The sequence below is a fragment of the Erigeron canadensis genome, chromosome 1, assembly GCF_010389155.1.
Source record: "Erigeron canadensis isolate Cc75 chromosome 1, C_canadensis_v1, whole genome shotgun sequence".
In the NCBI taxonomy this organism is placed as follows: Eukaryota; Viridiplantae; Streptophyta; class Magnoliopsida; order Asterales; family Asteraceae; genus Erigeron; species Erigeron canadensis.
This window is the reverse complement of record NC_057761.1, coordinates 33,587,283-33,702,412: the sequence shown is the minus strand read 5'-3', so window position 1 is coordinate 33,702,412 and position 115,130 is coordinate 33,587,283. Positions and strand designations below refer to the sequence as shown.

At 32.7% G+C, this 115,130-nt stretch overlaps 13 protein-coding genes and 1 long non-coding RNA gene across 14 annotated transcripts; 7 read left to right on the top strand and 7 right to left on the bottom strand.

Annotated features, from left to right (window-relative positions):
- Positions 1-23,841: 23,841 nt before the first annotated feature.
- On the bottom strand, positions 23,842-24,898 carry LOC122585149 (glycine-rich protein 5-like). The gene is made up of 2 exons (XM_043757259.1): positions 24,430-24,898; positions 23,842-24,256 (listed from the first exon to the last, which is right to left on the bottom strand). The coding sequence occupies exons 1-2, from the start codon at positions 24,647-24,649 to the stop codon at positions 23,937-23,939; spliced, it is 540 nt and encodes a 179-aa protein (XP_043613194.1). The 5' UTR covers positions 24,650-24,898; the 3' UTR covers positions 23,842-23,936.
- Positions 24,899-27,942: 3,044 nt separating this feature from the next.
- Positions 27,943-36,430, top strand: LOC122606563. Its single transcript, XM_043779408.1, has 10 exons — positions 27,943-28,331; positions 29,382-29,454; positions 29,558-29,669; positions 29,739-30,239; positions 30,346-30,453; positions 30,566-31,200; positions 31,610-31,856; positions 31,978-35,260; positions 35,358-35,422; positions 36,087-36,430. The coding sequence occupies exons 3-8, from the start codon at positions 29,615-29,617 to the stop codon at positions 32,079-32,081; spliced, it is 1,650 nt and encodes a 549-aa protein (XP_043635343.1). The 5' UTR covers positions 27,943-28,331; positions 29,382-29,454; positions 29,558-29,614; the 3' UTR covers positions 32,082-35,260; positions 35,358-35,422; positions 36,087-36,430.
- Positions 33,394-35,250, top strand: LOC122590463 (ATP-dependent DNA helicase PIF1-like). Its single transcript, XM_043762668.1, has 2 exons — positions 33,394-34,598; positions 34,704-35,250. The coding sequence occupies exons 1-2, from the start codon at positions 33,394-33,396 to the stop codon at positions 35,248-35,250; spliced, it is 1,752 nt and encodes a 583-aa protein (XP_043618603.1).
- A 1,992-nt stretch (positions 36,431-38,422) lies between the features above and the next one.
- On the bottom strand, positions 38,423-39,205 carry LOC122590452. The gene has a single exon (XM_043762658.1). The coding sequence runs from the start codon at positions 39,203-39,205 to the stop codon at positions 38,423-38,425; it is 783 nt and encodes a 260-aa protein (XP_043618593.1).
- Positions 39,206-40,234: 1,029 nt separating this feature from the next.
- Positions 40,235-41,628, top strand: LOC122586123 (40S ribosomal protein S25). Its single transcript, XM_043758233.1, has 4 exons — positions 40,235-40,343; positions 40,469-40,543; positions 41,128-41,262; positions 41,397-41,628. Exons 1-4 carry the CDS (start codon positions 40,341-40,343, stop codon positions 41,508-41,510), a joined length of 327 nt encoding a protein of 108 aa, XP_043614168.1. The 5' UTR covers positions 40,235-40,340; the 3' UTR covers positions 41,511-41,628.
- Positions 41,629-41,980: 352 nt separating this feature from the next.
- LOC122586111 (L-type lectin-domain containing receptor kinase VIII.2-like) lies at positions 41,981-44,208 on the bottom strand. The gene has a single exon (XM_043758223.1). It carries the CDS (start codon positions 44,145-44,147, stop codon positions 42,126-42,128), a length of 2,022 nt encoding a protein of 673 aa, XP_043614158.1. The 5' UTR covers positions 44,148-44,208; the 3' UTR covers positions 41,981-42,125.
- A 3,380-nt stretch (positions 44,209-47,588) lies between these two features.
- LOC122586132 (citrate-binding protein-like) lies at positions 47,589-48,462 on the bottom strand. Its single transcript, XM_043758239.1, has 2 exons — positions 48,189-48,462; positions 47,589-48,069 (listed from the first exon to the last, which is right to left on the bottom strand). Exons 1-2 carry the CDS (start codon positions 48,441-48,443, stop codon positions 47,680-47,682), a joined length of 645 nt encoding a protein of 214 aa, XP_043614174.1. The 5' UTR covers positions 48,444-48,462; the 3' UTR covers positions 47,589-47,679.
- A 9,170-nt stretch (positions 48,463-57,632) lies between these two features.
- On the bottom strand, positions 57,633-59,294 carry LOC122583504. Its single transcript, XR_006321321.1, has 2 exons — positions 58,688-59,294; positions 57,633-57,813 (listed from the first exon to the last, which is right to left on the bottom strand). It is a non-coding gene; the product is annotated as an uncharacterized LOC122583504 (long non-coding RNA).
- A 4,149-nt stretch (positions 59,295-63,443) lies between these two features.
- LOC122610091 (iron-sulfur assembly protein IscA-like 1, mitochondrial) lies at positions 63,444-71,864 on the top strand. The gene is made up of 4 exons (XM_043783084.1): positions 63,444-63,711; positions 65,070-65,187; positions 71,017-71,146; positions 71,630-71,864. The coding sequence occupies exons 1-3, from the start codon at positions 63,516-63,518 to the stop codon at positions 71,123-71,125; spliced, it is 423 nt and encodes a 140-aa protein (XP_043639019.1). The 5' UTR covers positions 63,444-63,515; the 3' UTR covers positions 71,126-71,146; positions 71,630-71,864.
- Positions 71,865-73,889: 2,025 nt separating this feature from the next.
- Positions 73,890-76,709, top strand: LOC122603529 (probable tocopherol O-methyltransferase, chloroplastic). The gene is made up of 6 exons (XM_043776257.1): positions 73,890-74,214; positions 74,947-75,116; positions 75,691-75,795; positions 75,899-76,102; positions 76,271-76,373; positions 76,469-76,709. Exons 1-6 carry the CDS (start codon positions 73,989-73,991, stop codon positions 76,573-76,575), a joined length of 915 nt encoding a protein of 304 aa, XP_043632192.1. The 5' UTR covers positions 73,890-73,988; the 3' UTR covers positions 76,576-76,709.
- Positions 76,710-88,569: 11,860 nt separating this feature from the next.
- LOC122581664 (uncharacterized protein YnbD-like) lies at positions 88,570-91,104 on the top strand. The gene is made up of 2 exons (XM_043753913.1): positions 88,570-89,260; positions 90,629-91,104. Exons 1-2 carry the CDS (start codon positions 88,714-88,716, stop codon positions 90,823-90,825), a joined length of 744 nt encoding a protein of 247 aa, XP_043609848.1. The 5' UTR covers positions 88,570-88,713; the 3' UTR covers positions 90,826-91,104.
- Positions 91,105-94,657: 3,553 nt separating this feature from the next.
- LOC122606460 (probable pectinesterase/pectinesterase inhibitor 12) lies at positions 94,658-96,609 on the bottom strand. Its single transcript, XM_043779313.1, has 2 exons — positions 95,687-96,609; positions 94,658-95,427 (listed from the first exon to the last, which is right to left on the bottom strand). The coding sequence occupies exons 1-2, from the start codon at positions 96,558-96,560 to the stop codon at positions 94,736-94,738; spliced, it is 1,566 nt and encodes a 521-aa protein (XP_043635248.1). The 5' UTR covers positions 96,561-96,609; the 3' UTR covers positions 94,658-94,735.
- A 646-nt stretch (positions 96,610-97,255) lies between these two features.
- Positions 97,256-102,391, bottom strand: LOC122606468. The gene is made up of 7 exons (XM_043779322.1): positions 102,330-102,391; positions 101,891-102,103; positions 101,389-101,417; positions 100,885-101,244; positions 100,531-100,779; positions 99,245-100,431; positions 97,256-99,017 (listed from the first exon to the last, which is right to left on the bottom strand). Exons 6-7 carry the CDS (start codon positions 99,828-99,830, stop codon positions 97,579-97,581), a joined length of 2,025 nt encoding a protein of 674 aa, XP_043635257.1. The 5' UTR covers positions 99,831-100,431; positions 100,531-100,779; positions 100,885-101,244; positions 101,389-101,417; positions 101,891-102,103; positions 102,330-102,391; the 3' UTR covers positions 97,256-97,578.
- A 5,129-nt stretch (positions 102,392-107,520) lies between these two features.
- On the top strand, positions 107,521-114,629 carry LOC122601414. The gene is made up of 8 exons (XM_043774176.1): positions 107,521-107,794; positions 108,151-109,343; positions 109,974-111,186; positions 111,383-111,662; positions 111,756-111,863; positions 111,944-112,222; positions 112,350-112,493; positions 114,043-114,629. Exons 2-8 carry the CDS (start codon positions 108,158-108,160, stop codon positions 114,229-114,231), a joined length of 3,399 nt encoding a protein of 1,132 aa, XP_043630111.1. The 5' UTR covers positions 107,521-107,794; positions 108,151-108,157; the 3' UTR covers positions 114,232-114,629.
- The last annotated feature ends 501 nt before the right edge of the window (positions 114,630-115,130 follow it).

Here is a 115,130-nt window from a genome sequence, read left to right as displayed (position 1 = left end):
TCATTTAAACAATTTCGAAGCCACTATAACCTATTCTCCCATAATTTCTTTTTCAAATAAAATTTTTTCTCCTATTTGTACTCCAACTTTTTCTAACATATTTTAAAAAATTGGTTATGATTATTTAAATCATTGACAGTTATGAGTTATCACCATTCATTTAAAAAGGTGACCATCCATTTGAGTTATATATGATAGAGATATCGTTTTTATATAAAAAATTTTTTCATTTATACACAACTAGATTAAACTCGCACGTTGTGCGGGATAACTGAGAAGATAAATAAAAATAACTGATAGTTACATATTATTCATAATTTATGATAATATAAATAACTGTCAGATTCGACTGATACAAACAATAAAATTATATTTTATGAAATATATGATATACGTTAAATATGTAAAGTTATATCTAATGAAACATAAATATTTATAAATCATAAAAATCTTTCTTTTGTGTTAGATTTCGACTATTACAAACAATAAAATTATAGTTTATCAATATGTGATATACGTCAAATATGTAGAAATATGACTAATGAAACATAAACATTTATAAATCATAAAATCTTTCTTTTGTTATATAATTATTAAATATGATATAATGAATACTTTTCAAAGAAATAAAAATAATATAATAAGCAATTTTATTATTGAATTAGTTTAAAAAAACATAATATAATGCATATAAACATCTTTATACAATTATACTTATATAAAAGAAATAGAAAAGTTATTAATGATCAGGATTATGATTGATGATTAAGATTAAAATTGATGATTAATTATGATCACATGTGACAACATAGATTTAATAATTTAAATGAGAAAATGGCACCTAACTGAAAATCCATTGTGACAAAAAACTAAAAGTGTCACATAGGAGAAACATATTCTCACTTAATTTAGTTATATAAAGAGATTATTATATATCATATATGTCAAATATGTTAAATCATGAACAATGAACATAATATTTATAAATTGTAATTTTATTATTTATTAATTAAATATATTATAATAAACAATCATATTAATGATTATTATTGAATTAATGTATAAACACTTATGTCACATTAGCCTTAAATTATTCTCTCTTTTTAATTATATAGAGAGATATAGTTATCAATCATTACCTCAGAAAAATACATTGCTTAATTAAAAGGGTAAAACGTTTTATAATTTTTACTCGTGCAACATAGTATATGATGAATAAATATCATTTAATTTAACTAACACATAATTCATTATAATGCATAAATGTACATCTGTATCTAATATCTAATATAATGTAATCAAAATATAAATAAAAAGCTATATTCTATTTTATGTGAATTTTTTATTTTTAAAAATCATACCCATTAGATAAGTCTTATTCGTATAATTATTACCAAATATTCATAAACATCTATAATTTAATTATATATATTTATCAAAAAAAAAAAACCCCACGTCGATATATGATGCTCATGTGTACACATATATTACATTTATTTATTATATAAATATGCCAACTAAGTATCCATATAAGATTAATTTAAGTTTTTAAAAACTACAATTTATCTAACAATTGACAACTAAGTAAAAATCTTACTGGTAAGCTAAATAAAAGTGACACATAGGATTTTTTATATCCTCTCTTAGTTATATAAAGAGATTCAACTTATTAACTATTTATCATTGGTTTTTTATTATTAAACTTAATGTTATTCTTTCTTTAAGCATTTTTCATAACCATAATTATTAGTTGTGTTCCTATTTCGGGTTATATGAGTTTTAACAATTATGGTGTATCCTATGAGTTTTAAAAATTATGGTACATCCTAGATCCTTCATATCCGGCAAGGAAGAATTGTCTTATACTAATCATGCTTCCATGTTTGGAAATCTGGCCAATTTCAAAGAAAAAATGTAATTCAATGACGTAAACGCATTGATGGTCTCCAAATTAGATTTGGAGACCTTATCATGTTGGGATGTTTTGATTTATTTGATTATACTTTGAATTTGATTTGATACTCTATCATGTTCTATTAAGGGATGCATTTAACATTTTTTGTTTTTTATTTATTGTAATGATTTTTTTTTAACGGCTATTGCAATAACTTTTAGTGTTTGTAATTGAAAATGTCTGATTGTTACGTCATCAGCTATGTTTGGCGTATTTTCCATGTTTAACATTTGCATAATAATCGAAAAAATTGTTAACCAATTAACTTAATATTACCCGGGTTGATACCCGGGTGTTTAAGCTAGTATATATATTATCAACACATCACGAAACACAGATTTTTTTGTTATTCCGACTAATAGCATCACGAAAACAATTTTCAAGGTAACAATATTCGATCCTTGGTTCTGTATTTTTGTTTAATCAGCTTTTTTTTAATGTATGTGAATAGAAATTGTGTTAAATTGTTATATGTATCTAGGGTTTTGGAATGTGTTTTGAAAATGTAAATCATATTTGATTAACTTGGTTTTTTCGAGATATAAATCATGAATATTTATTCGATGGTCTTTTGAATGTTTGTATGATTTATATATATATACATATATATATATATTGATGTTTTTGTGTGATTTATATCTATTTTGTATAAACTGAATATAAATATATATATATATCTATATATTTTTGAACTGCATATACATATACATCTGTTTTTGTGTGAATATCTATTTTTTGTATGAACTGAATATATATAGAGAGAGATATCAATATAAATCTCTATATATTTTTGAACTGCATATAGGTATATATATATTATATATATATGTTTTTTGTGTCAATATCTATTTTTGTATGAACTGAATATATATATACAGAGATATCGATGTTTGAGATTTAACCATCCTTCACCCAAGTTTAAACATCCAAATGAATCTTAAGATAATTGCATTAATATGATTATCCACGCAAAGGATCTTTACATTTGGAAGAGTTATCATTCTGACCATTAATATAATTCTATTACAATGACTTCTACATTTTGCTTGAAGTATAATACTTTTACTATGACATTTGGTTTTATACTTGGTTATAATATTTTATGTTATCATATACCTAGGATGGCAACAAGGCTAATCGATGTCAAACCTAGCAAACGTCACGAAACTGTAAGGGTTTGCGTGATACACTCTTGGTGACAAAATCCAACCGGTAAGGATCCAATGTTGGAACTCATTCTTGCTGATGAACAGGTTTGTAACGATTAATTCTCAACTGAAACAAAACAATAAAAATGTTACCATATATATAGCCATATAGGTGTATCCTTTATCATTTGATTGATTCAACTTTGCAGGCTGGTCAAATGCCCGCTACATTGAAAGGCAAGGAAGCTATTTCTCAATGGCAACATGTCTTGAATGATGGTGCAACTGTTTCAATAAAGGCATATTCTGCAGCTTTTAACGGGTCGCAAAAGTATCATAAGTATCAACCGACTTCCCATCCATATAAGATTCTATTCACACTAAACACTGTAGTCAGCCCCTATTCTAGACTACACTGGATCACCGTATGATTTCAACTTCACGACCTTCACTCAAATTCACACCAACATTGAAACTAAAAATCTGGACTGTGTTGGTTAGTTTTCAACTTACTTTCAGTACATGTTATTTTATGCAGATTTTAATCACTTTACAAATAACATTGGTTTCGCCTTCGACCTTTTTCATCAGATGTCATTGGAGCTCTTGTCAGGATCGGCAATATCACCTCCTTTAAAAAGCAAGACAATACCGAAGAAAACAAGATGACCTGTTTTCTAAAAGATTAAGAGTGGGTTTTCATTAAATATACATTACTGTATATAAGACTATTACCTGTTCCATTTATTAACCGCTTTTTTCCATTTTTTTTTCTAGATCGGTTGAAATCAGGCTTACATTGTTTGGGAAATATATTGAACTACTGCAAGATGAGATTAGCAAGCAAGAACCAAACAAACCCATTGTCATCATTGTTCAGTTTGCAAAGATTAACTCGTGGAGGAGTAAGTCTCCTAACTTGATATAAATATCATGATAGTTTACATTGTATTTATTGTTGTTTGCGATCATAGTTTTGTGTTTTTACTAACTGGTGCATCAAACGTCTTCTATTAAATTAGTTCACGGGTTTGGAGAAAGTCCTACTAAAATTTCACACATGATATAAATGATATTAATCTTTTTTGTAGGTAAAATTTCAATGTTTACAATATCTTTTAGCATATAAATAACTTTTAAGTAATACTCGATTTAGCTAACTTTAAAAAGGTGGATGATTCATTTAAAAGACTTATGTCATATTAGTTGTGGTACCGTATTGGTTGCTGCATTAATTTAGAAATGTGGGTCAAGCAGGTGGTATACTTTTATTGTTTAAGCTCATTCTAGCTTTATAATGTTAACAGCTGCAAAAGACCGAATAGCTGCACCTCTTAGAAAATCTCATTGACTTAGAAAGTGCTGACAAGTTATACTGGTAGGAACACATCATAAAATGAGCCTGTTGCTCTTGACATTGTTCACATGGAAAAGGCTTAGCATGGCTAAATGGAGATCAAATTCGAAGGTATTGGCCCCTAAATGCTCCAACTTCCAAGTGTGTTAAATAGCATACGATTATAGAGGCAAATTTACCCCGATAAATGCAATACAGGACGCGGGGAACCAACACAAAGATGGTAAAAATATTCCTTTCTCCTTTAAATACATCAAGATTTATCTAAAGACATCAAGATTTAAGAACACTGCTGATTTATCTAAAATAGTTAACCTGATATTGAAATATAACTAAAATACTTTCCCTAATATTGAAATAATATGATGGTGTAATTTATGCAGTTTATACTCATGCAAAATCCAGTTGTTGCAACATGTTGTAGAAGTCAAGCTCATGGTAAGCTCACTATGCTCGCTATTGTATTAGGTACTTATTCTAAGCTCATTATCAGTATTTCATGGAGTGTTATATTTGGATCTAGGAACCAACATTCGTATATTTGTCGATTGATATCTTAAGTAACTCATCAGAATTTGTATGATTTGTATGTAGCATACTGTACCAGGTTCAGAGGTACCAGAAACAGAATTAGTTACGGTAAAGTATTGCAAGTAAGCCCTTGAGGTTATGATTATCTACATAATATGTGCTTAATAGATAGGTAATTTGAATGTGACATAAATCTCTTTTATGAATATAACCCGTATGAAACGTCAACTATTGATGGGTTGGTGGGTTTTGTTCTTTTAAACTCTCACTCCACACCAAGCTGAGTAAGCAATATGTGGTTTTGGATTGGGTCAGGTTCTGGTAAATTCGAGGTTGGTTAATTGGCCTAATTGATGGGTACTACCAGTATGTAATTATTGGGCTGCAATCTGTTGGGTTGCTTATACATGGGATGCAAAAATATAAACGATTTGATTACGTGACTAGGTTATTTAAATATGAAAGTGGTTATCATTCATTGGAGTAGTGTTTTTTAGATGATGAATCACAATTTCACGAGCTTGGTTTTTTTTCCAGCTTAGTAGGAACAACGCATTCATAATTAAGAACAAGATTGGCCATCAAGAACACCATGATTATCACCTTATTCTCTGGCTCACATATAGGGCACAGAATAGAATCAACCTCCATACCACATGAAGTAACGTTTAGTCGGGTACGTACTCTAGCAGGAGCTATCTGCCAAGCACAAATATTTACTTGGCACCCATGAGGTCCAAAATTATTTTAAGACGAGATCTAATTCTGCAAACATCTTCTATTGCTCCATGAGACAAAGTCTTCACTATAAAGACACGCCATCACCCATTAGGTTGTGTTGGGTTGGCTAAGTAAAACGGGTGAACTTGGAGTGGATAAATTTGGTTGTCCTAAAATTATTTTTATCCAGGATTATTATTTACTTCAGAGAGGGACAAGATGGTTGGGTTTGGATCATGGGTAAAATGTCTTTGATTTGAAACGAGTCATTCTAGAAATCTACCGGAAAGTTTGTCTCTATATTTTGTTATTGCAAGTTGATTTGTAAATGTAATGCTGAAAGTAAAGTGCTTTTGGTGTTATCACAGGATTGCTTATGGAGTCATTTTATATAATGAGACATCAAAATTTTATATTCAAGTATATACAAGGTGTTATTTTTTTATTGACTCATACTTTCTGATGAGATCTTGCATTTTGGTTCCTTGAGAATCTAATTGCATTATCAAAATACTTTTATGGTTGATAATTCTAATGTATTTAGCCTCCTTAAATCATTTGATTAATCTCAACCCTTAATGAATATGTCCTTTAGTATAAGCAGGGTGAATAAAAAATCAAATGAACTTATTTGCCTTTAGTCTTTTACATAGCTTCCTAATTTGTGGTACCTTATGGTTGAAAACTGATAAGTATACGAAGATCTAATATTAATCAAATAGGATGTTTGTTTCGAAGGTGGTTCTAATGTCTTTTTTTTGCACCATTATGTATGCTGCTGTTAAGCTTATATATAAGAGATACATGGAAATGGCACAATTTTTCACTATTTATACATATTTATATTCCGTTGTTGCATTTTCTCTTAGGATTCTATGTCCGTAATGGGTGACTCTGACAGCACTGCGGATAGCCCACATTGTAAGCGCCCCCATCCAGATTCTGAAGTTCAAATGAAACTGATGTTGCCCATAATCCGACAAGTCTTCGACAAACAAGATACGCAGGCGACTAACCATTCAGAGTGATAAAGAGTAGTATAAATGGAGTTGTTAGCAGCCAGGAGTACTTACCTTATAAAATAATGCAGTTTGTTTACCATCTAAACTTGGTTTTTGTTTTTATATGCCTTGGTTTTGATGTTATGTTTTGACATCGGATACTTGCAGACTTTTGAGACTTTTGATTATCGTTATTTCTACTTGGACTAAATAAATGATGTTTGATAAATACGTACTTAGAGCTATAGCTAATTAAGAATAGTCATACAGGTTGAATTTGTTTGAACACTTGGATGTCGTATAAGATTGTTCCTTGATTATATGTAGTTTGTTTAACAAAGTACTGTACGTAATATGTGCCATATGTAGTCCATTTTCTATGAATCACGTAGACTACTAATTAGTCCGGTGTAACGCACGGGTTTCACCTAGTAACTTATAAAAAAGTTTTTGTCAATTGGAGCTTATGATTTTTATAACCTAAAACAAATAAATCTAAGCACATTTGATCCTTTCCTAAATAATAAGCTAATTAAAATAAATTTTGTAAAGTAGTATGGCCTTATGGAAAAAAAATTATATTTTTCCCAAATAAATACATATATTTGCACATAATTTAATATTTGAATTCGTACATCTATACAAACCAGAATTCACAACTTATTGGTTAATTTTTTTCCCCTTCAATGGGTCAACTAAACACTTTATGACACGAACTTCTTTCGGGATAACCCAATGATTTAAGGCTACCGTCAGGTGACCCAACCCAGCCGGACAGAACCAACGCCCATTAGTCCCACGATCCTTGCTACTTGAACCTAGTTCTTCCAATTTTCAAATACAAAGTCCTGCAAGACTCTTATGTCAATCCTTCTATAAAGGGATTAGCATTTAGAGGGTGTGGAATTATGTTTTGGATAAATTATTTGATTTTTATGTTTACAAAACATAAAGTAATTATCACTTCAAAAAATGTTTGACTATAAAGTAATTATCTTTGTTTATTGAGAACAAACATTCTTTTCCAAAATTTGTATATGATATCGCATATATAATTGGAATTGGAAGTAGTATCATGTACAAACAAAGACGGCCTAAAAGATGCATATATGATATATAAGCACAACATATTGTAGTGAATTTTGTTGGAGCCCTTAGGGGCAGTTTGGTTCGCATAATGTTTTTAAATGAATTGGAATTTGTTAAAGGAATTGGAATTCATTGGAATTTGAAAGTTTATAAATTTGTATTGTGTTTGGTTGACAGAATTTAAAGGAATTCAGTTAAAATAATTCAAATATAAATTATGTCAAATGACCAAACTAACCTTTTATTATACTTTTATAAAATTATTCCATTTTAATTTTCATAAGAATATAACTATACATTTTTATCTAATATAATAATAATAATAATAATAACAATAATATTATTAATAATAAAATTAATAATATATACACATTGGATATAGATACCAGCTTCCCAAGAAACCCACCAACAGTCCATCACAATCTAAATTCAAAGCACCCCACCATTACATCATTACAATCTACCACGCGACCACATACACAACCCACAACTAGCAACTTTTTTCATTCTTCTCCGATGGCCTTCGGTTTCATTTTTCTCCGATCAGATTTCAAATCAATGGCAGTGACTGTTACTCTGGCGGTGGTGGCGGTTACTCCGACTGGGGTGATTGTTACTCCAGGGGACATCAAATCTACTTTTAAAAGGTAGAAGATGGGAGGAAGAAGATGCAGATAGAGAAGATGACTGTGTAAGTTTTCTTATAGCTAAGGGTGTTTTTGTCCATATAAATGAATTCCATTGGAATTTATAACATTCCATCAATATATCAAAGGAATCTCAAATTCTCTATTTCAAAGAATTTGATGGAAAGTTTAAATTCCAATTCCATATATTTTCTCAACCAAACACGATTATGAATGGAATTTACATTCCAATTCCATTGAATTCCGATGAATTCCGTGAACCAAACGCCCCCTTAGTGATTTCTACTTACTGGTTTTTTATGATATATATATGAAACAAAAGAAACTTATGTTACAGAGAGAAATTAAAGATTATATATTTAAATAAAATTTGTTACTTTCATTCATCAAAAGACTATATATATCCTACCAATACCAAACCAATAAAATCCATATTTTCCTAAACTTAAGCCACTAAATAAAAGGTCAACATGAACCACTCCTCCATTCAATTCGGTCAATCACATATTCACATTGATATGTTATACCAATATTATTCGATAACTAGTAACACAAATTAATAAAACCAATTAACATAAAGCTAAATAAATAACCTAAGTCATGAATAATTCTCAACAAATTTTACATAAGAATATATAAAAGAGTTGATGTTGTGGCTACAGCGATCGGGAGGCTGTTTTTTGGGCACCCACGACAAAGGCCAGCAGCACTATCATCATTATCTTTGTTGTTTTCGTCCTCATTATTATTATTATTATTAGTTGCGGCTGCTGCTCCTGCGGTAGCAATGTATATAGGTATAAACGATGCAATTTTACTTACAGTAGATTATCGGATCCATTGGTTTTTGTTTCTATCGCCTTCTCCGAGTAGAGATCGTTGCCAAGATGGCGAGCCGCATATGATGATGATGAAGCATTGAGGAGAACCAAAAAAAACATCATTAGTACTTTCGTAACACCCATCTTTAATTGTTTTTATTCAAAATCCAATTAATTCAGATAACCGAATTAATTAAGAACCCTTAATTAATTTGTTTTATAGTGAGAAACAACCCTTTATTCGATCTTGTTGTTGTGTATATAACCAAACCTTACCCCTTCGATATATTTATAGATAGGGAAAAACTAGCTACTAACCGATTTCTACTCAAACTATAATAATATGAGTAATCTATGGATTAATCCTATTCTAGTTAGATAATGTACAAACCGGTTAATTGTATTAGTAAAGTATAATTATTAAAACCGACCTAGCTTATATCTATTTAGTTATCTTTTCTTTTTTTTTTTTTTTTTTTTTTAACAAGTGAATTTTACCTCAGATGTGTATAATGTGTACTAATCGCATAACGAAAGGGTCCCGCATTAAGCGGATCTTAAATAGTCTTTCTCACCATACCACCTCCTTTATTGGAAAATACCGTCGAGGAGAACCTATTAAGACTCGAAATCGAGACCTTAGAGTAAACTTCTCCGGGGCCCCGCATGGCAGGTTTAGTGAAACACCCTTGGCCACTAGGGTTTAACCAATATCTAATAATAATCTACTGATATGATAATATATTTATTTTGAGTTTCAAGTATGAACATGATAAGAGTTTAATTTATTTAACAATTTGGTTAATTATATATATACTTGGATATTGTTTCTGGTTAAATTTTTTTAAAACGGCAAATTTGGATCACTAACGGACCATTGGAGTATCATTGTGTCACTCAGGGTATCACCGGATCATATCCCCACTAAGCAATAATGTCATTACATCAATTTAAAAAAAAATTCATTAAATATGAGAACTCATAGATTCGAACTCAATTTTAACTCATAGGTCTTTAGGCCTTAATTAACTTAATTTTAACTATTGAATTAAATTACTATTTTAATATAACTGTAAAACTCTTCCTTTTTAGGTGGAAATTATCCTAAACTTTGTTAAACGCTAAAGCGCATGTGGTCATTTAAACTTACACTATCATGTATGGCGTTTTAAATATACATCCGGTTAGAGACGAGCAAAAACGAATAAAAAAACCAAAAACTGGGAAAGAAAAAAAAACTGAGAAAACCGAACCGAGAAAACAAAAAACCGAGCTAAACCGATCGGTCTGGTTTTTATTTTTTGAAAACCGTTCAAAAAGCGAATGGATCGGTTTGGGTTTCGGTTTTATATGTAAAAACCGATCACCAAAACCCAATCGAACAGAAAATCATATAAACTTTAATTTAGTTTATACTTATATCATTTTATATTTATTTCTATTACTTATTTAGTGAGTATGTTAATATATTTAAAACAAGTAGATAATTTATTTAGGCATAACTTCTATTGTTAAATTTTTTCGGTAGAATTTTTTCTGCTACCAATCCCTTCATTATTCCTTAAGAAGTTTATAAATTGGAAGTTTATATCATTATTCCTGCACGGTGCCATACATGTTCTATAACTTTTGTTAAACTGTGAATTATTAAACATCTTATTATGCATATGGCAAAACAAATTAAATGATATCATAACTGCTTGTTGTTAGTGAACATGCACAATATGATAGCTAAGATCATTATAAATTAAAAAAAAAACCGTACCAAACCGAAAACCGACCCAAATTGAACCGACAAACCAAACCAACTCAAAACTGAATCGGACGGTTTTCGGCTTTCAAAAACTGAAAACTTCCGTTCGGGTTTCGATTTTGGGCCAAAACCTACCCAAACTCACCACTATATCCGGCCATTTCAAAGTAATCCACTTAAGGTGGACTGTTTGTTAACATTTTTATTTAGAAAATATTAAACACATGGTTATATGTTATTACATGCATAAAAGATCGATTATACAATAAATATCAACCCGAAGCCATTATGGTTAATGTGCAATTCATTAATGCATGTAGTCAGGGCCGGCCCTAGCATAGGGCGGAGAGGGCGACGACACGGAGCATCAAAAATCGAGGGCAACAAATTTTCGGTTCAAGCTATAGTATACTAGGTTCATTTTGGCGTCAAAATGATGTTATAATAGGTTTATTTAGGCATCAAAGTTAATTATTAAAACTGAGGAAAAAAAAAACTTCCGTTCGATTTTAATGGCGTCTGCGAGTAAAAGGTGTTGCAGTACATTGGAGATGAAAGCTTCATTAATATAAAGAAGTTGTACATTTTAACTTTGATGCCAGAATAAAGGTTCTTCAATATTTATTTAATAAGTAATAAACACTACCTCCATCAATTTAATTATTAAGTTACGGAGTATATCTATTAATAATCTTTGCTCTTCTAATTGTATGTAGTTTTTAATTTTGACTACTTTTATTATTATATTTAAAAAATAAAATCACTATGAATTTAATGTGAATGAAATATTATATGTTGTTGTTAATTAATACAAATTGTATCATTATTTGGATAGTACTCTGTTGTTGCAATAAGTTAATAATACATTTAGCTTTTGTTTTTGGTTTTTATAAATTTTTTTCTCATAAAATTTTAAATATGAATAATGATAATTCAACCTAACTCATATATGTAAATTGTTTGCATACAAAATTTTGATACTGGCATATTCTAGCTATTTTGTTCTGAGCATCAGATAACTTATGACTGGCTCTGCATGTAGTGACATTTTAAACATATCCTTGAAAGGCTGTGTTTATCATTTATTTTTTTTATTAATTATGTCTTCTTATATATCGGATAATCACTTTTTTTATGTGTTCTTATATATCGGATAAGGTTACATGAAACTCTTGCATGTGAAGTCGATAGCTTGTTATAAAGCAATTATGTTGGAAAAACTAGTCTTCAAGCTCGTTCATTGGACGGATAGTATCAAGATATATATATATATATATATATGTATATTAAAGGTAAATATCAAAATAATATATAATAAAACATGAAAAAATTAACAAAACATGGAAAAAACAAATTTAAAATAATAAACTCTTTTGTAATAGAAGAAACCATAATCAAACAATAATTAACAACAAACTAAACTAAAATAAAAGAAATGAAAAATAACAATAACATAACAAATATAAAATAATAAACAAACACGAACAAAATACCAAAAATAAAATTAAAGTGATATAAAAAAAATCATATGTTTCTTTTGTTGAGAAATTTACTTAATTTGATTTGTTTATTAAAGATAGGAAAGAAAATAATTATATGAATGAGGATAATTAATAAAAATTTAGCTTGTATATATAATTTATTGGGAGTTTTAAGAATATTATATATCTTTAAAATCCAAAAAGATTTGTTTTGATAAAAAAAAAAGATTTATGATAGAGTTTTAAATATAATTATCTATTTAATTAGCAAATAAAAAAATCTAAAAAATGAGAGTTCTAGAGTAATTAGGAAAGATCTTTAAGCTTAAAAAGAGCTTTAAAAGGTGTCAAGTGTACCTTCAACCTCATCTTTTAGTTATAGTATATATTTACCTCCGACCTCCGTCCCATTTTAGTTGTCATGTTGACTAACTTTGACCGTAAATAACTTTGTTTGTACTATATAGTAGTTGATGAAACTTATATCAACGAAAAGTACATTAAAAACCCAATCCATTCATATATTTTATATCAAGTGTTACATGACACAAACAAAGTTATTTACGGTCAAAGTTAGTCAACATGACAACTAAAATGGGACAGAGAGAATTATGAACGATAATTAAGAATTAAAATATAAACATACTTGTGATCTTGTACTTGACATTCAAATATATGTCTTTGTTCATGATATGGCCCCATAACACGAATAGGTTTATTTTCAATCACTTGTTCTATGATAAATAGATAACAAAAAGGATTGTTTTCATATTCTTTAATAACAATTAAAACTCTTGATTTGAGTGACAATTGTAACTTTAAACATAAATACGCAAAACTAATCCTATATAAAAAAGGAGAAAATTTTATAACTTTTGATTGAGAGATAGAATGAATCTTGAATGGAGTTCATATTGATTTGGATTTAGTATTCAAGTAACTCTCTGTTGTAAATCATGTTTTGTTTAGTGATCGTCCCATGTTCTGTGAAAACCTATTGTGTTTAGGATAAGGATGTTGTATATCGTCATCTGTTATTGTGTTTCTGATAGGTATCTTGAGTTCATATTGTATTTATATAAAATATTAAATTTATTAATATTTATAATTTATAAGAATATAATCTAATATATTATTAAATTAGACGACATTATCAAAATTGTATTGACATACCAATGTACGACATATATAGGTACCAATTTATAATATTTTATAATGTTTACTTATCAGCTAATATATATCTTTAGCCATGTTGTTGACGTTGACATCTATATTTGTAAATCTATATTTATTTATAAAATAAAAAGTTAAAAAAGTCAAAATTACATTAAACACATATATTGTATTTAATATTTTGAAATAATTTTTTGTAAACATTATTTCATATGTTAAAAAAATTTTAGTTAATCAAATGTGTGAAATTTTCTCAATTTGATGACTAAAAATAAATATAAATTAAGTATTCAAGGACTAAAAAGTGTAAATTATTGATGGAAAACAAAAAAGTGTAAATTAATGAGACTTTTTTACAAATATTAATATAAGTTATAGAGTAATTAGAAGAGAGTACTATTAGACCTAAAAAGAGATTTTAGGGGTGTCAAGTGTACCCCCAACCTCATATTTTAGTTATATTACTAGTTCTAATACAACCTCATATTTTAGTTTTATTACTAGTTCTAATACTCGTACGATGTACGGTAGCTATATAGACTATATCATAAAGAAATTCGAATATGCTACATACATGATTCGTGACTATGAAATAAATTATGGTTAAAATAAATCGATGAACGAAGCTAAATAAAATATATATGTTTAGTTAAACTTTTGGATTTACCTTAAATTTTTAGAACCACATCAAAATCGGAACTTGTAAGCATAGTGGATGATGGCAAATAGCCTTATAATTTCGGATCGTAAACTTAAATTTTAAAAGTATTCATGTTAATAACTTATTATAATTAATGTAAGTAATGGTAGTTGAATAATTGAGAAATAAAAATAGACAATTTATTAATGAAAAAACAATCAATGGTTATGATATCTTATGCATTAATAAGCTAAGAGTTAGAGTTTAGTTTAAATCTAATAAAAAAAATTGAGTTTATCTACAAGTAAAACATGTTTGTGGTAGATAAATTGAAAGTTGTGGTAAAAATATCACCCCCTAATACTAAAGCCATAACTCGTTCTCCTAATCACCAGACAAAACACCCTTTGCCCAGATAATGTTAATAACAATAAATCATCATCTCTGTTGCATTCATTTATCCATTCTTTCAAATCCAATTTACATGCCTTTTGCCTAGATACCTCACATTTGATTCAAATGGATCCATGTAAACACACTTTTTTTTTGGAAAATGGGATCTCCCTGTGAATTTATACCATTTCCAAAAACATTACAAAACAAATAGTATGGTTGAAATACCAATGTTTGAGTTTTAGTTTTCATCTTTTTTATGAAAGGATCATTATTAAGTCGTGGTTTGCTCCACCAAAAACAATAACTTTTCCTCCAAATGGTATGTCTATCTTGACTCTTGAGTACGTGTGTCTCTGAATGATCTACTGAGTGATTCAAAACAATGTCGATAAACCATTGGGGCTTTATCCCATATTATCAACATCGTATGTCTTATTAAACCCGCAAGGTTGTTGTCGGGTGTGATATGGCCTACTGAATTCTCGTTCGCATTTATAGGAATTGCAAATCTAGAATGTTCAATCCAGTCATCGCTTAGTAACAATGAGGCTATTCCACTTGAAGCCACATTTGATACGACCTCTCCTTTAGACCTTAGAGCCGCTGAAAGTGCTTCCCACACATGATGTATATATTCTACTAACACTGCCCATGTCGCTTTTGTTTGTTTTTTTCCATTCTCTTGTATCTTGTTACCAGAAAAAGTGTTTACGCAATTCGACATAATTAAGTTAATTAACTTCCGTGCTTGAGGATTCATTTGTTACATTCAAACCATGCTATAAACATTGAAGTGTTCACTAACGGTCTATTTGCAACATCTTCAAGAGTAGAGTCTATTTATTTTGCCCACCATCCACATGAAATGGAAGTCTAACTACGGTTGGTTTGGGATAACGAATATCAAATGAGTATAGTAAAAGGGAGGGATGGAAATTTTTCTAACTCAGAATGGATTAGAAGTGCGAGTACTCGCAAGCTGAAACATAATGGCCGTATATAGTTTAAAAGAGAATATGTAATGCAAACTATTATTGATCAACAAAGACAATATCAAGTTTTGGGGCAACAATGAATTAGAGAAAGAAGGTGTTTCTCACGTTTGAATATGCATAAACACATAGAAGGATCAATTGTTTTGGGGGTGATATCCCTCTACCAATATGTCGGTAATAGCTATGGTATCTTTGGTAGTAGCCATTATGCTGACTGGTCAAATATTATTACATGTAATCAACAGAACTATACTATCATAATCATATGCATATACCATACTCATAGAATTTTTTTTGAAAACATTTAATATAATTGGTCATAATCAATATATATATATATAATCATTAACTTATATTCAATATGCATATAATCATAAGCAGTGATTCTCGGAATTGATTGCAAAGTTACACCTCCGATTATTTTACCGCTTTAAAACTTTAAAAGAGTGATTCGAAATTGATAGAGAAATTAATCCTCTTGAAAGTATATAGGCATCGGAATTGGAATGAATATATATATATATATATATATATATATATATAGTTTTTGATTTAATGAAAATTCAGATTAATATGGAGATGTCACAGGATTTTTCCTAGGTGGCAATTTTATAAGCTAGTTTTGAATTGAAAATGGTCTAGAGTCATTCGGTTAATTTTAATAATTATATAGATATAGATATATGAGTGTTAATTAATATTATTATTAATCATTAATTAAAATATAGGGTTGGAGAATGATAAAGAAAAAGTAAGAGTTGGAGTTAGACACATAAAGAAACGATCGAGAATGTTTGTTTACGGATATGTATTTTTTTTTAATTATTATATATAAGAAATATAGTAATTTATATTTATTGCTATGAATATATACATATTAACTTATATTTCCAAATTAATATTTAAATTAAAGAAGATATTTTTTATTGCGATGACTAAAAAAACACTTGTCACTTCAATATAATGTCAGGTGTCGTTAAATAGAAGCTACAATTCTGTTTTAGTTTATTGGTAGATAAATTAAACACAATTTTTGTATAAATATTTCTTCTGGTATATGAAAGTTTTCCATTTTAAATGAATAGTTTGTTGACTTTTTAAGTGGATAATAAAGATAACTAATTAAATATATAAACATATTACATTGAGTTCAAAATTTGTGGTTCTTATTTATCATGCATGATCTAGCATATATAATTGGAATTGGAAGTAGTATCATGTACAAACAAAAACGGCCTAAAAGATGCATATATGATATATAAGCACTATTGGAAATTTTATGTATTTTCATGTGTTGAAATATATAATTCTAATAACATAAAATTATAAGTGAATAGATATGTTGCAATTGAAGTTAGAAAGTGTGTAGTAATTAATGTTTAAGTAATGTGTGGGTTTGTCCCACATTCCTAGTAAAATATACATTAAGTATGTTTAAAAGGGGTGGGGATTCCCTCAAATTATCATCAACTTGAGGGGTAAAGTTAGGATGATCTCAACCTTTGAATTAAAATTAATCGTCAAGATTTAATAATCATTTTTGAATCTTAACCTTTGATTTTAATTCATGGGTCAAGATCTTCCAAACTTTACCCTTCAAGTATAATAATCAAACCAAGTCAAGAATAATTCTCAACAAATTTTACATAAGAATATATAAAAGAGTTGATGTTGTGGCTACAACGATCGGGAGGCTGTCTTTTGGGCACCCGCGACAAAAGCCAGCAGCAGCATCGTCAACATCGTCGTCATTTTCACCCTGATTGTTACTATCAGCTCCTGCTGTTGCTCCTGCTGCTGCAGCAATGTGTACAGGTATTAACGCATCCATTTTACTAGCAGTAGAAAGGTTGGATCCGATAGTTTTTGTTTCTGTCGCCTTCTCCGAGTAGAGATCGTTGCCAAGATGGCGAGCCGCATATGATGATGATGAAGCATTGAAGAGAACCAAAAGAAGCATCATTAGTACTTTCGTAACACCCATTTTTAATTTTTCTTGATCGATAGACCCGAAAGAAAACTTCGCAAAATATATATATCCCGGCCTTGTGAATATATATTTTTCAAATCCAACTAATTCAGATAGCCGAATTAATTACGAACCCTTTTAATTACGAGTAATTTGTTTTATAGTGAGAAATAACCCTTTATTCGATCTTCTTGTGTATATAACCAAACCTTTAATTACCCCTTCGATCTATTTATAGATATATGGGGAAATAAAAACTAGCTATTAACCTACTTCTACTCAAACTATAATTATATGAGTAATTTATAAATTAATCCACTTCTAATTAGGTAATTATGCATGTACAAACCGGTTACTTGTATTTGTAAAGTATCTTTTATTATACTAAAGTACAGTTGCTCTAATAACTTATCGACCAATCACAACTCTCGATTTTTTAAAGTTGACCATTGTTTTTAATTTTGACTATAATTTACACTTTTTTGTTTTCCATCGCAAATTTACACTTTTTACCCAATAATTTTAATATATTAAATAAATAATAATTGTTAATATATATCTAATAAAATAATAATTATTATTTATCCAATAAAATAAAAAATAATATATATCCAATTGAATAATAACTAATATATATCAAATAGTATGTTTTATCATAGAAACATAAAATTAATTAATTAAAAATAAATAAAACTTGAGGTAAATATATTAACATTTTAAGAACAACTTCGATGAGTATATTTGAAAAAAATATTTTAATATAAAACTTAAAGTGTTGATATATCGATCAGTTTTTATTACTCAAAATAGTATATTATGTTTTACATTATAATAAAAACATATAATATTGATAACATCGTAAGTCCCGTGTATTAAACACGAGCCTAAAACAATTGAACTAATGACTTATTGCCCAATCACATCACCCAATTTCGTCAAATTGATTCTCGCTTATCTACCAATATATATATATATATATATATATATATATATATAAAACAAGGTGTTAAATTCTTTTATGAAGAAACAAGGACCGTTAGATAAGTTCAAACTTTTGATTACAACCCTTAGATCTAAATAATAGTACCATTACTAAATTTAATATTAAGTAAACACAACATTAGTCCATCTACTTTGGATAATTTACACTTTTTTTGTTTTCCATCACTAATTTACAGTTTTCACCATTAATATTTAATCACTAATATTAAGAAAACACAATATTAGTCCTTGTATTTGAAATAATTAAATTTTGTATATTTAATAAAGTATGTATATATCTAGGAAGCCATAGATCAATCGATCAGTGTAATGTGTAAACATAATGAACTAATATATATACTCATGCATGTATGAGTTTATATTGTAACCGTATTATTAAGTTATCAAATCGTTTACAATTATATTATATACATTAAAGGTCTTTTAGATTATCCGACTATTATTTAACTAATATAGATAACTATTAATTTATTAATAAAAGAAAAAGCATGTCATTCACTATATATACTAGATACTAGATTAAACTCGTATGTTGTGCGGGATATATGAGAACATAAATATAAAAACAATAATTGATAGTTACATTATTATTCATAGTTATGGTAATATAAAGTCCTATCAGATTACGACTGATAAAAAAAATAAAATCATAGTTTACAAATATATTATATACGCCAAGTATAAAAGCAAGACTAATGAAACATAAATATTTTAAATCATAAAAGCCTTTCTCATGATATATAATTATTAAATATAATATAATAAATACTTTTTAAAAAATAAACATAATATAATAAACAATCTTATTTGATAAAAGATAATTATCATTGAATTAACTTTAAAAAAAGTAGTATAATGTATATAATCTTTGTACTTATATATAAAATGGAAAATTAAATATTAATGATTAGGATTATGATTAATGATTATGATCAAAATTGATGATAAAGTTTGTACATGACAACATAGATATAACAATTTAAAGGGAAAATATGGCACCTCATTAAAAATCTAATGTGACAAAAAAACTAAAAATGTCACCTATGAAATTATCATCTCTTAGTTACATAAAAAGATTGAATACATGATATATAATTATAAAAACATAATGAGTTTGAATTTTTCATTACAAGCCTTGAATTTTTTATTAACTTAGTTTAATTTCGTACGCATATTTAAATTTCAATGCAAGAACAATTACCTTTTATATTTTGACAAAATATTACAAGAAAAAAAAATTAAAAAGAGTTATAAAATACGGAAAAATACTAGAACAAAACACAAAAATATGGAAGTTAGATTGTCTAATTTATTATTGGAAGTTAGATTATTCGAACAAAACACATAAAATAAATATGTTATTTTATTAAATAGCTAGATACATAATGTAGTTTAAGATTTATAATCGAGTATTTGATTTTATATATATAAGAAGATAATATGTTTTTTGAAATTTCATTTAAATCACAGGGTAGATCGAAGGGAACCCTTTGATCCCGTGTAACGAATTGGTACCTACGAAACCTCAATGCTGAGTTTTTTTTGCATTGATGATTAGCTATCATTATCAGTCTTATCCATGACAAGAATTGAACATGCGTCCTTCAAGACAACAGACTCTCAATGATGTCATGGTGGTCAACCCACCTAAATGAGTCGGTTTGAAATTTAATTATAGTAGTGTTTTGTTTATATTTACTTTTATATTGTCATTATACAAATATATAACAACCATATTATAGAAAACAGCTACATTAAAGAGTAATTTTGAATATTATTATATTCACCAGTATTAGATGTATTAACATTACATTGTTACTAGCCATTTTTTATGCAAATAAAACTTTAAATAACAATACAATTGTGATGTGTATTTTCTAGTCTTAAATTTATGAACACGAAATACCTAGCTACTGACTACTACACACTTGCGGGCAGTGAACCCGTTCGTATGCAATATAGTCGACTTGGTAAACCGAGGTCGAACACAAGGACTTAATAAGCAATTGTTACAATAAAATGATTCAGATTTAAAAGGGGGGTTTTGTGACCGAATTGTCACGTTCCAAAGTTAGTGAAGAAAGTCAGTAATCCCGTAGGATTAATCGCAAAGAGTATTTGATTGATGGAATCTTAACACAGATTTAAAAATGAACACCTACTTGGATCAGCTCACATGCCAATCATCGGGTCTAAATATTACTTGCATTTGTTGAACGACTCAAAAAGTAGACAAGATGAACTCCCGTTATACTTGAAACTTTAACTGCTCAAAACATAATTATTGCTCCCGCACTTAATTTCTACTCTAAACAGTTAAGCATTAAATTCCTGAGTTGATTTTATGATTTAATCTTTTGAAAGCTTTCTCCCGAACTGCTTATTCGCCTAATAAGATCCCTCTATCATAGGCGTTTACACATTCAAAACGAATTTAATTGTCTTTAATCTTTATCGTTGATTTCTCCCGAACTCCAACGATTTTTGGTTAATTATAGACCGATTAACCATTTCATAAATCAATTGACAATGACATAGATTTCTCCCGAACTTCTAATTACAATTATCAATCAATTAATATAAAAGTTGAAAACAATATTTAAATCCAAATAAATGTGGGTTTTCGATTAAACATATAAACCTTGTTCAACATTCACAAGCAACATCAATTCGACCCTATGACATGCTTACTACCCCAGCGGGTGCTAAAGATTTAGCTACTCATATTAAAAACACAAGAACAAACAAATAGAAAAGAAATCATATTATACCAAATGAATGAAGATAATCCGGTAGCAATGATGATTACAATCCAAAGCTGAAAAAATGTGAAACCCTAACCACTTGTTTGCTCCAAAGTATTCCAAAGTATGAGAAAACTAATAAAATTGTGTTATCCAATCGTCCAAAGTGCAGAACCCTAACTGAACCCATATACCAAATACGCGTGTAACGGCCGTTACTGAGGTAACTGGCCGTTACACTTATACTACATGTCTAACGGGCGTTACTGGCCTAACGGCCGTTACTCGCCAGTTGATTTCTAACGGCCATTAGTTCTCTAACTGCCAGTTACAGGAGAAACCACATATCGCCTCTATAACGGCCGTTACTACAATAACGGCAGTTACAACTTTCAGAATTCGTTTTCTTCATCTTTCGCTTGATTTCACCCGAATCCTTCTCTCGTTTCTTCCATAACTCATCAAAATCGACCAATTCATTCGTCTAATCAATTTCCAATCTGAAAACACTCAACACACCTTCAAAGCATCAAAAGTTGGATATAAAACTATCAAAATGACGAATAATTGGTTCTAAAATCACGTGGGAAATGGTATAAAATATGACACATCAAATTGTATTTTAACATGTTTTATCTATAATTAATAAATATGTTATTCTTAAAACTTATTGTGTTTATTTCGCGTATTTATATTGTCTCGCGTAATATATAGAAAATATAATTTTACTTTTATATATACAAAAATACGATTTTCTTAAATAATTATTAACCAATTGAAATATTTTATTTCAGTTAATTAACATTTGCTTATGTTGTTGATCCTATCAAATTGAAAAACTTATTACTTGACACTTTTTAATAAGTTATTAATTATATGTTTTTCCTAATAAATTTAGAAGTTGAAATTTAGGGTTTCTTATAAAATTATATTATGAACTTTCAAATCTTAATTATTGTATTATAATTTGCTTTTACATAAGTTATGTTAATTAAAGTAAAAATTAAAAGTTTAAGATTTTAATTTCCTAAATATTTTAGTTTTTAAATTTGTTACATAAACCCAATATTTGCTTCAAATATTATTAATATTAATAATAAAATTCAACTATGATTTTAAAAAAATATTTTGAAAATTTAAAAAAATTTAACTATAAATACATAATCCGAAACCTCAATATATTGATGTGAAACTAATTTTAAAAATTTCAAAAGGTTAACTATAAACACAAAAAGTAAACTTTCAAAAGGTGGGCTACTGGTAAGGTCTTAAACCTTAAGGAAATCCATCAGGGTATAAATCACACTTTCGAAGTTTGTATGAGTGGATAATTAAGAGGGTTTTCAATAATACTGAGTTTCATCTCAGACATGCGTGGTTCAAATGCTAACTACTTTTGTTTTGTTAAATTTTCTTTATATGTATATTTATAAAAACATTAAAATACGTGAAAATTGTAAAAAATGACTAATATATTTACACTAATTAAAGAGAAGTCAAATCCATATAGAGCTCTTATTTATATTCTGCTAAACAAATCTGTTTATATTGAATTTCAAACTATCACTTGACACAATAATTGAAGTGTTACTAATTGTTTATAGAAACATAAAATAATGAAATTTTATGTTTTTTTTTTCTATATAAAGACATACATTAACAGCAAGATATTAATTAATTTACAACTTTGGCACCATGATACTAATTAATCTATTTTCAACATCTTTTATATATGGTTGTCAATGTATGATATTGTGAAACGATAACTTGTCAATAATTAAATATGTTATCTCGCGTATCCTAATGATCATTATTAATATTTCTAGCAAAAGTCTCACTAATTTACACTTTTTTGTTTATTGACCAATTACAACTCTTGACTTTTCTCTAATTTTTCACAAGTATGTTTAATATAACATTATGAGTATAAGTGGTTTAAAAAAATTTTATAATATAGAAAATATTGTAACATTTGCCTTATAAAGTGACTATGGGAAACAAATCCATCAATATGTCTTATGTAATTATTTACAATTTTCAAAGTATAACAATTGGAATTATATATTTTTAAAATTATAAACTTTTACGGCTTAAATAGTTAATTCTATGAAGATCTGATAATTTCTATTGAACACGGATCTAAAATCTAGTAATTACTAAAACCGACCTAGCTTATATCTATTTATTTATCTTATCTATCTAATAATAATCTACTAATATAATATTTGTTTTGAGTTTCAAATTTGAACATGCCAAGAATTTAATTTATTCAACAATTTAGTTAATTATACCTATCTATATATAGATAACACTTCCCTAATTCCTAATATATATACCTGCAATATATACATAGTTCAAAACTTGTGGATTTTATTTATCATCTTGCATATATGCATGATTAATTGGAATTGGAATTGGAATTGGAATTGGAATTGGAAGTAGCTAGTATATATATCATGTACAAACAAAACTAGCCTGAAGATACATATACGATATATGCACTAGTTAATTTTTTTTAGATAGGTATATGAAATAAAAGTGATACTGATGTTGTGGCTACAACAATCATCAGATGCCTGTCTTTTGGGCACTGGCGACAAAGCCCAGCAGCACCATGGTGGTTTTTGCGTTGACTCGCAGCTCCTCCTGCTCCAGCTGTGTAAACAGGTATGGCCGCTCCACCGTTTCCGTTGCCCCCTTCTCCGGCTGAACGACCACCTTGATCTCCGGCCGTATGGCCACCTTCTCCTCCGCCTCCACCTCTACCCCCACCTCCACCTCTGGCGCCAGCATGTGCAAATTTTCTAACAGTTGAAACATCGGATCCATTTGTTTCTGCAACAAACCGATAATTGAGGGCTTTTAGACTCAATTTGTTTGATTTTTTTTTAAAAAAAATAGATGAGAGAAATGATAAATATATACCATACCAAGGGATCGGATAGTTTGTTATATGTTCAATGTACAGATCATTTATATACGCTAAAAAATAATGAAAGAGAAGGAACCTGAAAAGAGATTGTTGTTGTCAAGATAATTAGCAACTGATGCATGATAAGTAAAGTTGAAGAGAAACAAAAAAAGCATCATGAGTTTGATCATAACACCCATTTGTAGTTGTATATATCTATCACAATTTTGATGCTTCAAATTTCTTTTGTCCACTGAAAACGTATTCTTTTCCCTTTTGCTTTTCACACTAATAATTAAGAACATATACATAGGCATATATATATCTGATGATGTCTATGTGGATTGATGTTGGGAGGAGAGGATGTGGATACACATGTTCCGGTTTATGGGTTATATATATCAGGAAGGGATTCTGTCAAGTTGTCTTTAACATGACTAATATGACTAGTCATGTTAGGGTGATCTTGGCCCTTGATTTTCATTCAATGGTCAAGATCTCCCCAACTTGATTCAAATTTGGGGCTCAACTTGAAGGAATCCTCACCCTTATATATCTATACTTTGTGAGAATTATTGTACACTTTATTTTTCATCATGAAAAGTATAGTATATATATTTGCTTATAACTTAAGAGGATAACTATACAATTGTACAAAGTGTATATTTTTAATTAACATATTTGCATTAACACGTGTAAAGCCAATGCATGGGTAATTGTCTATACTAGTGCATGTTGACTTGGTCAAACTTCTTTTGATTAAAGAATTTAAAACCCATTATATTATGTTAGGGTGGAATAGTGCCTTATCACTCTCGTTCTTTTTCATCTTTTTGGAATATCTTACCATCTTTTTCTATTTTGTCGGATTAAACAAAAACAAACAAAAAAACAAAAAAATAAAAAAAAAATAAAAAGGAAGAGAGAGGTGGTGAGCAAGCCACGGAGCATCTTCCTCACTTTCCTTCCCACCTAACCGGTTACTAGCATAATGGTGTCGTCCAAACCTGGTGACCGATTGACACCGTGCTCCGTATTATTGTTATCCATCAACTCACCAACAGATATTAATAAAGAGTGTAGCTTAGTTCCAAATTACAGTAATATAGTTTTTTACACTTTTTCAAAAGTCCCCAGCACTTGTCTTATACAAAAGCATCGAAAGATGCTTAAAATATAAGGTGATTAAGTTATAAGGGTATATAAGGAATAAGTTTAATTACACGTATATATGGAATATCTATAAGATATAGTATCACCTTTTTTGTAGTTTCGTTAAGAACTTGACATATATATTAAGCCAATTAGAAGAGACACCATGCCCACTTGCCCGCTTAGTTCAAATTGTGTGATGGACAACATACGCATTTTGTATGTACGTAGATATTTCAAAAGAGAAAAATAACAATCAACATTATATATATTTATGATGTTCAAAAAAATCTTAGAGGACGTTTGCAAATATGATTAAGTTCAGAAACATAGACGACCGACACACTTTATCACACGTATAAGTTAGTCAGAAGGTAAATTTTGCACGTGTTGTTTTTGAGGAGACGTATTGGGACAACATATGTTGACTGCTAATTAATAAATAAATAAATAAAAGTGTCTAAACTAAACTCCAAAATTAGGAGGGATACGGCACAAACTCCATTGACGGCCCCTCATCATTTTTTTTTAAAAGAGAATGTGATATTAATGCTATATGTTTTGATTAATGTATCATATTTGTGTAATATTGATTTGTATAGTTAATTATAAAACTTGTATACTATGTAGTCAATATCACTTTTTTTAATTGATAGCCACCACTGCTTTGTTTTAATTTATCTTTCGAGTTTTCATCATGGCTATTATCAAGTTTTCTTATAATAACTTGATATACAAATATGCTATATTAATTTCTATACAAGTGTGAAGTTATGTAGGATGTAACGTTGATTATGGCTCATCTTGAAAATTTTAACTAGTACTAATAATTGATTTTATGTAGGATGTAACGTTGATTATGGCTCATCTTGAAGTTTTACTAGTACTAATATTCCTTACGTTGTACGGATGGTTTTTATATATATCATATAATTGATTTTATTTAAAAGAAAATATTTAAACATGGTACATGCATTTCGATTTTTTTTAATAGATACCTAATCACGATGACATTATTAATAAAAATATTGGTCAAAGTTTAATAATACTTACCATATTGGTAGTAACTAGATTATTATCCGCGTAATACGCGAGAAACATACATAATTAATGACATGTTAAATTTTTATAATATCATTAGTTGACAAATGTTTAATCAGGTAAGAATTAAACCACTAAAAAAACATGAAGTTATATTAGTGGTCGTTTAATTAGATTCTGGTTACCAGTGACCAGACAGTTGAAAAAATGAATACATCATCTATTAGAGGCCTCACTAAGTAAGGTTTTCATTTTTTTTTGGATTTCTTTCATTCATCCGGATATGTCTGCATTGTCATTATACTTGTGTTTTAACGTTTTGCTCGAATAATTTAGTTATACACTAAAATTACTAAGGAATTTAATTTTCAATCTACGAGCATGGTACCCGCGCAATGCGGCGGAGATGACGGCGGTGTGATGGCGACGACAGATAGTGATGGTGGTGGCAACGTCAAATGGTGTAGGTAATTGATGTAGAGGTGTTTGATTTAAAAGGGATAATAGGGATATTTTATAATATGAGGGATTAATGATGTAATTTAATATTAAGGGTTTGTGGTGATTTAATTCATTAAGGGTAGAATGGTAATTTTGCATATCCCAACAATGTAAAGTTTCAACAAGGGGGTATAATTTTTATATAGTGGTATAGATATATCGCATGTTGTTAATAGAAGTTAAAATTATGCATAATATCATGACAATTTTCATACAATTATTTTTTTGATCTATAAAATTGTGATAGCTTACTATAGACTGAATATTTGTCTTTTAGTTCTTTATAAGAAAGACGATTTGATATCTGACCCGGTTTTCAAAACATTGATTTAATAAAAATGTTATGTGATAAAAATCCTATACAAAAATCATTATAACCAAATTTTATTCTTTATATAAAAACATAATTTAATAAAAACGTATTACATTAAAAAATAAAATTTTATTGAAAAAAATTAAAAACTAATTTTAAAGATAAAAAATGATATAAACTATAAAATTATTAGTTTTCATAATTATATCATTAAAACCATTAATTATTAATGTATACAAACTTAAATAAGAAAATAATAATAATTTAAATTTTTCAAAATAAAATTAAATATAAAAAAGTTAAATAAATTATATGACATTATCAAATAATATAATGACTCTAATTAAAAGTTGAACTCTATTTAAGGGTTCATATTTCTCTAATTATGAATTAAGGTTTCTTTTATATATATATATATATATACTCCTCTATAATAGAGGAAGGCCTTTTTTAATTTCTCAAATTACAACGTTGAAGTATCAAAAATACCCTTACTACTAACTGTTAATTACCTTCTTAGCCCTTCATTCTTAGCCCTTCACAGACTTATATATAATATAAATGTAACACTAAAAAGACATGACACATCTCACAACCATCGAAACCTCCGGCGTGACCACCAACCGCCACCGTACACCTCCAGTCACCGCCGCCTGACCACCAACTGCCGGCATTTGCAATCACTTCCACCTCATCTACAATGACCACCAGTCCACCGCCGTCTACAACCACCTCCAACCACCGAACCACATCCAACCACCTAACCACCCCCAACTACCTCCAGCCACCGAACCAGAACCACCTCCAGCCACCCACGTATCTGCAGCCACCGTTGGATACAATCACGACCAACCAACCACCAGCCACCACCACCATCTTCTTCAAACAAAATCCAACCGCGCATCAGCATGTATGGCTGCCGTCACTGATGATATCCGATCCCGTCTCGTCACCACCAATTGAGGCTGCCAACGACCACTCAATATGATGAGGTAAATATTTATTCGCAATTGAATTTTGAGATAATCTACTCTCTTCTTGATTTTTTTTTTATAATTTTTTCAATTGAATGTTGCGATGCTGAATAGAACTAGATACTTGCCTTATTAAAAACTTACAAAAATTAATAGAATCAAATGATGCCATTTATAACGATAAATATAAATTCTTAATGTAAATAACACCCCCAAAATATTCATACTTCTATTAATTACATTTTCATACCCTTATGTTTTTGAAGTAAATGTTTTCATATCAAACTTCTCATCAATCATATATTCCTCACACACATCAACACTCCCCCTTCAATTCAATCTCCAATCAATTACCTCTATCATGTTGTTCCAACCATGACAGAAATAGCTGATCAAACCCTGTCCGATTCCATTGGAGTTGCTCAATTGCCCACACCTGGTGTAGCACCTACTCCTGCTACCTTTGTCAATGCAAGTTAGAATTTTATATCGTAAATAAGTGATTTATATGGACTCAATCATACATATCGAATGTTCTCTAACTTTTCCCCCCTTATGGTCTGATATGCTTAAGCCAATCCGACGCCCGCTTTTGCTGTATCTCCATCCATTGTGACTCAAGGTTCTGCTGCGTTTACATTCATGAGTGCAATCTCGCAATCACATGTTCCCAAAATAATCCTGTACTTGATGAATTGGATTGTGTTTATATGTTTTAGTTCACATGTAAAACTATATGACAATGCACCTATGCTTAGATAAAACTATATGAGAATGTATCAATATGATGAGCATATTAGGAGGTCCTATTTGACATAACACGTATGGCTACCTATGTTGTTGTTTGTGGCAACTTTATTGATAAAATGGAGATTTAAAAACCTTGCCATATACATACAAAAATAATGTTATTTGTGCCCATCATATGACTATTAATCTGCCCAAAAGTAACAGCCCAACATGTTCAAAAACTCAATTCTGTGAATGTAATTCATTCAAGACAATTAGACCCTTTTACTTTCTCAAGTTATTCATCATCTAAAATAAATTCACGATGTTATACCGTAGATACAAAGCTCTATTGGAGATGCTGCAGATGTAAGAGTAAACGCCAGCAATGTAATTATTGATTTGGCAAAAGGTGTGTGCTATGGAAAAAGCCCATATTTGCTAACGGTATACTATACATTAATGTATATAAGTTGTATCAGAACAGTAATAACTAACAAATTACTTTATCGCAGAAAAAAAAAAGACAATATCATAGAGATTATTACCAGCGGCGCAAAGAGAATGCTAAGATGAGAAAATGCATGGCTGGTGACGTGTCAGGACCCAGTACGGATATACTCAAAGGTATTTACGGTATCTTTAGTTTTAGCAAATTATTTAAGTTTCTTTTAACTTAAACCTATTTATTTGTAGAAATGAAATACCAATACCACAGAGATTATAATGCACAGCAAAGAGCAACAAAAAGAACATATCAACCACCTGTTACAGTAGTAAATACAGATAGTCCAGCTCCCACCGCTCTTTCAGGCTCAACTGGAACCACTCAAATACAAAGGGTGCCATTAGCAGAATTGCCAATTGGTAGAATAAATCCTTCATCATATTATAGGACTACAATGAAGCATATGATGCGAAGTTCAAGTCAGCTGCAAACCCAATCTACCACACATTTTGGGAACAAAGAAAACATATCACCATCCAACCAACAAGTTCATCAACGATTTGCAAACGAAAATACACCTCCCGGTGTATACAAGGTATCTCATACGAGGAGAAGCTCAAATACAGTCATAGCATCAACAAGTAGAGTTACACCATCAAAAAATTATCACAACAAGACACCCATACCCTGTGCATCTCTCACAGGATCTTCAAAACTTCCTTCTGCCGTGTCACGCCAACGCTTCCATGGTAATAAACGTACATATATTATTGTAGCTTCTTTATTTTTTCAACTAATACCATTTGTATAGATTGTTAACAATACCCCTCAAAATTACGTTTCTAATATATATAGGCATTCAATGTGGGACTGGAAATCTTTTGCCTATATTTGAATCTGTTGTCACTCAACCATCAGAGTTCATAGCAGGATCATCAACATACATCGGCCAATCATCAACAGGTTACTATGTAGCTTATATAGTATTTGTTTTTATAACAATGTTTTATAAATATTGAAATTTATATTTATTTTATAAACAACTCATATATATATATATATGAATATTATGTAGGACATAGTACACAAGTGGAAGTCGAACAGGATAGTTATGATTTCGTTTACAACGGTGTCCCTAAAAACCATCGAGCGTTGAAAAAACAGCCCCCATGTCGTTATTGTGGAGCAACAAGGTTTAAATTTGAATTCCCCACATTTTGTTGCATGGGAGGAAAGACAAAGTTGGCTGTCACAAATGTTCCAGCAGAACTCTATAATCTCTTTACGGATCAATCAGAATTGGGAAAGATGTTCAGGCACCACATATGTTCATACAACACAAATTTTTCGTTCACTTCAATGGGTGTCAATTTGGATAAAAATATGGCAAATATGACGGCTGGAGTTTATACTTTTCGTGTTCATGGAGGAATATATCACCAGGTTGATCAATTAGTACCGAGGGACGGAACACCCAGGTATTTACAGTTGTACTTCTATGATCCGGACACCGAAGAAGATCTGAGGCTTAGATGGCCAAATCTTGATAAGAACATAGTTCATATCGTGACACGTGCTCTTGCTGCAAATCCATATGCAACAACCTTTCGCAGCATGGCTCAGTTGGGACCTCTTGACAGCTATAGAATCACTTTGAACGCATCGGTGGAACTTGACCAAAGAATGTACAACCGTCCTACAACATCAAAGGTAATAAATAGGCTTTCTAATGATATATAGTTAACTTTAGTATAGAGAATTTCAGCTGAATCCTATTGTTAACCTTTTATTGATATTTAGTTGATTGCAGGAGGGTACATGATCATTTTTCACATTATTATCTAACAATCATTCTTGAAATCTCTAATGAAGTTTATATTGTTACAAGGATCATGCGTGGTTTGATTACGTTTTACATTCAAAACTGGTCTAATTGTGTCTTTGTGGAATAACAGTTTAAGGATTATATATTGTGAACAAATGATCATGTGTCCTGTTAACCCGTCTTGATAATATATTCTTAACCTTTTTATCGACGAGTTTTTACGTTATTATATAGAATTTTTGAAAGATTACATGACTTAACATAATTTGACTACATAACATAATTTGACTATAGGTTGCTGGGATATGGGTTGAAGGAAATGACAACATAACGTCATACAAGAGAAGCATTGTTTTATATGGGAGGTCTCAACATTTCCAACGGATTCAACATTACTTTGGTTGTTATGATCCACTTTCATATCATTTGTTTTTCCCCAATGGTGAGTCTGGATGGCACAATAGAATACCAAGAAATGGATTTTCAATGGATGAAATTGTTAATGATGAAGATAACATTGGAGATGATGAAGATGGAGAAGGTTCAATATTTTTTATTTTATACACATAGTTCTTTACTATTACTTTGGTTGTTATGATCCACTGTCATATCCTTTGTTTTTTTTTTTCAACAATTTATTTTACATGGTTGCAATCTAACAGGTCGAGGTAGGAAGACAGTATCCATGAGGGAGTATTACTGCTACAAGTTCCAGGTCCGCCCTACTGAGAACGTAATTCTCCTAGGTGGGAGATTGTTGCAATAGTATGCGGTGGACAATTATATAAAGATTGAGACCTCACGTTTGCAATTTTATGAGCATAACCAGCCAAGAATAAGAGCCGATTTGTATCAAGGTATAATGGATTGTGTGAACGCCGGTGGAGTTCAATTGAAGAATATTGGTAAAAGGGTTGTGCTCCCGGCATCTTTTATTGGAGGTCCGCGCGACATGCGCCGACGTTTTTTAGATGCCATGGCATTGGTACAAGATGACGGTAAGCCTGATCTCTTCCTTACATTTACATACAATCCAAGTTGGGATGAAATCACTGCCGAACTCTTACCCGGTCAAACTACTCAAGACCGGCCAGGATTAGTTGCAAGAATCTTTCGGGCGAAACTAGAGGATCTGAAGAACCAACTCCTTGAAAAGCATGTCCTCGGCTAGGTAAAGGCTTATGTGTACGTCATTGAGTTTCAGAAGCGTGGGTTACCTCATGCACATTTTCTTTTGATAATGGAATCATCACATAAGATTACCACTCCTGACCAATACGACAGCCTGGTGTGTGCTGAAATTCCAAACCCGACAAGGTATCCGAAATTGCATGAACTGGTTGTTGCACACATGATTCATGGACCGTGTGGATGTCTAAATGATCAAAGTCCATGCATGCAAGGGGATCCAAAAAAATGTCGTTTTCATTATCCTCGGCAGCTCAACGAACACACTGTTCAAGGAGACGACTCATATCCATTGTATCGAAGGAGAGCCAATGGGATCACCGTGAGGAAGAGGAAACATGATATTGATAACAGATGGTTCGTACCCTACAACCCGAAGTTGTCACATGAATTTGGAGATTTGCTCAAGCATCAAGTCTGTGAAATATCTGTTCAAATATGTCTACAAAGGTCACGATAAACAAGCCATCCATATCGACCCTGATCAGGAAGAAGTGGTGGTTAATGAGATTCAACGATATCAAGATGCACGTTATATCTCCCCTCCTGAGGCAATGTGGCGCATCTTCAAGTTTCCCCTTTCTAAAATCCACCCGTATGTTATGGCGTTGCAACTTCATCTCCCTGAAAAGCATCATGTTCGATTTAGGGAAAGTGATTCACCAAGAACTATTTTAGGTTGGGAGCGGGGCAAAAAGACAATGTTGACAGTCTTTTTTGACCTCAATAGAGTGAATGAAGATGCAAGACAACATTTGTACAAAGATATTCCGAAACACTTCACGTGGCATGGAAATGTTTGGATGCCTCGATAAGGTCAGAAAACAATTGGTCGGGTGGTCTCAGCTAACCCAACAGAAGGCGAACGGTACTACTTACGCTTGCTGTTAATGCATGTTAAAGGACCTACCTCCTTTGATGATCTTTACACAGCCAACGGTGTAAAACACCAACTGTTTAGAAAATCAGCAGTTGAGAGAGGATTGATCGAGAACGATGACGGCTTATTGCAATGTCTTACCGAGGCTTCTGTCTTTCAACTTCCACATCCTTTGAGACAACTATTTGCCACTATATTGGTATATTGTGACCCAGGTGATGTTAGAAGGTTATGGGATGAACACTACGACTCACTTTCTGAAGACTACAGAAGACAAACCCAAAATAGTGAACAAGTTCAAAATATGGTTCTTAAAGACATTTTGACATTTCTTCAATCTATGAGTAGGAGTCTACATGATTTTGACCTTCCTCATATGACCTCAAATTTTATTGACTCAGGAGGTTGTCAAGAATTACAAGAAGAAACTTCCATAGTTGTTGAAACCGATCATCTCCACGCGAAAGATTCTCTCAATGCTGATCAGAGGTTTGCATACGATACGATCATCAGGCACGTTGATGATGATTGTTCAGGTGTGTTCTTTGTAGATGGCTCAGGCGGAACAGGGAAAACCTTTTTGTATAATGCTCTGCTTGCTGAGGTTCAATCCCGTGGGCAGATTGCCGTGGCCACTACTTCGTCTGGGGCAGCGGCTAATAACATGCCTGGTGGTCGAATAGCCCACTCAAGATTTAAGATTCCCCTGGAGCTTAATAATAATTCTCTTTGTAACATCAGTAAACAAAGTGGGACTGCTCAGCCACTTCTTAAGGCCAAACTTATCATATGGGATGAAGTCTCGATGGCTAAACGACAAGCGGTTGAGGCATTGGATCGAACAATGCAAGACATAATAGGCGTAAGACAACCATTTGGAGGTAAAATAATGGTTTTGGGAGGTGATTTCAGACAGGTTTTGCCGGTTGTCAAAAAAGGAACCCGAGCACAGATTGTAGACTCGAGCCTACGTATGTCACCTTTGTGGTCCGGTATCAAAAAGATGCGTCTAACTGTAAATATGAGAGCACGAACTGATCCATGGTTTTCAGATTTCCTTTTAAAAGTTGGTGACGGGGATGAGGAAGTGATTAATGGAAACTTTATTCGCATACCTGATGATATGACCATCCCATACACTAATGGAGCTAAACCAAAAGAGGATTTAATTAGTGCCATATTCCCGTCTATGGAAGTCAATGGAAATTCTTCATAGTACATAACTTCGAGGGCAATACTGTCGACTAAAAATGATAATGTCGATGAGATAAATGACGAGTTGATTAGTAGATTCTGTGGGGAGGAGCAAATCTATTACAGCTTTGATGAGGCAGAAGACGATGTTAACAACTATTATCCAATTGAATTTTTAAACTCACTTAACGTTAGTGGTTTGCCCCCTCATTGTCTTCGACTCAAAGTTGGATGCCCGGTCATACTATTACGTAACATCGATCCATCGGACGGGCTGTGTAATGGCACAAGGTTGATATGCAAAGGATTCCAGCGAAATGTCATCGATGCAGAAATAGCGGTTGGTCAGCATGCCGGGAAAAGAGTTTTTTTACCCAGAATCTCTCTTTGTCCATCTGAAGATGATATGTTCCCCTTCAAGTTGAAGAGAAAGCAATTTCCAGTTCGTCTTAGCTTTGCAATGACAATAAACAAAGCGCAAGGCCAGACCATTCCAAACGTCGGGGTTTACCTACCGGAATCTGTGTTCTCGCATGGACAGCTTTATGTGGCACTATCTAGGGGGATATCACGTGAAAAGGTGAAAGTGTTGGTTAGGCCTACGCAAGAATTTCCTCAACTCGGAGTATACACCTCAAATGTGGTGTATAGGGAAGTTTTACATGATGCATAGCTTATAAAAGGTGCTTAAGTTTATGTAGGGTTTAAATACTTAATGCTGTATGTATATTATGATAATAGTGATTTATCATTTACTGTTTTGATTTTCTTTTTGTTCAGGATTGTTAGTGTTATCATCAGTTCTGGATTTGGTTCATCAGACGATTTCTCCTCATTGTGTTCAGGTTAAAACTCTTTTTGCTTATTATACATTAATGTAACGTAATTTAAATGTATTTGTATGCCCTTACCATTAATGTACAAGCTGATGGATGTTGTTGCACATTACCTTCAGACCTAAGTGTTTGTCCAGCGACCCGTTTGACTAACTATAGAATGTTGCGCATTTAACTAACCTGTTTGAGCTTAGTACCCTACTACAACTGTTTGATTAGGACTCTGTCATGTGTTCTTGCTTTGGTCCTTTTCTACCAAGTCATTAAATGACTTGACATGATTATCATTTGGTGGGGGCATACTTGCTGACTGATTTCCAGCATCATAAAGTGAATTAGAGAATGATGTTACTTCCCTGTAACACACAAGAGCATTCCAACAGTAGGTAACCCCCATATGATACACCAATAGGACAAATACTAGAGTATGTCTTTCTCTACCAGTGTCGAAAAAGGGGGCCAGTTTAAAATATGAGTTTTTTAGTGCAACTCAAAACTTGCCAGGTCCATTCAGGATGAGTTTACGAGAAGTTTTTTTTGTCCCTTTTAATTAAGAAACTGATGTATTGTACAAAGATCAAATTTGTTGCTTCAGATTCACCATTCATAGGTCCTGCTTACAACTATAATTTTGGTATATGTACTTGCATCATCTGATTGTTGCTTGCCACAGTTTGTAGGGAATATGTCGAGTCACTAATATTATCAGCAGAACGGCCTAGCCATTGTTTCATTCTTAGTACTTTTTAGAAAGTAGATTCAAAACAATGGCGGTGTCTGGAAATGAAGATATGAACAGCTCAGGGAATGAAGATTGGGTATATTGCAAAACAAAGACTTAATAATCATATAATTCCAACAGCTTTTATTTTAATATAATGGTATGGTTTATTTGTTAGTTTTGTAATAAGTGTCATACCAGTATTATATCTTTGTGGACAATCATCCTCTTCATAGTATGCAACAATTCTGTTACTTTGATATTTTAGAAATACATTATTAATGCTTTTGACTTAACATATCAATGTCACCATTTTGGTTTTAGGGCTTTTGAGTTCGTAACAGAGCCATGTAACTTCCCAAATTTCATGTTACCTTATACTTATTACACTTTGTTAAATGTCGACATCACGATATATCGCACGTTGTAAATTTTTACCGCCGCATTGCGCGGGTACTATGTTCAATTAAAATATGAGTATACTTTTGTTCCAATTAAAAATAGAAAAAAATAACAAAACTCAATCTTCACCGATCCGATTTCGATTCGAGTTCCGCACTACAATTACACCGTTGCATGGCGCGGGCACTACCCCTCTCGTATATATATATATATATATATATTTAAAGATATAATGTATCTAATCTATAATTATGATGGTAAAATTTGGTTCATGCCGTTTGTTAATTTTTAACCATATAGATTTAAGTTATTAAATAGATTACAATTAATTAAGAATGACGGTCAAAATTAATTAAAAAGTGTATTGAAAATAAGTGAAATTTAAAAGCCAAAAAACATAAGTCATACGGTTATCTATAATTAGTTAAATTAACTTAAGAATAGGAAACCTACTACTCCTACAATCACAATGATAACAATATATTTGGATAAATATATGTATTAGTATTTGATAATTATTAGATAATTTTTAATTAAGATTTTTTTTAATAAAATTAAAAGTTACACATGTCGTGCATGAAATACGCCAAGTGTTTATTAAAAAAAACTTCAATCATGTTTTAGTTTATTGGTAGATAATTTTACTGTTTTAGTAATAGTAATACTAATAGTAATATAGTAATATAGTAATTTAACGTTAAGGTGTTTTTTTTTTCCGTATTTGTAAATTTTGGTCCATTTTAAAGATTTTTTTTATATTTGCTTATTTTTCAGAAATGAATATATCTAATGGTCGAGATGACTCTTCTTTTAGTATATATTAATTTTGACTTATATATTATTTAGTATTTTGATATTCCACCTTGAAACCAATTCTGGCTTCTTCAGTGTTTCTAAGTACGTTTATATGTTATCTATAATTTATTTGATTATTTTTCATATATTGCTATTGTATCATAACATTTTTGGATTTTAGCAATTACAATATATTACTTTTTTTTTTTTTGGTATATTAATATAATTATCTGCTGGTTTTTGAAAAATACATATGTATACATATGCATATATATTCTGCTTTTTCAATCTATAAAAACTATGCTTACAATAAATACAACTTTATTATACTTCATTTAATTAATAAAAAATATTGGAGTATTCTAGCATTGGTGTTCAGAAAAAGTTGCAACCACTTAGCTAAACGCGTGGTGTACTTTAGTGGGTGGGATCGTTCGGAATGTTGATGTGCAATGATTGACAACGTAGAACAAAATGTAGTTGTATATTGACTCCTATTCAATTCCCGTGATACAAGAAAAAAAAATATCTTTACTGTATTATAAAAATTATAACATGTTGAAAAGTTAGAAAAAGAAGAGTTTGTAAATGATTATTTTACACTTAATGAACCCTCATTTATTAGTTATAAAAAATTACCTAATTATTGCTAATTAACTAAATTTATACCCTAAACTTTTATCTTCTAAATTATCTCCACTACCACTTTTGCATTAATTACATCTACATCAATCTACACCATTTAACACTACCACCACCATTGCCGCCACCATCAAACCGCCATCACTGCCACTACCGCCGTATTGCGCGGGTATCATGCTAGTATATATAAATGTATGCTTACAACTTTCACTATCTTCATTTGAGCAAATTACATAGAATAATAAGAAACATCATTTGGATTAGGACAATTAAAAACAATAGATCGAGTTGGCACAGAATTATAACAAGATAAATTTTTTTTTCTAATGGCATCAAAATTATAAATATCTTAAGAATATATGGACCTTCAGCAAGATACTAGAAGGTCACACAATAATTACAAACGATACAATTACAAAGCGAACTATATTATCATAAAACGAAACAAACTAAACGAAAGAGAAAGGATTAGAAAGCCACTCGACCCACGACATGTGTTTCTTTTTAATTCTATTAGATACCCACAAGTATGAATAGGCAATGATGCTATTGATGATGTACTCCTTTCTTTGCTTCCCCTTGTTAAACACCTTGTCATTACGAAACTTCCAAATAGACCAACAACCACAAAAGACAATAGCTTCAACAATACGTTTTTTTTCCATGGAAATCTGCATCATATCAACGGACTGTAACAGCTCAGTTGGTCCATGCGAAGCCAAAAGAACAATTTGTAGCCAATTAGAGACACCCGCCCATACATAAGAAGCAACCTCACATGAACCAAAAACATGATCACAAGTCTCAACATAACTATCACACAAGGGGCAGCGAATAAACGGGATATCTATACCTTTATAAGCCAAATTGTTTCGGGTTACGAGCCTATCCAGACTAACACGCCACATATGAATGTTACCTTTTCGAGGAACACTTCTGTTCCATCTAGTAACCAAGGTGGTGATGGGCAAAGATTTGTTATCAATCAATGTTCGCACCCCTTTTACCGAGAACTCCTTCAAGTTAGATGTAGAAAACACCCATCTATCAGGAACATCGCTAAGCACAGATGTATTCAGCAATGACAAAATGCTACTAAGTTCAACTTCCTCTGCCCCTCCTCGAATCTGTCGCCTCCATTCATACACTAAACTATTATTCCTCCATTTATCACAAATCAAAACCTTTTTATTTTGTTCTAGATTATATAAACGGGGAAATCTAGAAGCCATGTTGTTACTTCCATTCCACACATCATGCCAAAAAGATGTTTTTGCACCATTTCCCACCTAAAATCGAACGTTTTATTTGAATATAGAAATACAAACTCAACTTATCTTCGATATAATATTAAAGTTGGGAAAACGATATGCACCTAACTGCATGGATGTTATGTGTAGTAAGATCAAAATGGAGGGATAATTTCATAAAATATTACTCGTAATAGAGTTAAAATAAAAGTTGTTTATTTTAATTTTTCCTTACGAAACTAGCAAGGTTAGAGCAGATGATCAATATCTTTGTCCCTATACATAGAAGTTAAAAGTTTTATACTCATAATAATAACTTGCAAGATCAAAGATCATTTTTTATCTTATACGGATATTAAAAGGTAGGGGTAATAAAATTATCCAATAAGAAGCTTATAAGCCCAATATGTAAGTGGAGCAATAAAAGGCCCCATTTGACCCAATAAATAGTAGCAATTGTTTCATTCTTTTCATAAATTGTTGCCCATAGAATTAGGCTTCAAATCTTGAGATCCAAACTTGTTTTGATCTAATTAAATAAAGGAAAATGGTTGTCAGCTTATTATATGCATAAAAAGTAGTACTGTATATATCAATAACCGCCCCCTAAATTTTCGCAAGACAAAGTACAAATTTTAATGCATCAAATTAACTAATACTGACAGTCCTAAGGGTTGTTATTAACAAAACTCTTAAATAAAGACGTATTATTTTGACTTTTATCTTTTAATGGCAAATTTAAGTTCATTGAAATTGTTTTATAATTAACCCGTTCCAATTCCATGCTTTTACGATGCATATTTACGTAACCATGCTTTAAAAAATGTATCTTAATAAAAGTTATCTCATGTTACTTGATAGTTAAAAGTAAAACAGAGATTAATTTTATTTTATCTCTCATGTAGTCATATTGGAAGTAGTTTTCGGTTCTTAATTCTGGTAAAACCCGGCCCGGTTAATAACCATGGGCAAGCCCAGAAAGGAAAGAACACAAAAGCAAAACCCTAGCAAGCAGCAGGCCCAACATAAAAATACTTAAAATCTCATACATTGTTTTACATCTTAACCCTAGCCACCACCCAAACACCACTACCAGACTTCTTCTTTCTTCTTCTTCATGGTAAGTAAAAGATGCTCTTGATTACACTCATCTCATATTAACAATTATTTCTCCTTTTCTTTTATTTTTATACAATTTGTTAATAATAATTATAAATATATCTATATTTATTTCTGTATGTATAGGCGCCTAAGAAGGAGAAAGCTCCTCCTCCGTCATCCAAGCCTGCCAAGTCCGGTGGTGGCAAACAGAAAAAGAAGGTCCCTTTTCTTTCTCTTTTTTTTTTTTTATAAATAAATTTGTATTGCTATTATATTATATTATATATATTGATTAATTGTATATATTAGGATGTCTGATATATATTATTTAATTGTATACATTTACACAGAAAGAACATAAACATTGATGCTATTAAATTGATGATAATTTTGTTATTATTTGTTTTTCCATAAATCACATTGTTAAAGTATTGATACTTTCATTTTGATGTTGAGACGACTAATTTTTATGGGTTCGATAATTAACATGATACTGAAAATGCAGACACATTGCTAAAATGTTTGGTTCTATACTAGCTTGTTAGCGTTAATTTTATATGATTAGTGAAAATGCGGACGCTTTGATGCGGTTGTGTAAATTTTTAAAACCATCGTATTGTTTATAAATGTGGGGGGAAAACGTAACAGAAGCTGGTTTGTTAATAAGACACATATAATATATGGAAGATAATCGTGATTAGAATAAGGTAGAGATAGTAAAACTAATGTGAGGCTTGGTAGTTCGACTTTTGTCGTATGTTATGAGTGAAGATTAAGATTGTTTATGATTTGAAATTTGGCAGAAATGGAGCAAAGGAAAGCAAAAGGAGAAGGTAAACAACATGGTTTTGTTTGATAAGGCGACTTATGACAAGCTTCTTTCTGAAGCTCCAAAGTTCAAACTCATCACTCCTTCTATCTTGTCAGACAGATTAAGGGTACTGCTTAATTCTCTCTAGACGTCTTTGAAGTTTTGTATAATCTATTCATGTGTATATTGGTTCTTTGACATGTTGATTTTTTATGCCGTTTTCAATACTCATCACTGATGTATAAACTGTTTTTCTTTTAGATTAATGGTTCGTTGGCAAGAAAGGCAATCAAGGATTTGATGGCAAGAGGTGCTATTAGGATGGTATCTACTCATGCTAGCCAACAAATCTATACCCGAGCTACCAACACTTAAGCTATGCAGGCTATTGTATCTTTAGATTTAATGAAGGCTTGATTTTCTGTTTCGGTTTCGATTACTTTGTTTCTCAGGAGTTTATACATTAATGCATTCCCGATTTTTGTTTCCTTCATTCATTTGCTTTGCTTATTGCTTGAATTGCTTGTGTTCTTGCATAGTAGTCAAGAAGTTTCTGACTGATCTTTAGATGGGGACGTTATCCTGTCCAGAAACTTGTCCTTGGTTGGGTTTGTTACGTGACTACGTGTTGTTGTTGGCCCTGATTCTGTTCTGTGGTCATAGCTTGTACTCATTATTGTGATTTTTTTCTCATCAAATTGGTTAGTGATTTTAAGCCGACAAAATAAAGTTGCTCTCTGTAACTACTTACTACCTTTTGGATTAAAAGATTATTTGAAATCTGTAACTAGAAAGTTATCTTGCATATGTTCCTTTTATTTTGTTTCTATTACTGGAACTGCTAGTATGATAAACACTTTACCTCAAAAACAATTACATAGGAGGGCCTGATTTACAATTGACAGATTAATAATACAATTTTGTCTAGATTACATTAATGATAACGGTATATCAAATGCAACTCTAGGTATAAACTACTGTAATGTAGGATTACTTGAAAGGGCATATGTAAGAATTATAACAAAGCTCTGTTGTGCTTGTATAAGGAAACAGAGACATCGGCCGACTTGAGGGCAGTTCAGGAACTTCCTTCTCAAAATGCACATATTCGACCACCTCTGCCATACTCGGACGACCTTTATTTTCTTTCAATGTACACAATAACCCGATCTCCATTACCTGAATCGCCTGGTCCATGTTCAACGCTGAACCTATCTTTGTATCAACAACTTTTTCTTTCTCGTTCATCACATGCATGTTCCAAGCCCATTCTAATAGGTCCAAGTCTGACCCCTCACCATCGCTTTGAGTGTCAGACCCAGACTGGTACCTAGTCCTACCTGCAACAACCTCTAATACAAGCACCCCAAACTCAAAAACATCCGTTGGTTGACTCACTGCATCCTCAAACCGGTTTGAATCCACACCTGGCATCACAAACCCGTAATCCCCAAGCAAGGCTCGGAAACTTACATCGATAAATACACTACCTGTCTTCACATTCTTGTGAGCGAGTTTTTGTGAATGGAGGTAAGTCAATGCGTGTGCCACATCTCGGATCACCTTGAGCCGTCGACTCCATGGCAAAACACCAATCCCATAAAGCCAATCGTTGAAGGTTCCATTGGGTACATAATCATAGACTACCATGGTCTCTTGGTGGTCAAAGCACCACCCTCTAATCGCCACCAAATTAGGGTGGCGTAACTTGCTCATTAACTTGATCTCTTTGCCCATGCGACGCCTGTTAACACCACGTGATGCATAATAACCCGTTGAGAACCTCTTAACCACCACAGGGCACCCGTTTAACAAACTACCCTTGTACGTATCCCCTGTTTCATCACATCCCAGCTTGTGTAACTCATCAAAACACCGAGTAGCCGATGAAATCTCCGCAATGGTGAAGTGTCGTGGTTTGTTTGGTGGACGAGGTCGTTCTTTTGCTGCAGGAAGCATGGCCACCTCATTCGATTCCTCTCCAGTTCGCTTTCTGTTGTAGTATAAACTCACAAAACCAACAATCACAAGCAAAACCACTGCCATGAATATAAAGAAACTCTCCAACGTGTCACGGTCATTATCACCATCGTTATCGCCATTATCAACGACAATCTTGTTTTCACAGGCTTCAGGTGAGGGTACACGAAGAGAAGCTTGACTAGTTGACGTAAAGTTCCAGGAAATCAAGTTATGAATCTGAGTAAAATTTCCAGTAGAAGCCGAGAACCCAACGAACATATACTCTTTCAAAAACTCGGATATATCAAGTTGCCCGGAAAATACAGGTTTTGAAGGGTAACCAAGGCGGTCAGAACCTAATCGTATGTCCAGCACTCGGTCTTTACCATGGTAATTAATCCAAGCTCTATGTATCTCACCATCTTTCAAGTTAACACCAAATTCAGATACATTAACTGTGATAGTTGAAATAATGGAACCCAAATTGATCCCAACATGGTTATCATTAGGGTCCTTGAATTCGACATTTTTGCGTGTATCAAATTCGATCCCTACGGCTTTATATTCTTCATCACACGCATCATTTAGCATGCCTAACCACGGTCCAGGCCGTCCCACTGTGAACTCATCAGGTGCTAAAATGAACGTGAAACCACTTCCGCCATAATCATGACCACTCTCACCACCATTTTCGTCGGTAAAAGATGCGTTTGATTGTATGGTTTCAAGCTGAAATGAGAAAGTTGTTTGGAAAGAAGCCGGGGTTCGTGTGACAGGGTCAAAAACCCGGACTGGAAAAGCATAAACTGCGCGACCAGCCAAGTGTTTGAAATCGACATTTATGTTTGTTGTATCGGGTATTTGAACCCGGCCCTTTTTATCAATATTGGAGCTGCCAAGTAGCATGAGATTATGAAGATTTACTGGGGTGTTGAAATTTTGGAAAGAAAAGTGTTTTGTGACATTAATAACAACTCCATCTTTTGGTTTATTGCTATCAGTTGATACAACATGAAAGAATAAGATGATAAATGCTAATAACTTTTTCATGGTTTGAAGTAAAAATGAGATGGAAGGTATTAGAGAAGATAAATAGAATGTTTGGTACTTTGGTTTGGATAATAAATGATTGATAGAATGATTTTGTAACAAAAACTAGTGTTTGTGAATGATAGAAGAGATGTCCATTTCTTTGAGCTTGTGGTTGTGGATATACCCGTGTGTGATTTAGTTAGCCATTGTAGGTACGATATTTTTGAGTCAGGACAAAGGAGTGAAGGACACATGAAGGTGTTGTTTAGCTTTAGCTTATTGCGCTTTTTTGTTTTGTTTTGTTTTTTTTTAACGCCTAGTTAATTGTTAGACTATTAGGAGCAAGGCGTTTCTTTCCTACTTTTCACCTTCAGGAAGTCCTGGAAAGCCCTGGAACATTGCCCCAAGGGGCTTTCTTTGACAAAAAAATTGAAGGGGCGTGAGAAAAGGGACGCCAAAAAGGAAGAAAGAAACACACACACATGCATGAGAGAGAAGTAATCTTAGTGGGTCCATGTTGGGGCTTTCTATCTAACGCCTTGCTCCAACAAATAAAAAGAAATGCCCCTTGATGACTGGACTGCCATGTGTCGCGAGATGCCCCTAGAAAAGAAAGCCTTGCTCCGGATAGTCTTAGCGGTTCTCATTTTAAAAGATGCATCCAAGCGGACAATCACCCCCAAGATTCGAACCCTCGATCCTACATGAGTGACAGACCTTGATAACCAAACCTTCTGTGAAGTTGTTGGTAGCTAATGGTCATCACAAAAGAAGTAAAACAAGCTAATTAACCTTATCATACTCAGATCCTGACTTGACCAACTAATCAAGCTTTAATGAGTCATTTTTCCGTATAAATCAAGATTGTCTATTGTATTGAACCTAACATATGTCTCAAATAAGTCGATATCTGAAATCAATGATGTTACGAACGTACCTAATGCAAATTAAGATAATAAGGCCTCTCCCTATAGCCATCGTCGACACATCATCGATGGGTCTTCGACCAGGAAGCTATAGGGAGCTCCTCGTCGACGGCTGCATCGTTCAAGCTAGTTCTATCCATCGATGAGAGTAGACGAAGGGGAGCGGAGGAAAAAGCCAAAAACAAAAGAAAAAAAAACTTCTTTTTTTTTTGAAATTTGAAAACAACGGTCATTTTTGAAATTGAAAATTTGAAGGCACAGGGGACTTTATCGGCTGAGATGGTTTATGTAACGGCCAATCAAGAGTATCGGGAGAATTATGGGAGGGACTTCAAATACGAGCGGTGTTTCCAGGAGCTTATGAATGTTCCCAACTTTTATAATAATTAAGTGTGTTTTTGTTTTTTAATTGTGTTTTAGCACTTTGAATTGTGTGTTGTCTGTTACTATTGTAATGTTTTTAAGTATTTGAATAAAATAAGTCTACTTTAAGAACATAAGTTTATTCATAATTTTAAACCATTAGAAGCTTAATAAAGAAAAAACATACAACATAATATTAAAAGAGGCCACTTATTTCTTTTGGGCATAACTGTTTTGGCCTGGTTGATGAACTCATTCAGGGTGATGACCACACAAGCAATTTCTTCCACAGCTTCTTGAATCTTGTCAAACTTTCCCTGCAAATAAGTAAAGTATTGACACTCAAGCTCAGTACAATGGCCCGTTTGTATATATTTGATTTGTTCTTCACACCATTTCTGTTTCGCTTGAAGTTTTTTACCAATTTGAACAAGGTTGTCTTTGCACATTTGGTGGTCGAGGATATCAGCCATGATACTATCATTCACTTGATCGACAGTCATTCGTGGTTTTAGGTTAGGGGCATTTGATGAAGAAGTCATTGCAGATGTATAAAAGTGTGAGTTTTGAAATGAAATATCTGGTAATGAGACAATATTTATAGCTGAAGTCACAGACGCTCCTCAAACGTTCAAAATTCAAAATATTTACATTTACAGTCCCTCAAACGGCCAAAAAATTTTACATTTACCGTCCCTTAACGGCTAGCTACATTATCACTCTATAATAAATACCCAGAACCTTAACCAGTTTCATCACATTATCACGGCTAACTACATTATCAATATTCAAACTTGTTTCATCTGCTAACTCACTTACCAATCCAAATGGCATCATCATCATCATCATCATCATCATCATCAAATAAGAACATTCACTGACCTCGTTTCACCGAAGATGAGATGAAAGCACAAATCATGGAAGATGTCAAAGAGGACACCTTCCTTCAAAATGAACTTTCTAGGGAACTGCTTTACCTACAGAAGAAGAAACACCAATGCGACCAACACGTTCAGGAAATAGAAGCACCAGGCCGCAGGGTCTCGAAACAGGAAGAGACATATTCTTATTTTCTGCAGGATGAGAGCAAAAGGGTGAAGAGGGCGATCAATCATGTTTTTAAGGCCGGTCACACATTGACCGACCAATACACTTGAGCAGAATCGTACCACAACAACTGCGGAGAAGGCAAATCAACGTGGGAAGTGAAATGCCCAGAACACGACAAGTGGTAGGGCAATGAAACGGCTCACCGTGGATTAGGAAAAATGTCAATCAAAGATGATGAAGAGTAATCGTAGCTTTATTATCTATTTCGTGTTTTAATCATGTACTGTATTTTTTAATCATGTATTGTAATGTTTAATTTTAAATAAATGTTGAATTATTAATATTTTGTTTAAATATAAAATTAAATAAAATAAAAATGTGGAAGATGTGTGGAAGAGGGTTATAGAGAGTGATTGTGGAAGAGGTGGATAAAGAGAGAGAAAAACTGATGTGGCAATGTGGAAGAGGGAAAGATGAGGTAACTACTATAGGGAGAGGCCTAATCTCACCGGACAGTTATGAACAGCTCAGTTCGTTTACATTCTTAACTCCTTTATTAGATTCTCCTTGGTGTATATGATAACTACGGTCTAGCCCAAACTTTTAGACTGATTTGGGCAAGCACGAAAGCCGTTGCTTCTTGCTTTCGAGGCCAAGCCTACGTTTGCCTCCGAACCGTACGTGGGACGAGTAAGAGTAGTCTCGGATAAGTAAGTTCGCAATCCAGTGAGAAAGTGAAAAAGGTGATGTCAAATGCATGGAGTATTAATTATTCTTCATATGCATTATGATAACATATTATTTAGTAAATATGTAAATACGTCTTGTATTTTTTGATGTAACTTTGTTTTATGCTAATTTATTATTAGATCCGGTTATATGGCATTTTTTTTTTAATAAATTGGTTTTCTTTCATGATGTGGCATAATAATTAGTCTCATAAACTTCATTTATCATCTCATTTCTGGCATAACTATTGTTTCTCATTCTCATGTAAGTTACAATAAATATAGTTTTTGGATCTTAATTCATGAAATGTTGAACTCATGCAATAATATAGTTAATATGACATGTCAACAATATTTGACAGCATATTCTTCAAATAAAGTTAAAAGTCAATTATTTCCGGATATACGTGAATCGCGTGGTCTAAGAGTTGATAATAGATATGTGAATAAATGATATCAAAAGTATACCATTGTCTCAAAAATTTATTCATGCATTTTGAGGATTCGAATATCTTTCCAGCGAGATTCCGTATAGAAGGAGGCGTCCTTTGCCGTATAGACTCCACACTTGAAATAATGAGATTTGCCGCCACGCCCAGTCGCTTCGTGTTTTAGAACCCCGTCTATATAAACTTTAACGGTGTTTCCTTCCACGTCGTGTATAACATTTAAGCGAAACCACTTGTTGTATACATTAGAAATGAGAACAGGATGCGTGTAATAGTAAAGACTACTATTAGTAACTCTTAACATTGTGGTTGTTGCATAAGGTGGGTTCGAACCAAATATTTGCATTACGCTCACACCTGTGGTCCCACAAGGCACGTATCCGTATGCTTCGAATTGCCAAACACCGGAAGAATAATCATAACCCTTCAAATTTAAACAAAAAGATGTAGTGTTAAGAACAAAACGGCCCGTTTGTCTATTATATGTATATATTCTAGCATTCACATAAATTTGTAGTAAAAACGAAGCTAAAAAGTATTTACTCGTATTCTAATCTCTGTACGAGGGCCCGTTTTGCTGGTTCTCGAGTGCGGTTTGTCAGTCTTGATGACCCAAAGCTTATGGACTCCATTAGAATACTTGTATCGATGATTGATCGGGACATTATATGGCTTTTGGATGTCAAAATTGGAACGATTTAGTGGTTGTGACGCAAATCCTAAGGTGGTATCCGTTGGTTCGCAGCCTATGGCTTTTCCTAGGAATAGAAGGATAATTAGTGTAATGTAGAACTCCATATACTTTAATGAGAGATGAGATACTGTATATGGATATTGGATAACTATAACTGTATATTAAGTATCGAGTAATTTTTTATAGAAAGCAATATCATATAGTGACAAGTAAGTGCAACATAAAATTTGAAGATTACAAAGTAAGATTAAGTCAGATGTTACATTATACGGCATGGGACGGTGGAAATGCGTTGACTTAAAAATCCGTATGAAGTATTATTCTTGTTAGTTGTTATAATCGATTAGCAATTTAACATATATACTTTCCGTTTGAGTATTGAAACCCATTTTTTCAATATAGTTACATGTTTTACATAATTCCCTTTTTAGATGTTAAACATTCCTTAGAACACAATTTATAATTAAATGAATAAAAGTAGTCACAAAATATTTTTTTCATGCATGTTTTAAAATTTAAAACGAATATGGGTCCACGAAGAAAATCATGTGTATGTGTTTACGAGTAAAGGAACCAGAGCATGTGATAACATTTGGCATTTTCTTGGGCAAATAATCAAAAACAAATTTAGAAGAAAAGAAACCTAAGAATATAATTCAGAAACATTTGAAAACAACAATAATGGCTACTAGACTACAAAACAATTAGTTCAGGATGTTCAATGGGATAGATCATAGATATTTTATAGTCTATCCATTAACGGATCATGTTTACTAACTTTTGAACCGTATATCGATTCGGTTATATTATCGAAAGGGTAATAGCCATGACGATATTCGCAAGGAGTGAGGTGGTTTAACTCGAAGTGACATCATGTTAATGTAACTCATGTTAGTTTTGATGCAACAATTACCCAAATGGAGATTTCCGTACATGTATTTAGATTAAGTCGATATTATGTTATCTTTATTTTTTTATATTTTTCAACGAAAAATGAGCTACATAAACTCAAATTCAAAACTAAACTAAATTGATAAATGTGTATAGATGTTAATTATTCGAATTGGGGACCCGGTTATGATGATTTGATATGTGACGGAAAAAGAGGGAATCGGCTACTGCCTTTTTTTAAGGCCGACTACTGCTTGAAAGTAAATGTTATTTTAGATAATTGAAAATCACGATTAATCAACTCATATGGGTGGTTGATTAGGATAACTAATGGAAGGAAAGACTTGGATTAGTCAGAATGGTAGGTAGTTCCTAGGACCTACCTGAGAATTCGTATATTTTTCAAAGAATATATAAAGATTTTCACAAGGAACTACCTTAAATTTGAACCGACACCTACCAACACCTATCCAACAATTCTCATTGGATATATGGGATTTTATAACTGAATTTGAAAAAGTGAAAAAATAGATCTGAATATATTGTAAGGGAAAATGATCCATACTGTAGATTTTACCTAAGCTTAGGTACTCTTACATTAAAAAAAGTTACAGATTAAACCTTTAAATTTGATAAACATATACTACCCCTACATTTTATCATAATCTCTCCTACTTTACCTAAGATAAATACTGCATATTTTATCTAACCTTTCCCAATATCGTAATGGTGTATATCATCGAACAAGATGACTCCAAGAAGATGACTCACATTTTGATGAGTATTTTGTATTTATTAGAACTTTCAATAACAACCTTGCTATTTTAAAGAACTTCTGTTTTCACCCTTTCACTTTCTAACTTATTAAACTGATGGCTTTGCACTTATTTAACTTTACCGCCTTTAAGAATAAGCATGTGCTAATATCTTTATTTTTACTCCCTTATAAAGTAAATACCTCTTTTTATTTTAGGTAATATTCTACTTTTAAATTATCAAAAATGCCCTTGACTTTTTATGTTTTGCTTTTAATGAATTATAATTTACACTTTAAACCTTTATTTTAATAATTAACACTTTAAGCCCTTATTTTCTAAAAGTTTCCATTATCACAATTACATCAACCTACACCACTTAACACCATCACCACCAATAGTACCATCACCGACCCTACTAGTCCGTCTTCCCCACCGCCGCCGCATTGCGCGGGTAACATGCTCCTAAAATACTAAAAATAACTTTGATTTTGGTAAAGTTGTATTCAGACATACTTATTGAAAATTTAAATATCATGACTTAGTGATTTATGTAAGTAAATACATTATTTATTAGGTTGAAATGTTTAAATATAATACTTAAAATTAGATAAAACAAATTACGTAATATTCATGTATCAATTAGTTTACTTTTAATTACTATAATAATTTACTTGACTTACATATTTATAGTAGTCATTATACATCGACTTTATATCAAAGAAAATCCTTGTAATATGTGATTTTATGTCTTTTTTTCCTAACAAGCATAACTTATCTTTAGAACGACAACATTCGTAACAAGGATAATTCATGTTATAGGAGGTGTTAGTGTCGACTCGTCCTGACCCGAAGAGCTAAGTGGCTAACAACACTTACTTTTTTAATTTAAATAAATTAGAGAGTAGGACCTATCTAATTTGAAATTCTAAATTCGTCGCTGCATGTGTAATGAAAATTAACTCCAAAAATTATTGCGTTACTTGCGTAGTTGCGTAGCCCCTTTCTAGACGATCAACATTTAATGATGGGCCATACTTGCTAACAAACGGGCCTTTGTTGATTTGCTTGACTTTCGGGCCCAAATCCCTACATTTGGAAGTTTGGATACCTGATTTTGACTTTTTATGTGTTTTGATTTTTCCAACTACGTTTTATTACTTCCTCAAGTCATCTTATGAATCTCCCTTTTATATACATTGTCACTCATCCAAATGAGTACCAGCAGGGTACCTCACATGTTATGGCGATAACATTTAAAAAACAGTGGTTAAAAGTAACGGTATTGGTGAGTCATGATGATGGTAATGATAAATGATGGCGGCATTATGTATGTGTGGGAGGAATTTACATGCGTACTTAAGATTGTAGTTTGATTTGAATGATGGAAGGGAAAAAAAAATCTATTTATGCTCGAAAAAGAACTAGCTTTAACTCAACTAGTTGAAACTATTCTTTCAAAACTTTCTATTACGTACAATTGAATTAAGAAATTATGAGGCACAAAAAATCGTACACATTAGTTCGTAGGGGCCGCCAACCCGCGCATCAAATGTTTCGGACTTGAAAGCATTGATAATTGTTAAAATTATACAAACTATGTATTAAAGATAATTACTTTTACTTATTGTGTTGCATAAGTATCAATGCAGGTAAAAAGGACTGGTTTTGTCAAAAGAAGAAATAAAAAGAAGTCGGTGTCATTAAGAGAAGACGAGGGGCTAAAGTGAAAGATGGTAGTATAAATACCAAGAGATGATACCCTAAATTAAATAACACAATATTATACATATCTGAATCTATATCTCTCTCTCAATATTGTTGTCTATTATTTTTTCTCTGTATATTGATCGATTTTCTTGATCGATCAAATCGTCTTAATATTCTAAACAATTTGTTTATAACACATCTTCTGTATTAATCGAATCTATAATAATAATATCTTATTGGTCACATAATCGGGCCGACTAGATTCGTGTAAGTAATTGTTCTTGTTCATATTCTGGTATTAAGGTTTCGTACAATAATATACCATCTGAATAAAATTAAGGTATCGTACTATCGTCTGAGTATTTATGAGTAATGTATCATATACATTAGGCCTTGTCTAATCCTTAGGACTTAAATATTTAAATGAGCTTCATAACTCAATTGAGTGAAAACAAGATAAAAACACACATGACTCACAAGTGGTCAAAAAAACACACGCATATATATACGTAGTGTGGATGACATTAATTTCGAGAAAGACATCGCGATTTTTGCGTTCCAACGTGATTCTTATCTATGATATTAAAACGGGAACACCTCATTTTGATTTGGTACCTTTTCTTCACAAATGAAATTAGTTAATGTCTAAATCTTACGCCATCCGACGACCGCAAAGTATATAAATGCATTTAATACGTGCATTCAACTAAACACACACGCACGAACCTATTGTTCCTTGAGAAACTCTTAAAACCGAACCAGACTAATCAATTTGTATTTGTTCATTTCTAAGAAAACCATCGTCTTTCTGCCGCTAAACTATTCACGTACGCTATACATATAAAACATTAGCTATTACGGTTAAGTTTTTCTTTGTCATTACGATTACATAACAAATATTAAAAAGTTACTCGGGTTTCATACTAACTTAAGTATGAAACAGTGAATATAAGGTTGTTTCACACAACTTTAGATTTAGCTTTCCCTATATAAATATAAATGTTTTAAAAGGCAAAGCGGGCAAAACAATACTGTACAACTTAACAATATATTATAATAATTAAGATATATATGATGTAAAAACAGATCCATGCGTATCATAAATATTCACCACCGTCAGTCCACCATTGATAACCGATTACCGACACCATCTTCTACTAATGAATATTCTTAATGAAGAGTTCGGATCTAATCAAGATGTATGTTAGTAATATTCGAGCTTTGTATTAGTGATTTGCGCCCTTTGGATTTTAAGACATTCCATACCCGACCCGACCTGTCCCATATATTATATTATAATTTTGACATTATAGTAGTGTTTGTTTTTGTGTAAAATGTTGATCGATATGGTCAATGTTTAAGAAGCAAAGACCTCGATATAATTAATCAACAGAGCACGCATCATGATATGCTTGACCATATAACTAGCTAGAAACATACATCATAAAATTAAACTAATTAATCGAGTACAACATGCTGTACTTTTATTTATATAAGCATATATGATATATCAATACCCGGCCCCTATAGACTATACCATTCAATGCAATAACAAGTCAGTCAAAATTAACATATACATAAATACATTCCTCATATAACGACATATAAACAACCAAATACACGTATATATTTCACAAAGTCAGACGAAAAAGTCCGTGCATAACATTATTATATAATTTAAAAATTGCAAAATGGAATTATATAATACTCACACGGAATTTAGTCTAATTGCTCACGCACACGTAATTTATTTTTTTTAATATATAACCCCCCGCATTATATCACGGTCTAAAGTCATATATATCTTATTTACAACATACACACTTGACTATCTTCCTTTGAAACTTCCAAACCCTCCTTCAATATTAATACATATATATTCTTCATTTTTGCTCATATAGCTTCACTAAACTCAAATGCATCAAGAAATCCGATATCCGAATTCTGTTACTAGCACTTCTATGGATGATGATCGACATCAAGATCTTGCTAGTATTGATCTTGATCTTGAAGAAGACAAAAACAGCAACAAGAGGAGTAGTGATGATAATGATCAAAACATCCTAAATCACGAACCGGATGATCATGGTCAAAATGGTGATGATGATCAAGACGAAAACCAGATAAAAGACGAAAATATGTTAATTTATGAACCGGGTCCGTTATATTGTACGGACAACAACCCACCCGAGTCATATCAAGTTTGCCAAGCCAAAGTAGCAGACTGGCTAAACTACAACAATAATAACACATACATCGAACGCAAAGCGTCTGTTAAATTCGCTATATCAAAAACCCAAGATTCATCTCAAACCGGCCGGTCCAGTACTCATCGTGCTATTTCTTTAAACCAAAGACCAAAACTATCGATAATCGCGTTCAGAAAGAGACCGGTTCAACATTCAGATATCAAGTCTAAGCATAATGATAAGGTGGATAATGTCAAGTTGTTTAGGAACCGGTCTGAACCGGGGAGAGACTATTGTTTGTTAAGAACTGAACCGGTTTCTCCTAAAGTTTCTTGTGTGGGTCGAGTTGGGTCGGTTAGAGTTCCAGGTAAAAAAGCCGGGGTTTGGAGGAGCTTCAAGGCGGCTTTTTCGAATATGGTTCAGACCAATAAGGTTACTAAGATAGCTGCTTGAGACGTCCGGGTCAAACCGAAAATGATATATACATTTATTAGTAATAGTAATAATTTTTTGGTCACATTTCTTTGTTTAGTTCGTTATGGTTGAATTTACTTGTAATTATTGGTTGTCCGTTTGCGCCTTATATGTGTATATGTTTACATATACAACTCGATCTAGCATATAATCGAGATGTCATTTTTGGACTTTTTGGTACCAATATTTATATTAAAATCACTTATTATTATTTAATTAGTTATTATATATACTTGTAACTATCACTAGTGTATATATAGAATTTTGAAATAAAAGGTCTTGTTTGTCGACTATTGAAAATAACGACATTATAAAATGTGAAACAAAGTTTTCTTTTTCTACGACCTACATTTATTTAACGTGGCTAATGTGGTCTATGATTTCTACCCATATTTCAAGGCTACCTAGCTAGCCAGTGATTGCTTGAATTTTCAAAATTATAATTATGATATTAATAAAATATTATCAGTAATACTCGTACGTACGTAGTAATTTATTTAATGATATGTTTTGTTAATGTATCGTATAAACCTATATACTTGTAAGATGGGCGGATGCAAAGAATTATGATCAAGGGGTGTTCGACGACAGAAAAGTTTACTATTTTCTAGTTCGACTTGTGGTTGAGGAACATAAGTAATTATTTTTCGCTTCTATTAAAATGTTAATCTAACATGGTAGATGGTACATTATAATATTTATTAAAAACAAAGTCTTGAAAAACGTATAAAGATTAATATATTTTTTATTTTCACCATATAAGTATCAATTTTTACATTTTTAGCATTAAACTATAATACTTTTTAGTAAACTTTTTGTTCTATTTATTTTCAACACAAAACTTTCAATCTTTACACATTTCGCACTAAACTATAATATTTTTTAGTAACTTTGTATTCTTTATATTTTCACCAAAGTCTCGAAAAGCGTGTAAAGAATAGTATATTTTTTATTTTATTTAATTTCACCACATAAGTTTCAATCTTTACATTTTTAGCACTAAACTATTTTACTTTTTAGTAAACTTTTTGTTTTATTTATTTTCACCACAAAACTTTCAATCTTTACACTTTTAGCAATAAACTATAATATTTTTTAGTAATAGTATTTTTTTTTTCTTTTACTTTCACCACAAAAGTTTCAATCTTTACACTTTTAGCACTAAACTATAATACTTTTTAGTAAACTTTTTATTCTTTTTATTTTCAACACAAAACTTTCAATCTTTACACTTTTAGCACTAAACTATAATATTTTTTAGTAAACTTTGTATTCTTTTTATTTTCACCAAAATATTTTAACTCTTTACACTTTTAGCACTAAAATTTCATAGTTTTTAATTTTCTTTTATTTAAGGTACGGGAAAGCGTGTATAGAATAGTATACTTTTTATTTTATTTTTTATTTTCACCATAATAGTTTCACTCTTTACTCTTTTAGAACAAAACTTTTATAATTCTTAGTAAATTTTTTAATGTTTTTATTTTCACCACAATATCTTAACTCTTTACACTTTTAACACTGAATTTTTCTACTTTTTGATAATCTTTTATTTTAACTACAACATATTAACCTTTTACACTTTAGCAACAAACTTTTTAACACATATATTAAAAAGAAATGTACAGAAAAACTTGTAAAGAGTAATAAACTTTCTATTAATTTTATTTTCACCACAACATTTTAACCTCTTATACTTTTAGCACTAAATTTTTAAAATTTTTGATTTTCTTTTAGTTTCACCACAACATTTAAGTCTCTTACACTTTTAGCACTAAACTTTTACGCAAACGAGTTTCACTTTCACACAAAACTTTTACAGTTCAGTTTTTAACTGACAAATGTCAGTTTTTAATAATTTGAATAATACATGTTTTTTTCAAAAAGTTTATGGCACATTATCTCTTGAATAATACTGTATTTTTTATTAAATCCTTAACAAATGTAATGTCTCCCGAGGCAACGCTCGGGTGACATATCTCGTTAGAATTACAAACTTATTATTCTAGTACTATGTGAATGATGATAAATGAAATGGTATGCAATTCTAATGTCGTTTGGTAAATTGGTACTATCAATTTTATGAGTTATCATCGTAAATCCTAAGTCTAGTCATCTATCTATAATATAATATAACTAAATAAAAGAAGGGGTTGGGTGTACACTTGGCATCCCTAATCTCTCTCCTTTAACCTAATAATCCCCCTTCTTAATCCTCTATTCCTCTATTTATTTAATATTTATTCAGATTTATATATCTTGACACTAACCGTCCAATAGACGGAACTGAGCACTAGTTTTTTTTATATAAAATGAAATTAAAAAAATAGATATGAAGATAAAATTAACTTCAATAGTTTTTTTCTTTTTAACAGTGAATTAGTAGTTAATAGCTGGCATTCAAGAGACCACGGTGAAATCCAAGTGATTCGAACCACGTATGTCTGGGATGATACTAATACTCTCGAAAACCCCTTTAATAATCCACTCCTACAAATATAGAAAGTATGATTCGAACCATAATAAATTTCCCAAAGACCAATAGCTGTTTAATTGTTGCAACTTGATTGGCTAAATAGTTAATATTTCAAATAACTAAAACGTAATTAACTGTTTTGGTGCCAGTGGTTCTACATCATATATAAGGTTGTTCAGTACATAAGCTTAAGTGTGAAATTTCACATACTAATTTTGATCAGCCAACTCATCTCACCATTCATCAGTTTAAGACTAATTGAATACTCCTCTATATTACAATTTACAAGATAAAAATAAAGGATTAAGTATTCATTTCACACATAAAAATAGGCTCATTTGAAATGATGTTTGCAAGTGTCAACTGAAATCTGAACCATTCAACGACCGACAACTATGATAGTAGCGGTTTTGGATGATGTGATTTATTGTTTTCAATAAACGTAAGAGATCGATCAGAAAAAGAGATTGACAGGGGCCCGGTTAGGAGATTGGTCGGTTCCTTTGTAACACCGGCGAACCTCTCTAGTGACTCCGCTACTAATTGTCAATCACTCTCGGTTCATATAGTTTAAAGCATTCAATAATCTTAACATTGATAAAGTCAAATTTTGTTGGAACAAATTATTTGGGTTAATTATGTTAGGTTATAAGTTTTCTCTCACATATAATGAATTTTTTTTATATTAGTATTAGATAATGGAAAAGGTCTAGTAATAAGCCATTAGTGATAAAAAAAAAAAAAAAAAAAAAAAAAAAAAAAGGAAAAATTACTTAAATATACAAAAAGAAGAGCCTATTTTACAAAATAAGCACACTTTTTAAAACTTATGAATTTAAACACAAAACCCGTGTCTTTTGGGTATAAAACCCACGGAGTATATCAACCAATCAAAATTGACCACGTGGCTTATCTACTTTCCCCCATCTTCACTCGTTCCAGCACCCCATCTTTCTTTCTCTATTCCGGGATAATAAACCTTTGAATTAAACAAATCAAAACAATAAAATTACAAATCACCTTCAATCAATTAAACAAAAACAATAAAATGGACTCCGTATCTTGGGAAGAGAACGGATCAATTGCTTCCATCAACTTTGATTTTTTGACGAGACAAATGATGAACAAGAATTAGTCAGAGCTAAAAGTTTGACTCATGATGCCCTTGAAGAATTAAAGGGTTGTTTGGATTTACGATTTGAGTTTAGTTATAATGAGAATCCTGAGCTTTGCAATAGTTTGCCTACTTTGGAATTGTGTTATTCTATAAGTCAAAACCATCAAAAGTCGCCGGAAAGTTTGTCGATCGGTAGTGAGTCATCGTCGCCTGCGGCGAGTGGTGGTGGCGGGAAAGCTAATTGGAAGATTTCTCGTCCTCGTAAAGTTGCAATCTTTATTTGTTTATTTCTTTATGTCAAGGCATGGGGAATGGCTTAAAAATGTGCAGGTGATGATCCTGAAGATGTGAAATGCAGACTGAAATTTGGGAAATCAAATTATGCAGCTGAAATGCACCCATACAACAATGTTAATACTGTATCTTATGCTGGGGTTGACCATTAACAACACATTTGATCGAGAATATCAGGTTGAGATGTTGTATACTTTGATAAATAAAACTTCATCTTCTAATTGTTACTTGTTGACAAATGTTCCTATGCTCTATTTTTTCCCAAAAAAAATAAATAAAGGATAAGCGGAAAAAGGATACATGAGCAAATATTAATAGAGCTCACATGGTTTGATTGTGGCCTATTGACTATCTTAGCTTGTTTGAGTTGAATGTTGGAAGGTATTGTGATTATGTGTCATAAACAATTTAACAGCAATACAAAGACGTAAAAGAAAACAACCTTGTATAATACTTGCTCTGTTCAACCATTTACACTCGAGATGAGTCAATGCACATAAACCTGGACTGCCATCTTGAATAAGACCTCTCATGTCTGTGGAGTTTGTGAGGCTGTTCCCTGTCACTACATCGTCTTTGTTATGAGCAACACCCGGTTCAAAGGGGAAGGTTCAAGAAATGTAAATGGAATTCAGGTTACAGTCACACCATCTCGACAAAAGAAATGGTTAACTATTAGCCAGGCAAGGAATAAGCATATGATAATGTTCAGAAATTTCTTAATAACTTTGTCTTCATTTTTATAACATGAAACCATTTAGGGAATTACAAAATAACTACCACATGCCCACTACTACCAAACTGGCTAAAAACTAGAACCATGAATTTAACAGAGTACAACTAAAAAACCGTAAAATTAAAACACTTAAAATTCTTATTTTTGATATTATGGCGGTGGTAGACTGGTAGTGATTCTTTCCCCTCGCTCTTCATATGTGTGTGTGTTTCATTTGTGTAGGTAAGATATGACCCAATTAGGGATGGGGTGGTACTGGTATTGTGAGTCGGTGGAATAGAAATATTAACATGTAAAAATTTTGTCTGCTACCTCCTACCACCATATCATTATAACACGTATATTACACATAATAGTTTTTTTTTTTAATTTCGGCTTTATTAAAAAATGAATAAAAACCACCCACATTAGTAGTTATTCTATCTTCAAGTAAAATAACTTACGGTGTAAAATGCTTTTCATACAAATCTATTGAACATAAATATAATATTCCATATATTTGCTTTCAAACTTTTATGTATATTATTTTTTTTTTTTTGTATCATTTTAAGCAATAATGTCAAATAGTTGCGTTCATATTTGTTTTGTTTGCTCAATCCTTTCCGATTCCTGTTTGTCATTGTTATAAGTTCGTCTAATAAATGTTTTATTGAAATATGTGATTTTTTCTGCTCCGCCGCGAAGCGCGGGTTAAAATTACTAGTTCTAAACAAAAACAAAGAGTGAAGGCGGCAGAACTTGAAGACGGCGACGAAGTCGGCCAGAAAGAAAAAGAGAAAAAGGAAGAAAGAATAGCGGGTTTCAGATCAAACTAAATATGTCAAATCATTTCTAACCAATTATAGGTGTTGATTATCATCTTTTTAAGGTACTAGTTCTTAGTTTTTTAGTTTAATTAATAGTTGTATAAAAATACCCTAGGTCAAGAAAAGGTGGCTGTTTAGGTTTATAGTAATTTCTTAGTATCCGGGCTCAACTACGAAGCATATATTAAAATTAGGTAAGATTTGGAGATAGTTTTTGTGTCACGTCATGTGACATAAAAAGTTTAAGAAAAGCTATGATTTTGTAAGATAATGATGAAATAATGATAAAGAAGTGAAAATAATTGGCTTGGAAAGTATTAGGCAAATAAAAATTAGATTAGACAATATGTCTCAATATTGATGATTTATATGAATTTGGTTAATAGGTAACCAAGGATTTTGAGGAATACAAGTGTATGATGTAGCAGGAAGTGTATGATGTAGCAGGACCATAGGTGAGTATATGGAAGTTAAACTGGGAGGTTTTCATATGAGGGCAGATGTGCGTTAAATTTCTCATATGTTCATTATAGTTATATAATGCCGTATTTGTTTAGTTGTTTTAATTGTTGAAAATATGTGTTGAAATTGCAGTTATTAATTAAAGTATTAATGATTGAGCCATAACATTGAATTCTATGGAACTCGGTTATATAATGTGTTATCTATTCCATGTAATGGTGCAGTTGGTACTAATATAGTAGTAGTTGATTTGTAGTCTTGTTTAGTTATGTGATATGGCTTTTGTTAAAGTTATGAAGATAAATAAGTTGCAGCAATGACATTGTTGTCATGGTGATTAGTATGGTAATAGAGAAGTTAGTAGCAGAATTTGTTATCGATATATAATATTAAGCTGATAGATTAAGCATAATCTCAATTGTAGTTGTAAGTTTTAGGTAATAACTAAGCAACTTGAAGATTAATAGCCAATATTTGCAGTTAACCATTGTTATTGGCTTTAGATAATGATCATGCCAAAGGCAGAATTTAGGTCATTGATGTTGTATATTTTGGTATGATTATAGCGCTGAATCCACTTAATTGTGAGCTAGAACGCTGAGTAGGATAGAAATGTGATAGCCACGTTGTTCGTTGGAATAGGAATGGTTTACCTAGATGTTTTTGTTGTGTAAGTGGCTATATTATACAACTACACGTGCTTTATTTGTTATGTGATCGTAGAATTGTGTTAGTCAAGTTGTTATATATGTATCTAGATGTTTGTTGTGTAAGTGTGTATGTTGTGTAATCACACATGCTTTAATCATTATGTGATTGTGTGATGTAAATTCAGATACATATAAGGTTAATGTGCAGATTTTGTGGATGTATGTAGATTGACATTGTAGAAGGGATGTATTAAAGAATAGCAGTTAATCCTTCTATGCATATAGCTGTCTTATTTACTTTCTTATAGTTTGATACAATGACTCTCCTAAATTTAGCAGGCAGAATTGATTATATGGAGGTTGGCTATATCCGTGTAGTTTGGTCCATATAATGGAACAATTGGAAGATTATACTTGCAGACTATCATGAAGTTTATCTTATGCAGTACAATATACATGCAGTTTATATAATGCAGAAGGTTACACGCAGTTTATATAATGCAGAAGGTTAATATGTTTATTTTCTATATATTCACTTAGCGATGTGCAACTGGATAGGATGAGCATGAGGAAAGTCATAGCCGTGGATGATCACTTGCCGAAGGTTTATGCAAGTAGTACCTTTAAATTACAGTCGAGTATATTATGCTTGTTACATTAATAGCCCATATTTTGGAACTAAATATGTAATTCTCTTTAAGTTAGCAATGCGGTCGTTAAACCGAGTTGTGTCAAGTATTTTGGCTGTTTAAAGCAGGTTGTTTTGAAAACTAGCAGGTATTGATTGTTGATATTACGATGAGGTCATGCCGAAATTTCTAATTTTTCTATGGCGCCGTTTGAAATAAATTGGCATTCGGCATTGTCGAATAAATATGTATTTACTGAATACATATTTATCTATGGAAAGTTAAATGAAGTTTTCTTTAATAATAATAAAAAAAAACGGGCGTAACATTCCTGGACCAATCTTTAGTATCCACGGACTCCCTTTTCTCGTCTCCCTGCTCGTTGATCTTCTCTCATATCGGGCGCTTCATTTTGCATGTTTTTCCTTCAGGGTGGTGATGGAATCTACAACAATTATAGCAAGTAATATTGATAGTAAACACAATACCGCTTTAACAAATTAACAAGTTACTGATTAAGGAAAAACCTTTGTTGCCATAGACTTCGGTTACTTGGGTTCTTGGTGAAAGATATTACAGAATAAATGTCAATGACTGCAAAACAAGGTGATCTTAGCAAAAACCTAATGCAGTACCACTAGGAAAAGTTTGGAAATTTGCTAAACATGGACTTTTACTGTCGCACTGGTACAATAATGGCTCGGTATACATTATGTCGAGGTGGCAAAAAAGGTATCCTGTTGGGTAAATGGTAAAGTTCAAAATTAGTAACTCTTGGGTGCAGCCCTCATAGACAATAGAAGATAAATAATTAGTATTTTTTCTGAAAGCCCAAAATCTGTTTTTCTTTTTCAATACGACAGACATTGTGCAATCTCAGCAGACGGATATCGTAAACCTTTGTAAAAGGATAATCTTATCATACGAATCCACAAAATTCACATTATTTCTACATTATTTATATTCAAATAAATAAGAAGAACCGTAATTAACTACATCAAAAGAATCCTTCATATACCTCATGTGGGTTTGCCATCAGAAGAGTTCCAGCAAGAAGAATCCGTACCTTTAGGGTTTTTCAACCAAGATCAATACCACCAAAAACGATCAAGGGTTTTATACCCTTCATCGTTATACTAACCAGTACCGTCCCGTACCACACACCAAACAATTCAAAATTCACATTAGTGTTGTTGTTTAACTCATTTAAGGATGTGGTTTGATGTATGAAAGATCAAACAGAAAGGGTGGAATCAGATTATTTTTTCTTGATAAATTTGTGAAGGGTGGAGAAAAAAGGTGTTTGGGGTAAAGAGAAAGAAGAAGAGAGGTCGGGTGGAGAACAATACATGTAGAGGGATAGACACGTGTTGAGTTTTAATTGGGTCGATGAATCCGTGTGGTGTATAAAAAAAAAGTCACGGGTATAATGTTCAAATTGGTAAGATTAAAAAAACGAGTCCAATTCATAAAATAGGGTCTCTATTTTGTTTATTCAAGTAATTTTCCCAAAACAAAACTTACATATATTAATTACATAAACATGTTTATAATATTTCATTTTAAATAAAAATTTAAATTTTGTGTTACGCACAATTTTTCTATAAAAAGAAAAATATAATTAAATTTTGGGTTTTGCTAAACAAAACCCTAAGAGCTTTCTTTAAGATGCATTAATTAGTTGTACACTTACCATAAAAATCAAAAACCTACATTTAATATAGAATTATACAACCTTTTTATACATGTTAAGTAACATTTCTTTAAATTTTTAATCCTAGACATATTTACTTATTTAGTAACACGAACCGTTAGGACATACAAGGAGTTTTTTTTAGTATAAAATAAACCGAACTTTTTTATTTTAAAAAAGAAAACCGAAAATATTTTATTTTAATAAAAACAGAAAACTATATATCCCGTAAATAATAGAGATAAATTCCAGAAAAATAAGATAATATCTGGGAGAGATCGGGGGAAGAATAGAATGATGGCGACTTCAAAAATGGCAGCAGCGGCAGCGGAGAGGGTGGGTTCGGCGGTGAGACGGCAAGCCCTAACCCTAACAGAAACAGCCGCCGGTAGAATACGTCACCTATTACAGCAGCGTCAACGGCCTTATCTTAAACTTGGCGTAAAAGCTCGCGGCTGTAATGGCCTTTCTTATACCCTTAATTATGCAGGTTTGATGTTTTTCTTTATATATATATATGGATATATTTTATATAATAAATTAATATATGTCTTTTTATTATGCTATATTCTTTTATCTATTTCCTATTCATTGTAAAAAAAATTCATTATAAGCTTTTAGATATTTCTTGTATGTATTTCGGAATCGAATTATAGCGTAAAACTAGGATATAATAAATTAATAATTTTCTGTTGTGGATTGAGATAATATGTTTTGTAGTGAGTTTGTTATAGGATTTCTGGTGTAAATTTGTGATAAGTAACGAAATCCTTACGTAATGATCATATTATCGATTCGATTGGTGGATTTTTTTGATAATAAAATCAACATAAAGAACTAATAAAGAATTGCACATTGATTAAGGTGGTATTTTAGGAGAACTTGTTTTTATAGCCAATAGCTTAAATTTTTGAAGTATGCGGCTAATAAGATGATTCCAAGGTGTTTGTGTAAGCTTATATTTGTAGACTTGTGAAGAAATAAGCTCAATAGCTTTAGGCCGAGAATTTAAGTTTATTGAAAATTTGCACCAGCTAATAAGCTAACTCCTGATAACGTTTGGGGTGGGGTTCGTTAGAACATAGTGTTGGTAAAAACTAAAAACAGGTCAAGAACTAATCAAAGTTCGTTAATTTATAACTCCATTGAAGTTTTTTGATCGTGTTATAAAGCATTTACCACTGAAAATATTAATAACTTAACTGATGCATTTGTGAAATCCGACGCAAATTTATAAACATTGTAAACTTGTTGAGTTTAATGCTTCAAAGTTCTATCAAACACTAAAATGGAGGCAAATGGTTGTCAAGTTTGTGAATTTGCCGACAATTTTGAGATTGATCATTCGTTTTGCCAATTTTGATTAGGTTTTACTGTTCTAGGGTTCTTACCAATATTTGAAGTTCTTATCTGATCCTTTTTTTAAAACCCAAATATGGTTTTAATGCAGAATATGTCACATGACATTTGTGTGACATTGGCATCCCATGTATTATCTCTTTCATTGGTATCAGGAGAGGGCCTATCACCCAACTCGTTATCAGCCATTTATTTATATAGGTTATCCAACTTGTTTGATACCAAAGTTGTAATTTTTGATCCACCTTATGTAAAAAGCCGATGTCTTGTAATATTTCCTGAGAATGCTTATAACTTGTACTCTAAAGCCGAATGTCAAGTTTCCACTTGATATATGAGATTTTTCCTATATAACTCGTACTCTAAAGCCAAAACACATAGTGGGCCATTCACTGTTGTTGTTAGGAGATCTTGTTTGAATTTCTAATGTTATCATCTGCATTAGTAGTTTTTTGAACTATCTGAAGCATTAATGTCTTAAATATGCAGATGAGAAAGGGAAATTTGATGAGTTGATTGAGGACAAGGGTGTGAAGATATTGATAGACCCAAAGGCTCTTATGCATGTTATTGGAACCAAGATGGACTTTGTTGACGACAAACTCAGGTTAGAGGCGCTTGTTATACATTTTTTAGTTTCTTTATTTTCAATTGGGGGTACCTTGTGTGGACATATATTGGTTCTGTTATGACTGTGGTGCATGGCTTATGGCTAGTTTTCTCTTGTATACATGGTTTTAAATATTATTTATATAATCTAAGAGTCCTTTAGAGTGAAAAAAATTTATCAAATAAAAGTGAAATACACGAGGTATCTGCATTAGGAAACAGATAATGAGATCTCAGCTGACACCCAGGTTATAATTTTTTACATATACAAAGCACCTACTCATTTTATCCTATGCAGGAGGTATAACATATGGGTATTGGATGTTAATTTGAAACAAAGTTTGGATTTTTTTTTATTTGATTAAAATAAAACCTGAAGCCATATTCCCTTTTTGTCAGTTCACTTCTCTATCTCATTCCGTGTTTTTCTTGGTTGAATGAACAATCAAAGGCTATCAGTCCTAGTATGTCCTCATACTATAGTCGATCTTCGTGATAAAAACCTGTAAAAGGTCTGTATTCGAGAGATTGACCAGTTCTCCATGATCTTTCATTGGATTTATATCTGCCTTGCATGGAGTGCCACCAGGAATATGATAATTATACCTGTGCAGTGATAAAGATTAAAGAAAAAAAATGTGACGACGATTTAAACATAAAATAATACAATATAAATGTAAGTATATAACTGACGCATATCAATAAAGTAGCTAACTGATTGTTGAGACATCTGAAATGTTGAGTGGTCAATAGGAGTTATTCATGAGGTGATTATGTATAAGTGAGCTGTAAGTTTTGTACCTAATGGTAGTACATTAGTGGGTGTTGTATTCGATGTTGATTTCTCAGGGTTGTTGCTATTGCAATACCATGCTTCCGTTTTTTTAATATACCTTAAGTTGAGTTCTGTAAACACACAACCAGTATCGATGTGAAAAAAAAAACAAAGTGAACTGTTCTTTTCTTTTTCAAAGAATCTTAAGAAACCCTGATTGATAGACTTAGAAGATAAACTCATAAAAGTAGGTTCTTAGGAGACATGGTTCATTGAATCATTGGTTCTGGAACTAGCATGGGAGTAAAAGCGCTTTACTGAAGTACCACCAATCAATGCAATATAAGGGCATAGTTCACTGTGACTGGCTTGTAACTTGTAATGCATATAGCGCTCAAGAGTAAGATTGAAAACATAAATATTAATATTAGCATTGACGCCATTATACTTAGCAGTTGCATTTCTAGAAATGTGATGTATGCTTAATTGCTTATAGCAAAATTAAGAAGCAATGACTAAGGAAGAGACGGACATGCTAACTGGAACATGATGAGCAAAATGAGCAATAGAATTGTTGAAGTATTGAACCGAAGACTTGTATCATTTAGAGTTGATTCATCCTATAAACCAAAAATTATATTTCGACCATCAAGATAAGCAATGATAGTATTTTCTCAATTAAGATAGATAAAGACTCCTAGTACTTCTATGATTAAGCAATAAGTAAGATAAAAGTATCTAGTTTAGTTAATAGTTACTGGAGTAAGGTTGATTTGGGCGTAATGAAACAGAGATGGTAACTGGGCGTCGACATCCTCGATTTCCATCTCTATCCTAGAGTTGGGGTATAATTACTGTTAGGAATTAAACTGCACACACACAATAACGATTCTGAATTTAAATAACAATTATGAAGAACACAAAGGATTTAATGTGGTGTCTGACATTACACTGTGTGAACTAATCCACGCGCCGGTGTGTGTGTGTGTGTGTGTGGGGGGGGGGGGGTGTTCTAAAGAGGTTTTTTTTTATTGAATTTCCACTCGATACATGTACAAGAGATGATAGAATATATAGGCTTCAGTTAGGGTTTAGCAAAACTTGCTCTCCAAGTTTAGACATATTAGAACTAGGCCTAAGTTATGAGGCCGGCTGCCGATCCTAAACATATAAGGCCTTCTGCCTTTAGAATCTGCTAGAATTTTATAGTGTTTTAGTGGCCCGTAGACAACACTACGGCAACAGTTACATCATTGTCCCCGTCTCTAAAGGGGACTGAAATCCCTCATTCGTGTAAATGTGCTTTCTATATATCAATATATGTATAATTACATTAAAATTGATGACATTGTATTGTTGGATATGAGAAAATAGGAACTGAAAAACCAACGTACAATGTACCAACTATTACATTAACCCGATATGCAATTGTACAATCAAGAACTGTGAACGTTATTCAACAAGTTCAAAAATAATTTTTAAGTCAATACTTTGCAAATGAACACAGATTTGAATTAGCCCAAAGTAAAATGTCACAGTTTGTATGAAAGAACAAAACAGAAGCTACAGAATAAGCAAAATGCAAATAAACTAGAACAGATATGAATTTTATGTGGGTGTATATGATTGGTGTGGCCAGTTTACTCCACCATTCAATCTAGAGAGATAGTTCTTGTTAATTTGGTTGGTCTGTAGTTACAGTAGCATGGATCGTGGATCGAGTATAAATAAGTAAAAAAAAGAAGCTTTTGCTTCAAGAAAATAAGGTAAAACTGTAATTCGGAAAATGCATGCTGATGCGGCATGAAAAACACACTTTCAGGCTAGAGTATTCTTCACACTGAATAACAACAAATTTCTTGGTTGTTTAATTTGTGTATTAAGTTCAGAGTCCATTTACATAACATTTTCTGCCATTTTATGCATTATTTCATCATTAGATTTTAGATCATGCAAATTTAGTTACAATTGAGGATCCTTTTTCTTTAAATTTACAACCTGCCTATATTATAATGTGTTAGGAATAAAACTGCACACACACACAATAACCAGAAAATAACAAGAAAGAAGGACACGAGAGCTTTAATGTGGTATCTCACACTAAACTGTGTGAACTAATCCACGAGGGGCAAAGAGGCTTTCTGATTATTAATCCACACAATACATGTACAAGAGACAAAAAGTATATATAGGCTAAGATTAGGGTTGCTAAACTTGCTCCCCAAGTTTCCTAAAAAAACGGGCCTAATTTAATTAATAAAGGCCTGCTGTAATTTAGCTAAAACAGAAAGAAGGCCTGCTGCCTTTAGAGTTGCTGGAACTTTCACAATCAATTAAGGCCGACTGCCTTAATTCTGACTTTCATTAGCCTCTTAATGGGCTAGGCCGTAGACAACAATAACCAACAATCTCCCACTTGGTGTCTTCGGACCTCGAACTGCACCATCTTCAATCTCTTTTGTACGTCTGTATTAAGAACCAAATCCTGTTCTTCAATGTGCCCTATTTGCCCCTGGGCATTCTTATCAGTTCACGTGAAGGCCTGCCAGCTCATTTGTCATGGCTATCTCTGCCCCATACTCGTTCTCTGTCTCTACCGGCTCCCACTGAAACGAACTGCCAGATCCTGAGAACAAACACTCTCCTTGGTAAGCAAGAAATCATCCGGAGAGAATTTATCAGTCGAAATCTTGGTTTTCACAACCCACTGTTGTCTAGAAGCTGTAACTGAAGCTTTGACTATCTTACTGCCAATGCTCCCACTGTCACGATGTCCCTTGACTGGTCTAACCTTTCGAACTCGTTCATCCTGAATCTTCACAATGGCTCTAGGTTTCTCTCTTGCAAAGCAAACCCTCTTCTGCCCACGAGATTCTGTGAATCGAACTTCCTTTTTCTTCAGAACTGATCTATTTTGATCTTCTGAGGTCAAACTAACAAAGTATAACGAACCTCTCTTGTGTCTACGAGCTATCACTAGATTACCTTTAACAACTTTCCACTGCCCATTCTTGAACTTAACCTCGTGCCTTGAGTCATCTAGCTGCCCAACTGAAAATAAACTCTTCTTCAAGCTTAGAACAACCTTCACGTCTCTCAAAGTCCAAGTAGTACCGGCTGAAGTTATCAAATCCATATCCCCTATGCCCGTAACATCAAGTATATCATCATTTGCCAACTTAATTTTTCCAAAGTCCCCTACTTTAAGATTCTTCAACGTCTCACTGTTGTGGGTAGCATGAAACGAAGCACCAGAATCCATTACCCAGGAATCCACACTACTTTCTACACTACAGATTAAAGCATCTGCTTCATCATCTAAAGCAAAAGTAGTATTCACCTCTTTTTTTTCATTCGGACATTGATCTCTAAAATGACGGACCTCTTTACAGTTCTAACAAGTCACATCATTACGAGCCTTAGACTGACTCTTTTTTCTGTTTCCGCTTCTACTACCCCTGTTATTACCCTTCCTCTACCTACATTCAACAAGTCACTTGATGATTCGACAGAATTCTTTCGTCTGACGGCCTTGCCTAGAATTAAATCTCAAATCCGAATATTTTGGATCTTGCTGAACTTGTAACAGCTGTAACAGTTCTGGACCAGCTGTAACAGTTCTGGACCAACTGTCAGGTAATGAAGATAACAGTAGCAAAGCCTGGACCTCATCATCGAATTTTATTTGCACTAACTCAAGTCTAGACAAAATCGAATTCATATTATTGATGTGCACTGTTACTCAACTTCCTTCTTTCATTCTTGTATTCACCAAATCTCGAATCAAGAAAACTTTATTTGCTGCCGAAGGCTTCTCGTACATATTAGACAACGCATCCATGATTTCCTTTGCTGTCTTCTCTTTCAGAATGTTGAACGCAACATCCTTTGATAATGTCAGCCGAATAACTGCCTTAGCTTTCTTATCCAAAGTTTTCCATTCGTCTGGTTTTATCGTCTCCGGTCTTTCACCCGACAATACCACGTCCAATTCCTTCTAAACTAGCAAATCTTCTACTTGCATCTTCCACCAACCGAAATCTTTCCCGTTAAACTTTTCAATTGTAATCTTTCCGTCGTTTGCCATTACAATGACTTAACAAAAGCTGATCACGAAAAAAGAGCGTCTAACAAGAGAAAAGAGTAAATCTACTGCTGATTAACAATGAACACCCAATTCAACTGCTGATTGATACTGTATACCCAAAAACCGACTACTGATTAATGCAATATACCCAAAATCGAAGCTTACAGACCTTGAATCCCAAAATCAGCTGCTAATTCACAAAGTGAAAAGCCTAATCTGCCAAATTGAGCCCTAATCTGCCCAATTAAACCCTGATCAGCCCAATTGAACCCTAATCTGCCCAAAATCAGACCTGATTCTACCAGATCAGACTTAATTCTGCCTAATTTTGACTGTTCTGGCTGACGGTGGAGGCTGTAGTGGCTGTTTTTGGCCGGAACCCTAAACTGGGTGACGGCTGTGGTGGTTGGACTTGGCTGCAAACCCTAATCTGGGTGACGGCTGGGTGAATTTGTGATCTATATGCAACCTGCTCTGATACCACTTTTTAGGAATAAAACTACACACACAATAACCAGAAAATAACAAGAAAGAAGGACATGAGAGATTTAACGTGGTATCTCACACTAAATTGTGTGAACTAATCCACGGGGGCAAAGAGGATTTCTGATTATTAGTCCACACAATACATGTACAAGAGACAAAAAGTATATATAGGCTAAGATTAGGGTTGCTAAACTTGCTCCCCAAGTTTCCTAACAAACGGGCCTAATTTAATTAATAAAGGCCTGCTAACAAAGTCAGTGAACTTGTGCCACTAACTAAACTTACGAGGTGTTTGGAATTGTATATTTTAAAGGGCTTATTGTGAATGAAATAAGAACCACGATCTCCACCTACTTTGCTTTAAAATTAGACTATTTTCCCTGAAAAAACTAAAACCCCAAAAATATGTGGGTTATTGAATCCACCATTCTGTTATACTTGCTCCTGAACTATTTGGATGTCGTTTGTCTTTGATGCAGGTCTGAATTCATATTTATTAACCCAAACTCAAAAGGCCAGTGTGGCTGTGGCGAGTCTTTTATGACAACAAGTGGCGCAGAAGCTGCAAAAGCCAGTGGCAGTACTTGATCATCTGCGCAACAAACTTCGGTAATGCCTGAACCACACACCTCATAGTCAATGTATAGTTTGTGTTACAAAGTGTGAATTACCTATGTAACCTATTTATTGTAATAATACCTGTTTCTTAAGTTCGAAAAGGGATATTTTTTCCCACTATGTGCGCTTCCACGCCTCCCTGATTTGAAACATTGTTTGGAAAGAAGAGGGGAGGGCCGTGATTGTATTTTTGCACAAGTTTGTTGTTTGATACTAGGTGAGTGAATTTGTAGACACGAGAGGGTAAACTTTTGCAGGTGCAGCCAGTAGGTGTGGTATGTGGTGTGTATTACCTAATAAGTTGATGGCATATGTAGAACTCATATACATGATTTGTTATACGTCAAATTCAAGCTATTTAACTCTGCAGTTAATTTTTTACTTATTATGTGTGTGTGTGCCCAGCCCATAGATCTTAAATTTGATTATATTTGAAGATAAGAAGTTAAGTTCCGTTTGAACTCATTTTTGCAGAGTTGGCTCCTCAAGCACCAATTCATTCATCCCCCTTTCCGAAATTGAGTTTCGTCTATAACAGAAGGAACCAACTCTTCTATTTTGATCCATGATACTAACAGTAGTTAGCCTTTGGCACCCTTTTTTGGCCGAAGGGTAGTTGGCAAAAATGGCAAATTAGGCTGTCTAGGTAGTTTGTAAAAAAATGTACTTTATTACTCTATATAAAAGTATAAGTTAGTTTGTCGATTAATATGTTGTTTGTCTATTTTCTAACTTCTGGAAAGTAATGTATTAAAAGATAGCAATGTGTTAACATGATAACCTAATTCTGTTTCTTTCTTATAACAAAGAGATTGCAAATCAGTCCATTCAATGAGCTTAGTTTTGGTTGGTAGAATAAATAGTGAATTTTTTCCGAAATTTAAAGTATCTTAAGTGTAATTTCTATACCGTGAGGATGTTTTGTGTTAATTCGTATTTGTAGAAAGAACTACCATAGCAAAAATGGATCAGATATGTAAAGTCAATAATCGTTTGGACTTTCTTAATGGTGGATTAATAAAATGAAAATGATTTAAGTATTGATAATATTCTTTATCGTCTGGACCATATGATAGTCGTCAAACAATCGCTGTTAATCACATCTAATAATGAAACGAACACCATTTTAGAAAATTCTGTAAATTTATTCTTTATTCTAATTTTATTTCTATTTTAATAGTAGCGAAATTATGTTGGTGATTGTTTATAGTTTTTATCTTGTATTGATATTTGATACACACGTATATTTATCGTACACTAAAAATATGTCAATTCAATCGTTGGAGGTGTTCTTAAATTATAATGTTGTCTTGGATCGTTCCAACTAGTTGTGATGTACTTTTAGTTGTGCTGGTTAAGCAAAATAGATTTGAACAAGACATAGACATTGATGGAAATATGGAATTGAGTCGACGTGTGTAGTGTTGTTGACCTCCTTTTGTTGGGATGAGACTTTGTGGAAGGAAAAAAAAAGTCATGTAACTAATAGGAGTAGTTAGGGGAAACCAACATTGCCATTTACTCATGCTCCATACAATAGGTTAGTAAAACAACTAACATCACCTAACTTGAATTAGTTTCATTGTTTACAAAAGATCAATAAGTTTATTGGGCAAAATATATGAACCATTTTGATTATTTACTATTAACTATTGTATCTTGACATCTTCATCACATTGTCATTTGAGCTTTTCCAGTCCAACAATTGGGCTGTTTATCTTTTGTGTTTTACCCATTAAAGAATTTTAAGTTCGCTAGATTCTAGCATACAAAGGTGAGAAAATTTTAAAATTGGTGTAACTACATAAGATGAAGGAAGGTCTAAATCACCAACGTTGTCAAAAGGGTTTCGAAATGATATATAGATAATCCACCTACATTACATCCTGTTAGATTCTAAGACTAGCATACATTGGATAACTCATAGAAAAAAAAATATAATCCGTAAATGTTTTCATTATAAACAAAAATACAAAAACTTAAGCAAATCGGCGCAATGGTCACCATATCAGCAACCACCATACCGATACCATGTCTAGATTGTAGCAGCATCACAACATGATAGACTGTGTCACAACATGATGAAAATGATTACAGACCGTGGCAAAATAACTATTATTCGTTCTTCCAAATAAATTCGTATAAATCTTTCGAATCTCACAACTTGATAAGCAATAGTTTATACAATCTATTTCTATAACTGTCATAGCATCATGTCATTAGCCATGATATAAACAAATATTTGTAGACAATAATAATGGTATGATAGTAAACTATTATAACTAATAATTTTTTTTATAAAATGAAAATACTCGGTAATTTTAATAATCAAAGAGTTTATGTGACAAAAATAAGGCTATTGTAGGTTTGGAATTGAAATTATCGGGTGAGTTAATTATTTGAAGTGTTTCAATTTCGAGTTAAACCATTTGGTTGTAGATCAAATAGCCAACTTCTTTGAGGGATTTGGTAAAGGAGATTTGGTTTAAAGACTTATAATCGAATCTTGATTTCTTATGGTTTCGGATATTTATTTCTTAAGCATGTCAGTGTGTAAACATATGTGTTATCACTCTTGTTTTTGTAGAATTTCCATATAAAATATTAACTGAAATTCAAATCAATAACATCTAATACAATACATGTCATTTAAAAAAAATATGAGTTAAAAATATCACTCGTGTCGTAACGTAGTAACCCATATATATAGAAACTTAAGTCATTCCCTTTATGGTAGGTAGTTATAAATCCAAGTGTTTAGGTAACCACCACACCACAGACCACACTTGCTTTGGCATTCCACCCAAATTCACTCCACAACTAACTAGCGGTGATGGCTACAACGGCGACAATGACGGCGGCGGACGAATCGCAACAGCAGAAGCTGAAGAAAGGAATAGCAGAGTTCTACGATGAATCATCTGGAATGTGGGAGAATATATGGGGAGAACACATGCATCACGGCTTTTATGATAACGACGCCGTTGTTCAACTCTCCGACCACCGTGCTGCTCAGATCCGTATGGTTGAGCAAGCCTTATCTTTCGCCTCTGTTCCCGGTACATCCATAAATACATACATATATCTCTATATCTATCTATATATATTTTTATATGCTTGTTCAGTTGTTCATTTCAACTGATTTTTGTTATACTTTATTTTAATTTTATTATAGTTTTGCTTTGTTTGCATGTATAATTTACAGTTAAATTTAAGAATTAGGAACAAATAAGAAGCTGAATATATGTGAAAAAAACAATAAAATACTTGATAGGCGGAATTTACTATGTCAATTTTCTGCAAATAGAGTTTTTACCAAGTATCGAATGTCTCCGAATGGATGAGTAATGATACATCTTTTGAAAATATTTGGAGAAAGAGAAAAAAATGATTAGATAAGATTAGGAAATGGAATGAGTGGATTTTACACGTTAGAAGGAAATATCATTTTATTTACTTAAAGTAAAATAGCAGTCTTACTAATAAAGTACTCAAAAGTCAAAACTGATGTTTGAGGCCGGATCAACGCTGAGTAACGAGTAAGCGGAGTTTTACAACACTTTTTATGACTATCAGTTGCTTTTACTAGGATTGATTCATGACTAATATAAATGAGGAAATTTATTCGAATACTTTGCCAGACGTTGGATTGTTGGTTATACTTATAATAACCTACTTTTTCAATTAGGTTTGATTTCAGAATGAATTGTGCTTGGCCAGTTTCGTCATACTTGATATCTCACTAGCTAAAAACTTATCATGTTTCTTGTTTGAATGAATGTTACTTGTAGATGATGAGGAGAAGAAACCAAAAACTATAGTTGATGTTGGATGTGGCATAGGAGGTAGCTCGAGGTACCTAGCAAAAAAATATGGAGCTGAATGTCAAGGAATAACGCTCAGCCCTGTACAAGCTGAACGGGCCCAGGCCCTAGCTGCTGATCAAGGATTGGCTGATAAGGTATTGTAGTTTATTGTTTCTGTACGGAATTGGGGACAGAACTTACTTATCTTGTAAAGTTATTATACCGGGGCCTTCAAGTGAGTTGGATATGAATATATGATAAGTTTTGCTGAAGGAAAGATGTTGAATAACTGGAGCTTCTCTTAGATACATAGTGTGAGTTGGAGAAACTAACCAATTATCCATTTCTTGTCAACAATTGAAAAGTCACGAAATATGTCTACAAATACATAATCAACATGTAGAAACTAATTGGAACTAAAGAGTTTGTTGGTTACAACTTACAATCATTAAGACCTGCAAGAGATGGTGTTTTTCTGTTATTTTGGCACTTACTAATGACTTGAAATGGGATTGTCTGTAATAGCATGATTATTCTACATTTTTACTGATTTTAGATGTATATATGAAAATTGTAGTTTGTTTAATTCTATTTAAAGTTCTCATGCATCTATATCGTATCAAGCAGTATCCAAGAACTTACACACATGATGTAATTCATTCCTGGATTTGATGGTCCAGATACAGGTTGAGCATAGAGTTCCTGAACTAATTATAAGAAAACTGGCAGGTTTCCTTTCAAGTTGCAGATGCTTTGAACCAACCATTCCCTAATGGAAAGTTTGACTTGGTTTGGTCAATGGAGAGTGGGGAGCACATGCCCGACAAACTAAAGGTTCTCATTTTCCTTTAAGATGTTTCAACTTTCCTTTGAGCTGAATTCACCAGGTTAACCGTAAACCAATTGTATACCACTAACTCCATTTCTGAAACACCAGTTTGTAAGTGAATTGGTTCGAGTGGCTGCGCCAGGAGCCACAATCATCATAGTTACATGGTGCCACAGGGATCTTTTACCTACCGAAAAATCCCTGCGCCCTGAAGAAGAAAAGATCTTGAATAAAATTTGCTCCGGCTTTTATCTTCCTGCTTGGTGTTCCACTGCTGATTATGTGAAATTACTGGAATCGCTTTCTCTTCAGGTAAACTCCATCATCATCTATTAGATTAGGTTTTGTGTTAGTGAGTGAATAGTTTGATATTTCAATACTCACGTCTAGATTAAGTGATTGAAACACTGACATGGTAGATGCCAGGTCCACAGTACTGATATTTTAAGCACAACTATATAAAATTACTGCATTTTTCAGGACATCAAATCAGCAGACTGGTCAGCCAACGTCGCTCCATTTTGGCCAGCTGTAATTAAAACAGCATTATCGTGGAAAGGATTTACTTCGTTGCTATGTAGTGGTAATTATACAAAACTTGTGTTTCTTGTACGGTTGGATAACATGATGACTCTCCTTTTCACTAATATGGTTTTATTCTTGGTTTGAATTCATTAGGATGGAAGACGATAAAAGGGGCCATGGTAATGCCATTGATGATTGAAGGATTTAAAAAGGACATAATCAAATTCTCCATCATTACATGCAAGAAGCCCTATAAATGAAAGCATAGTATGTATGTAATCTTGTACGATGGTGTTGTGATTTTCAATTTGGCATTTTGGCTACTAAACCAGAAGTAATGGTGTACTCTAGGTAGGCCATGTGCACAATAAAATTCCCCATCAACTTTCATCTAGTTCTCTTTGTGTTTGTGGTCCAAAGTTTAATCCGCGGTATTTACTACACATTTCATCTCCAGCCCCAATCACTCTGTATCTGGGCCTCTGGGGTGTCCCGTTTGGTTCATAAGTTACTACGTGTGTCTGTAACACGGGCCGGGTATCCACACAAGTAGCCCAAACCGCTTCACGCATCAAATGGTTATTTGGTGATACAAATAAGTTTATATTATGGATAATGATAAATCTCTTATATTAATAAAACAAAATTGTTTTTAAAAATTATTTTTAGAAAAAGAATAAAATGGCAAAGCTCTTATCCTTTGCTAGCACAATTTTTAAAAAGATATGACATCATATTTTTTGTATTTTTATTTTCTTATTACTTTTTTTTTTACCCTAAACTCAATGTTTATTTCTTTAGCTATCTCAAACTCTCATCTCTTTTTTTATCCTCATGTAAATAATTTTTAAAATATATATACCATGATAAATGAATAGGCATCAACATTAATTATTATTTTTTTTGTTAAAATTTTAACGTTTTCAAGTTTTTTTTCTAATATGATCCGATTTTTTTTTCAATAAATTAACGGAAAATGTCCGGGTTAGAATTTGATTAGCTAGTATACCTAATAATGTGCCTAATAGTATACATTTCATCCGCGGTATTTAGTACACATTTCATCTCCAACCCCAATCACTCTGTATCTGGGCCTCTGGGGTGTCCCGTTTGGTTCATAAGGCATGGTATTTACTACGTGTGTCTGTAATCCGGGCCGGGTATCCACACAAGTAACCCAAAACGCTTCACTCATCAAATAGTTATTTGGTGATACAAATAAGTTTATATTATGGATAATGATAAATATGTCTAATAATGTGCCTAATAGTATGTCTAATACATTGAAGTTGTGACACATGGGTACTACATTAAAAACTTATGAATTCTAACATATTTATTTCTCTTTATCAGTTCTACCTACCATAAGTAAGTAAGTAAATGTCGTCTTTCACGGGTTTTGGATCCCAATACCTCGACGGTGTATGTGAGAGGTTAAGATGTAGACAGTCTTACCCCTACCACGACGGTGTAAAGAGGATGCTTCCAGGTTCTATTGGAGACAGAAGTCATGGGTTCTTTCATCATCCCTTGTAAGGCCGAAGGTCCTTTTCTATCTTTAGATAGAACCTGGAAGCAGCCTCTCTACACCGTCGTGGTAGGGGTAACCTACCATAGTATCATCTATTTCTTTTATAGGAATAACCTACATGTTTCCAACTTTTATGAAAACACATATGTAACCTTGATTTACCTTTGGAAGCTTTCAGAAAGCATATTAGTTATTCCTTACATTTATTTATAGCTTATTTGTTTTTTAAAATATTTTTTTGTTCAAAATTAAAAGCTAAAGCTCCCCAAAATCTTTTAAAAACTCTTGTCAAATATAGCCTATATATGTAATAGAGAATTTATTATATCTACCGATCATATTTATAAAGAAAAAGGTTCATGTAAGGATCATTTGAATCAAAAGAACAATGAGAAACTTTTAAATATAACTTATGGTCTTATATTACTTGATATGTGTAAAACCCAACCTGAAAACGACAAAAAAAGTTTTTTTGAAAAATCTTACAAACATTTGTTATACTTTTAATTGACGAATACAATCTTCAACACGTTTAAACTTTATATACATACCCCTGGATTGTAAGCATACTTGAAGACGACCAATTAAATGACCAAAATTGGCAAAACATGCCCTAACTGCCGATAACAGCTGCAGGACCAATTATACAACAGATTCAGGACTGGAATTATAATAGATTCAAGACAGAAAGTTAACAGATTCAGTTTCAGGATTGAAGTTGTAACATATTCATATTCAAGACTGTTTTGTAATAGACTAAAGACTGATCTTATAAGAACTTTAAGACTAATTTTGTAACAGATTTACGACCAGTAACAACTTTTCTTACAAAAATCCATGTGATAAAATGACGAGAGTAAGTACCTGCGGATTGCGGCGGTGAGGTAATAGCTAGGTCATAAAGTGTGATATGTTATAGAGTGTCATAGGTCATAGGAGTTGATATGTAATAGAGTATGATAGTCAAATGTCTTAGTCGTACGGGATCCGCCCTCGGATTTAAAAACTCGTCGAAAGTATATCGAATGACATCTCTAATGAAAGAGCATGGTATGTTAAGAACACCCATATAATTTTTATAATTTATCGATGTACGGTTTTTGAGATAAAAGATTTTAAATGAATTGGAACAATAAATTATTTATGGAGGAGAGAAAAAAAAATTATTGGTTGAAATTTGAGAAGAGAGAAATTGTATTATAGTTATCTATACTTCTAAAAAATTATCCATCTATGTTGAAAGTTTACAAAAATTAGGACATGCGATTTTACGTTTTTGCCCTTCCTCACCCCTTTAGTCTTCCTTCTCCCAATAAATATCTTTCAATAAATACAAATACCCTTCATCAAAAGCAGACACATTAAACATTAATATCTGTCTTCTCTATACCCTAAAACACACACAACATATTCATATGGAGTCGGGAATTATGGCGCTACAACGTCTATTAATATGGATCGCGATCAAGCAAAAGTCATAATTAACGAGATCAAAAGATTTCAAGATCAAGAAGAGGTCGTAATCAACGATATTAAAAGATTTTAAGATTACAACAATCGAAACTCTCTCAATGATACCGCCGCAACGCGCGGGTAGCATGCTTGTTTTAGATAAATACTAGATTTTTATCCCGCGAAAAACGCGGGTACGTTTTTAAAAATCGATTTTAGTAAATTGATACAAAATTATATTTGAGAAAATAAAATAATTAGTTTATAAGTTTAACATATTAGATAAAAACCAATTACTAAGATATACTAATAACATAGATTTTTATCCCGCAAAAAACGTGGGTAAGTTTAATAAAATCGTTTTTAGTATATCCGATAAGGTGAAATAATTAATATTCAGTAAAATATATTTACTTTTATACTTGTTCAGATGAAAACGTGAGTTAAATACTAAAAGCAAAATGTACAAAATAGTCATACTCATTTTCAAGATTTGTTTTGCTACATCCATCATGTTCATGTACTATAAATAATCCACTGATCACAAAAACTTGAGCTTGGAACGACAATAGCCAAGATCTTAGTTTCATCTTTATTTTTGCAACAATATAGATAAACATAAACATAGTGTAGCATACGTCTAAAATGATGATTCTTCAAGCTGTATGACTAACCAATAAAGAATTATTGATTTCTTCAAAACAAACCAAATTAGATTCCATGTATATAAATTGTTAGAATCAATTTTTTGATTTCCTCTAAACTTGTATAACACATGAAACTAAGAAGCAAAGTCAAACTTACAGTACCCATGTCACAAATAAAGTAAACATCATGTTTTCCTTTTAGGAAAGGAAATGGATCTGCTAACCAAACCATGTCACCATCATTGTACATCCCACTGTATTGAAGCTCTCTAGTATTTGAAACAAATGACTTGGCCCTATTGAAGTGAAGTTGAAGAATACCTGCAGATGGAACCTAGATAATTAGTTTAAAAACCTAATAATTAGTTTAAAAGTTTAGTATCTTAGATAAATAACGATTAATGAGACCTAATAATTACATAATTAGTAATTAGGTTAAAAACTTTATATTCAAATTTGCAAGAACTTTCTTTCTTATACAATTAGTTTTGATTTCAAAGATACAAATTGAAAACAAAAAATTACTCTAGCAGCCCATGTCTCTATGGATATAAATTGCAACATGATATTAGTAGCATATGATCAATCCTTGATCTCATGTGACAAAAAGGTCAACCACCTGCATATCCACCACCACCATACATGGGTCCACCATAACCATAACCATATCTACCATAACCAGGATAGAGGCCTACAGAGCAACCTCTATAGACTCCCCCATAACCATTATTATCATACGAAAAATCACCCCCAGCTCTCTTTAGCCCTGCCCACTTTATCTCCACCTAACATAATTAACAATTCATCAAATTTTCTATATCTTTAAAAGAAAATAAACTTTGGTTGATTTGGAAAAAACAGAAACTAAATTATAAGAAAATCTATTTACCTGTTTGCCTCCAAGTTCATGTATTTGACCATCTGAAAAAATCTTTTCCACGGCTTCTCCACTATCAAATGTAACAAAACCAAAGCCGCTTGAGCGTCATGTGACATGATCAAGCATAATTTGATGCTAAATTATACCACCATAGTTGGAAAAAATACTCCCTCATTTCATCTGCACATCAAATTTACAGCCTTATATGTATCACAACTCCATAGTTTAATACATCCATAGACATCTAGACATTAATGTGTTTGCTACCTTCTGTTAAAGTTAATGGTATACCACCAACAAAGATTTTTTTCGTTCTTGATACCCCTCTACTACCCTGTGCATCCTCTCTGGAACCGTCCTCTTCACTTCAACCTGATTTCAAAACACATTACAAAAATAGACACACGAGCAAAGGTGGGTCAATCCAACAACCTCACCTCTTTTAACCCGCACTAACGCTTATTACATATTTAAACCCATGTCCATGACGAGAAACACAACACACACGTTGTTTCTAGAAAAAAAATTACCCAGCCAACATGACTTGAACTCTTTCCACCTATCCTATATATCATTTCAAGTGATAATATTATAAGTCGATGTTTGGAAAAACGACGAGTTTATGAGTCAAAGAGAAGGAATACCTTTTTATGAGCTTTAATGTCACTTTTGAGAGGCAGTCCTTTATCACCTTCCACCATTTGGCCTTGCCTCTCAAGTTTGAAGACCATGTGCATATATTGAAGGGAATTGCACATTTGCACTTAAATGAGTTTGCCTTTGACTTTATTCTTGGCTTCAAGAAACAAAAACAATATCGATAGCAAAAAAGCAGAAGTAGAAATACCATTAAAATGTTTCATCGTATATGCTACCAATTTGAGGAGCTCACTTTAGGAAACCATGAAGAAGGGTTATCAAACAGAATTCAGGCTCTGCAAGTCCAGAGTCTTTATATCTATTCTAAATTCGGGCTATTTCTATCAATATTTATATCTATTATAAATTATGTTATAATTCTTAACCAAAACCTTGATACCATATTCCATTGACTAAAAATCAAACTCTGCAAACCTTTGAGTGTAACCCCCCTGTCTATTTCACTCCATCCCAAACTCTTATTAAGTACATTCAAGATTTCTTCATCAATATTAATGCACCCCACCCCACACCATATACCTATTTCACCAATATCTAAAAGTCCCAAAATAACACAAAATCCAATAATCCACATTTCCCCCTTTTGTACAGAAACCAAGATGATGATCTTACTTAATTCTTATCCAATTTACTAAAAATGATTTTATTAAACTTACTCGCGGTTTTCCGTGAGATAAAAATCTACTAACCATGTAGCCTTTTTAATCTACTAACCTGGTGCTTGTCGACAAGCTCATCTCATCATATGGAAAATATTGAATATAACATTAACTACACAAAAACATTTGACCATTTGAGTTGTGTTCTTATTTCTCTGTTTTAAATATGGGAGACATTTTAACCATTCAACCATTTGAGTTGAGTTGTTATCGTCTTACTCTAAAATGTTTTGAGTAAAAAGTTCTCAAACCCATTTTAGCCGTATATAAATAACCCATTTTAACAGTTACCCAACCCATCCTTTCCACCACTCTAGTTAATAGAATAAAGTCAAGAATGTTTATGCACAGATTTTGACATAAATCCAACAGATCCTTTACAGTTTGCTTTGTATAATATTATTGATTGTACCAGCAGTATCACCAATCCTGAAAGCTCCAAATTAATTCCCCCACGAGTTGTGGCTCACCCAATAACAACCTGCAACAGCCGTTAATGCTTAAATAAAATGATTGGTTTCACAAGCCAAGGCAACAGAGGCTTGAGCCTAAATGACTCGAGCCATCAACGGTTGACAGGTTATAAATATTTTATAAATACATACGTATAGAATATATCCCGATACTCATACATACTTGATAACGCCAATCGACCCTTACTGCGTCTACTCAATAGCCTATTTTCAGTTTTTACCAAAACATTATACACATTAAGTTACAGCTTCTCAAAAGCCGGAATAAGTCATTTAGGCTGTTAGAAACTTAGCCGACAGCTCCAGCCAACAGTTTTTGCAGATCATACACCATTTAAAAGACCTTCAACCATACTATCATTAGCTACTTTCAGTTTCAACCGAAGCAAAACAAACAGAAAATTGTAGTCCTTAGCGTGTGCTGGCCAATTCTACTTTTTACCCAAGTTGCCCGTCTACCCGTATTTGCAACTTTAATGACTTGATCCATTTCCATAAGCTAGAATCACTTATAAACACACCCAAAATTTGCAGATAAAAATATCAAATACTTTCCCTAAAATTAAAAAATTTCGATAAGAATCTTACCATTATCATCTAAACCCTTATTTAGATGTATAAAACTGATTATTTACCCAATGACTATTTGGTTGACTAAAAGCCAAATCTGTTATCTTCACAAATAACCGCCTACTGCTTATCATCTGCTTTGAACTCATCAGAGGTAGAGCTCGTATCAACATGGAGTTCAACCTACATAACAAAAACATAAGCTCTCCATAGTGTACGACTTCTTAGTCGAACTTATAGCAACCATGACACATTTATACTAAATATCAATTTATTACAAACCGAAATTAGAAAAGCAAAGATCAAGATTGTAAAATCTACTCGACTCGGGTCATGTACACTTGGCTGATATAGCTGAGGTAAAGTCCAGTCAAGACACCAGTCCACCTACCAGTTAAAGTCCGAGTCTACCACTTATTGTCCAATAACAAAAAAATTAGCTTATGCCTTTTAACCAAACTTTTTTAGTCATTTTAAACAGTTACCCAACCCACTCTTTTAACTGAAAGGATTAAATCCACTGCCACCACTAAAAGAGTTAAGCCCCTCTACAAAAAATACTGTTAATAGTTATCACGAAACTGGATTTCCATAGAACCTCAAACAAAAAAAAATAACCCGAAAATACCTCATTTTTGGGAGTGCATCAGATTCTTTCAATAACATCATATTATCTCAAATGCCTCAAGTCCATCATCTTGATCAAAAAACACTCACAAATGGGCAAATTAAGCTTGTTCTAGCTTCTTAGTTCCACCATTGGGTCCATACACCACTGCAATAACCCTTGTGGCACCTAATACCAAATAAATAACATCAGTTGACATCAATTTTAAATCCATTTCACATTCAGTCCATGTAGCTTGGAAAGCAAACCAAAAAACACATGTCATGACTGGACCATCAAGCTCACTTATCATTGCAACCGAAGGTTGCAACTCGAATTTGAGTTGCATATGAAGGTTTACCAATACTATACCACAATCGACTTCTAGATTTCCATCCTGCGGTTAATCCTATCACACAACTTCCATATGATACAAAAACATGCGAAACCGTATCATAAGGTTCTGTTGCTGCTACTGTAAGTCGTTTTGAGTATAGTACACGAGTTGTTTGAGTATAATGGTCCAGCGGATCCAGCTGAATTATATACTCATTTATAATGATACAAATTACTGCCTGCAAATTCCATACTCTAAATCGTGAACATAATAAAAAAAAATTGGGTTCTTATTAATGAATCATTATTTATGAATAACATGAAATCCTAGTCCCACCCATCCACCACCACTCATTCAAGTTATCAAAAAATCAAAAAGTTTTAGAAATTTCTTTCAAGAAAACCCCATATCAACATATCATGGAAACCTAGATCAGATTTAAAAAAACATAAAAAGTTACCATAAATTGAAATCTTTACCTAGAATCTTGAATCTGGTGACTTTAACCTAAACTTTAAAAACCTAAATCATATAACTAGAAACTTATCAATAAATTCTTTTTATAATCGGTAGTTAAACAAATATCAAAAAAAAAAGAGAGAAAAACTTTAGAATCTTACTTTTTAATCATCTTCTTCATATTTCTTTTGTTGTTCTTCTTCGATGATCCGAATAAACAAACCTTGTAAAAACAACAAAAATTAAAACCCATCTAGAACAAAAAGTCATATACCTTTTGAAGTATAAAGTATCTTTACTATAATCCATCCTCATTCTTCGGTATCATCTACCAACATAACCTGGATCAAGAAAAAAGTAGAGAATAAATTCGAGTTGAACATCAAGAAAGGAAAAAAAGAAAGTCCTGATCTATATTTAAATTTTGAAATAAATTTGTGTTTTTAAGACTCTGATCAATGAAAAGGGGAGGTGTATGGGAGAAGCTTTCTCTCTCTCCTTTTATTGGATACAACTTACCTATTATATATATTTACTTTTAAATTTTAAATATAGAGCCTATACACACACAGAAGCCTATACATACATATCCCCACTACCCGTCACCTTGCAACCATTCTCCCGCCCAAAAAATTATTTAAAAAATGAAGCTCATACACACACTTCTTACACCTTATAACACACACCGAAATCATCACTAATGATGTCATACTTCCAATGTGGCACCTCTAAGAGCTTGACAACTAAGCTTTTAGTAAAACCGGAGCAACCCTCCTTTAGTATGTAAAGAGGGATATACTAGATATGAGAGTATTTTGGGAAGGTAAATGTTGAAACTTAAAATTTAGACAGGGGGAATTTGCTTTATAATATAAGTATAGATAATATGAAGACAATACACCAACTAAATAACCATTTGACCATAACAAGTTTAAACCATAATTTGATCAAAAGATGACCAAACGGGTCATTTTACCCACCCAGATGACAATTTGGGTAAAATTTGACTAAATACGCAAATTACCAACTCAATATTTACAGCATATATACATATGTACTTACCTTCAACTTTACGCGCATGAACCCGCTAGATGACAACCTGGACAAACCTTCAACTTTCTACATGATCACAATCATTTACCAAATTCCTAAGTAGTCAACTATTAGTTACAACAAAATGACCGTAAGAAGTTACGAGTAATATACATATATTTACTTATCATCGTCTTTCGACAACATAACTAAGTTTTCCAACATAAGTAAACTAGTTTATAACCAAATTACCAAATGACTACATATATGTGTTTAAAGACTCATTTGGTATCATTGCATGGTCAAAAGAGATACTTGTACCCAATGGCGGATCTAGAAATACAAATGAGGCTAAGGATAGTTTTTTTTGTTTACGTTGAGTTTTTGGGTTCCTTTTGCTATTTTTGGATCAATCTTTTATACTAATAAAAATAAAATAGTATGTAAATGTAAATACAATGGACCAAAAAAATATAGTATTAGAACAATGGAATGAAAGAATAAAGAATATCGTTTAAATAAATTTTTTAATAGGTGTAAAAGATATTTATATATTTATATTCCCAAATATAATAAGTCAAAAGTCTAACCACTCAACGAGTCAACGTGTTAATTAAAAGAAACTGAACCTAGCCCAAAAAAAAGTCTACCCTAAAATCTTAAACGTATTAAAAATGCGCATTCTGTCTTCTTGCTTTCAATCTCTAAACCAAAAACAACCACATATATCCAGATAATTGTTACTAACAATCAATCAAAAGACGGTTATTGAGCTTGCTTGTATCTACATTTACATTAACAAGAGAAGGGAATCAATGAGCTTGCTAGTATCTACATTTACATTAACAAAAGAAGGGAAAATAATATTGTTATAGTGTGTTCACCGTTTAATCAAGAAAAAATCACATCATTAGCCAAATTTCATTGCGATTGTATCAAATTAGCCAAAAATTTTTAGATTTTTTAACCAAATAACCAATAAAATCGCAATAAACTGACAAAATCGCAATCAGATTTTGTAGAATCGCTACGAGATTATGCAGGATCTCATAGAGATTCTGCAGAAGAATCGCATTGCGATTCTCAGAATCTCGTTGCGATTCTTCATAATCTTATTGCGATTTTGTAGAATTTTATTGCGATTTTGATGTTCTCATTGCGATTTTGAAGATATCATTGCGATTTTGTCAAATTATTGCGATTTTGTTGGCTATTTTGTGAAAATCCAAAAAACCTTGACTAATTTGATATAATTGCAATGAAATTTGGCTAATCACGTGGTTTTCTCTTTAATCAATGAGTATGCACTCTTAGAAAACTTTTCTATTACTTTTCAAAAAAAAAAAAAAAGAAACTTTCCTATTGAGACCCAAAAAAGCTAGAAATTTACATTGCAGGTATAATGCTCTGGGTATGCAAGTGCATACCCTTCCATGTACATGGATCCACCTCTAGTTGCATCATAATAACTTTAAAATTGGCACAAGTTATTTCACCTTATCACCGTTACTTCAATGCTATCAAGTTCCCACTATTGGCTTTGTTTTCCTTTCGCAATATTTCTTGGAACCCTTTGCTAACGGCTATGATGTCTATCGAATAAATTTTTTTAGCTTGTATCATTTTCAACAATGAACCCAAATCAATTTCTTTCAAGTCATGCTAATAATTAGATCATTATTAACCCTAAATATTATTACTATTAATACTTTAAAACATGTTTAGTAATTAACTGGTTAAATAATGACTGGTACGGATCGGATAGATAGTATTGAACCGTCTAATTAGTTGATTAACATGTGAAATTATGAATATTGCTCCCAAATTAAATGTTACTAGTTCTAATACCCGTACGATGTACGGTAGTTATATAAATTGTATCAAAAAGAAATTCGAATATGTCTCATACATCATTCACTTGTATGAAATAAATTATGGTTAAAGTAAACCGTTGATCGAAACTAAATTATAATAAAAACGGTCATGATAAATATAATATATGTTTATTTAGAGTTTATATCTACCTTAAATTTTTAAAATCACATCAAAAACGGAACTTGTAAACATAGTGGATGACGGGAAATAGCCTTGTTATTTCAGATCATAAACTCAAAAGTTTTAAGTCTTCATGTTAATAACTTATTATAAGTTATATAAATAATAAGAGTTGAATAATTGAGGGAAAAAATGACAATTTATTAATGGGAAAACGATTAATCAAATAAGGTTATTATGTCTTTTGTATTATTAATAAGCCAAGAGTTAGAGTTGAAATATAATTCTAATAAGGAAATTGAATGTGTTATCAATAAGTCAAGAGGTAGAGTTTAACTATAAGTCTAATAAGGAATTTGAATATATTTATAATTAAAAAAGCTAATTTAATAAAATAAATAAATTAAAAGAACATGTGTCGATCAAAGAATTACGTCACGTGTCGTTTTAAGAATATGTCAATAAATAGATTAATTGAGTTTTCATTTGTTAATATTACTAGCTAATTAACTCGGATTCAGGACTGGAATATTAATAAAAGTGTTATAAAAACCTATTTTCGTCACTTAAGTTGCAACAGTCTAATGGTATTCATAACCTCAAAATAATAGTCTCTATAATTGGTTTACTAACCCGCATAATATACGGATAATTTATAAATATATTATGAAAAAATTATTTAAATGATGAAAATTAAAAAACCATGTATAAATTATTAGAGTTTTGAAAAGAAAATAAAAACATTTTGTTTAAAAAAATAACATCATAAAATAATAAAAATAAAAATGAAATAAATTTTAAGAAGAAAAATATTTGTGACATCATAAATAAATTAAATAAAAAAGAACTAAGCTTTAATAAAAATTTTGAAAGTAACAAATAAGCAAATTTTATTAAATGACGATGTCACACAATGTTTTTTTATTTAGTATAAAGATGTAAATTAAAAAATGTGAAAAGAATGCAGGGAAAGAAACCCTATCAAAGTAAAAAAAAAACCCTAGCCTAAACTTCCGATCACAATCAAATCCCAAATCCTTATTAAAAAAAAAAAAACCAAAAATCAAATTCACAAATCCAAAACCAAAAACACAACATGGGTGTTGGATTATCAATCCTTATAGGCCTAAAATCAGCAACACTATTCTTAACATTCATATATCTAAGAACACTAGGTTTCACATTTTTATCAATCCCATTTTTATATTCATCACTAGTTTCACTTTTAGTATCACTTGCTTCACACCCATCAATCAATCTCCCAATGCTCCTTAGCAAAAACCCAGATGGGTCTTTCCCAATTTGGTCCCTAATTATGTTTAGTTCATATTTGTATTTTGTCCGGGTTTTTTCGGCGATTAGACGGTTAAAAAGTAAGGAAGAACCATATAGTGAAGTTTGTGAGGGTGTGTATGTTGGTGGGTGGCCTTCTAGTTTAGATAAATTGCCACCTGGAAAACCGGCTGTTGTGGATTGTACTTGTGAGTTGCCAAAAGTTGTGGGGAGTGGGATGATAAATGGGTATTTGTGTGTTCCTACTTGGGATACGAGGTCGCCTGATCCTGGTGCTATTGAGTCTGCTGTTAAGTGGGCGTGTAGGAAACGGAATCAGGGTGTTCCTGTTTTCGTACATTGTGCTTATGGTAATTGTTTCTTTAACTGGTTTATCGTATGTTTTGTGGTTTGTTTGTTTAATGAGCTCTTTTATATATTGCATTGCGGTTATATTTTGAATGTTCGCTATAGAAATGATGTGATGAGAGTGTTATTCTTTGACAATAGGCTAGACTACCTCTTATAGTTAAGAAAAAGTAGTGTAAAGTTTTGAACTTTAATTGGTACTATTGTTGTCTTGTAAGTTGTAATTAATACTAATGGGTAAAGAGTATAGCTTTTGAATTAAGGTTGTCAAAGTGGCTACCTTTAAACCTTGGCTAGTGCAAAACATAGGTAAAATGTCGATACTTGTGTGGCCCTCCAGTCTTTCTTTGTGTGGCGGGATTCGGATCTGGTGAACTAGTAAACAAATGCTGGACACCACGAGTACCGCAAAAGAAAAAAAGAACACTTTGCAGAAGATGTCACTATTGGATTTATTTGAGACATTCTAGAAATGAAAGTGTGGCCTAGTAAACAAGTTCTTTGGTTGTCTTGATTATAGGTTAGTCAAATTTGCATAACCAGATCATTAGAGGTAAATGGTTTTGACCTTGGTTTTTTATTTTTGTGGTTGTTAATATGTGATGGTGATGTAATTGTGTTGTTTTATGTGATGGTTCGAGTATTTGTTTAGTGCTTAGGGGTCGCGTGTTATTGCTTTGTGAGATTCATATTCAAATATTCAATAGATATGTTCAATTCACAAAATTAATCAGCTGCTTGGTGCACCAAGATCATTCCTTTTTAGTTCTTATTTGATCATCACCCAAACAATAACATCCAGTTTTCACTTGAAACATAATTTTATAGAAGTGTTATTGTGTGTCAACAGTATAGACTCTTGAAAACTAGTATAAACATAGGGAGTATAATGTATACCATCGTTATCTTGTAACTGTTTTTAATGACCAAATACATATATTTGGATTGAAGTCTAAAACTTTGCAGGAAATTGAAAAAACAAATTTTGGTACCAAGAGCTTATGGTTTTATCCTGCATTTAGCTCTACGCTTCTTGCTTGAGCTCATTACTTGTTTTCAGCTCCATAAGAAATGTAATGTTTAGCAGACATATACTCTAAGATAAAGATTGAAGTACTAACCTTAACGTTTCAAATGCCTGTAAACCATGGAAATATAGTGCACTGAGATTAATTTCATTAGTTCATTGGTTATTTCTTTCTTTGTTCCGTCTTAATTGTGGGTTATAATAGTTTGTCAAATCTGAATCAATTATCCAAGTTGTTTAGAATTTAGATGTAATTTGTTTTTATTTCATTGTGAATTCATCATCTTGTGGTAGTATTGTAACTGGACTTTCATTTCTTATCCACATTATATGATGTACTTAGGTCATGGAAGAAGCGTGGCAGTCACGTGTGCTTTGTTGGTGACTCTCGGTGTGGTTGATGACTGGAAAAATGCTGAGAAATTTATTCGAGAAAAGCGACCTTATATTCGAATGAATGCTCTTCACCGCAGTGCTTTAGAAGAATGGTCAAAGAACCGTTTATCTCCCTCTAAAACTGGAGCCAATACACGTCATTGATGCCATTTTACCAATGTGATTCTACTGGAATTTTAATGGGTTTACGTTTTAGGGTTCGTTCTACACAACACGTCAATGAGCTCAGTGCATCCCAGTCAAATTTCTTTGGGGATTTTTATCGCCGGATACTTCCTAAAATTCGAACTGTACCCTTAAGAGATGATTTTTATCCCAGTTTAAAAATGTTATTTTAAACTGTCACTTACATCAAGCTGTATTTTCTGTGTTTGGTCAATGATCACATTTAGTAAATGAGATAGATTGCATGTTTAACTCCAAGGTTGTTCTTTTATGTATCTGAGGTAACACCCATAGGTACGTGTTGAGTCTTTATACTACATTTTTGGATTCATATGTACCTGGCTACCTGCACTAGTTTGATCCCTTATGTGCTATTAGAAATTGAGCTTGCGCTTGCTGGCATAAGTCTAAAGATGTTAATTTCAACCCATTTACATAAAAGAAACGGTTGATTGAAATTATATGTGAGCTGTGTTTTGGAAACGTTAGATGGTCTGAAGGTGACCTGCAGAAAGTGACTCAGGTATATTTAAATGCTTTCAGCCTCTTATTTTTAAAGTTCAAGAAACGTGACAAAAGTAATGTTTGGTGATCAGCCACACCTGGTCTACACCATTATAAATACATGTTCTAACCCAAATTTTTTTTGACATGTTACCCGGCCCATCCGACCCACTCTTTTCTTCATATCCTCTTGGTTCTTTCCACAGCAGCATCTTCAGCCTTGTGGTTAATCCACAAAGCATCATGGGCTGAATCTTGTTGATCCTTAAACTTTGTCATGAGCTTTTGTATTGCTTGAGAGAGTCGTCTCACTTTTGGCACATTATTTGATGGTTGCTTGTATTCTGCTGCAAAATCATTCTCATTTTTCAAAACCTTGCCTTTGTGAAGCCTTGAGTATTTCATTTCAGGCTCGAAAATGTATGCAATGTGTATATCATGACTATAATGTTATGTTGCAATATATAAGGATCTGTGGGGTTGAAAGACGAAAGGAAAGGACAAGCACATCCTTTGTATATTCTAACAAGTGTCGTTCCTTCACGGGTAATTCGTGCACTTTCTGATAAACATACATAAGGTATTGTCTGATTTAATTTAGGGGTCAGTAAAGGGACCTCGGCCCACACCCTTTGTCGAGTATCACTTGTTTTTATTCTTAAGATAATCCTTTCGTTATAACTCAGAATAATTTAAGACTTAAGTATCCAATTAATCGTCTTTCTGGATTAGTAAAAAATTTTTTTTGAGAGATTAGATAGTGACAGGTATATCATTAGTTCTAATTACTAAAGTACTAATTACTAAAGTTTGCATAAAAATGGATTAGTAAAAATGTTACTTCTTCATTAGTTGCAACTTTATATCATTGCAGAAATCCATTGGCATCTTATTTCATAAAACTGACCAAAGTACTAATTACTAAAGTTCTAAAACCATATGCCTAAAAGTCAACCTTAACAACCATAAAGAAAAACCATTCATCATCCCAAACCTCCTCAGTTTTTTCTTACTGGGAAAATCCATCAATACATGTCACCAGAATACTTCCACTATCATAAACAAATGTACAATATAATATTGCTATTTGGGTTCTTGTTTTACATCTAGATCTGAATTAAAACTAGTGATGCGTTTCGGATTATCTTCATAATTTTCGCGTATCTTTGCTTGTTTCATTAGCTTCACACCCCTCAATCAATAGACCACTAATCCTGGAAACACTGATGGGTCATTCTTTTTTTGGTCCATAATAATCTTTAGCCCTGCTTGTTTATTGTCAAATGGGTTGCAGCATTTAAAAGGTGGAAAAGGAGGGAAGCCCCTTACAGTAAGGTGGCTGAGGGTCTGTACGTTGGTGTGTGGCCTTTTTCAGCGGAAAGGGTGCCACCGGGTAACCCTGCTGTAATAGATTGCACATGTGAATTTCCGAGGGTTTTTGATGTATCTGGAAAGGGAAGTGATAATCGTACCACATAAGTTCATTAATCTACCACACTGTACAAGTATTATATTGTACAAATAGTTAATGCATAGTTAATGCATAGTTGTGAATTATGATGGATTAATCAACTTATGTGGTACAATTATCACTTCTCATTTGGAAATGGTTATTTGTGTGTTCCAACATGGGATACAAGGTCGCCTGATCTGGTGCTATTGAATTGGCTATTCAGTGGGCTTGTATAAGAAGAGTTCAGAAGACTTCTATCTTCATTCATTGCGCCGCTTTTAAGAGATTTAGACCTCAGTGTACCTATTGATTTCTGTGAGAAATGGATGGGTCGGATAATAGGTCAAAATAGATAATTCAGAATACATGACTACTCTTCACCATCCGTATTATATGACTGAACCAGGTCACAGAAAGAGCATGACAGTGATGTGTGCTTTGTTGGTGGCTCCTCGCTGTTGTTGAAGACTTGGAAAATGCTGAGAAGTTAAACGAGAAACAAGACCTTCTATCCAAATGCATAGTCCTCTTCTCCGCAAAGCCTTAGAAGAATGGTCATCAAACCGGTTATCTCTTCTACTAAAACCGGAGCCAATCCATGATCTGCATTAGGCATTTCTTTAAGCCAATATTTATGTTTGCTTGTGTTTATTTAAATTCATGTTACTGTAAAAGTTTTCCATCTGATTATTGTGCGCATTTGATAGAAGACAGACATATAGAGGACTGTTTTACCATATTATTATCACTTCGTGAACTAGCAAATATATCTACATGTACACATAAGATACCCAAATCTTGGATATTTTTTGTACCAAAACATGTTTGATCCATGCACAGGTTGATTCGATGTACCAATCTAGCACGATGACACATTTGGATGACATTATAAAAGCGACTAAAGAAGTAAAACCACACAAAGACAAACCATAAAATCGAGTCTTGCCAAACCAAAACAGTTTTCAAGGAAACGTTCATAATACTTATATCCCCCTCGTTAAATCAACTCATGATCGTCAAGATTCATTACCAAGTTTTTTTTTCATAACGTATACATATATAGTATAATCAAGCTTGTATATATATCATCCATAATATCTTTTTTCCAACTTCATATTCTGCCAGATGATGACTCCGTTGCATCAGAAGATGAACGTCGTTGTTTATCCTTGTACATTGTCATGAGCTTTTGCATCGCTTCTGAAAGGCGTTTCACTTTCTGATCATTGGTCGACGTTTTCTTATATATGCTTGTAAGATGATCATCATGCTCATTGTCCTCAATCTTGCACTTGTGAAGCCTTGTGTATTTCATTTTTATGCTCCTAAATGTAACGCTATATATGTGCATTGTAATGTTGTAAATGCTAATGCAATTTATAAGGTTTTATAAAGGTTTAGAGACAAAAGAAATGACAATTAGAGATGGTAGAATGTAGATGGGGTGGTTGCATCTTTCAATATTTTAGTAGGTAACGTTCCCACTCGGGTAATTTAGTATTGACTTGTTGTGCATCTTTTAATATTTTATTTTATGCATTTTGTGGTTCAAATCAGATACAATTACTTGCTATAATAAATCAACTTAGGAAATTTTCAACACCGGGCATCAATTGTTGTGTTAAACGATTGTGTTATTTAGTATATTTGCGTTAAATTAACAAACATTCTATCATGAATAGGTTTGTTTAAAAGTTTATCATATAAAATATATATTTATTTAAAGACAAACCACAATAGTTTTCGTCTGTCCGTTACGCGGTTTCAATTAGTTCGATTACTTTTTGTTATTGATGGTTTATGTTTGTTAAAAACTTTGACATATAAAATATATGGGTTTAGTATCCCGGAGTGTAAGTAACTTTGCAACTTTTTCTATTCCAAATAAAATTACATCTTCATCACACCAGCCATTACTGCATATAGATTACATTAAATCCAATCGTCGTATGGAAAGGATGTAGAGTCTAGCCATTCTTGACCCGTAATGAATTCTGATACTGTGAAATTAGATGCATCATAGTAATCCATGACGTGATAACCAGGCCAAGTAACTCGACCATCTACACTAGAACCCGGACCAATATTTCCAAACTCACCATAATACAAGGTGTCCAAACCATGATCCTCATCTGACCAATGAATCCACCCTGCAGGCTCAATTAAGTCATCAATGTATGACTCAATGAAGACAGTTCGAGAATATGGTCTCCATGGTCTGCCAAGATAGCTTTTGATGACTTGGGTTGTATTACGTAGGTCATCTGTTGCCAAAACAGAACAATTCTGAAAGGAAATCCCCGTTTGTTGGTCCAAAGAGTCCCTGGACTGGGCAGAGATCACGGTGAACTGGCCAGGCATGGGCATTCTCGATATGATGTTGCATCCTTGAAACACTACGGCTGCATTACCAAATATGTAATCAATCGTTCCATAAATGTCGCATTCTCTGTAAAACTGCCTGAAAGAATGGACATACAACGTGTCTTGATAACCACTTATAACACATCTGTAGACTGCTGCCAAGTCTGCATTGATACGAAGGGCCACTGCCTGATGTTTCTCTGGTCCTGCTACGTTATAGAAACCAATATCGCGTGCCAAGAACCCTTCTCCTGATACGGCTGTGATATCATCATGGATCAACGAACTAGTACTTCATATATCACTATTAAATCATTAATTAAGCTAGACATCGATATTTATCTAGGTGTTGTTAACTTAGGGCCCGTTTGTTTTTCTAACCATTAAGTGCTGAGTGGATAAAATGACTAAATGGAAATAATCTATTAGTCAATCCAGTTGTTTTTTGTTAAACATTTTGTATTATGCCTTAATTCAAAACAAATTAAATAATAAAAGTATGTAATTAAAGTTTGTTACCAACAGTAGCAGATCTGTAAGTAGTCCAACCATCAACCACACTTCTGTTACCACTTATTATAGTGATATCACTTCCATCTCCAAGCAGAACAATGTTGGTTTTGTAAATAGGAATTTCTACATTTTCTTCATACAAACCCTGTTTAATGTAGATAATAATTCTGTCAACACTATTGTTTGGGGCAAAGTTAATGGCATCAGTGATAGTCGTAAAGTTGCCTGTCCCATCCGTTGCCACGGTGAGTGTGTTGTAGCTGTCATCATCATTGTTATCGTCATCTTCATCCGCAATGTGAAAAACGTTGTCAGTTTTCGTGGTCGTGGTCGTGTGTAGCTTTACCCTTGGTACAAGGGAAAGACAGTTGCTAACATGCTTATAAGCAGCGATTATAATGTCTACCAAAAGCGGTTTTAGAGGACCTGATGCGGACTCTAGACCTTCTAAACAAGTATTCTTGTTCGTTACAGCTGCCGCGAGGAAGCTCCTTGCATCATCGTCTGCAAACTTATTGCTAGAAGATGCCGCGAGTGTTTTTTTTAAGCAGGCAAGAGTTATTTGGTGGAGTTCATTGCAGTCTTGGATACTTCCCTTGTATTTCTCAAAGATATTAATATTTGACAACAATTTCAATAGCTTTAAGCCTTCTAGTATAGCAACATTGAGAGATTGTTGAAAGAAGCTATTGTGACTATCGTGACTAACGATATTGATGTTTAGCGACTTCAAGCAAACGTTGGGGTATGGTGTAGACTCGCAGACGGATCTTATTAGATACGTCGAGTTAGGAAAAGTTGCTTGATGTTTTGGCAACAGGCAGAATGCTAGGACTAGGATGAACTTAAAGAATGAGATCATTTGTTTGGAGAAAGACATGGTTAGTATAGGTTTTTGTATGTTGAGTTACATAAGCCACGGGTTTTAAACATCAGCCGATATATACAAAAGCAAAAAATACATAAAAAGGTCACATGGCGATGTTTTTTCCTTTGCGCACATTCATGTATGAAGGAAATATATATTTTTTCAGATTAGATGCATAAGGCCAAAATGATGGTATCTTTCTTCACGAGGGAACAGCAATGACTGACCGCATACGGCTTTTCTCACTAGCCATTCCATTATCAATACAAAAAAACAAAATCCGGTCTTCCTTTCATTTATTTTATTTTTTAACACAATTGATATTTTTAAATATCACTAAGAAAAAAAAGGCAATCAATATGAGGTTAACTTATTTGATAGATATATATACTTCCCTAATAGGGTTTGATAATTTAAAAGTATACGAGTAGATTGATGCAAAATTAAACAGTCATTTTGGGCTCCTTATAAAGGGTTATAAACTATAAACAAATGTTACTAGTAAGAAACTTCAAATTAACTTACAATAAAGTAAAACATGTTTCCGCAAGCTAGCTACTACATTAATGACCAATCTATCTAATATACTAGTTTTTAAGCCCGTTCGTTGGACGGGTAGTTTCAAAATATAAAAAAAAATAGTTGTAATTTCCCTAGTTGGTTTGTAACTGATATACTCGTAACATAGACTAATTGACAGGATATAATAAGTTTCTAGACATAAACCAAACTTTATAGAACACAAAAACTATATAGTGAAATGATGATAAAATAGATTGCATAAAATCCAAACATAAAAAGACCTAAAATGAAAAACAAATAATATTTCTAACAAATAAAGTTGTCAAAGACCCTGAAGAACTTCTTTGTAGACAACGTTTGTGGTATGGTTCATAGGATGACCTTCTTCATCACATATAAGCACCTTCAAACCTTGTCTACTTTTGACCCTAGACAGTGCGACGTAAAGCTGCCCATGCGTGAAAACCGGTTTGGGCAAATAGAGGCCAACCATCCCCAACGATTGTCCTTAACTTTTGTTAGTAGTCATTGCAAAACAAACTGAAAGAGGAAACTGTCGTCGTTGAAATTGAAAAGGCATTTTCTTATCAGAACTTGTCAATTTCATACGGGGAATATAGGTGATAAGGCCAACATGACTTCCAGAAATAACAGTCGCCTCAATAACATGTTCACAGAGCCGTTTGACCTGCAATCGAGTACCATTACAAAGACCTTGTTGTTGATCCACATTTCTAAGTAACATGACAGGTGCACCCTCTCTCAAAGTTAATTTATGATTTGGAAGACCAGAAATTTTTATTCGGTTTAAAAAGTCTGGGGAGTATAAGTCTGGGCTCTCATTGGGATTTAAATCAGATTGACAAATAGTATCAGAACTTAGGTAAACCCTTTCGGCACCAGGAAGAGTATTCAACATCCTATCATTAATGAGGTTGACGGTATCATGTGTCGGCGCAAGTATTGCTCTGTCTTCAAAGTAGTTCTTCTCATATAATCGAGCAATGTAATCTGGATACACGCACTTGATAATGTCACTTATAAGAAGGTCCTCTAGTATGGGTATATCAGCCTCACCGTCATTCGGTCCGCAAAGACGACCATTACCAACTTTAAGTATCCAATCGGCAAACTCTTTGATTTCTTCTTGCTGTGTTCGGTTTGACCCCTGTTGTAGTCTGATGTTAACAGTAAGCTTGAGTACTGTACAATACTGCCATATATATGAAGATATGAGTGACACATTTACAATCTCACTCCTCGAACCACCAGGCACAACAGGAAGAATCTGACAAAAATCACCACCGAAAAAAATCACCTTTCCACCAAATGGCATGTTGTTTTTAAGTATGTCTCTAAAGGTTCTATCAAGAGACTCGAAAGAATGCCTATGGATCATAGGAGCTTCGTCCCAAATAATTAGGCTTGTTTGCGTTACCAAATCAGCCAACCAACTACCGGGCAAAATGTGACAAACGGAATCTTCATTGATGTTAATTGGAATTGCAAACCTTGAATGAGCAGTCCTACCACCATTGAGCAAGAGAGAAGCGATACCACTGGAAGCAACATTGAGGACAATTTTTCCTTTAGACCGTAATGCGGCTGATAAAGTTTTCCAAAGAAAGGTCTTCCCGGTTCCTCCATATCCATAAAGAAAAAATACACCACCCTTTTTTGCATGGACAGCATTCAGGATGGTATCGTACACTTCTTTTTGTTCGGCTGTTAAAGATTTACAAAGCCGGTCATGCTCTGCCGTCATTACAGATCTACTATACATCAATTCATCTTGGATAAGTCTGTTTGTAGAACCGTCAAACAACTCAGCGTCAATGGGGAAAGGCGTGTGTTCGTAGTTTCTTGGTGTCGTCTCATTGCTTTGCAATATATTTTCAATCTCCTTGAGAGCTAAGTTAAGCAGTTGATCAGCATCAAGCACCATGTCTACATATATATAAAGTAAAAAGTATCAATAAATAAGTAAATTTTGAGAAGTCAATTAAACAAAACGTCATACATACTTGCTTAAGTTAAAGGTAAGAAGTAAAAAATTCTCCGTATTTAATATGAGGTACTATATAAAAGAAAAGTAACTAACAACGTCGAGTTATTTAGTAAACGTATAAGAAACAAATAGAAATTGAGGTTAATAATTAAGTATAAGATGATACCAGGCCAATTATGGATTAAACGTGCCTTGTGAAGAATTCCTTCTGTAAGCAGTTCTTTAGTTTCATTCCAAACTTTATGAGGCTCGGCGAGACTATCAGTGATAATCATTGTGGCAAACAAAGTTCTAAGATAACCCCCTAAAGCATACTCATTTGCTTCTTTGATTGCTTCAATGTACTCTCTGTCGTCATCTAGTAAACCAAGAGCAAAGCAAGCATCTTTGTAGGTTCCGTGCACCCTGCCATTGACCCTTTTAATATCCTCATAAGATTTTGGTCCCTTTACCTTGTTCAAAAGAATGCGAAGATAATAAAGAGGACCTGCAGCTGGAGAACAATGATGAAGTCGGCCAACACTCGGAGGCCCTTTCCTCGGTGTCCATTTATTTAACTCACCATTCCACACAAAGGATTCTGGCATCTCAACATAGGACTTTTCACGTGCCTCCGGGTAATTTTTATTGCATTCAAACCAACCGAGGAAGATAGATGCATTAACAGATGGTTTGTTTGGCACATCTTCAAGGCAAACATCTTCATCCCATGTAACACTCTGTTCTCCCTCACAATGATAGGGAAGTCTCATTACAGCCGGCTTTCGATAATGAATATCGAAGGCAAAAATCCTCCATACAGCCTCACATGATGAAATGTGGCGACAATCATAGAAAAGGCTTATTTCATCAACATCACCTTTACTAATACCAAGTGTAGCTCTATCCTTACCCTTATTGATGTACTTAAATTTATAGAACCTACTTGGTTACACCACTCGACGTTGATATGGGCCTCATATCTTTTCAAGAGGAAAGAATTGTAACCCACAACAAATCTATTGTCCAAGGGAATCTTACCTTTGTAATATACTCTTCCATCCTTGCGCCTTTTATATATGGGATAACCATCATCATCGATTCTGGTTTGATCATTGTAATCCTTTGGGAAGTGTTTCGTACAAATGCCTTTTACAGTGCATGGGGCATCTGTGTTCGCTTTACCACATGGACCATGCATCATGAACTCCGTCACAAGCTTGTACAACTTAGGATCAGCCTTCTCATCCGGAAGCTATGCAGATATAACCCTATCAATATGTTCTGGAGTTGACAATTTGTATTGTTGGTCCAAGAAAACACAAATATGACTGTGTGGAAGACCTCTCTTTTGAAATTCAACAGTGTAAACAACTGCACATTTAGAAAGATTCACTTGGCATTATTTATTCAACAGATAAACCTAATAAGAAATTCAAAAGATAGTACATCAAAATAATTGTAGTATCTTACTTGCTATAGTTTCCCCAAAAATCTTTTCTTTTGTGATGTCTTTAATGAACTGATCAAGTTTAATTTTGAACATCCTTGATATAGTAGTTGGCTTGTCTTTAGGTTTTAAACTAACAGACCTTTTGAGCTTCCTACGGATTTCAGGCCATTTTGGGCTACACGTGAATGTTAAGAAAAGATTCGGATATCCAAATGCCTTGACCAATGCCATTGCATCAAGGTAATTTTGAACCATGTGTCTCTGCCCCCCTTACAAATTATACGTAAAAGAAATAAAAAACAATGGAGACATATTAGTAAATAATTAAGCAGAATAAATAATAAAGGTCAGTTATCTTATATAGGATATATAACCTGTAAAAGACGAAGGTAAGACCGTGCGTTTTCCAACAGAGGAGCTATCTGTAGTTCCAGCATTAACCGCCTGTTTTACAGCAGACAAAGGAGCACTTCTAAATTTCTTTTGATGATTTCGAAAGTATGACATTCTCTCTGCCTCAATCATTGTATAAGTATCGACTAAATACTGCTGATACAGTTTTCCTGAATTGAGTAATAGTGAAAATCCTTCCTCTCTTTCCTGAATCTTGTATGCAACAATTGACGCATAGTCACTCGTGATCTGGTAGTGACGGATGTACCATCCTCCTGAACCTCTCTGTGTGGTATATCTATTCTGTAACCGTCTTCAGCATATGGTAGCAATAACGGGTACTGCAGAGCAAGATAAGAAGGATGTAACTCGCTAATTCTTCTAAGTTGGCCATATGACAAAGTTATATCACAAAACATTATATGACAAAGTTAAACATTTAATAATTTGTTAAGACAAAACATTAGAAAATAAACCATATAAACCTTCAACAGAAGTGGAATCCATATAGAACCTGCAAAACGTGAAGAAAAGCATAAGTGTAGACTTTACATGGGAAATCAATAAAGAAAAATGGTTAACTAATCATCATTAAAATTAGAATTTGATATGGAAAAAGACATACGTATAAAAAATGACTGTTTTTTTTTTATGTGCGCAGACTGTTGTGGTGAATAAATTAGATTAGTAGGAATGAAATATATATAGATTGAGATGAGATGAGTTATTATCTTATTTTAAATAAACAAGAATTTGAAATGTCACCAAGAATTGAGGATATATGTTAGCTTTGGATAAGAAAGTTGTAGAATTTAAAAGTTTTACTGGCTGAATTTTAGGAGTTTTTAAACTTAAAAAGGTTCTGTTATATAGTTTAGGAATTTTACATTTTTTAATCTTGTGTTGTATATTTTCGTAGAGATGGTTTATTTTTTCTAAACGTAAACTAAAGAAACAAAAATATATGTAACAGATTAAAAAACAAACCTGCTGATGAACTCAAGTATTCTCAATGAGGCATTATAGCAAACACTTTGTGGGCATTCAATACTTCAGCATAAAATTCAGCCGCATAGCAAATGAATTCAAGCAAATATAGTTTACCTAAGTGTTTCCTCCAACATATAATCTTACAACAACGATAAATGTACGTCTTCATCAATATTATTTGATTCTTCCATAATTTGACCATGAATAAATCTACATATCAAAGAAACCCATATGTTATAAGCTATATTAATTCAACACACAATCCATTGTTTTACTATAGCATAACAATAACAATTTATCATTTTAATTATACCATACAACATATTCTCTGCTTGATTGAGAACATCAAATATGAAGCCATTATATTTTCATCAAGCTTACATACATCAGGAAAATGATTCAATTTTCCTATAAAAAGTAAATTTAAACATGGAACCTGGAATGGAAGTTCGATTCGATCGATTGGTACAGAAACAAAGGTCCAAGGCAAACATACATGAGGATAGATAGATCGATATATTTGTTTTTATTTTAATTTTCAGATGGGAGAGTTTTTTTTTTAGTTGGAATTTGAAAAAGGTATTTTGGAATAATTATGAAAAAGATAAGGAAATTATCATTATTAGAATTAGAAAAGGAAAAAAGAAAAAGGAAAATATAGAATGGAACGATGGGCGGGAATTGGTACTCTCAAGGTGGGCTCTGGTAACTCCAAAGCCTTTTTCAATATCCTGTTTTAGTTAGTATTGAGATTGAGATAGTACGAGTAACAAAAATCATACGACACGGTAATTTCATCAAACACCTCAAAAAATCTGTCATGTAGCTCGGCTTCAAGAATGCGTGCAGTTCCTTAGCCCATTTCTAATCCTACTTACAAACCAAACATCTCCGTAACGTTGTCTAGGCAAATCTGAAATGAAACTTTAAGAGAATAATCGAATATGATACATTTTACTATGCAGATGAATGTGTTAAGAGTGGTAAAAGCAAGACGTGTAGGTGGATCTCCATTCAGGATCCCCATTCCTGTCTATTAAATATATAGGGCACCATATATAAACGGAGCTAGCAAGGTATAGAGGATACTCGTCACCCACAACTAAGATAACTTATATAAATTTCCATTTCCAAAGCTTAAATCGATGTTGATTTCACCAATTGGCCCTTCAATCAAGCAACTGACCTACTTTAATGTTAAATCCTATCTCTGCCACTGCTACTAACATACTTTTCTATGGCCTATGTTGTATGAAATTTTAGGAGTGAGTTTTAGGCTTTGTAATGATATGCGCTAAAGTTTAACTAATCCTTGTCTTGTCGCTAGCTAGCAACCTTCCATATAGAACTCTGCTAATATTCGGATTCCTTGCCTTGTCTACTACATCTCCATGAAAAGTCAATAATGGTGTTGACCTGCAAGTAATACTAAAATGTCATCCATTTATTCGTAAGCATGTTTTTCCACTTGAGATTCCAGTTCATTTGTAACATTAAGACACTCGACACCAGTCTTTAATTTCGACTAATAAAAGTAGCTAATGGCAATATAGATTATAGACTGCCATGTAATAATTAGTGATAGTAAAAGTATAATTAGGCATGACAAAAGTCAGATGCTTCTAGCTTATTGCTTATGGCGTTACGATTCATTATATTTTTTTTGCCCACATGAATAAGTGACTGGTCGAAATAGTCTAAAATTATAGATACAAAAAAAAAAAAATTTTTTTAATGTATTAAGAAATTATGGCTGTCTTAACAATGGGTGTTAAATTGGGTTATGCTAAACTTAATTCTAAATATTGTTGTCACTTGTCAAGGATAGCTTAAGCCAATTAACTACCTCTCATTGATTATGAGAAGCACCCTTAATTATTTAAAGAACAACACCACCACTTAGAGCGGAGCTCTTCTCATAACAACTTGTGACAAACACCCCTCTATCACAATATGTTATTCCCAACCTTTTTTTTTTTTTTTTTTTGCAAATTACCAAATTTATAGATGTTTTTAGTTCTTTATTATTGTCCTAAAATAACCACACATTTTTTGCAAATTACTCTCAACTATAAGTAGACATTTAAATAATCACACTTGCATAAGACATAAAAGTATAAAACTAAAAAATATATTAAGATTAAAACAAGTTGACTTATATTATTCAAGTTATCCTTTTTTTTTTTTTTTGTATCATGGATCCATGGTAACATCAACATGATGGGCCACCCGTAATTAATTTACGAATATGAAGTGTAAACCCCACTGTACCTCGACATATCTTCTTATAAACCCTAGCATCAATTAATTAAAGATGTGAACATCTTCTCTTATTTGTATACTAGATGGGTACCCGCGCAATGCGGCGATACTTTTGAAAAGGTGATGGTTAAATGTGTCGGTATCTTTTTGCAGTTAAACAGAGAAAGCGAGGGAGAGATGAAACCAAACTTTTTGTAGGTTAATGTTGATTGCCATCGAGATGAAACTAATTTTTATATTAGGGTTCAGGCGAGAGCAAGAGAGAAGGGGATTAGGGATAGACATTGGGAAATAGATGGAAGGGTAGTACGGAAAAATCACTTAAAAGAGTGAAAGAATATTTGTTTGTAGGAAGGTATAATAGGTATTTCAAAGGTAAAATGATTGAAAAGAAAATAGGTAGTTTGCTTTAATATAGAGTATAGATAGATATAGATTATAACAAGAGTTAATTATTGCGATTTATTCATTTTTGTGATCGATTTATATTTTTCCTTGAGAATTTTTTTAATAAAATATATTCTAGCTACTCAATTTATTACGGCTTATATTTGTGAAGAGGATGTAACATTGAAAATGAAAATTCCAAATTAACCCATATATAACAAAACTGATGTAAATCGCAATCTCAGTATTTTGAATATATTAATATATTAAAATATTTATATGTGATAGAGTTCTATATTTAAGCTAGATATACGATGGTCATATATTCTCAACCCTCATTCATACATATTTATAAAGGGGAGCAATTAAATGAAAACACTTAAAAACTTCATTTTGATGGATTAAAAGTCCATAAAACTAACATAGTGTATAACTAATTATCATAATATAAGTGTTTAACAACACATTGACCTATCGATAAAATCATATTTTTTGTTTTGTTATTCATCGAAATGGATGCTCAAAATAAAAAACGTGATTTTTTTTTATTTTGATATATTAATGTGTTATTGGATACTTGATAATGATAATTAGTTATAAACTATGTTAATTTTATGGACTTTTAATGCCTCAAAATGATGTTTTTAAGTGTTCTTCCCATAATTTTATTTTAAAAATGTTGTAATTGAAAAACCACCATATATAGATATATATAAATTGCATGTATATAGGCCCTATCCTTCTTTATCAACGGACAACAAAGTATATTCCATGTAATATGAGCATTGTTGTAAAATTCACCGAGTAGAGCCGAGTACTCTCCAAGTACTCGTTACAAGGTATGGTGTCGAGTAGAACCGAGTCGGCCGATCATTCCGAGTACTCCCTGACTTGGCCATTTTGACCCCCGAGTACTCACCGCATTTACCCGAATACTCCCAACTCACTTGTCAACCGACCTGGGAACAATTAGCGACTTCCGCAATCTTGAATATGAGTGTCATTGACTAAATTAAGTTGACATTGTAATGATAAGAATTAATGAGTTAGAATATAAAAACAAAATCAAAGCAATTTTAAAATCCATATCAGTATATCACCTATTGAAGACAGTAAAAAATGTACTCGGGACCAAGTTATTAAATTTTGACGACTATTCAAAAAAAAAATAATAAAAAAAAAAAATGTCCATACCATCATATTGACTTAAAAAGGTCAAACTAAAATCTATCATAGTTTAGTAACTCATAAACCTTGATATAATAACATCAATGCAAAGGATCCATTCTATTATATTGTGTAATGTTTGAATCACATGTCGAACAAATATTGAAACGATTTTCAATATAAAGAATGTTTTCCAAACGAAAATCATAAATGAAATCACAATCTTAACTTTCATGTGGCTATTAAACAAGACCAAACTACCACTTTGACTTGGGAAAATTTGAAATCTTTCAAACATTTCTAACTGTTTGATGTGAGTTGAGGTTTTTTATTTTGTTTTTCTCAATTCAGGGCTTTAATGAATTTAAATATTTAAGTGGTGTAATATTGCAATCTATTGGTGCTATGTTTTTCTAGCACCTCATTATTAGTCTAATAAAATATTTCAGTTTGTTTTTCAAAGGAAAATCATTGATATAAAGACAACTTTTGAACTTTTTTATTACATGTTTTTAAATTGAATTTAAAAACTAAGACTCTAGTGAAATCAAATAATTAAAACCTAATGAACTTAATTAAAATAAGGTTACGTTTGTTTAGGACTTAATGAACTTAATTCAAAAGTATTTAACTTATTAAGTCAATTAAAATGGTTTGTTTTTGACTTAATAATTAAAAAAAATAATTATATTAACTTAATATAGATATACATTATTTAAATATTTCGTCACTTAGTTCATTCAGTAATTTAATGATGAAAAAACAAATTTACCTAGAGTTAAATTAGGGATTTTGTAAGCAATGTCTTGAAAATAATGGTTAAATTCCATATTATTTTGAAAATGATAATCAGTTTCTGAGAAAGATATGATAACCAGCTAGATACCAACATTTCCATATAATTATAATAATCTTTCACTAGTTTATAAACATGGAAAACAAATATTTATAAACGAACATGGTACCCGTGTAATGCGGTGACGGTGGTAGAGAAGGTGGTCTAAGAGTGTTTGTAGTGGTTCACACCACCACACCAAGTGGTGTGACACATCAGCACAACATCAACACTACACAATACTACCCAACAACCACACCACATCCGTAACAATAAACATACCACACCATATTTTTATATTAAAATATAACTTTCCAACATATATTGAAAAGAAAGGAAAGCAACCACCCCACTCTAACTTCAAAGTGGAACCATCAACCTTGGTACTTCCACCCCACATGTACGCCGAACTTGTAATAGAACCACATCATGTGGTTGGTGTCCTTTCTTCTACCCTGACAACCCCATACACCATTACATACCCTCTAATGGTGTTGGTGATGGTACTATTGGTGATGGTGACGGTGTCAAATGGTGTAGGTTGATGTAATTGTGATAGTGATAGTAGAAATGTTTAGAAGATCAGGGCTTAAAGTGTTAATTATTAAAATAAAAGTTTAAAGTGTAAATTATAATTTATTAAGAATAAAACATAAAAAATAAAGGGTAATTCTGATAATTCAAAGGTAGAATTACCAAAAATAAAAAGATGCAATTTTTTTTACAAGGGAGTTAGAAAAAGATAAAAATGATTATATATTCCAAAGTATAAGTATAAGTATAAGTTGAACTCAAATGACCTAATCCGAATAAACAAAAATCTGATTAATCAAATGTAGCCAAATAACACTCCATCCACAAGCATGGAGGAATATACCCAAATCAAAAAATGAAAAAAATATATAAAAAAGAACTTAAATACTCCCAAACTCTCTCTTTCTCTTTCTAGGGCATCTTCAATTCATCATCATCATCAGCATCCCTTCTATTCGCCATTTATCAATCAATCAATTAATTACCCATAAATAAATCAAAGAATTAAATTCCATTTCTTTACTTCCGAATCCCACATTCTCATTTCTTGGTTTCTCATCATTAATTCCCTCTTTTCCCTCTCAATTTTCCATTTTTATACTCAATTAGGTTTAAATCTGACCTATATATACACACAAAAAGATTTGTATTTTGTAATATTTAGGGTTAAAGCTTAGAAGATCCGCACTCTAATCACTTTCTTTATGAAGATTTAGGTATCAAGTTTTCATCTTTACTCATTTCTTTTACATATATATAATTTCTGTATATCTATATATGTGTTTGTTTGTATTTCTACAATATGGGATTTAATTTGAAGTTTTTTGAATAGGATCAATAGAAAAAGGAACTTTTTTTATAATGTTTATTGTGAATTTGTAGTTGGCAAAGTAACATTTTGATATACTAATGACAAGATTATACATATAGTGATATAGATACCATTTATATTGATATTTTGTGTTAAAGATTGGGTTTTTATGTATGTGTTTGTAGAAATGATGAAGGGTTATGTAGGAATTTGTGTGTAATATAAAGGGTTTTTTTTGTTGGTTATATTTTACTGTTGCAGTTTGGGAATGGAAGACTCGAGGGTCGATGTGATACTTGAGTTTTTACGGAGGAATAACTTTGCTAGAGCTGAGGCGGCATTGCGAAGCGAGATTGATAAACGACCTGATTTGAATGGGTTTATGCAAGGGCTTAGTATGGAGGAGAAGGATTCGGGGGGAGGGTTGTTAGAAAATGTGAGTAGGGCGAAAGCTGGCGCTGGTGGAAACGAAGGGAAGAATTCTTCAGTGAGTGATGAGGTTTTAAAGGAAAAGCATATTGTGAAAGAGGTAGAACGTGGGACGGGAAGAAATGGACCGGATAGTAAATGGGAAATCGCATCGTTTGATGGAGAGCAGAACAGTGAGCCGGTTGGAGCGAGGAATGAGACTTTTATGTTTTCTAATGGTTCAGAGGACAACCTGCTTGATTTATATACTTGGAGATTTAATCCTAATAATGGGTATACTGATCCTTGTGATGACGATGATGGTATTGGAACCGAAAATGCAAAGGAATATGAAGTTTCTTCTCAATCAAAGATTCATCCATCTGAGGTTGCTGATATAGGAAGACTCCACAGGAAAGTGGCAGAAGAAACTGGTTCTTCTGGGGATGCAAAAGTGTTGTTGCTTGGGCCTGTAAGTAATAGTAAGGTGAATTCGGTGCCAATTATTGAGCCCAAGGAGCTTAATCTTCAACATCCAAAAAAGGTTGCCATGTCAAAAGATGAATTTGTGGATAACCCATGGTCGAGAAATGATGAATTCAAACGTAGTTCATCAGAGCTGTGGAAGGATTGTTCGGTCAAAACAGTATTCCCGTTCCCTGAAGGAGATGCATCCACCAGTTATAATATGACAAGTCGTGGAGTTGGTGAGAAAGAAGATGGAAAACGAAAAACAGACAGCATTAGGGCAGCAATCAAAGAGCAAGAAAGTGAGATTGGAAGGGCTTTGTACTTTGGAAATACTCATGGAAGCAATGATCCACAAGCTTTTGTTGGCTTAGGTCTTCCAATCACATCTGACAATCATAAAGAAGAGCTACCTAGACTGGCACCTGTCAAACTCAAATCAGCTGAAAAACTGTCAAGTTTGACTTGGGAGGAGAAGCACGAACATGATGGGCCTGGACAGATTCTCAGTTCTGATAATGCTTATCTAATTGGGTCGTATCTAGATGTTCCTATTGGTCAAGAAATAAGTTCTTCAGGTACTTAAGCGTTACATATTAAATGATCTGAAATTGATTTAGTTGAAGTTATAGGTAGCATAACTGCTCTTTTGATACCTTAGTATTGTATTTTTTATTTATTTGAATTCTTAATTCTGGAACTTCTAGGAACTGATTACTGATGTGTCTGCCCACATTTGAACTCTTTTTCTTTAACAAGCTTTTCACTCCTTTTTATCTAGAATCCAGGAATTTGCTAATTTATGTTTGTTTCTTCTTCGTTAGCCTTGGTATGGACTTTTTTATGCTTGTTTAACTCATGCACATTGCACATATCTTGCTGTGTTTGTCCTATATAACTGTGCCGTAAGTATAGTACAGCCATTCTTCCATCTTTTCGTGTTCTCATTTTTTATGAATACAAGTCTGACGTTGACTTATTGATTTTTATTCTATATTTATTATTTCTGTGAACAGTTACTTACATTAGGAGTAGAGTTGACCTTTGTCATTGAACACTGGACTAAATATTAGTAAAATATAATCATCCCATGCATCTGATATGTAATAAGCAAAGATGATTTAATCAGTTGCTTTTTTTTGTTGATATTATTATGTGTTTCTTTGATAACTAGCATTTTTTTACTAGTTATTCCACTGGTGCTTTAGGTTTAAAAAGGCCCGTAGGTGGCAGCTGGCGCTCCATTAGTCAGGGGATCACAGAAGACACTTCGGATCTTGTATCTGGTTTTGCAACTATTGGTGATGGAATGAGTGGATCTATTGATTATCCACATGAGTATTGGGATTCTGATGAGTATGACGATGATGATGATGTTGGCTATATGAGACAACCTATTGAAGATGAAACGTGGTTTCTAGCTCATGAAATTGATTACCCAAGCGATAACGAAAAAGGAACGGTTCCAGATCCTCAAGAAAGAGTTCCAAATAAAACTGATGATGACGATCAATCATTTGCAGAAGAAGATTCATACTTATCTGGTGACCAGTATTTTCATTCGAAAAACGTTGATCCAGTCAATAATATGGGTGTTCAGTATGATGGAGAATTAATGGACGAAGAGGAGTTGAGTTTGATGAGTGCAGAGCCCGTGTGGCAGGGATTCGTCACGCCAACAAATGAACTTGTGATGTTTGGTGAAGGCAAAGGGGCAAATGAGGGTCGTAGGCCCCATATACCTGAGCTTCCTATAGATAACGAACAACACGGTTCAGTTAGATCAATTGGTGTGGGGATCAACAGTGACATTGGGGATTTTGGCAGTGAGGTACGGGACAACTTAATCGGAGGTAGTAGTGAGGGTGACATTGAGTACTTCCATGATGATGACGTCAGTATTACTCCACACGACTCTGAGAAAAAGTATCTTGAAAAATTCAAGAAAGAGAAAAAGAGAACAGCCGTATCTAATTCAAATAAAATAATCTCAGTGAATGATGTTGGATTTTCTTTTCCCCCTCCTAGAGACGGCGAGTTAGCGGCTGTTTCTAGTAAACCTGAGGTATCAAAGTCAAACAACATTAGTGTCATAGGTGATGAAAATGATGACTTGCTGCCACCATGGAGACGGAAAAGCACTGATTCTTCACCTGGTAAAAGTTCAAGGGAAGAAGATGATTATGGCGATGTTGCAGATTCAGAATATTCAGGCCCGTCAATGCCCACAAATTCTGGTGTTATGGAAGGGACTCATCTTAAAAAAGTGGAGGATGAGAAAGTTGCTGATCCAATAGAAGATCCAGGGGAATTATTGGAAGATGAGGAAGCAGTTGCTGTCCAAGAGCAAGTAAAGCAGATAAAGGCTCAGGAAGAAGAATATGAGACCTTCAATCTTAAAATTGTGCATAGGAAAAACAGGTATGTATTAATTTACAATCAAATTGCAGTAAGGGGAAAGGAATACCTCTTTTTACAGAATAAATTCAAGGGATTTGTTAAAGAAGATTATTTTGGTAATGGTGGACAATACCTCTAGTAAATTGTAAACTAAAATTTTTATTTAGTGATTGAGTTGAACTGGTAAACTCCTAATATATCTATTTATGTTGTTCAGGACTGGCTTTGAAGAGGACAAGAATTTTCATGTAGTTTTAAATTCTGTCCTTGCTGGCCGCTATCATGTAACTGAGTATCTTGGATCTGCTGCATTCAGTAAAGCTATTCAAGCACACGACCTTCATACCGGCATGGATGTGTGTGTGAAAATCATTAAAAATAATAAAGACTTCTTTGACCAGAGTCTTGATGAGATAAAGCTCTTAAAGTTTGTCAATAAACATGATCCTGGTGATAAATATCATCTTCTCAGACTCTATGATTACTTTTATTACCGAGTAAGTATTTATATTCTTTATGTCTAACATATTTTCCACTGTTGGGTAATAATACTTGCATCAATACGTTTTGTTCCTTGTTTGTATTTTCAGGAGCATCTGTTAATTGTATGTGAACTTCTTAAGGCAAACTTATATGAATTCCATAAGTTCAATAGAGAATCAGGCGGAGAGGTTTATTTCACAATGCCAAGATTGCAGGTCTGTTTTACTTGTTTATCCACTCTATTAAATTAAAGTAAATTATTATTTATTTACTTCCCTTTTATGTATATGTGCAGTCAATAACCATCCAGTGCTTGGAAGCACTTCAGTTTTTGCATGGTCTTGGGCTTATACACTGTGATCTGAAGCCTGAGAATATTTTGGTGAAGAGCTACAGTAGATGTGAAGTGAAGGTGATTGATCTAGGAAGTAGCTGTTTTGAAACAGATCACCTCTGCTCCTACGTGCAGTCTAGGTCTTACCGTGCACCTGAAGTTATTTTAGGTCTGCCTTATGATAAAAAGATTGATATCTGGTCCCTTGGCTGCATCTTGGCTGAACTCTGCACTGGAAATGTAAGAGTTTTATGGTGTGATATTATATACAGTCATGATTTTAGTATATTTGAATAATTTTGAGTATGTAATCGGTGGGGTTATCTGCTGAATTGTTTAAAACTAATATAATCTATTTTTGTTGTAGGTTCTTTTTCAAAATGATTCACCGGCTACTTTGCTTGCCAGGGTGATTGGAATTGTATGTCCAATTGACCAAGATATGCTTGCAAAAGGACGAGATACACATAAATACTTCACCAAAAATCACATGCTTTATGAACGTAACCAGGTACAATAGTTCTCTTGACACTTCATTTCCACTCAAACTGACAGATCTATCGGTTTACACCGTTTTGCATTTATAATGTTTCATTTTACTGGGAGTTTGATGTGTCTAATGCTTCAATGCTCCATTTTTTGGGGAAATGCTTACTAGGGCTGTGCAGTATGTGAATGATGGAAAGGTGATAGTGTAAATTTTTTCTATATTTGCTGAGCTATATAATAGAACTATGAAAGAAAATGCTTATATTTTAAGATAAAGAAAATAGTATTATGAAGCAACACGACCATAATAGTGCTCTTCCTTATCTTTTTTCATATTCGTAAGTTTTTCATCATGAGTAACAATAACCAAAAGTTCTAATACAAAGGATTATCAAGTTTAGTTTCAGTCATTGAATCTGGAATTAGTTTTTTTTTAAAAGAGGTTGAATCTCTACTGTAAGGTTTTGATATGGGTTCCAAATGTGCCGAACAAATAAGATCCTGGAAAATAGAACGAGTACTCCAGTGATTTTGACAGAATCTTGATACCTTTTTTATTTAAACTTAAACTTATCAAAGATCATGCAAGATAACAACTTGACTTGGTAGTTTTGACGATAGTTTATGGTTCTTTATGGAATCCAATGTGTAGAACAAATAAATTGACTAAATTAGGAGGATACTGAATGAAAGAGAAGGATCTGAAATTCTGAAAATGTTCACTTAGAATCTCCTCTTTGATGTCCTTCCATATATTAGTTCTATATGTATTCAGGAATCTTACCTGTCAGCTCAATTATAATATCTAGAGTACGATGATAACAGCTACTTGGGTTTTCTATTATTCTTTTTACATACAAAAAAAGATACTGTCATCTCTCCCTGCTGCTTATTTCATTACGACTATTTCTCTATTATTATCAAAAATTACGATGGTTAACAGGGGGTACACAATGGCAACTGATTTTAGGCTGCTTCACATTTTAGATAAAAGTTACAAATGGCTGCAACATACTTTTATTTCTGTCTGTTTTATGCATGGACTTTTTGTTTATTGATTGTGATTTCTGTATATTAGTTTGTATTGCATCACAATTTATAGGATAAATAATAGGTACATCACCATATTGCACAAAGAAAGTACATGGTCGAAAAGAGGATTATAGTCTGTAGTATGCTACCATCTATTGTGCATTTAACCTCTGTTATTTTAACTAGTGCAACTTGAGGGGATCTTAGCTCAGTAATGGAATAGGAATCCGGGATTGGGAATTCTTATTCTCATCGCATTAATGATGGTTGTTTGATATTTTAGAATATTGTCGATGTAGCTTCTTTGATTTAAATGGGAAAACCTTGAAAGTTAATAAATTTAACCTCAATGAACCATCGATATCACAATGGATTGGTAGAAGAAATTTCAGATTTTGTTTAATGTAACTGGGTATTTCAGGTTCATGGTTAAGTTTCCATTTGTCCATAGCATCTCTAATTTGTAACTAACAAAATTAAAGTTCTTATGATGGTACTCTGAACATCTATATAATTTGGTGCATCTTGCTTATCTCCAGGACACAAATAGATTGGAATACTTAATCCCAAAAAAGACATCTTTGAGGCATCGGTTACCAATGGGTGATCAAGGATTCATCGATTTTGTCTCTCATCTACTTGAAATTAACCCAAAGAAACGCCCTTCAGCCGCGGAGGCCTTGAAACACCCGTGGTTATCACATCCTTATGAGCCAATTTCATCTTAAAATGCTTGGATAAATACAAGTTACACACATGTAGCTTAATACTTGGGCTTTGGGATAGAGATGAGTTGCTTTTGATCTTCAAATGGGGTTCTATTCCACGTATGCAAAGTGCATAGAAAGTTATGTCGTGGTTGCTGGCAGGTGCCCTCTCCCTTGCCTAAGTTGTATTTTTATTTTGCACAACAAAAACTTGTATTTTTACCGATTTTGATTTGTGGTGATGGAAGCAAAATCTTCTTCAATCTTGTTGTACATGACGGTGTGGCGATTTAGTAATAGTTTGTGAAATAGCCATTTACCCAGTTTTTCGGTTGGCTTTTGTTGCAGCCTTTTGTGTAGGCATATGTTAGCCACACATGAACATGATAATCTTGATGCTATTCTTTTCTTTTTCCTAACGCTGTGTTTTTGTTCAATCATCTTTTTGCAAAGCACTTTTAAGATTTGTATGGAATTTAGGATTTAGTTTGTCTATGTTCAAAATGTTTATTTTCTTCTATTTCTTGGCAGTTTCATTCTCCTATATACTTAATTAACTGATCTTGCCAGTTCTGTATATATCTGAAATTTGCATACCTTGCATTTCCCAAATGTAATAACAAAATAAAATAAAATAAAAAGAGACGAGTGATGACTGATACAATCAAATTTCTACACTAAATTACAGATGATTCTTGTCATTTCAACTGATAAACCTATAAAACTTTAATGGCAAAGTGATGAATACGAGTGAAACTGTGAAAGTATGTGCCATCTTTCAAACTTGAGAGTTGAGACCCGATCACACGAATAACTAAATTGAAGCTTTGACTTTTCTTTTTTCTTTCTTTTTGATGACTTGGTTTACATTGTTCTTTTCTTTCCCTATATTTTACATCAACAAAGGCTATTGATTTGCC

What these genes read in the sequence shown, in the direction of transcription:
- LOC122585149 (XM_043757259.1), bottom strand. Translation starts at nt 24,649, where the DNA reads ATGCCTATGTATATGTTCTTAATTATTAGTGTGAAAAGCAAAAGGGAA. An exon ending in CAACAACAATCTCTTTTCAG is followed by an intron (nt 24,257 to 24,429) that starts GTTCCTTCTCTT and finishes GGTTTGTTGCAG; the next exon opens with AAACAAATGGATCCGATGTT.
- LOC122606563 (XM_043779408.1), top strand. Translation starts at nt 29,615, where the DNA reads ATGAGAAAATGCATGGCTGGTGACGTGTCAGGACCCAGTACGGATATA. An exon ending in GTCACGCCAACGCTTCCATG is followed by an intron (nt 30,240 to 30,345) that starts GTAATAAACGTA and finishes TAATATATATAG; the next exon opens with GCATTCAATGTGGGACTGGA. An exon ending in ACCGTCCTACAACATCAAAG is followed by an intron (nt 31,201 to 31,609) that starts GTAATAAATAGG and finishes ATTTGACTATAG; the next exon opens with GTTGCTGGGATATGGGTTGA.
- LOC122590463 (XM_043762668.1), top strand. Translation starts at nt 33,394, where the DNA reads ATGCATGTTAAAGGACCTACCTCCTTTGATGATCTTTACACAGCCAAC. An exon ending in GTCAATGGAAATTCTTCATA is followed by an intron (nt 34,599 to 34,703) that starts GTACATAACTTC and finishes AATCTATTACAG; the next exon opens with CTTTGATGAGGCAGAAGACG.
- LOC122590452 (XM_043762658.1), bottom strand. Translation starts at nt 39,205, where the DNA reads ATGGCTTCTAGATTTCCCCGTTTATATAATCTAGAACAAAATAAAAAG.
- LOC122586123 (XM_043758233.1), top strand. An exon ending in GTGGCAAACAGAAAAAGAAG is followed by an intron (nt 40,544 to 41,127) that starts GTCCCTTTTCTT and finishes GAAATTTGGCAG; the next exon opens with AAATGGAGCAAAGGAAAGCA. An exon ending in TCTTGTCAGACAGATTAAGG is followed by an intron (nt 41,263 to 41,396) that starts GTACTGCTTAAT and finishes TTTTTCTTTTAG; the next exon opens with ATTAATGGTTCGTTGGCAAG.
- LOC122586111 (XM_043758223.1), bottom strand. Translation starts at nt 44,147, where the DNA reads ATGAAAAAGTTATTAGCATTTATCATCTTATTCTTTCATGTTGTATCA.
- LOC122586132 (XM_043758239.1), bottom strand. Translation starts at nt 48,443, where the DNA reads ATGGAGTTCTACATTACACTAATTATCCTTCTATTCCTAGGAAAAGCC. An exon ending in GTACAGAGATTAGAATACGA is followed by an intron (nt 48,070 to 48,188) that starts GTAAATACTTTT and finishes TTAAATTTGAAG; the next exon opens with GGTTATGATTATTCTTCCGG.
- LOC122610091 (XM_043783084.1), top strand. Translation starts at nt 63,516, where the DNA reads ATGATGGCGACTTCAAAAATGGCAGCAGCGGCAGCGGAGAGGGTGGGT. An exon ending in TTATACCCTTAATTATGCAG is followed by an intron (nt 63,712 to 65,069) that starts GTTTGATGTTTT and finishes TTAAATATGCAG; the next exon opens with ATGAGAAAGGGAAATTTGAT. An exon ending in TTTGTTGACGACAAACTCAG is followed by an intron (nt 65,188 to 71,016) that starts GTTAGAGGCGCT and finishes TCTTTGATGCAG; the next exon opens with GTCTGAATTCATATTTATTA.
- LOC122603529 (XM_043776257.1), top strand. Translation starts at nt 73,989, where the DNA reads ATGGCTACAACGGCGACAATGACGGCGGCGGACGAATCGCAACAGCAG. An exon ending in ATCAAGGATTGGCTGATAAG is followed by an intron (nt 75,117 to 75,690) that starts GTATTGTAGTTT and finishes GAAAACTGGCAG; the next exon opens with GTTTCCTTTCAAGTTGCAGA. An exon ending in TACTTCGTTGCTATGTAGTG is followed by an intron (nt 76,374 to 76,468) that starts GTAATTATACAA and finishes TGAATTCATTAG; the next exon opens with GATGGAAGACGATAAAAGGG.
- LOC122581664 (XM_043753913.1), top strand. Translation starts at nt 88,714, where the DNA reads ATGGGTGTTGGATTATCAATCCTTATAGGCCTAAAATCAGCAACACTA. An exon ending in TTTCGTACATTGTGCTTATG is followed by an intron (nt 89,261 to 90,628) that starts GTAATTGTTTCT and finishes TGATGTACTTAG; the next exon opens with GTCATGGAAGAAGCGTGGCA.
- LOC122606460 (XM_043779313.1), bottom strand. Translation starts at nt 96,560, where the DNA reads ATGTCTTTCTCCAAACAAATGATCTCATTCTTTAAGTTCATCCTAGTC. An exon ending in TTACAGATCTGCTACTGTTG is followed by an intron (nt 95,428 to 95,686) that starts GTAACAAACTTT and finishes ATGATATCACAG; the next exon opens with CCGTATCAGGAGAAGGGTTC.
- LOC122606468 (XM_043779322.1), bottom strand. Translation starts at nt 99,830, where the DNA reads ATGAGACTTCCCTATCATTGTGAGGGAGAACAGAGTGTTACATGGGAT. An exon ending in TTTAATCCATAATTGGCCTG is followed by an intron (nt 99,018 to 99,244) that starts GTATCATCTTAT and finishes ATATATATGTAG; the next exon opens with ACATGGTGCTTGATGCTGAT.
- LOC122601414 (XM_043774176.1), top strand. Translation starts at nt 108,158, where the DNA reads ATGGAAGACTCGAGGGTCGATGTGATACTTGAGTTTTTACGGAGGAAT. An exon ending in ATGATTACTTTTATTACCGA is followed by an intron (nt 111,663 to 111,755) that starts GTAAGTATTTAT and finishes TTGTATTTTCAG; the next exon opens with GAGCATCTGTTAATTGTATG. An exon ending in TCACAATGCCAAGATTGCAG is followed by an intron (nt 111,864 to 111,943) that starts GTCTGTTTTACT and finishes GTATATGTGCAG; the next exon opens with TCAATAACCATCCAGTGCTT.